The sequence below is a fragment of the Arachis hypogaea genome, chromosome 15 (assembly GCF_003086295.3).
Source record: "Arachis hypogaea cultivar Tifrunner chromosome 15, arahy.Tifrunner.gnm2.J5K5, whole genome shotgun sequence".
Classification (NCBI taxonomy): Eukaryota; Viridiplantae; Streptophyta; class Magnoliopsida; order Fabales; family Fabaceae; genus Arachis; species Arachis hypogaea.
Window position 1 is genome coordinate 153,795,869 of NC_092050.1, and position 143,310 is coordinate 153,939,178.

Here is a 143,310-nt window from a genome sequence, read left to right on the forward strand (position 1 = left end):
CTACTAATGACCAAAGAAGCAAAAAATAAACTGATTTTTAATAGAAAGTACACTTATAATTAAACTCACAATTTGAATATGGTGAGTCTCTTTGAATTTATTTATGAGGTCCATGTTATCAGCCATCTTTTTAACTTTATAAGAAGGTGAAAAATGTGATTATCAGATATTTGAACTTCAACGATGAAGAAAAATGTCTTATCAATTAGGTTGAGTAAAAGTGTAGGTGTATCTGATAGATCTCCTTTCTGCAGGATATTACATAATATATTAATAATAAATAATATAAAAATTACCATTAAAAATATCTTCACTAATGTTTTTAGAAATAAATATTGGTTAGAACTTACCAATAAGAGTGGATCAAGTATCTCTACACAGCTCTTTCCCAAAACTTGTTTTGCCTCTTTGTCAAAGACTACGAAACATGCACAGTCAGAATCATCAATGACACCAAGCTTTATTCGGTACCTGCTTAAAAAAAAATAACATAAAAAAAGTTAAATATATGCTTATTCAATATTTAATCCAATATGCATAGACTTTAATTTAAAAAAATAAATAAATAACCTTGGAGTTATGGATAAATGGAGACGGCCACAACTTGAACATTTGAAAGTTTTTGTAAAAACATATGTGGACCTGTTGCATTCACATTGGCCGTACCACCAGTCTGGAGTATCCATAATATGACTTATAGTAGCCAAGACAACACAAACAACATTCTGAAAAAAAAAACTTAATGATTTAAATTCTCTGAATTTGGTGAGTTTTTAAATCTAAAAGATATACCTAAATAAATAAGATGAATAAACAAAAATAATTTATGTACAATGAATTTTCATTATTTTTTCTCAACTTTTTCTCAAAAAAGGAAACTACCGTATCTAATTTTTTTAACTGTTCAATGGTTTTGCCTTGATAAATTTTTAAGAATGCAACCTCATTTGGAATTCCGCTGATGTTATCCCTAGGTTCTTCAAATCTTACAAAACTAGATAAATAAAATAAAAAAAATTATGTTAGATAACACACACATAATATGAAACTAAAGAATTAAAAAAAATATATACCCACCTATTTTTAAATTAGATGACATTTGCATCTTCAAGATTGAAGAACATCTTTGTACCATACATGAAATTTTGTAAAACAATATTTCCTGAAAAAAATTAATTTAATACAAAGTGAGTAAAAATTCATATAAAAAATGAGTAAAAGCTCACATAAAAATATATTGTTAAAAAATTATGGATAAATATTACTCTTATATAACTTTACTCTAACAAATTGTAAGTGGACAACAGCTCCATCCTTATTATCGGATCCCAAAAAAGCATTTAATTCATGTGTATAGTTGCCAAAAAATGTACACTCTGTTATTTTTCTATATCAAATAGAATGCTTAATGTTAAATATATTTTTTATAACAAAATAAACAAAAAATAATTATAACTAAAAAAGTAATTACTAATAAAATAATATTAAATTATATATATTTTATATTTTTAAAATTTAAAAATTAATAATAAAATTAAAATGCCAAACACAATTTTAAAAAAATTAATAATTAATTAATTAATTTTTTTAAATTCGTAAGAAACAAACCACGAAAAGAATGCTTTTTATTATTATTTTTTTAAATTTAAATAATTTTTTTTCAAAATCAATCCGAAGTAATTTTTTCAAAAAATTTAAATACTTAACATTTGAAAACGGTGCCTTTGAATCTAAAAAATTATAACTAAGCTTAATGTTAGTTAAGATAAGTTTGTTACTTATTAATAATATTAATAAAAATATTTATAATAAAATAAGTTAAAATAACAATTTAAAAAATGAGATTATCAAAATTTTTATATTTATAAAAATAAATGTATAATTATTTATCATCAATCTCTAATTTAATAATAGTGTACTTGGTAGATTTGCTATTTTTTTCAAGAGTTCTTTCACTTCCAATTCTAGCAAGATATCCAATAACATCTAAAATTATTTAAAAAAAATTATTATCAAAGTTTGTTAAAAAAAACACAGCGAAAATTATCAATAAAATAAATAAATTTATAAATAAATTATACTTTTTTCTAAAATAATGAATTTACCAACTAAATAGGTGCAATCGTACCCAAGAGCATTGAGAGTGTCAAAACTCACAAACTTAAATTTATATCGTAGGATACTTGACGATTTTGGAAGTCTGTGCACATCGGTACTTGGTTTAAATTAACCACATAATTGATAAACAAAAATCAAAGAACGATTAGATGGGAATAGACAAATAAATTTAAAATATAAATAATATAAATTTAAAATAAAATAGAAAAATATTAGTAGAAAACTTACGTCTTCATCGAGTCAAACCATCTCAATTGAGTATGGCAATGGAGAATTTCTGTAACTTGGTAGTGTCCATAACTGTATCACTCGTATACGTACACACAAATTATCGATTGTAGGATTGATGTCTGTAATTTTGTGAATACCAGCCATTGGAAATTTGGAATAAGTAGAGAGATTTTTTATATATGTAAAGAAAGGAATTGATGTACTTTAAATTATGGTGCTATACATATCTCATAACTTATACTTTTATAGTTGACTCATAACTAAAATTTTTTAAATTTAATTGACTTTAATTTAAATTTAAATTAAATTTACAGACAAAATAAATAAATATATTAACATTTTTAAAACTCTAAATTAACGTAAATATTTATAGTAATATTAGTATGTAACAACCGAAGTACAATTAACGTAAATCTTTTTAAAACTCTAAATTTCTTTAAAAAAAATGTATGTAGCCGCAATATAAAAAAAAATCAACAAAATTTATATTTAAAAATTAATGCTAAAAAGAATTAACAAATTTTTAAAAAATAGTGTTACAATTTTAAAAATAACAATCTAAGTAAAATAATTTAAAAATTAAAAAATAACAACCTAAGTACAACAATCTAAAATTTAAAAAATAACAACCTAAGTAAAATAATCCAAACAAATAAAATAATTTAAAATTTGAAAATAACAAATTAAGCAAATAATAATTTATAATTTATAAATATAATTATAAAAATTTCTAGTGACGACATGTAAGCAAATAAACTCCCAAACTCAACGTATGAGCGCCACGTCAGCATATGAGTTCCCCATTTATATTACTATAAAGATTCATAACTAAAATTTTTTTCGGTTGATATCATTATCAGCAACAAAACTAGAGCTAAATTGAAAAGAAATGGATATCTATGTATTTAGATCTTACTTTTCATTTCAACTGTTATTTGTTACTAATTAATATTATTATATTTCAAAATTTAAATTACTAATAAATCTTATTATTCAATAACTATTAACTATGTAATAAAAAATATATACAATAACATAACAATAAAATAAAATGCAAAATAAGTGAATGGATTACAAAAATATAAAAAGATAAAAATAAATATTTAATTAAATAAAAAAAAATTAAAGAATGAAATTAAGAAGTCTTATTAAAAAATAGAGAATCAGAAACGAACAAGAGAAGAAAATTAAAATTTTAGAGAGCATAAAAAAATGACGCTTTTGGTATCTAGATTTAAAATTATGAAAACATAAATAAATTAAAAAAAATTGAAGTGGGGTTAAATTTATTTATTGAGCGGGGACAAATAAATTTTTATCCTATATATGTCACAATCCAAAATGAGCCATGGCTGGCGCTCAGGAAAAAGAGTTCTCTAGCAAACCTAACAGATTCGAATATAAGATAAATAAAAAGGTTTACAAATAATTTTTGATAAATTTACAATTTCTAAAATGAATAATTACATAATTTAACAAAAATAAAATAATAAATATAAATAGATTCTGTCTGTGACATATGGAGCAAATGACGTCTAAGAACTCAGAACTCAACAAGGAATAGAACCCATTGCAGATCATTACTCTTGAATAGAAAGGCTCACATAATCAAATACTTATTCCTGAAAAATATTTTTTTAAAAAAGGGGTGAATTTTGTAACTCAGTGACTAGACAGTACATCTATAATTCACATGAGACCATCTAAACATTATTATGAAAATAATTTTAGTTAGAAAATAATAATTTATATGAATAAGTGAATCAATAAGGGAATTCTCATAAAGAAATCAAATCAAATAGTCCACACTTGGACGGTTCCAACTCTAAGGGTAGTCCTTTCCTCTAATGTGCCCGTACGGAATAACAGATCCAACATGTGGCCTACACGTTAGGCTAGCAACACCCCTCCTAGTTGGAGTCTGACTTAGATGCATCTAAGTTAACGTCATAACCGTCGTTAACTACGGTTTTCTAATACGAGCCTCCCAAACCAATTCAAAACATATGCTTTTAAATACAACAAATATTTGCTCTTTCAAATATATAAGGTATCGAATCAAATCAAATCAGATGATACTTTCTCATCAGAAATCTTTTTCAATCATAAGAGATTTCAAATATATTTCACAATCTTTAAAGTAAGTGAATACCAACGAGGCAACGATTACTTCAATGCTTCAAAAGCAGATTTTCAAGTAAAATCAAACATTTTAAAATAATACAAAATTTCATAAAAAATATATATAGTCTCAAAAACAGATATTCAAATAAAATCAAACATTTTAGAATAATACAAAACTTCCTTAAAAATATATATAGTCTCATGTATAATTCCAAAAGTATAAACTTCATAAAAACGAATTATTTAATTCTAAAAAATCAATTATTCTAATCCATTTAAAATTATTCAAGGCAAATATAGTGAGTATAATTCAAAAATCATAATTGATATATATCAAAATAATTATAGATGCACAATCAACTAATTATAAATGTAAAGTCTACTCACAGCTTAGTCTCAAGGGACTGAAGATACCAAATTCGGAATACCAAACTAAAGGGTAGGAAAGAGCGCAAAATTTGGACGGAGGCAGCCGCGGCTCCAATAGACAAGCAATACAGCGAACAGAGGCGCAACAGAACAGAAGTGACGAACGGCTAAAAGCAGAGCAACGATGACAACATCAACAACTGTGGTAAAACAATAGTGAAAACGAAAACAAAACAGAACAACCACTAACCAGGCTAGAACTGTGGAAACAGAACTGACAGAGGTGTGAAACGCTTCCTACGACGTTTTCAAAGGGTAAGGATAATGGCGGAAGCAGTGGAGGAAGAATGGAAGATAGAGCACGGCGGGATAGGACAGCAGCTTTCTGACGAGTTCTTCTCCGGCGGCAACACAGCAGCTCAGCGACGAGCTCCTTCAGTGACGACGGCAACCACCGCGATGAAAGAGCCTAGCAGCGGAAACGACACAAATGTCCAACACAAGAACAATATGGAAGCACTCACAACACAATATGGCAGCAACTATAACAAGCAAATATAGCAAGTAAAGCAATAATAAGAACACACCGAGATTTTAACGTGGAAAACCCCCTCAAGGTGAGAGGTAAAAACCACGAGTCGTCCAGACCAATGAAATAGCTCCACTATAATCAAATGAGGTACAAGAGAGTCTCAAACAAAGCACAAAAATGTGCATATATAACCAGCCAAAACATCAAAGCACCAAAGCTCACAAATGAAAAAGCAAGAAGATGAAATATACCCAAAAAACAGAGCTATTGTCGAAGCCAATTTCTCCCTCTGTAGACCTCCAATTAAAATCTCCACCGTCCAGAATGAAGAACAAGATGTGAAGAATCTACAGTTCAAATTTCACGTCGATCCAACGGTGAAAGAATGAGAAACTGCCGTTCCAAAATTGCTGCTCTGTGTAAAAACGGGAAACCTAATTTCTCTCTTGCGAAGCCAATTTCTCTCACTGCAAATCTCCAATCAACATCTCCACCGACCAGAATGAAGAACAAGATGATAAGAACATGCAGTCTAAATTTCAAGCCGATCCAACGGTGAACAACTGAGAAACTGACATTTGAAATTTACTGCTTTGGGCAAAAACGGGAATTTTGTTTTTCCCCTTCTCTCTCACTTGGTGGCTACTCTCTCTCACTCTCAATGACCCCAAAAATCTGAACTAGGGTTTTGGCACAATGGGTGCAAGAGACACCCTCAAAATGTTGAGCTTGGGCCTCACAAAAGAGAGAAAAACCCAACACGCGACAGCCCCAACAGCGACGGCAGCGTCACTGCTCTCTCTCTCTGCTCGATCTCTCTTTCCTCTGGTGTGCAACGGCGGCTTGGCGAGTTCGGCGGTGACGCGGCAGAGCGTGGTGGCGGCGAAGCAGCAGCAAGGCGGCGACGGCTACCCGACGGCGACTTGGCAAGCGCGGCGACGGCGGCGACGAGGCCCACCAGCGCCGCTGCATCTTCTCCCTTCTCTCTGTCTCGGATATCACTCTCAGATCTCCCTCTCTTCTCATGTCAACAGCGGCGACGACGGTGGCGGTAACACCCACCGCGCCGCCTCCCACTTCTCTTTTCCCTCCACCGGTCTTCCTTCCCCTCTGCTCTCCCCCTTTCCTTCTTCCCCTCTTCCTTTCTTTTTTTTTGTCTTTCATTCCCAGCTGCTGTTGTGTGGTGTGTGTGTTGCTGAAAAAGAAAGGGGACTAGGGTTTCTTTGGGGTAAAAGGATAATTAGGTGTTAATTAGGGTTAGAATTTGGTAAAAGAAATAAGGGTAGTATAGAAATTTTGATATAATTGGAGGGTTGGATAGTAATAAAAGAAATCAAATGTAAAAGGTTTTAAAAAAAATCAGGACATTACAATATAATACATAGAACTTTATAAAATTTCAATGGGGGCACTTGTCCCCACACCCTCCCATGTAAATCCGTCCGTGGACATGTTAATCATTTCTCCTACTTCACATTTCTCATACTTCAATATATTTTATGCAATACCAGTTCATTATTTTTCTCTGTACTCTTCATAAATTTGTCTAATGTATACATATGTATTTTAATTAGTTCATGATTTTAATATTGCATTGAAAGGGGACTAGCACCGTTGAGATTATATATCTGGAATTTCCTTCCTCAAAAATGGATGAAAATGGTGATCCATCGAAAAAGAAGAAAAATAAAGTTGTACAAGTGGAATGGGATGGACTAGCTTTTAAGGATATGGTAAATCTGAAGACACTTATCATAAAAAATGGTTCTTTTTCCAAAGGTCCCAAATATCTTCCAAACAATTTAAGAGTATTGGATTGGAGGAGGTATCCATTGAAGGGTTTTCCAGATGATTTTCAACCAAAGCACCTCTGCATGCTCAAGTTACCCGAATATCTTTTTGAGTCATACAAGTTGGATAGCTTATCCAAGGCAAGTATACTAAATTCATTTTTTCGATTTTGTATGTTTAGTAAATTCACATGGTTATTTGTTTGACTTTTTTTTTTTTTTCTGTCTTGATGTTTTTCTTCTTTCAGAACTTGGCCTCCTTGAATGTTTTGAATTTTGACAACAGTGAATATTTGAAAGAGATACCTGATGTGTCCGGTCTTCTAACTTTACAAAAATTATCATTCAGTGGTTGTAAGAATTTGACTACAGTTCACAATTCAGTTGGTATCCTCAATAATCTTAAAGTCTTGAAAGCTGAAGATTGCGAGAGTCTTAGGACTTTTCCATCTATCAATTTGCCCTCACTTGAAATACTTATGTTGTCTGGTTGCAATAGACTTGCGAAATTCCCAGAAATACTAGGAAAGATGGAAAAGGTAGAAATGCTTCGTTTGTGTGGCACTAACATAAAAGATTTGCCATCGTCATTTCAAAACCTTTGTGAATTGTCCTATTTGATTCTGAGTGGCAATACCTTTCATAGGATACCAAGAGTGATTGTGGATATGCCAAAACTGTCTACATTATATATTAATGTAGAAGCCCATAAATATAAGACTTGGGAATCACGCAACAAGTTGGAAGAGGGGGTTGAAGGAACACTCAGCTCTTCAAATGTGATTAATCTTACTCTCAATAACTATATGCTGTCAGATAACTTTTTTCCACTGGCACTTGCATGGTTTCGCAATGTGAAAACATTAGACCTGACTCGCAACAGGTTCACAATCCTTCCCGAATGCATCCAAGATTTTTGCTTTCTAAGCTCCCTCAAAGTTGATGCATGCAAGAAGCTAGTTAAGATTGCAGGAATTCCACCAAATTTGAAACAATTCTCGGCATTAGACTGCATCAACTTGACTAAGGAGGAGGCCACAAGCGTGTTACTCAATCAGGTTTCTTTTTATTTTTATTTTTTTAAATTATTAGATTAATAATACTGTTATAGTGTATGCTAACTACTACCTACGAAATATTAATGACTCACAGGAACTGCACGAGAATGGAAGAACCGAGTTCGCATTGCCAGGAACAACGATTCCAGCATGGTTTGAAGAGCAGGGAAAGGGAGATTCTATTTCATTCTGGTTTCGTGGTGAGTTCCCTTCGAATGCACTTTACTTTGCAATTCTACTGCGGAATAGGCAACACCGTGCAACTCGTATAACAACCATGGTGAGCATCAATGGCAAGAAAGTTTCCCGTGGAGGTGGGAGAACCCAAATGCAGGACCTATTTATTTTTGATCTGTCCGTGACAAATAAAACGTATCATTTGGATGGAATATGCTTTGAAAATAAATGGAATCATGCGAATGTTTCATTTGAACTTGAAATTGGGGGCGGCACAATGGCGTTTGGAATGCATATATTGAAGCAAGAGAGTAGTAGCATCATCAAAGATATTCAATTCACTAATCCTTGCATAAAGAATGAAGACGATGAAGCTCTCCATGGTATTGACAGCATTGACGTTCGTCTAAGGTAAAATTACTCTCGGTCTTGTCTTAGGGAAGAACAGAGGAGAGAAAAGCCGTTGTTCAATAGAAAACTTGAGAAATATGAATTTTATTTTCTTTCAACTAAAGTGATTGATCTAAACTGTTACGACCAGCTTAATCAGCTTATATAGTTATTTACAAGCATGTGTTGAATGAATGCATGTGATGAGTGTAAATGATCCTGTTAAAATCAGTTTTACTGCCAAAACAGAATCGGTTGCTTCATTGCTAAGTTACAGCGTCATTAGCAATGCTTGACAGTAATCTTTTCTTAACGAAGTGCCAGTGTATATGACATGAGTTTTTGACTCCAATTAGTCCCAGCTTAATTCAATAAATAGAACCTTAACCCCTAAATTTATCTCGTGACATCCTTCTTCTCTTCTCTCCAGGCTACAACCAGGTTCAGCAACTAGCCAACCAGCTTCGCAGAATCCTCTTGGGCATAGTGGAGACGCATCACATTCAAAAGGGAACTGGGCAGTGCCACAATTCAGGGGAGGCACTGTTTTTGCTAGGAGGAACATAAAAATGATGTTGTGTGTGATGTTTTGTACAATGTTAAGCATTGTAGTGTGTGGTTTGGGTATGTGGTTAGGAAAGAATTAGGGTGGTGTGAGTTTAGGAGCAAAGAATGAAACAATTAAGCCCTACTTCATGTGGATAGTATTCAAGCTTTCTTCCAATGTAAAAGCCTTAGGGCTCTAAAAGAAGCATCACCTTAATTGAATGGAACCTTATTGCAGTTTTCTTGCATATTTTCACTTAATACATGCCCTTCACAATTGATGCATAACAATTAAAGCAATATAGACAAACTTGATAGTCAAATAATAATTCTGAAAGGTATAACTTGCATAAATATTGATTCATAAGTTGTATTAATTAAATTAAGTTAATAATGACAGCGTCATAACAAGCAGTACTTGCTGCTAATTTTCAATAAGCATATACAAGTATTATGCAGATTCAAAGAAGTTAAAACAAAAAGGGGAGACATGCGACCGAGGGGCTATGAATCTATTCCAACCAAAAGAAAGAACTTCATAGAACATATTCCAGAACACCAAAGTTTCAACCTATTTGCTATGTATAAACATTTATAGCTCTATACAAAAAAACTCAATGGTTTCAGTTTTTAAGGAGGGATTGCTGTTTTTGGTGGGAAATAATAAGTGGGAAGTGTGATCACGTATAGTTGCCCTATATTATTTGATCAATAATAATCTTCTGAATAAATGGAACAAACTAACTAAAAAGAGCACTGGGATTAGAGTGCTTGATTGATCTTGTTCTTGAAGAGAACATAAAAAGGACACAAACTTCTTGTTTATTTCAGTAGTGACAGCAAAAGAAAAAAGAATGCTACCTGATCATTCAATACGCTCCATGGTATTCTGAGCAACAGTTTTATATGATACGAGATATTATAACAAATATATGTAAGTGTAATTCTTGGAGAAGAATTTGGTGGTGTGGAAAGAGTTGCAAAAAAATTTTCAATTTAAATCAGAAGTACATTGATCAAGGAATTTGCAAACAGTTTAAGAGTATTCGAATGGTGGAGATATCCTTCAAACTATTTTCCCTGTCATTTTCAACCAAACGAACTCTCCATATTCTAGTTGCCCTCACTGGAAGATATCCGTCTATCTGGTTGCTCAAGCCTTGAGTATTTTCCAGAAATTCCAGACGAGATGGAAAATCTTGAAATGCTTAATTTGAGTAACACAGGCATAAAAGATTTGCCATGTTCATTTCGTAATCTTTCTGGGTTGTGGTTTCTGAAAATGAGTAGGAATGAAATGTGTAAGATACCAAGTGTCATTGGCATGATGCCACGACTGCATCAGTGTCATATTTCGGGAGGAGGCAATTTGGGGAGGATATCAAGAAAGCAGGAGGACGGGCTTCATCGAATACTCACTCACTCCCTTCCATCTCACAATATGATATGCCTTTCTCTTTGTCAGATGAGTTTTTTCCACTAGCTCTTGCATGCTTTCCCAATTTGGAACATTTAGACTTAATAGGCAATAATTTCACAGTCCTTCCCGAATGCATGCAAGAATTTCGTTTTTTATACTGGATCAACGTGGATGATTGCAAGCATCTTCGGGAGATTAGAGGGATTCCACCGTGCTTGAGTGTCTTTTCAGCAGTAAACTGCAAATCATTGAATCCTGAGGGCACAGGCATGTTACTCAATCAGGTTTTGTTACTTTTCAATTAATTAACAATGTAGATTACATCATTATTCACATTAAATTAATCAATCATGCTAGATGTACACTAAAATCAACCACCAGAATAGAATACGCATTGAAATACAAAATACACAAATAATATATGCTTCTGAATTATAAATGATTGACAGGAACTCCACGAGGGTGGAAGTACCGAGTTTATGATGCCAGGAGGAATGGATATGAAACACTACCTTTGGAAAAGGAATGGAATCATGCGGAGGTTTCGTATCAAGCAAGTTACAATTACTTTCATGCGGCGAATTGCAAGAGAGATTGGAATGCATGTATTGAAGAAAGAGAGTTTAGTCATGCAAGATATTCGATTCACTGATCCTTACAAAATGACACAACTACTTGTAATGATGCTCATGCTCTCTAAAGTATTCCCCAACCATAAGAACCAGCCCTTGCTCCCGGAAAGATGCATTGGTTTGTGCACATTGCAGTTTCTGGCATACACACTTTTTGGAGGGAGGGCATAGAGGATTCAATATCAGCATCTGCAGTTGTTTTCAGAAACTGTTTTAACTCATTGATTTATAGGCAACAAGATGCATGTTTCTGTACATTAGCTTGCATCAATCAATATACACCAAGCTTGCTGCATTCTGCATTCTCAATGTCAATAGGTACGAGTTCTAAGTCATGAACTAGCCTTTCAATTTGGTATACGGTAGCTTAAACAATAATTGATTGATTCTGAAAGTAACAATGACAATTAAAAATCCATTTTCCTTCAGTTTAAATAAAAGATTATTTCGTCAATAAAAGATAGAATGGAAACTTTTTGGTTAATTTAGTTGATGAGTGCAAAAGATAGAAGAAGAAGTGACTTGCTAATAAAACTTTTCAGTGAAATGGATTTCTTAAAATATGAATGGAAACTTTATCATATGCTTCAAAAAAAAAAAAAATAAAGCTCTAGAAAACATTTGTAAGCAGCTTCATTTGGTGAATCTATATGGTTTACTGACAGCAATGACATTAAATAGCCTTAATTAATCTAATTACTAATTCAAACAAAATTTCCATGGAACATTTTAAGTTTTATATATTGTGAAATATTCACTAATTAATAATTTCGCAAAAGGACAACACTAATGCTTATTATGTTCTCAATAGTATTGCACAAGCATAAGAAGCAACCCTTGCACATGAAAACATGCATAGGTTTGTAGTTCAATGTGATTTTTCAACTAACTGATTTCCAGAGTTAATAATAAAAGAACTATGTTTCATTTCAAAGCACGAAAGTTTTATGGGCCCGAAAGTTTTTTATTTTCATTTCTTGGGATACAAGAAAAACAGGACTAAACAAAATTTATTTTTTAAAACTTTTACCTAGTGAAACTCGAACCCACGACCTCTTAAGTGAGTATGGGGAGACTATGTCATTTGAACTATAACTCATTGGCAATCTGACTTTTACTTTGCACAAATAAAATAATGAAATGTGAATACATAGATGCAGATTTTTGTGATTAAGAAAATTCAAAATCACAAAAGACAAGCACAATATCTCCCATCAGTAAATATATTATGTTACATGATGACGCATGCTGCGTTCTTATTTTTGAACAAAAACAGAAAAACCTCAGCACATGTTAACAATACCATACATCACATCTATTGATCTATTGATTGTAGCCCCAGCAGTGTTATTTTTCTCCATTGCAGAATAATACTAGTGGTTGTAGCTTCTCTCTTAAACTTGTGCATTTTAGTTTTTCTTATTATTCCAACAAATTTTATGGAAATGGATTGAATGAATGAGAGAACTGTGATACAGATATCTCTAATTATGGCAATACACAAGGCTCAATGCATATATTAATTAAGAGTGTATTTGGTAATTGGGGTTCTGTCACCATCAAGCCCGGCTATGACTGATGCTTAAAAAAGTCATTTCCAGCAAGCCTATTTTACAGAAAAAGAATCTAACAGAATTTTTATAATACTATCAGCACATATTTAGATATCAAATTTAACTCAAATTCAGCATAGGTACAGAAATTTCTAGTTTAAGATTTACTATAAAACATAGTTGAATAATTCTATATATTTTTCAAGTTAGTAAGACTATATATATATATAGAAATGTTTACAAAACAAACTATCTCAAGTCACTATGGTCAGATCCTACTTATGACGTATGGAGCATTTTAACAAATTCAAAAATTTATCAAGATATTTACACAAGATATCATGTTCTTAGACAATAAGATCCTACCAATTTAAGTGATACTAGAGTGAAACTGATGGAAAAAGATTAGAATCAAGGTTCTTATCTAGGAAAAAAAAACAACAATACAGTGAGTTTTGTAACTCGGTGGTAAACAAAGCATCCAAAGCCCACACGAAATAATTTTACAAATATTATGCACTTGGCTAAAATAAATCTATTATAGTAAATTAGTAATAGTGAATAAAATATATTCGAACACATAAGTAAATCCACTATAATAATAGTAATAGAGGGAAGAAATTTTAGTACCCTTCAAATCAATCTCAACAGTGACATGTTTTTCTTCTCTAATCCATCTGCAGCAAGGTTCAAATTCCTCATATGATCCATTGATTGTAGCCCCAGCAGTGTTATTTTTTCCCATTGCAGAATAATACTAGTGGCTATAGCTTCTTCTCTCTTAAACTTGTGATTTTTAGTTTCCTTATTATTCCAGCAAATTTTATGGAAATGGATTGAATGGAATGAATGAATGAGAGAACCATGATACAATATCTCTATTTGTATCAATATATATACAAGGCTCAATGCATATAATTAAGAGTGTATTTGGTAATTGGGGTTCTCTTGGTTAAGAATGATTCCTTGTTGGTTTGAATAAGTTTTCTATTGTTACTTTCTTGAATCCTAGTTTTGAAGGAAACCATGTACCTTATTTTACTTCCATCTCTCAATCTCTATTACTTTTTCTTGATTCTTTTTTCTACAAATCAAGAATTGTAGCAATGTGTTCACAACAAGCTTGTGACTTAGCTATCTATATTCTGATATTCTACAAGGGAAAAAAGCATTGACACCTTATCACATCAACTCAATTAGTCTGTATAAGTGTGATTAATTAAAGAATTTTGGCATTATCAGACATTATCATAAGAATAATACAGGAAAATTCACATCTCATATTGGATAGTGTTAATTAATGAAAGCTTACAAACTATAACATTTAAGTTCTAAATTCCAAAATTTGTCTACTCATTCATACATCAAAGTGCTGTTTTTATAAAAGATGTAACCTTTTTTCCACCTTTTTTGATTGCTAAAGTTTTAATCTACGGACAAGTTACTGCATGGGGGATGAATAATGATACCGCGTGGAATTTGTATGCAATATGCAACAAGAAATCATGATGGCCGATGGGAAACAAGGTTTCACTTCTTGAAATTTAGAGGCAAAAACTAATGAGTCAGTGTTTATCAAAATCACAGTATGCTAATTACAACAACGTTTGTGCCAAAGAAAGAGTTAACAAGAATTACACCACACCGTAGCATAGCCTAGGATTCTTTTGACGCGTGGGTCAGAGGTGGACCAAAGGAATCAATAATGAATGAATGCAGTTTCTGCGTGGTTGCAAAGTTGACTGACTTAGACTTACACCCACTATTATTGTCTCACTCTCTCTCTCTCTCTCTTTATATATATTTACTTCTTTGTTTCTCAGGTTTTCATCATCATCCAACACTCCAACATATATCCTTCTTGCTTCCATCTCATGGCTCTGCAATCCTCCTCCTCTTCCCATCCCTTTTCCTCTTCCTCCTTCAGCTATGCTTGGAAATACGACGTGTTTATTAGTTTTAGAGGCCCAGATACTCGCTACGGTTTCACTGGCAACCTCTACAAAGCTCTCCGTGACAAAGGAATCCTCACATTCTTTGATGATGGCGAGCTTCAAAGCGGAGAGGAAATAACACCTGCACTTCTCAAGGCAATTGAACAGTCCAGGATTGCCATTGTTGTACTCTCTCCTAACTATGCTGCTTCTTCTTTTTGCTTAGAGGAACTGGTCCATGTCCTTCACTGCATCAAGGGAAATAATCGCTTGGTTTTGCCTGTTTTCTATGAGGTGGATCCTTCTGATGTGCGCCATCTGAAAAAGAGTTTTGGAGAGGCAATGGATAAGCATGAGAAGAGATACAAGGATGACATGAATAACAAGGTGGACAAATGGAAAAAGGCTCTGCATCAAGTGGCTAATTTATCAGGCTATCATTTTAAATATGGGTACTTTATATATACCTTCTTATATTTGTTTTATTTGTCTGATATTTATATTTTGAATTGAAATGACTATCTATGTAACCTCGTGTCTTGATTGGGCAGGGATGGATATGAACACATGTTTATTGGAAACATTGTGGTAAACATCTCAAAAAGGATTAGAAGACGTGCAGCTTTGCCTGTTGCTGATCACCCTGTTGGATTGGAGTCCCCGGTGTCAAAGGTAGCTTCCCTTCTAGATGTTGAATCTAATGCTGGGGTTCACATGGTGGGGATATATGGAATTGGAGGAATAGGAAAAACAACAATTGCTCTTGCCGTCTATAACTTGATTGCTGACCATTTTGAAGGTGTGTGCTTTCTTGAAAATGTGAGAGAAAATTCAAACAAATACGGGTTGGTACATCTTCAAAATATCCTTCTTTGCAAGATATTAGGAAATGAAGGAGTCGAGATATTAGGTGTTAAAGAAGGAACCACACAGATACAACGAAGGCTTTGTCGAAAGAGTATTCTTTTGATTGTAGATGACGTTGATGAGCATGAGCAGTTGAAAGCTATTGCTGGAAACCCTGATTGGTTTGGTTCTGGCAGCAGAATCATTATTACAGCACGGGACAAACATTTGTTAGCACTTCATGGTGTTGAAAGGACATACGAGGTACAAGGTTTAAATGAGGAAGAGTCCTTAGAATTGCTTAAATGGAAAGCTTTCAAAACAGATATTGTTAACCCAAGGTACGCAGATGTTTTAACCCGTGCAGTAACTTATGCTTCTGGACTCCCATTGGCTTTGGAAGTAATAGGTTCTAACTTGTTTGGAAAAGATTTACAACAATGGGAATCTGCAATGGATCAATATGAAAAAGTTCTTGATAGCAAAATACGTAAGATACTTCAGGTAAGTTTTGATGCATTGGGAAAAGATGTACAAAGTGTTTTTCTGGATATTGCTTGTTGTTTTAAAGGATATAATCTAATGGAAGTAATAAGTCTACTTCAAGCTCATTATGGGAATTGCATGAGATATCATATTGGAGTGTTGGTTGAAAAATCTCTCATAAAGATCGATAAGAATGATAGAGTGATAATGCATGATCTAACAGAAGATATGGGTAAAGAAATTGTTCTAGAAAAGTCACCAAAACAACCCGGAAAGTGTAGTAGGTTATGGTTTCATGAAGATATAGTAAAAATTTTAGAAGGCAATCAAGTAAGTAATAAATTTTTCTATACAAGTTTATTAGAAACTATTTTTATTGTTTTAATTAATTCATATTGTCATTTTCTCTTGAAGGGGACTAGTGCCATTGAAATCATACATTTGGAATTTCCGTTATTCAAAGGTGAAGTGAAATGGGATGGAACAGCTTTTGAACAGATGAAAAATCTCAAAATACTTATCATAAAAAATGGTCGTTTTTCCAAAGGGCCCAAATATCTTCCAAATAGTTTAAGAGTATTGGAATGGAGGAGGTATCCTTCAAAGTATTTTCCCTCTAATTTTGATCCAGAAAAGCTTTCCATACTCAAGTTGCCTGATTCTCTCTGCATGTCACCCAAGTTGGATAGCTTATCCAAGGTAAGCGTACTAAATTCATTTTTATGATTTTTTATGTTTGTAAATTCACATGATCAGGTTTATTTGGTGTTTATTTTAGTTTGATTATTAATTTTATTTGTGTGTTTGTTTCTTCTCCAGATATGGCTCACCTTGAAAGTTTTGAGTTTTATTTGTAGTGATTCTTTGAAAGAGATACCTGATGTGTCTAATCTTCAAACTTTAGAAGAATTTTCTTTTGAAGGATGTAAAAAATTAGTCTCGGTTCACGATTCAGTTGGTTTTTTACCTGAACTTAAAATATTGAATGCTAATAGGTGCCCCAAGCTCAGAAGTTTTCCACCTGTTATTAATTTGCCCTCACTGGAAACACTCGGTCTATATGGATGCTCAAGCCTTGAGAAATTTCCAGAAATTCCAGAAAAGATGGAAAATCTAGAAGTGCTTGATTTGAGTGACAATGGCATAAAAGATTTGCCATGTTCATTTTGTAACCTTTCTAGATTGTGGTATTTGTCTTTGAGGGAGAATGAAATGTATAGAATACCAAGTGTCATTGGCATGATGCCACGCCTGTCTTGGTGTGATATTATATTAAGAAGAAATAAGAGGAGGGCATCAGTAGAGCAGGAAGAGGGGCTTCATGGAATACTCACTCACTCCCTCCCCTCTTCACATTTGAGAAATCTTTATCTCACAAACAGCAATTTGTCAGATGACTTTTTTCCCTTAGCTGTTGCATGGTTTCCCAATCTGTTTCAGTTAGACCTAAGAGGCAATAATTTCACAGTCCTTCCTGAATGCATCCAACAATTTCGGTTTCTTCAATATCTCCATGTGAATGATTGCGAGCATCTTCAGGAGATTAGAGGGATTCCACCAAACTTGGAATTCTTCTTTGTAGTAAACTGCAAATCATTGAGTCCGAGGGGCACAAGCGTGTTACTGAATCAGGTTTGGTTACTTTTTAATAATTAAGAATGCAGATGACATCATAATTCATACTAAATTAATAATGTATGCTAAACTACTGCTTCTCCATTATGAATGAATGACAGCAATTGCCCATTCACCAGGGTAGAAACACCCACTTTGTGATGCCAGGTGGAAGCATTCCAAGGGGGTTTGAGTGGCGCAGCAGTGGAGCTTCTATTTCTTTCTGGTTTCGGGGCACCAAATTCCCTTACAATGCTCTTTGCTTTGCAATTCTACTCAAAAATGACTTCCCTTCCTCATTTGAAGTAGTTCCCACTCTGACCATCAATGGCAACCAAGTTCGACATCGACGGCGTACCTCAATGGATCAATTATTTATTTTTAATCTGGGGAGTTCTGATTTTTATCGTTATGGTCTTGAAGCACTACATCTTGAAAGAGGATGGAATCATGCGAAGCTTTCATATGAAGCATATAAGTATTATGAGGAGAAGGTCCCAAGTGAGTCAATTGGAAAAGAGATTGGAATGCACGTATGGAAGGAAGAGAGTAGTAGTATAATGGAAGATATTCGATTCACTTATCCATACAAAATGACACAACTAATTATAATGATGATCATGCTCTCTATAGCATTCCCCAACCATAAGAACCACCCCTTGCTCCTCCAAACATCCATTGGTTATTGGACGTTGCTGTTTCTAACACACACACTCTTTCCGGCACCGACTATGTATGATTTGGATAATGACAATGAATTAGGGTCGGAGGAATCGGATATCAGCGATGGTTCAATGGCATCCACAGAGCTAGTGGGTGCAGAAGTTGGGTATGCCCAAGGGTAATTGCATTTATCAATGTTTTTGTGTTACTCATTTTAGATTTTAGTTATCTCTCTCTCCCCATTTTACTTTTATCAATAACTAGAATGAGACCCACGCGATGCGCGGGACGGTAAATTAATGATAATATATAATAAATATTAAAAATTGTTATGCTCTGTAGAAATAAATTAAATATGTGTAATTGAAGTTAAACTTAAAAGGTGTTTTATTTTAAATAATTTGTAGTACAAAAGATTTGGATGTTGAAGTTGCTGACATTTTTATTTGGTGGTTTGATTTTTACATTTGTTTTAGTTGATGGACTTAGTCATCTTATGTGGCGCTCGTCTTCCTTTTTTTTTGTTGGTTGTTAGAGTTGGTGCTTTCTTCTTTTTGTCGTTGGTTATTGCGAAGACATGTTTTTTATGAATTGTTGAGTTTGATGCACTTTCTATTATGTTATTTGGTTCCATCTTTGTATGTATGTTCTTTTTCCGAAGATGTGTCTTGAATTTGTATAGTTTTCTTTCTCCTTAATCTCTTGATGGGGTGGTGCTTCAATGTCATTATTTTTCTGAAATATCATTAGATTTGAAGCAGTTGTGCCCAATAAGTTTTTTGCGTCGCCATCAAATAGTACAAAAGTTGTTGTAATACTTTGATCTAAAACCTTTAATTGAATTCTGAACCTAAAATAAGTATTGGGCTAGCAACTAATAATTTGATAGATGAGATTAGAAAAGTATATAGAGTTACCTTATTGTTGGATATTGTGGTGTTTGATTACATGTGCCACAAATGTAGTTGTTTCTTTTTTTTATATGTTTTCTTCTTACACTTTACATTTAACATAGTTCCATCCTAATTTGTCATCAATTTCTTTTATAGTTACTAAAATTGTGAAGATCTTTTTCTATTTCAATATTCAATTTATGTTATCATTAGGTATATGGTATTTGAGTAAGTATGAATGTATGATGTATGTTGTGATTTTTTTTGTCATACCTGATCATCAGATTCTCATTGCATGGTCATTAGATCTTGGATAGTTATTCGATTTCTTATCGTTCTGCTCTGAAAGAATGATGCTCTATTGAGTAAGTTTGAGATGTGTAGTTCAGAAATAAATTTTTTGTGCTAAATTTGATGTTATGTGAAGGAATAGTGATAAGAGACTTATATATGTAGTTTAAATGGTATGGAATTTAAATACTTATAACGTAAAATTTATTATTGTCACAGCCCAAAATGAGCCATAACCGGCGCTCAAGAAAATAATCCTATAGCAAGCCTTATATACTCAAATATAAATTGAATAAGAAAGTTACAAATATTTTACAAGTTCTAAAATAAATAGTTATACATTTTTAACAAAAATTAAAATAATTAAAAATCGTTGGACCCTGCCTGTGTTATATGGAGCATATATACATCTAAGAACTCATCAACGAATAAGTACTCATTGCAGATCGTTACATCTTGAATAGAGAGTCTCACATAGACAAGTAATTGTTCCTGAAAAATGTTTTTAGAAAAAAAAACGGGGTGAGTTTTGCAACTCAGTGACTAGACAATACATCTATAATCGACATGAGACCATATAAACATCATATTAAAATAATTTTAATTAGAAAATAATAATTGATAATAATAAGTGAATCAATAAGGGAGTTCTCATACAGAAATCAAATCAAAAGTCCACACTTGGGCGGCTTCACCTCAATGGGTAGCCCTTTCCTCTCGTGTGTCCTAACAAAATAACAGATCTAACGTGTGGCCTACACGTTAGGCTAGCAACACCCCTGCTAGCTGGGGTCTGAGTTAGATGCATCTAAGTTAACGTCATAACCGCCGTTAACTACGATTTTCTAATACGAGCCTCCCAAACCAATTCAAAACATATAATTTCAAATACAACAAATCTTTGATCTTTCCAATATATAAGGTATCGAATCAAATCAAATCATATTATACTTTCTCATCAGAATCCTTTCCAATCAAAACACATTTCAAATATATTTCACAATCTTTAAACTAAGTGAATACCAACAAATACTTCAATGCTTCAAAAACAAATATTCAAGTAAACTCAAACATTTTAGAATAATGCAAAACTTTATCAAAAATATATATGGTCTCAAAAACAGATATTCAAATAAGATCAAACAATTTAAAATAATGCAAGACTTCATCAAAAATATATATGGTCTCATGTATAGTTCCAAAAGTATAAACTTCATAAAAAATGAATTATTTAATTTTAATAAATCAATTATTCTAATCAATTTAAAACAATTCTAGACAAATATAGTGAGTATAATTCAAAGATCATAATAGATATATGTCAAAATAATTATAGATACACAGTCAAACAATTATAAATGTAAAGCCTACTCACAACTTGGTCCCAAGGGACCGAAGATACCGAATCGGGAGTGTCAAAATTGGAGGATTGACGTAGAATGGAATGAATGAGCACAGAATTTGGATTAGGGCAACGACAAGGTGGAGCTGCGATAGTTTGGGTTATTGTCAGGAACGGTTCAGCTCCAGCGGCACCAACAGCTCCATTAGCAACCAAGGTTCACCCGAACGGCGACCGGTGACGAAACAACCCTCTATTCACGATGGCTCCTCTCGCACGTTCTGTTTCTCTCTCTTCGAGCTCTCTCTTCTCTCTCAACAATGGCGACGGCAACTTGGCAAGGCGGCAGTTGAAGCTCAGCAGTGACGGAGACAAGGCGCGGCGGCTGTCCTTTCTCGTCTCGTCTCTCGCGCTCGTCCCCTCTCTTGGACGCATCTCTCGGTTCTGGCCTCTGATGGCGACGCGACGGCAGCGAGCTGGACGCAGCTGGCGGCGACGTGACGGGACACGAATGGCGAGCTCCAGGCCGGCAGTGACAAGGCGTGGCTCTGTCTCTCTCCCCTCGCGTGGTGGCTTGGTGTGGACATCTCCCTCCTTCCTCCCTTCGCTTCTTGCGGTCTCCCCTATTCTCTCTTTCCCTTTTCTTTCTTTCTTTTTCCGTGGAGTCTAGGTGTGTGTGCTGTGGGGAAGAGAGTGTGAGGCGAGTGAGAGTGTGTGCGGCGGTGGGAGGTGAGTGAGAGAGTGTGGCTAGGGTTAGAGAAAGAAGAAAATAAAAATCTAGGAGTGGGTCCCACCGGCTTATCTATTTATTTATTTTTTTCTGGCTATTACAATTATGATTAATAATATTATTATGACATTTGTAATATGGATGTTTATTACTTTTAGTGAGCTATTTATAAAAATTAATAAATTAATTATTGCGGTTATAAATTTATTGTATTATTTATAACGGTAAGATATAATAAATATAGGAATATGAATTCAATGTATTTAGAGGTTACAAATGTATTGGATTCTATTTTTTAGTTTTCTATTTGTATATATATATTTTTTTTTGCTGATTTGGAAATAATAGTTGATCTGCCAAGAATTGACTGGTTGATTTTAAAGTTGTGCCAAATAATAATTATTCTAAAGTTGGCAATGCAATTGATGTAATTAATGACCTAAACTTATGGAGTTGCCGTCAACATAATTATTGTAATAATTATATATTTAGATTTGTATCCATGCATGATGCATCTTATATGTACAAATATACGCAACAAAAGCTAAAAGTTAAACATTTTTAGTAAAAAAAAAAAAAAGAAAATAGTTAATTAGTGTTTTGAGGTAAACATGCATGCATAATACATCTTATATACTACGAATGTATCTAATATATAAAAATGTATGTCTAATATCATATATTTTTTGGTTTCGTTTTGATACTCTTTTAATAAATTTGTTTTTTTTTTTAGTTTTCAAATATTCTTTTCAAATTTTATATTGGTAAAATAAAATAGAATTTGTTTTTAATAATAAGTAAAAACTACAATAATAGTTCTTTATACCTAGTGTTACTTCTAAAAATTAAAATGATTATTTTTTTTACAAAAAATACAGAGACTCGAATTCGCGACCAATATGAGAGACTATGCCATTTGAGGTATAACTCATTGGCAAAAATTAAAATGATTATAATAATCATAATTATAATAATAAAATATAATTTTCATTTTTTAAACTTTTAATTTATAAATTAATTGTTGCGGTTATAAATTTATTGTATTGTTTATAACGGTAAGATATATCATATAATAAATACAGGAATATGAATTTAATATATTTGGAGATTACAAATTTATTGGATTTTATTTTTTAGATTTTTATTTCTATATTTTATTTTTTTGCTGATTTGGAAATAATAGTTGATTTAGCAAGAATTGAGTGGTTGATTCTAAAGTTGTGCCAAGTAAGCAATATTGCTGACATGGCATTAGTAGAAAGAAAGAAATGTCTCAAAAGTAATGTGGTGCATACTTATGTATCTACTTTTATATATTAAGAATAGATATTTTTGTACATAAAAGGAGCCCTGGGAGTCTGGGACTAGAGTGATTCATTGAACTTGTTCTTGTTCTTGAAGATAACATAAAGTGCACAATCTTGTTTATTTCATTAGTGACAGACAAGAAAAAAGAATATTGTACAGTATGATAGAAATCACCATGCATGTGTACTTGAGATATCCATTCAATGTGGCACTTGCTACTTTTTTATCAACAGATTAAATTGTATGCTACACTACACTGAATGATTCTGAATTTCTAACATGAGTACTACGAGAATAGCTAGGAATGCAAATAAGTAGTTTATTAGTCATATCTCAACAAGAATGTGGAGCACAGACCATAATGGTTCTAAAATAACCTTATGCAAAATATTGGAATGTATGAAAATGAGTTACTTATTATGGATGTCACGACCCAAAATGAGTCATGACCGGCGCTCAGGAAAATAATCCTATAGCAAGCCTAACATAGTCAAATATAAGTTCAATAAGCAAGTACAAATATTTTACAAGTTCTAAAATAAATAATTATATATTTTTAACAAAAAAAATTAAAATAACTAAGAATAGTTGGTCCTGCCTGTGACATATGGAGCATATACTTCTAGGAACTCGACAAAGAATAGGTACTCATTGCAGACCGTTACTCTTGAATAGAAAGTCTCACACAGTCAAATATTTGTTCCTGAAAAATATTTTTAGGAAAACGGGGTGAGTTTTGCAACTCAGTGACCAGACAATACATCTATAATCAACATGAGACTATACAAACATTATCATCAAAGTAATTTTAATTAGAAAGTAATAGTTAATAATAATAAGTGAATCAATAAGGGAGTTCTCATACAGAAATCAAATCAAAAGTCCACACCTAGGCGGCTCCACCTCTATGGGTAGCCCTTTCCTCTTGTGTGTCCTAACAGAATAACAGATCTAACGTGTGGCCTACACGTTAGGCTAGCAACACCCCTGCTAGCTGGAGTCTGAGTTAGATGCATCTAAGTTAACGTCATAACCGCCATTAACTACGGTTTTCTAATACGAGTCTCCCAAACCAATTCAAATCATATAATTTCAAATACAACAAGTCTTTGATCTTTCAAATATATAAGATATCGAATCAAATCAAATCATATTATACTTTCTCATAAAAAATATTTCCAATCATACTTTTTCAATCATAAGAAATTTCAGACATATTTCACAATCTTTAAAGTAAGTGAGTACCAACAAATACTTCAATGCTTCAAAAACAGATTTTCAAGTAAAATCAAACATTTTAGAATAATGCAAAACTTCCTCAAAAATATATATAGTCTCATGTATAGTTCCGAAAATATAAACTTCATAAAAACAAATTATTTAATTCTAAAAAATCAATTATTCTAATCCATTTAAAATCATTCAAGGCAAATATAGTGAGTATAATTCAAAAATCATAATTGATATATATCAAAATAATTATAGATGCAAAATCAAATAATTATAAATGTAAAGCCTACTCACAACGTAGTCCCAAGGGACCGAAGATACCAAACCCAGAGTGCCAAATTCAAGGTAAGAAGGATTGAAGTGGAATGGAAAGAATGAGCGTAGAATTTGAACCGGAGTAGCGACAAAATAGAGCTGCTATAGTTCTCGATTGTTGAAACTATAATCCAAACGCGTTGACAGAACCTTTCCTCTCAACCCGAAACTGCAGCAGCCACAACCTTAGCTCCAAATCACTTTTTCAGCAACCACGACGACTCAGACTTTAGGGAAACAAGTAGCGGCAGCATCGGTGGTAGTTCCGGCAACAACAGCGCCATACCCATTGACCAGAAACCCCGGCAGCGGCGGCGGCAGAAGAACGGCGACCTCAATGTGACTTTCCGGCGGCCAGAGGTGCGGTGGCGCTTCCGGCAGCGAGCCACTCCAGCAACCCCTTGTGCAAGCTCTCTTCCTCCGGCAGCGACCCAGACGGCAGCGGTGAGCTCGTCGCAGCAGCTCCCCCGACAGCCAGCCCTCCAACACGACAACAACAACACAAAGGCTTCCCTCTCTCTCCTCGCGTTCGCCTCTTTCTCTCTCCTCCATCGTTGTTGATGACGGCGGCAACTGGCAGCAAGGTGTGGCAGTTCGGCGGCTCAGTGGGGAGGGCAGTGGCAGGACACGCAGCGGCGGTCCTCTCTTCTCCCTCGCAGCGCAGCTCTCCGTCCATTCTTCTCTTCTTTATTCATGTGATTTGTGTGTGTGTTGTGAGTGAGGAAGGGGGTTTGGGGAGGGTGACGACTAGTGAGGACTGAGGGTTGAGAGAGAGTGTTTTTGTGTGATTAGGGTTAGGGAAAAAGGAAGAGTGGCCCACATTTTTTTTTTGATTTATTACATTCTTCCCTCCTTTAAAAATTCGGTCCCCGAATTTCAAACCAACTTACTATTTATATTGTCTTTTCGGCAGTACAAGTCACATCTATTTCATACAACTAGACCCTGATGCAAGAAATGATGCATTTAGGAATAAGGAAAGAAAACAACATTGAGACAACCTTATCCGAAAGAAGTGTAACCACATCATGACACCATAAGTTTAATAATTTGCACAAATATATAGCAAGAACAAGGCTAAAAATCAAGCTATCTGAGCAAAGTTGCAGGAAAGAACTTAAGCACTTTAATTATACAATATTACATCCAGATACAAATTGAACCCAATGCATAAAGAAAAACATTTTGCAGATATTATGCAACGATCAAATGCTGTGCATTTCTTAATATTCACATATACAATGTAGCAAAAGGAGCCGATATGAAGCACCATCAATCACAAAGAACAGATTGCATAATTAGATTGATATGAAAATTTTCAAAAGCACACTACAAACTCTAATTGGAGTTCAAATAACATAGCCAAAAGTATAAAATATATAGAGTAACACAAATTCTAACAATACACCCAAAACATAAAACAAAAATAAAAAGCACAGTCATATGAGATTCCAAGAGTTCAAGTACAATTATGTGGTGGATAAGGATGAGAAAGGAGAGAGGCAATGTGAAGAATTAAGCAGAATATACATGACCAGATTCCAGACTTAGAGACAAACATAACCAACACATCAAACCAAGCATGCAAGATATAGCCAGCAAAACATTTTCAAATCATATTATGCATATTAACCTTAAATGTCAAGTGATAAGAGATAGGAAGGTTGAACAGAAGGAAGGAATTTAATCGATCTACAAGGCTCTTTAAGGGCATTGTGAAAACAGCATATTAGTAGGAATAGTTCCGCTTACTCAAACATAGCATTGGCACTAGCCATCCTTCAGGTTAGCAATCGACAATTCCAAATAATAAACTAAAAAATGTGCTACATATACACCAATTGATAAACAAACAGAATGCTATTAGTTGGGAAACAATACCACCAATCTAGCAAAGTTTCGAATTTCATTACTCAACCACCATTACAATGCAGCGCACTCAAGGAGTAATAGAACCACAGATTTATGAAGCTCAAGAATATCGACCGGCGACAACATATTCCAATTAGTTGCAATCCTGAGCAACTTAAAACCAACAAAGTGATGTCTCAAAAAGGTCATATAACATAGGATCAGTTAAGCAGCAGACTAATGAATCAATGTGACTACCTCAAAAATTCGATCATGTTAAGAACTTTACAAAGCCTATATATCTTTGGAAGAAAAATGGTTGATACAACAATTTAAAATAAATTGTACTTAGATCATGATGTGCAAATTTAAAGAATAATAGTACAACTGATATCAAACCCTTAATGTATGAAGAAATGTCAACCTAAGATGTGGGCTATGAACCAAGGCAAAGTACTAGTAGTAAAACAGTCGATTTTCAGAATTTCTAACAGACAATATTCAAAATATACTGTGATTGTTACCAAGGACAAATTTGGCCAAAAAAGAACAACTTAACACAAAACCCTCAATGCAGAGACTCTTTAATCAATTAAAATCCTTATTGGGCAAACAAAGTAGAATCCGCGACATAGTTAGATAATCAACAAAATCAATGGGGTAATAGAAAATATTGATTCTGCAAATGAAACAAAATCAGAAAAAGAAAAACCCCCTTTATTTTTTTGAAACCATCAGTAAGAATGAGTAACTTAATACAAAGCCAGCTACTAAATATCACTAGAATTCAAAACTACATAACAAAAACAACAATCCTATTAGCCAAGATAATCCAGCCAAAAGTACAAAACTAATTTATCTCACTGCCTTTCACTATTAAAATAAATGAAAAAAGCTCAACAGGCTGTAAAAGGACAAGCTAATAAATTTATTACACTAGAGCATATAGTCTGCAATCACACAATCACCAGAAGCATATAAAGCATCTGCACCCAATAAGCGATGATAGACTTGAATCAAACATCCATTCGCAACTCAATTCGTTTCACAACCATCATTTGAGAAAATTATATAGTAACAAAAATAGTTTATTGACAAAAATATTTATGATGTTTGGCATTACTTAAAAGTTAAAAACCAAAGAAATCGTCGGTGTGTCACTACAAAGTAACACAACACAGCTTTCGAAATACGTACAAAAACATAATTGTAACTTTGTAAGGGCAAAGGCCATAAAGATAAATAAAAAGATGTACTACCACAACTAAAACCACAGGCTAGGAGCATTTTAAGGGGAAAAATGAAGAAACAAGCCAAATCCACAACAATTTGGGCAGAGCAAAATAAAAATTCATGAGTATGAATAATAGGCATAAAAAGATTTTGCATGTACAACAACAATTTAAACTAGAGAAAAGAGGAGAAAAAAAAAACATAATTAGACACAGCATGTGAACAGATAAGCTAAACCCATAATAAAGTAAAGCAAAATGAACATTCATCAGAAAATTGAAAAAAAATGTGCCACTCTAAAAATAGAAACACGATAATCCTATATATAAAAGAAACAGTCACATAACACAGATGATATGATAAGCACAATACTTGATAGTTTTGACATGTTAAAAATTAATTAGGTTTAAAAAAAACAGTGTAGAAAAAAAGAAAAATAAACAAGGCAAGGTCATTAAAATGTGAATGCAATACTAAACTTTTTACATAAATCTTATAGTGCTGACTAGAGTAACTAACTTTTACGTAAAGCATCATATAATGGACTACCAATGAGGTAATATTGAGTAAAAGTTAGAACAACATGCTAAAAGAGTTGGAACAACTTTTCTACTCAATAAAATAATTAATTTGAAGGAAAAAATTCAGATGCTCAAGTGTGTCACAAAAGTATTGTACAGATCACAAGTTCATCATGACAAACTTCAATTTGAAATTATCAAGCCCTCATCGTATCAAAGAAATCAAAACATTTATTAATCCATCATATATAACTACAAATCAGGCATATAATCTCCAACAACAACACAAGCAATTAAGAGTGTTTATTACCCCCATTCAATAGAAATTTTTACAAGATAACAACCAAGATTCACCTAGTTACAGTCACATCAGTCACCAATTCAGTAACAAATAATAAGATTAACTCCTATATAGCAGCAACAACCAATAACCTTATGGATCTCAAAAATAATTAACCAAAATCATTTACTTGTTAATTACTGTAATAATCACTAATCAAATGACATGAATCAGCAAACAAGTATCTAATCAGTGGCTAACACTCATAGGCAAGCTACAATTTATCACATTTAAAATAATCATCAAATGGTTCATAATTACCATGATCAATCCACAAGCTCAGCAAATAAGTCTATAAAATTAGAAATCACCTATAATCTAAGAGACGTATTCACTTAATAACATATAAACAAGAAGATTCTACCTGAGTGAAGCTCAAATGTGTTTTTCATACGACCAGTTATACTAAGTATAGAACTTTAGCACTCAATTTGGTTAACATCCAAATGTTAATATCAACTATGGAAATTTCAATGATCTTGGACAAAGACAAAACTTTCTCAAAGAAACTCATGCTGTGGATTTAGTGTCTTTAAAATCAATTATCTATCATCCGTATTATAGTTAGCAAACTTATTTAATATTTGTTTAACTAGAAACTAAATAAACACACATTTCAAACGGATCATAACAATTAAAGATCAAACGGAACCTAAAACAATACAATAATTTAATGTGTTAAAGTAGATAAAAGTGGGGCTAAATATCAATTCATATTATGTACCATTACTCAAAACATTCTATTTCCATGAAAAAAATTCACAAACTTTAAATCTATTAGAGACTAAGTCGAGATTGGGTACAAAGGGAAGGAAAAGAGTCGCAAGAAGCGGCTGGAAAGGAAAAGAGTGGCAAGAAGTGGCTGGAAAGGAAAAGAGTGGCAAGAAGCGGCAGAGGTCATATGATAACAACCAGATGACAACAACGACATAAAGAACAAGAATGACAATCCTATAGGCCTCTGATAGTGCCACAATTCGTACAAATAGGCGCGCTTCTATTTATACAATTGTGATCCTACCATAGGAAACTTGCTCCATATTACACAGATTAAACCAGGCTCTGATACCACTCTGTCACGACCCAAAATGAGTCATGACCGGCGCTCAGGAAAATAATCCTATAGCAAGCCTAACATAGTCAAATATAAGTTCAATAAGCAAGTACAAATATTTTACAAGTTCTAAAATAAATAATTATATATTTTTAACAAAAAAAATTAAAATAACTAAGAATAGTTGGTCCTGCCTGTGACATATGGAGCATATACTTCTAGGAACTCGACAAAGAATAGGTACTCATTGCAGACCGTTACTCTTGAATAGAAAGTCTCACACAGTCAAATATTTGTTCCTGAAAAATATTTTTAGGAAAACGGGGTGAGTTTTGCAACTCAGTGACCAGACAATACATCTATAATCAACATGAGACTATACAAACATTATCATCAAAGTAATTTTAATTAGAAAGTAATAGTTAATAATAATAAGTGAATCAATAAGGGAGTTCTCATACAGAAATCAAATCAAAAGTCCACACCTAGGCGGCTCCACCTCTATGGGTAGCCCTTTCCTCTTGTGTGTCCTAATAGAATAACAGATCTAACGTGTGGCCTACACGTTAGGCTAGCAACACCCCTGCTAGCTGGAGTCTGAGTTAGATGCATCTAAGTTAACGTCATAACCGCCGTTAACTATGGTTTTCTAATACGAGTCTCCCAAACCAATTCAAATCATATAATTTCAAATACAACAAGTCTTTGATCTTTCAAATATATAAGATATCGAATCAAATCAAATCATATTATACTTTCTCATCAAAAATATTTCCAATCATACTTTTTCAATCATAAGAAATTTCAGACATATTTCACAATCTTTAAAGTAAGTGAGTACCAACAAATACTTCAATGCTTCAAAAACAGATTTTCAAGTAAAATCAAACATTTTAGAATAATGCAAAACTTCCTCAAAAATATATATAGTCTCATGTATAGTTCCGAAAATATAAACTTCATAAAAACAAATTATTTAATTCTAAAAAATCAATTATTCTAATCCATTTAAAATCATTCAAGGCAAATATAGTGAGTATAATTCAAAAATCATAATTGATATATATCAAAATAATTATAGATGCAAAATCAAATAATTATAAATGTAAAGCCTACTCACAACGTAGTCCCAAGGGACCGAAGATACCAAACCCAGAGTGCCAAATTCAAGGTAAGAAGGATTGAAGTGGAATGGAAAGAATGAGCGTAGAATTTGAACCGGAGTAGCGACAAAATAGAGCTGCTATAGTTCTCGATTGTTGAAACTATAATCCAAACGGGTTGACAGAACCTTTCCTCTCAACCCGAAACTGCAGCAGCCACAACCTTAGCTCCAAATCACTTTTTCAGCAACCACGACGACTCAGACTTTAGGGAAACAAGTAGCGGCAGCATCGGTGGTAGTTCCGGCAACAACAGCGCCATACCCATTGACCAGAAACCCCGGCAGCGGCGGCGGCAGAAGAACGGCGACCTCAATGTGACTTTCCGGCGGCCAGAGGTGCGGTGGCGCTTCCGGCAGCGAGCCACTCCAGCAACCCTTTGTGCAAGCTCTCTTCCTCCGGCAGCGACCCAGACGGCAGCGGTGAGCTCGTCGCAGCAGCTCCCCCGACAGCCAGCCCTCCAACACGACAACAACAACACAAAGGCTTCCCTCTCTCTCCTCGCGTTCGCCTCTTTCTCTCTCCTCCATCGTTGTTGATGACGGCGGCAACTGGCAGCAAGGTGTGGCGGTTCGGCGGCTCAGTGGGGAGGGCAGTGGCAGGACACACAGCGGCGGTCCTCTCTTCTCCCTCGCAGCGCAGCTCTCCCTCCATTCTTCTCTTCTTTATTCATGTGATTTGTGTGTGTGTTGTGAGTGAGGAAGGGGGTTTGGGGAGGGTGACGACTAGTGAGGACTGAGGGTTGAGAGAGAGTGTTTTTGTGTGATTAGGGTTAGGGAAAAAGGAAGAGTGGCCCACATTTTTTTTTGATTTATTACAATGGAATAGTAAGAACATGGAATTATTTGATTCAAGCTACACTAGACCTCCTTATCAGCACTCACTAATTCTCAATCACGTCCACAACATTAGAGACACTTCATAAAAAGAACATGACCATAGTTTCGAAGGGCAAAACAGAGTAAACCTCCTCTTATTGGCAGAGTTACCAGGAACTGGAATGAAAACTGGATCACTGGATTCAAACAAGAAAAAAAAAGGTTGAGATATGTGACGGTATGCTAACCATAGCCACCAATCAGCAGAACAAAATCTCAATCCAATCATTAACAGGATAATGGAATTCAAAAACAAAATGAAGACATACCTTGCTTATTCTATGTTATTGTTTGAAAAATCTTTCTCTTATTCTTTCTCTATAATAAATTAATAATGCTGTGGATTCTAAATAGCTAAAAATCTAAATCATTTCTATAATTTTATCTCTTTAATTAAATGAATATCATCTTTATATATCAAAAAGCATGAAATTGAAGTAATTCTAAACAGATAAATGTGATTAAGGAGCATCCTCCAATCCAATTATTTAGTGGGCTTGGCACTAACAAGTAACAACATTAAGAAGCTCAATTTCAGTAACTTTTTGTATCATACATTTATATATTGAATGATTCGGAATTCATAACACAATGCAAATGCAAAGCAAATAGATAACCCTGTTGCCCACGGTCTGGACTTGGTCTGGACTCGAGTCCCCAGGATAAAAATAATAATAGATGAATAATGACACAACAATATAATAATTATGCAAATTGCAAGGTAGGGGACACACACCCCTGAAATTTCGGGGAAAGAACAAAACATGCTGAGACCTGATTTCTTAAGTTCATAGATAAAGACTTTTGGGATAAAAAAAAATTCAGAATCACAAATTACAGGCAAAATATGAGGCATCAGTAAGAAAATTAATTCCACTGCCTAAATTTAATTCATTCATATGACACTGACTCATGCTGATCATATAAGAAATAAAGTCTTATCAATACTTGTCTTCTTATTTACCTTTTTGTGAATTCTATATGTGCTTCTTAGAAGTAATTTAAGACATGAATGCCAACTCTACTTTGTACAAGGCATGCCAAATGGAAAGTCAAGAATTGTGTTAGTGTGTTACTTTTTCTGAGATTTATGTTTCTCACAGCACTAGACATTTTGATCTCATTTATTGTTGATTTTTGTGAGCAACAACTCCAACCTAATCTTAAACTCTTATTTTTTTAATTTTCTTTTGATTTGGTTGATGCATGCAACACATATACTAAACAGCTAGTTTGTCAAAGGCTTCAATACAGCAACTAATTTCTTAGTGAACTCAATCACTTGTTAAATTCAGCAGGGTCAAATTAAAACCACTAATCAAAACTTCTTTTCCAGATCTTAATTTCACTTCGTTATGATTTTTTGAATAAATAATTTTGAAGGAAACTAAAGCTAATCCAAACATAGATATTACTAAATTAAACTAATAAAAAAGATGGCCGTGGTTAGATTTCCGGAAACGTGTAAAAATGGATTTCGTACACTGCTAGTGCCCATTGATATTTCATCAAAGAAACGTTCGCGAGCATTTGGAATAGAGAGTTGAATCCATTTATTTGATCATAAGGGTAGCATGGAGGATATTCGATTCACATATCCTTATGAAAGAAGAAAATTAGGCTGCATTTCAGAAATGAAGTCCTTCAGGGTCTTTAGATTGTTGCTGTATACTTCTTTTTTTTTAACTTTGTTCATTGGATTCATGGTCTGAAAGTAAAAGTGGTTACTTGGATATAAAGAAACAAACAGGATTGAATTAAAAATTAAGTTATTTTGGGTGTAGAGTGAGAGAGAGATTCTTTGGTAAACAGAAATGGAAGAAAGTGTTAGTGTTATTGCAGTTATTAGTTTATTATCAATCAGTGACAGAAGAAGACAATAATAATGTCCGTTGAGGGTAGAAAACGCGGTTGTGTTGTTCATAGTAAATGCGAATAATTAGTCTATGTTTTTTCCCTTCTTCCTTAGAAAATTGTATGCAATGCAAGAAGAAAATATAGTGGGCTTATGTACATTAATGATCATTCTTTTAAGATTTTATACGAACGAGTTCTCAGAACATTATTTCACATCAAATCAATATTCAATATAGGATCATATTCTCTTTCTTCTCATGTAATCTTATCCTTTTGAGAGTAATAATTAAGAAAATAATAGTTATGCAAGGTGTCCCTTCCTTGAAATTTCTAGGCAAAAACTAAGTTACTGCTTTACAATGTTTGTGACTTTCATTTTTTGTTGTTTTATTTTAAAGGAGGATCAGCAAAGTATATTCTCTCTTAATATTAATAAGTTGTTGTCCATATATATAGAATCTTGAACAGTGAGTTATTGATGATAATGAAAGGCTCTGCAGCTTTTGTAATGTGTCAACGTGTATAGATTGTAAAGTTTTATTAGATTGGAACAAGTTGTCTTTTAAAAAAATTGCTAAACATAAAAAGTACTAATCAAAGTTTATTCTTGGTTAAGAATGATTCCTTGTTGGTTGAATAAGTTTTCTATTGTTACTTTCTTCAATCCTAGTTTTGAAGGAAACCATGTACCTTATTTTACTTCCATCTCCCAATTTCTGTTACTTTTTCTTGATTCCTTTTTTCTACAAACCAAGAATTGGAGCAATGTGTTCACAACAAGCTTGTGACTTAGTTTTCTATATTCTAATATTCTACGAGGGCAAAAAACATTGACACCTTATCAGATGAACTCAATTAATCTGTATAATTAAGTGTGATTAATTAATGAATTTTGGCATTATCACACATTGTCAAAAGAATAATACCTGAAAGTTCACATCATATAAGTATGACTACTGTTTATTCACAGAACAAGTTGTTAAGAGTCCCACAAACGACACTAAAATGGTCGTTTTTCCAAAGGTCCCAAATATCTTCCAAATAGTTTAAGAGTATTGGAATGGAGGAGGTATCCATAGAGATATTTTCCCTCTAATTTTGATCCAGAAAAGCTTTTCATACTCAAGTTGCCTTACATGTCACCCAAGTTGGATAGCTTATCCAAGGTAAGCGTACTAAATTCATTTTTATGGTTTTGTATGTTTGCAAATTCACATGATCAGGTTTATTTGGTTTTATTTTAATTTGTTCATTAATTTGGTTTGTTTGTCTGTTTTTTCTCCAGATGTCGATCACCTTAAAAGTTTTGAATTTTGATTACAGTGATTCTTTGAAAGAGATACTTGATGTGTCTAATCTTCAAAATGTAGAAGAATTTTCTTTTGAAGGATGTAGTAATTTAGTCTCAGTTCACAGTTCAGTTGGTTTTTTACCTAAACTTAAAATATTGAATGCTAAAAGGTGCCCCAAGCTCAGAAGTTTTCCTCCGGATATTAATTTGACCTCACTGGAAACACTCGGTCTATCTGGATGCTCAAGCCTTGAGAAATTTCCAGAAATTCCAGAAAAGATGGAAAATCTAGAAGTGCTTGATTTGAGTGACAATGGCATAAAAGATTTGCCATGTTCATTTTGTAACCTTTCTAGATTGCAGCGTTTGTATTTGAGGGTTAATGAAATGTATAGAATACCAAGTGTCATTGGCATGATGCCACGCCTGTATGCGTGTGATATTGAGTTAAGAGGAAATAAGGGGAGGGTATCAGGAGAGCAGGAAGAGGGGCTTCATGGAATACTCACTCACTCCCTTCCCTCTTCACATTTGGAAAATCTTTATGTCAGAAACAGCAATTTGTCATATGACTTTTTTCCCGTAGCTGTTGCATGGTTTCCCAATCTGAAAGTGTTATATCTAAGAGGCAGTAATTTCACAGTCCTTCCTGAATGCATCCAACAGTTTCGCTTTCTTTATGCTCTCGATGTGGATGATTGCGAGCATCTTCGGGAGATTAGAGGGATTCCACCGAACTTGAAAAGCTTCTCAGCAGTAAACTGCAAATCATTGAGTCCGAGGTGCACAAGCGTGTTACTCAATCAGGTTTCGTTACTTTTTAATAATTAGCAATGTAGGATCACATCATAATTCATATTAAGTTACTAATGTATGCTAAACCACTGCTTCTGCATTACGAATGAATGACAGGAACTGCACCAGGGTAGAAGCACCGAGTTTGCGATGCCAGGTGGAAGCATTCCAAGGTGGTTTGAGAGGCGCAGCAGTGGAGCTTCTATTTCTTTCTGGTTTCGTGGCACCGAATTCTCTGACAGTGCTTTTTGCTTAGCAATTCTACTCAAAGATGACATCCCTTCCCCACTTCTAGTATACCCCACTGTGACCATCAATGGCAACCAAGTTGAATATGGATGGCGGAGCAATGTGGATCAATTATTTATTTTTAGGATGAACACCAGATGTTATGATTATAAAGCACTACATTTTGAAAGAGGATGGAATCATGTGAAGCTTTCATATGAAGCATGTAACTATCATGGGGAAGAGGTCCCAAGTGAGTCAATTGCAAAAGAGATTGGAATGCACGTATGGAAGCAAGAGAGTAGTAATATAATGGAAGATATTCGATTCACTGATCCTTACAGAAAGAGAAAACGAGATGATGAAGCTCTCAATAGTATTGCACAAGTTATGGAGGGAGAGGGGCAGCGCTGGTGTCTGTCCAAGGTAAAATTATTCTTAGTCTCAGTGCTGCACTTTTCAGTTGCTCAGTATTATTCTTATCAATGATAATCTTGTGCATAAATAGAACAAAATAACTAAAAGGAGCACTAGGACTATTCTTGTTTTTGTTCTTGAAGAAAAGATAAGAACACAGACTTCTTGCATGACAGAAATCAGTGATATATGACCATTCACTATGCTTGTGTACCAGAGATAGATGACCATTCATTCCATTCAATATGGTACTTGGTACTTTGAGAAACAGCTTTATATGATACTATTTACTATATTATATTGAATGATTCTGAAATTGTAACAAAATGGCTACTGATGAGGTGTGCGCTTTTACCAATTCCATGCTTTTCATAAGAGTAGATTAACAAATATCCAAGCCAACCCTCAATTGCAAGCAAGGCAAATATCTAACTCTGTGGGCTGTGGCCCACAGTCAATTTGAATTTATATTATTTTCTTTATGTTAGTAAGGTGTTTGCTTCTTTCATTTACTCATTGCTTTGTAGACAAGAAATGAAGATGACATCTTGAGTCTGCCAATGCCAAAGAAGGCTTGTTTTCAGTTCAGTTCGGATGCAAGCTAAACTATCACTGATGCAGATGCAGAAGCAGAGAAGGATATGGCCCAACTCACAAGAGGGTTAGGAAACCTCCTTTTGGGTGAAGCACTACCTTATGGGAATAAGTGGGGTAAAGCACTGTAGGAATAGGATGTAGAAGAGTTTAGGAAGAGAATCGTTTGTAATTGGGGAGTTTTCCCGAGACTTGAAGACAGGGAATTACCATTGTTCCATTGTCAATTTCCTTGATCTATAATATTCATAGATCCCTTTCTGTAATTCTGATTGCTGTTCCATGCATTATTCTTAAATTTACCCTTAAATATACACACACAAAATACATATTTTAAAAATTTTTAATTTTACTGTTGTAGATCTTATTGAAAAACTGTATACACTAAGGGAAGAAGAATAAGTAGATATCAAAGAAAAATTCACAAAAAAATACAAAAAAATAAAATTTCCGTACTACAACATAAAATATTATTAACATGTATTTTTATTTTATGCTATTTAAATTATTCTTATTAAAAAAAGCTTATTTAATATATTATATATACACACAAAATAAATATTCTAAATATTTTTATTCTTATTATTATAGATGTTATTAAAAAACTGTATACACTAAGAGAAGAAGAATAAGTAGGTGTAAAAAAAAATCTACAAAAAATACAAAAAATAACATTTTTATACTACAACATAAAAAAATATTACAGATTCAAATTATAAAAAATTTCGTCAAATTCTATCACATTATACCTATCATAAAAAAATTCATGAAATTATAAATTACTAACTCAACAATCATTATAAATTCAAAATTAAATCAAAGATTTTAGATCAAAGTGCTACAAAAATTTTTGTGTTATTTGATAGAGAAGCAAAAAAATTATTAGGCATAATTACTTTAAATTCAATTACCTTTTAAGATAGTAATGACACTCAAGTATCATTCCAATTGAAAAATTTATAGACCTTTACACGGATATTTGAAGCCAAAGTAAATAATTTTAAAATATTTGTCCCAACAAAAAAATACCGAAACTCAACTTCTATTACAACAAATAATACAGGCAATACAACAAAATTTTCATTTATTCAAACAATCCCGTTAGGAAATCAAGAGGGGTCTAGTTAACAATAAGTTAACAAATATTTTTGAATTATATTCTATACTAATTAATAACATTAATTGTCATTAATTAGTGGTTATTTAATTTTTTTAAAAGATACAAAATTAATAATTATTAATTGCATCTTCTTACTCTAATTCACCTTTTACCATTTATTACGCAAACACTAATTTCTCTTTCCAAATAAAAACTTCGAAACTTCAAAAAACAAAAAGCACCAAAACATAAGATAAAGAATCATCCAAATCTTAAGAAAAAAAACATACAAAACATAGGAAAAAGAATCATCCAAATCCAAAAAAAAAATACAAAACATAGGAAAAAGAATCCTCCAAAACTAATAAAAAGTATCATCCAAAATGTAGAAAAAAGAAACAAAAAAACTAGTTAAAAAAATCATTCAAAACCAAAAAGGAGGAAGAGAAGAAGAGCCGCAGGGTGGCCGGCGACGACGTCTTGGACGGCGTTGCATGGATAGTGGGGGACTCGCAGTAGCGTGTTGCGATGAGTGGAGGAGTCGCCATGGATCAGAGTAGTTAATCGCGTGTCGCGAATGGGGACCTGGTGGTGGATGCGTCGTGACGGATGGAGAGTCGTGGGATGCGAGTGGTGAGCGATGGGGAGTCGCAATGGGATGTGAGGAGGGTGAAGTAGAAGTGCGATGGTGGTTGTCTTTCCTGCGTGAACGACAGATGAGGTGGCGAAGAAGGATGCAAGGACGACCGGTGATGGCGCGCGAGGACGGTGCTATGGCGACGCTAGCGGCGCGAGGACGAAACCGCGGCGACGTGGGGCATTGGGAAGAGGAATTAGGATTTGTGGTTTTGTGCGGTGAATGGTGAGTGGAAGTGAAAATAAATTAGGGTAAGTTTTGATTCAAAAATGCCATTAATGTCAATTAATCAAATTTTGAATTTAAAAAAATAATTTAAAATTAATCATTATTAATTGAATTGTTCAATTCTTGACTAGTGGACACTTGGCTCCCTATACTTTTTCTTATTCAAAATATCATTTATATTGCTCATTTATATTCTTCATTGATTATAAGAACCAACTTCACCAACTCTAATATCATCAGACCTAAATGACATACAAATCAAGAGATCAAAGAGACAGAAAAGTAAACGAATCTAAAACACGTCTTCAAATGAAGAACATATATACAAAGATGGAATAAAAAAAAACATAATAAATTAAAAAATATATACAAATCAGCAATTCAAAAAAAATATATTAAATTTAATATTAATTTGTATATATTTTAATTAATTTCTAAACAATATAATACATTTTAAAATATACAATATACTATTATTAATTTACTATCTCGCCCATTGCGCGGGTCTCACTCTAGTTTAATATAATAAGTGTTTAATTATAGATGTTGTATACATCAAATTCTTGATATTAAGTTAAGGGAGCCACTCGGATAAAGACGTTTAAAACGTCTTTTTTTAAAGATGTTTTTTAATAATTAAAATTCAATACATATAACTGATTAAAACCGTGTTATTTTTGTCAAAATTAGATCAGACAAATTAATTTAGCGAAAAAATCGATGAACTAAATCTTGAACCAATCTAAATTAATAATTTTTTTTATAGAAAATGGCTACAATACCCTTATTATAGAAAATGACAAAATACTCTTATTATATATATATATATTGAAAATCCTAAATCTTAACCCTTCTCATAGAGTTAAGATTCAAAATTTATATATATATATATATATATATATGAGTATTTTAATTATTTTCTATAATAGAGGTATTGTAGTCATTTTTTATAAAAAAAATATATATTAATTTAGACCGATTTAAAATTTGGTTCATCGATTTTTTGGTCAAATCAGTTTGTTTGATCTAATTATGACAAAAATAATACGGTTTAATCGATTACATATGTTAAATTTTAGGTGAGTTCTACCCAACCCCCTCTAAAATAACATATAAATTACCCTTTATGACATGGCTCATTTTAATTAGATGTTTAGTTTTAGTTTGAGTTAATTTAATCTAATAAGAGTTAACATCTTAACTAAAATAGGACTATTTTGTAATTACATATTTTTCAAGATGGGTAATTATATCATTTTTGTAAATACTTGTTCATTCACATTCATCTCATTTATTTTCAACTTCAAAATTTGCACTATTTTCTTGTCTAAATTATCTCTCTAGCTACCCATAAATCAAATCTTAAGTCTTGACAAAGCTAAAATCCAAACTCTTAATGGCAGTTGAAAATATAAGAAATTGGATACTCTCTTAAACTAAGAGAAATATGTAAAGATAGTATAATCAACAAAAGTCCAAATTAGCCATAAAAAATTGTTGTGCCAGATTGACAAGACTAAGCTAACCTTCTTTAGTCGAAATTGCACAATAACTATTATGATAGGAGTAACAAATAGTGTTATGCAACCATGGCTAGAGTAAATCTGCACCAAAAATAAATGCAAGAGAATTCTGAGGGAATCGCCAAAACTTTTCCGAACTTCCATCTAACAAATTTAAGAATGTACATCAATACGTGAAATTGCAGCCTCGTCGTTAAGGGATGAGAGAAGGCAGAAACAGAGACCGAGTGAGAGGGAAGGATAGCTAAGGACGGCGGCGCTGGTTGTGACGACAGCAATGACAATGCTTTGGAGGTCGGCGATGGCACGACAGACAGAGAGAACAGGACACCTAATGAGGCGGTTATGCTTAGGTGGCACGACGACGGTGACAGAATGGAGGAAGAGCAACAGGCCGTAAGCCATTATCAAAAATTAGGGTTCATTCTCTGGAAGCATGATTTGTGGAAGAAGCAAAATTCAATTTTTAATATTTTAATAAATTATATAATTACCCATTTTAAAAAATAATTTAATTACAAAATAATTTAACCGTAGTTAACATAACAACCAATTAAAGACTGACTTGTCATAGAAGGTAATTTACATGTTATTATAAAAAAGGTAGAGTAGAATTTACCTAAAATTTAGTGTTTAGAAAACATCTTTAAAAAAAGACATTTTAGGCGTCTTTATCCGACTCTCATAAATTAAATAAGGTTTGTATTATTATAGTTTAGCGTACGTGAAACTATATACGTTAAGTTATTAATGTTGGATCAGTGTGTTGATAATAATGTATGCTGAACTACTGGTGCAGAACTTATAACCCACAAACTAACTGGCAAGTGCACCGGATCGTACCAAGTAATATCTCGGGTGAGTGAGGGTCGATCCCACGAGAATTGATGGACTAAGCAACAATGGTTGATTAATTTACTTTGTTAGGCAAGCAGAAAATGGTGTTTGAAGGTTCAAAAGCATTAGCAGTAAGTTTAGAATAATAGAAAGCAAGCAGTAAATTGGTCAGTTAAGGCTTCAGAGTTATCTATTTTCCGAATTGACTTTTCTTACTAACTATTTTAATCATGCAAGATTTAATTCATGGCAAACTATATGTGACTAAACCCTAATTCCTTAGACCTTTGTAGTCTCCTCTAACATTCATCAACCGCCAATTCCTTGGTCACTTAATTCCAATTAGAGGGTGAAGTACAATTCTAGTTTATATGCCACAAAAATCCTATTTACCAAAATATAAGAGGATTATATGTCACATGTCCCGTTAAATCCATATAATTAGAAATTTAGGAGAATTTGTTTTCAAACTGTTGTTCAAGTAAAGAGCTTTTCCAAGTTATACAAGAATTCAATTAGAACCAAGGTCATACTTCCGTTCCACCCAGATTCATAAAATAAAGAACGAAAACAATTCTTGAATTATAAATCAGTATATGAATTAAAATAGAAAAATAATAGTATCAATCCATACAATAGACAGAGCTCCTAACCTTAACAGTAGAGGTTTAGTTGCTCATAGTTCAAAGAGAAAACTAGAATTCGTAAAAACTGTAAAGTGCCTAATGAGGTCCAAGAGAGGACAAGAGAAGAGTCTGCAGGGCTACTTCTTTTTCCCTTTTATATCTAATACTAATTAATGTAAAATATATTTCCTAAAACTAAAATAATATCTTTTTCTATTTTAAAATAAAATATAAATTAAATCAAAATTAATTTAGCTTCCTGGGTAGCTTTATACTTTAGCCTGGGGACCACTTGAGATGTTGAGGTCCACGCTGAACTTGGAATTTTCCAAGTTCAGCGTGGAGTGAGTGCAGTACGTCTTGTTTGTTTCCTTTTGAGTCCACGCTGAACTTGGATTATCCCAAGTTCAGCGTGGAAGCATGCGTACCTCTCCCTTTGTAATTTAGACTCCACGTTGAGCTTGGAAATTCCCAAGTTCAGCATGGAGGAGGCCGAATTGAACTTTTTGTGTGCGTTGGACTCCACGCTGAACTTAAGAAAGCTCAAGTTCAGCATAGAAGAGATAGAGTGAAATGGAAGAAAAGAGTATACTATTATATATCGTTGGAAGTTAGCTTTCCAATACCGCTGGAATCACGTCAATTGGACCTCTGTAACTCAAGTTATTTTTGTTTGAGTGCAAGGAGATCAGGGTTGATAGCATCATTTGCTTTCTTTCTTTTCTGCTACAAAACTCCGTCAAATCCATCCGAATACTATCTGAAATAAACAGAAATTGCAAATAACTCAAAGTAGCATTCATGGTGGCTAAAAGATATTTAAATCTTGATTAAACTCCACAATTTGAATGCAAATTTATTAGGAAAAGATAGAGAAGATGCTCACGCATCAACTACTGCTTCTGCATTATCAATGATTGACAGGAAGTGCATGAGGGTGGATGCACCGAGTTTGTGATGCCAGTTGAAAGGATTCCAAGGTGGTTTGAGAATCTATTTCTTTTTGGTTTCTTGGGATTGAATTCCTTTATTATGCTCTTTGCTTTGCAATTCTACTCAAGGATGACCTCCCTTCCCCAATTAGAGTAGCGCCCATCCTGACCGTCAATGGCAACCATGTTTCCTGTGGAATGAGGTATACCACAATGGATGGTTCAATAGCATCCACACAGCTATGTCAAAGGGTAATTAGTTACTATCTCTGTGTTGTGCTATATCATTGCTACTGATTTTAGTTATTGCTCCATTTTATTTTCATCAATAATATTCTGTAATTGTGAATTCTGTACTATTAGTTTGAGACATATTTCTAATTTTTACCTTGTACAAAGCATGTAAAATGAAGTAAAGAATTCATAGATGAAATTTTTCTGAATAAAGTGACACAAAACACACATATTATCTCACATAAATCAATTACATGACCAATTTAGCTAGATTCTCATTTTTAAACAGAAAAGCACGTATTTAGGCAAAAGAGTAGTATCATGCAAGATATTCAATTCACTGATCCTTACAAAATGACACAACTAATTATGATGATAATGATGGTGTCAATAGTATTGTCATGTAATATAAGAATAATAATAATAATAGATGAATTAATGACAAAGCAACACAAATAGTTATGCAAATTGCAAGGTAGAGGCAGAGACACCCTTCCTTGAAATTTCAAGGAAAGAACAGAACATATTTAGACCTGATTTTCATGAGTTCATATTTTACTATGTCACTGCTTTACAAAATTCTTTATTTTTTTTTTCCATTTTTTTCTTTTATATAGAGTAGAGGGCCCTTGGCCATGTCACTTTCATATGGCAGAGGATGGTCACCGTGGCCCAGTCACTTTGAATCTTTATTCTTTGCTTCATGTTATTAAAGTGTTTGCTTCTTTCATTTACGCATTGCTTTGTAGACAACAAAATAATATGACATGAGGCTGTAAGTGCCAGAGGAGCCTGATTTTCAGTTCAATTCAGATGCTAGCAAAACTATCACATGATGATATGTTGATTATTATAGACGATTTCCCTTCTTTTTTTTGTTGTGTACCTTTTGTGAATTCTATATGCTAATTTAAGACAAGAATTCATAGGTATTACTTTTTCTGAGATTTATGCTCCTCACGGCACTAGACATTTTGATATCATTATTGTTGATTTTTATGAAGCAAGAACAACTCCAAGCCAATCATAAACTCTGGTTGATGCAGGCGATACATATAATAAACAGCTACTTTGTCAAAGGCTTCAATACAGCAACTAATTTCTTAATGAACTCAATCACTTGTTAAATTCAGCAGGGAAAATTAAAATCGCTAATCAAAAGTCCTTTTTCATATCTTAGATATACTTTGTTATGCTTTTTTAATAAACAATTTTGAAGGAAACTAAAGCTAATCCCAAAATAGATATTACAAAATTAAATTAATAAAAAAGATAGCTGTAGATAGATTTCTGGAAACATGTACAAATGGATTTCATATACAGCAAGTGACCATTACCATTTTTATCAAAGAAAAGTTCACGAGCCATTTTGCAATAGAAAGCTGAATCCATTTATTTTATCAAAAGTGTAGCCTGGAGGATATTCAATTCACCTATCCTTATAAAAGAAGAAAATTGGACTGCATTTCAGAAATGAAGTTTTTCTGAGTCTTTAGAATGTTGCTGTATACTTTGCTCATTGGATTCAAGGTGTGAAAGTAAAATTGATTACTTAAAAATTTGTATGCTATGCAAAAAGAAAATATGGTGGGACCGTATATATAATCACTCTTCTAAGATTTGATGTGAACGAATTCTCAGAACAAAAGCATATATATCATTTTACATCAAATCAATATAATTAGTCTGTGTTTTCCCCCTCCTTTCTTAGAAATTTATATGCAATGCTAAGAAGAATGCACATACATCATTTTACGTCAAATCAATATCAATATAAGATCATCATGCTCCTAATTTTGTTCTCCTTCTTCGCATGTATAGTTAAGAAAATAATAGTTACGGAAAGTGGCCTTCCTTGAAATTTCGAGGCTAACACTAAGTTGGTGCTAAATATAATGTTTGTGACTTTCATTTTTTTTATGGATAAAGTAAAGGACCCTAAGCCTTCCTTTTTTATGGAGGCCACTCAGATAAACACGCCTAAAACGTCTTTTTTTAAAGATGTCTTTATGTTGTGTTTTAATTGGTTTTGGTATAATTTATTCGGTGTTCCTCATCACATATTATTAAATTCCTCAAAAGATTTTCTTTCCAAAAACAATAAAAAACATTTAATTTGGACTAAAACAAAAAAGGTAATAGATTAACTATTAGATTTTTTTTTAAAAGATTATTTACATAAAAAAATATATCACATTCATCAATAAATAAATAAATAAATATATATATATATATATATATATATATATATATAAAACAAGCTCAAGCGTTTAAAAATTTTTATAAATAAAAAAAATAATTAATTTATATTCGTACAATATATAAAATAATTACTATATTATTATTATATTATAGATTAAGATTCACTAATTTAATTTTTTTTATTTTTAATATAAGTATTAGAAATAAATAAAATTTTTATAATTAAATGTAGTGTAACAAAATATATATAATATTAATTAGTTCTTAAAAATTTTAAAAAAATAGTTTCTCATTTTAGTAAAATAACTATTTATTAAAGTAGACAAATTAATTATTTTTTTCTCATATACGGTTTTTTTAAGACATAAAAGCAATTAATTAGGACATTGGTTAAGATAATTAAAGTCACTATTTCATTAAATTTTTAATTTAAAGAAAAATCCTAGTTAATTTTGGTATAGAAATTTCGAATTTAAAAACATTGATAAAAATTATGTTGAATTTTGATTTATTTGATTTTCATTTAAATTAATCACTACATAAGTTAAAGTTCTGTTTTGAAGTTATATTCGAGCTTTAATCTGATTTTTAAAGTTTCAATTTACTTAGTTTGATTTTTTAACTTAGGTATCCGTGACTCATATTAGGGTTTTAAGTGTTTAGTGGAAAATAAAAAATAAGGTAAAAAAATTTCAATTGTCACATCAAATAGTCGCTAGAATGTATAATGTAGCAGTCGTTAGTCCATTTCAGCATGTCGTTAACGATTTTGTGAGACAGTGACAAAAATAAGAATAGGAACCAATGTGAGTCATAACTATTAAGTTGGGAGACATAATTGTTAGAACTGATTAGGAACCAATTGGGAGACATAATTTGTTGTTACTTGATTAGGAACCAATTGTGAGTCATAACTATTAAATTGAGTAAATCGAAATTTTTGAAATTAGATTGAAATATAATTGTTAGAATTGAACCAGTGATCGAACCGATCAAGCTACTGATTCACTGGTTTATTGGTTCAACTGATAAATCACTGGCTGAACCGATAAAACTGGTCTCACGTAAATATAAAATATAAAATAGTTAAAAACTTAAAATTAAAATTTGAAATGCATATCTTCACTAACATTTTATGAAAATCAAGTCTCAACTTCTAAAAATAACCAATATAAAAAAAAAACCATAAAATTTTAATACTACAATAGTATCTTATTTTGACACAATAAAAAAATAATTAATTCACAAAGCCTATCATCTAACTATAATATCATTAGATTTTAACACTAACATCAAAACAAATAACTTTAATCACAATACTAGCAATAAAATAGATCAAGTAAATTAATAAATTTTTAGTGAAATTTATATTTATATTAATAATGGTATATAATTAAAATATAATTAATTTTAAAAATAGAAAAAACAAAAATTAAATTAAATTAGATATTTATGTATACTATATAATTAGTATTTGTCAAGTATAGTACTTAGAAGTGCAATGGCTAAGTGGCAAGTAGAGGTTATTTTTGCTCCAAGGTTCTTAGTTCGAGACCTACCAACCGTTCGGTTTTTACAACTATGGATATAATAATGGTAATTAAGTTGACCATTTAGTTGTTTTAATGGTAATTAAAATCTAATAATAGTTTATAATAAAAGAAACATTCTTTTGCAACAATGAACCTATAGTAATAGTTAGGGGTGTTCATAGATTAGATCATATCCATATAAATCCACAGTATTTATCCGTATCTGATCTGTAATTTGAGAATATGATCTGATCTGTAAGATGATCGGATTGGATCGAATCGGATCCACACTCTAATCAGATAGAAGTAAATATGTTTAAAAAAGTAAACAAAAAAAATTATTGACTTTTTTTTATAAAAATAAAATTTTTTTATATTTTTTATTTTATGGATATATTTGATATCTGATCCAAACATAAAAAGTGCGAATATCGAATTTGATCTAATGAGTTTAGTGCGGATTGGATCGAAATTTCAGCCATATCCCATCTGTAAACACCCCTAGCAATAATAACTAAAAAATTATAATGATTATATTTTTAACTAAGAGGAAGTGCAAAAAAAAGTACTAAATACAAGAACATTTAATCAAATATTAAAAAAAATTTTACTTTAAAACATACAGTTGGACTTTTTTTGCTCATATATATATATATATATATATATATATATATATATATATATATATATATTATAATAATAATAATAATAATAATATGATAATTGCTTTGTATATCACACAAATATAAACGTTTTTTTTTTTCTATGATCTTAAGAAAGGTTTTGTAAGTCTCTAACTTTGTTGTCGATTTTTGTAGTGTTAGCTCTCATATTATCAATTTGATTCATATATAATTCGGATGATAAATTATTTGGTGACGTGCTTTCTTTTTTACTGTGATATACTTGTTTTATTATTATTATTATTATTATTATTATTATTATTATTATTATTATTATTATTATTATTATTATTATTATGTACATTAAAAAATAACAGGCCAAATTATTGCCATAACATAATAGAAGTATGGAAGTTTATCATTCTTCTCTAATGGAGGAAACAAAATTCTTTTCAATAATTTATTTAACGTTTAGTAGAATAAAAATAAATTTTATTAGAATAAATTTTAGTATGAGTTTAATATTTTTATTCATCATAAAATATTTATAGAATTACTCGTAGATAAATTTTGGAAAATAGAAAAAAAACCATGATTTTTAATTTTATTTTTAAATAAACTTTATTTTTAATTTTAAAATAAATTTTATTTTTATTTTTTAATAATATTAATTTTTTACTGTATATAATTATTCAATTATTTTTTAATCATATATAAATAAATTACTCTTAATAAGACTTTTTTGTGTTATTCAATTATCTTTTTTTTTAAAAATAATTAATTATTAAAATAATTAAAATTTTCACAACAAAAATAATAAAAAATTATGAATGAAAAAAATTAACCATCCTGATACTTTTTTGTATTTTTATTCATATTTTAATTATAAACATAAATATAATTTAATTATATTATTTATGAAATGTGACTATAGATGTAGATAAAATTTAGTTATATTACTTATATATAGTTTCATTGTATTGTATTGCTTATAAAGTTAGATTATAATTATGACAATAGAATTGTTCTTGTATTTTTATATGTGTGACTAATTGGTGATGTTAAAACATTACTCTTAATTATAAATAAGGTTTATAATTTAAAAAATCAAAGACTCAATTAAAAAGATACGAAAAAATGATGTTAAAATATTCTAACTCTTTAAAATAAAAATATTCAAAATTTAATTAAAAATTATTTAAAATTTAAACTCAATAAAAATTTATATTCAATGTATTTTGTATTAAATATATTTAATAACCTATTATATCATATTATATCATATTGGTTGAAATTAGTTTTTATAATGTTAATTTTTTAATAACACTTTATTAGAAAAAACCAGCTTTTCAGAATTTTTTAAAAACTAATTAATATTATATATATTTTATTACAATATATCTTGTTATAAAAAAATTATTTATTTTTAATGCTTATATTAAAAATAAAAACAAAATTTAAATTAGTAAATTTTAATCTATAATATAATAATAATATAGTAATTATTTTATATATTATACGAATAAAAATTAATTATTTTTTTATTTATAAAATTTTTTAAGAGCTTATATATATATATATATATATATATTGATGAATGTGATATATTTTTTTATGTAAATAATCTTTTAAAAAAAAATCTAATAGTTAATCTATTACCTTTTTTGTTTTAGTCCAAATTAAATATTTTTTATTGTTTTTGGAAAGAAAATCTTTTGAGGAATTTAATAATATGTGATGAGGAACACCGAATAAATTATACCAAAACCAATTAAAACACAACATAAAGACATCTTTAAAAAAAGATGTTTTAGGCGTATTTATCTGACTGGCCTCCTATTTTTATTTGTTTCCTTCAAAAGATGTGAAATAGTCAAATAGAAGTCATGAAGTAGAGAAGGCCTCAACAGTTTGTAGGATATTAATTATTTATATTATATTGAATGATTCTGAAACAAATAAAATAAGTAGTGATAGCTAGAAATACAAAGAAGTTTTAAGTCACAATAAGCTACCAAAATGAAAGTGATGCCAACCACACTCGACTCTACTGCATATACATTCCAATTTTCATACTCTTGATGAAACGAAAAATCTTACAGAACAGTAGACCCCACACGGACCATTTGAAATGATAAGGCAGTTTCTATTTTATTTCTACGTTGACTGACTTTGAGAAACTTAATTATTGAGCATTGCATCCATTCTCACTCTTCCTTTAATCACTCACTCTTCCTTTATATTTTTATTACTTTCTTTTGGTTTTCTGAGACTCAACACTCCCAACATTCATACAACTTTATATCCTTCTTTCTTATCATGCCTCTTCAATCTTCCTTCTCCTCTTTTTCCACCCATTCTTCTTCTTCTTCTTCCTACGGCTATGCATGGGAATATGATGTGTTTATTAGTTTTAGAGGCGAAGATACTCGCTATGGTTTCACTGGCAACCTCTACAAAGCTCTTTTTGATAAAGGAGTCCACACCTTCATTGATGATGAGGAGCTTCAAAGAGGAGACGAAATCACACCCTCACTTCTCAAGGCAATTGAAGAGTCCAGGATTGCCATCATTGTCCTCTCTCCTAACTATGCTTCTTCTTCTTTTTGCTTAGACGAGCTTGTCCACATCCTTCACTGCATCAAGGGAAATAATCGCCTGGTTTTACCGGTTTTCTATGAGGCTGATCCTTCTGATGTGCGGCATCAAAGAAATAGTTTCGGAGAAGCAATGGCCAAGCATGAAGAGAAATTCAAGAGTGACTTGAACAAGGTGCACAAATGGAAGCAGGCTCTGCATCAAGTTGCTAATTTGTCAGGATATCATTTCAAACACGGGTAACTTCACTTCATATACTTCTTTCTGATCTGTAATTGTTTTTCGTTTATAAAAAATATTACTATTTTGCTTCGTAATAAGAATCTGTGTGTATTTGGCAGAGATGGATATGAACATAAGTTTATCAGAAATATTGTGGAAGAAATTTCAAGAAAGATTAGACGTTTACCGTTGTTTGTTGCTCGTTTTCCTGTTGGACTAGATTCACTAGATTCTCGAGTGTCAAAAGTAATTTCACTTTTGAGAATGAATTCTAGTGATCAAGTTCACATGGTAGGGATTCATGGAGTTGGTGGAATAGGAAAAACAGCACTTGCTTGTGCTGTTCATAATTTGATTGTTGACCATTTTGACGGTACGTGCTTTCTTGCAAATGTGAGAGAAAACTCAAAGAGACATGGCTTGGCTTATCTTCAAAATATCCTTCTCTCTGAGATATTAGGAAAGGAGGAAATTAAGATAGTCAGTGTTCAACAAGGAACTACTCAAATTCAACGAAGACTATGTCAAAAAAAAGTTCTTTTGATTTTAGATGACGTTGATGATCACAAGCAACTACAAGCTATGGCTGGAAAACCTAACTGGTTTGGTCTTGGAAGCAGAGTTATCATTACAACACGGGACACACATTTGCTAAAATATCATGGTGTTGAAAACACACATGAGGTAGAGGGATTAAATGAGGCAGAGTCTTCTCAATTGCTTGTTAAACATGCATTTAAAAATGGTTATGTTAGCAGCCCAAGTTATGCAGATGTTTTGACCCGTACAATAACTTATGCTTCTGGTCTTCCATTGGCTTTGGAAGTAATAGGTAGTCACTTGTGTGGAAAAAAAGTAGAAGAATGGGAATCTGCATTGAATAAATTTGAAAGACATCTTGATGATAAAATACATGAGATATTTCAAGTAAGTTTTGATGCTTTGGGAAAAGAAGAGCAGAGTGTTTTTCTTGATATTGCCTGTTGTTTTAAAGGATATAAAACAAAGGAACTTACAGATATACTTCAAGCTCATTATGGAAGTTGCATGAAATATCATATTGGAGTGTTGGTTGAAAAATCTCTCATGAAGATCAATCAATATGATAACAATGTGACAATGCATGATTTGATAGAGAGCATGGGCAAAGAAATTGCACTAAAAGAATCACCAGAAATGCCTGGAAAGCGTAGTAGGTTGTGGTTCTACGAAGATATAGTTAAAGTTTTACAAGATAATCTAGTAAGTAATAAATTTCTCCAATAACTTTATTGAAAGTCCTTTTTTACGCACTTGTACCTTAATTAATTCATGTTTTTAATTTTGTGTTGAAAGGGTACTAGCACCATTGAAATCATATATTTGGAATTTCCCGTATTGGAAAGGGAAGGAGATGAAGATTCATTTGAAAAAGAGGAAAATAAAGATGTTGAAGTAAAATGGGACGGAACAGCTTTTAAAGAGATGAAAAATCTCAAAACGCTTATCATAAAAAATGGTTGTTTTTCTAAATGTCCCAAAAATCTTCCAAACAGTTTAAGGGTATTGGAATGGTGGAGATATCCTTCAGAATGGCTACCAAATGATTTTCAACCAAAGAAACTCTCCATACTCAAGTTATTGAATAATCTCTATTTAGCACACAAGTTGGATAGCTTATCCAAGGTAGTGTGTGCTAAATTCTTTTTTATGATTTTGTGTTTTAGTAACTTGATATGAAGTTTATTTGTTTGACTTTTTTTCTTTTTTTAAATTTTTTTCAGAAGTTGGTGAGTTTAAAAGTTTTGAATTTTTTCTTGTTTTTTCTCCAGATGTTGATCTCCTTGAAAGTTTTGAAGTTTGATTACAGTGATTCTTTGAAAAAGATACCAGATGTCTCCAATCTTCAACTTTTAGAAGAATTTTCTTGTGTAAGATGTAGTAATTTAGTCTCAGTTGACAGTTCAGTTGGTTTTTTACCTAAACTTAAAATATTGAATGCTGCATTCTGCTTCAAGCTCAGAAGTTTTCCACCTGTTATTAATTTGGCCTCACTGGAAGAACTCGTTCTATTTGGATGCTCAAGCCTTGAGAAATTTCCAGAAATTCTGGAAGAGATGGAAAATCTAAAAGCGCTTTATTTGTGGGGCACTGGCATAAAAGATTTGCCATGTTCATTTTGTAACCTTTCTAGATTGCGGCGTTTGACTTTGAATGCGAATGAAATGTATAGAATACCAAGTGTCATTGGCATGATGCCACGCCTGTTTTTGTGTGATATTGAGTTAGGAGGAAATAAGGGGAGGGTATCAGGAGAGCAGGAAGAGGGGCTTCATGGAATACTCACTCACTCCCTCCCCTCTGCAGATATGAGACGTCTTTCAATCACAAACAGCAATTTGTCAGATGACTTTTTTCCACTAGCTGTTGCATGGTTTCCCAATGTGATATCTTTAGTTCTAGGAGGCAATAATTTCACAGTCCTTCCTGAATGCATCCAACAATTTCGCTTTCTGAAGGAGCTCCTTGTGAATGATTGCAAGCATCTTCGGGAGATTAGAGGGATTCCACCAAACTTGGAATTCTTCTCAGCAGTAAACTGCAAATCATTGAGTGAGAGGGGCACAAGCGTGTTACTCAATCAGGTTTCGTTACTTTTTAATAATTAAGAATGCAGATGACATCATAATTCATATTAAATTAATAATGTATGCTAAACTACCGCTTCTGCATTATGAATGAATGACAGCAAGTGCACCAGGGTAGAAGCACCCACTTTGTGATGCCAGGTGGAAGCATTCCAAGGTGGTTTGAGAGGCGCAGTAGTGGAGCTTGCATTTCTTTCTGGTTTCGTGGCACCAAATTCCCTTACAATGCTCTTTGCTTTGCAATTCTACTCAAAGATGACTTCCCTTCCCCACTTGAATTAAGACCCATTGTGACCATCAATGGCAACCTAGGTTCATATCGATTCGAGAGAGCAATGGATCAATTATTTATTTTTAATCTGAACAGTGATCCTTATTATGAAGCACTACATCTTGAAAGAGGATGGAATCATGCGAAGCTTTCATATGAAGCATATAAGAATTATGAGGATCATAAGGAAAAGGTCCCAAGTGAGTCAATTGGAAAAGAGATTGGAATGCACGTATGGAAGGAAGAGAGTAGTAGTATAATGGAAGATATTCGATTCACTGATCCATACAAAATGACACAACTAATTATAATGATGATCATGCTCTCAATAGCATTCCCCAACCATAAGAACCACCCCTTGCTCCTGGATACATGCATTGGTTTGTGGATGTTGCTGTTTCTAACACACACACTTTCTGGATATTAACTGTCAGTTAGGAAGGAGGGTAGGGAGGATTCAATATCAGGCTATCAGCATCCGCACACAGCTATATGGCTGTCCTCACCTGTGTATGTCAAAGTGTAATTATTATTATTAATTGTGGCACTTCCCTTGCTAGTTTTGCATCTGCTTGTTTGATTAAATATGAAATAGAGATGACCATTCAATATGTTACTTGCTACTTTGAGCAACTTTTTTGTATCATACATTTATAATATATATTGAATGATTCTGAAATTGTAACACAATGCAATTGCAAAGCAAATAGATGGGGTACCACTGGGCACTGGCGTGTGTCCAAGGTAAATTACTCATTTTAGTTGTCCCATTCATTTTGATCAATAATATTTTTTCAACATACTTTGGGAATCAGTTTTACATTTATATAATATATTACGTTGAAGGGCTCTTAATATGTAAAGAAATGGGTACTAACCTAGGAATACGAACAAGGTGTATGGTTTTCTCAATGCCATGCTTTCCTGAATCCTCAGTGCAATCTCAAGGCCAATGTATAACCCTATTGCGCATAGTTAATTTGAATCTTTGTTATTTGCTTTACATTAAGTTTTTCCTTCTTTCATTTACTCATTACTTTTTAGGCAACAAGAGAAGAAGACATGTTAACATCTGGCTTTCGGTTTTATTTGCTCATTGGGTTCAAAAGAGGAATTTTTATTGATGTAGATACTGTCTTTAAATTTGGCAGTTAGTACAATGTTTAGCAACAACTTACTTGATAATTGATGTATAGATGGAGAGAGAGAGAGTAACATAGTTTGTTCTTGTTCATGTAGCAGAATTCCTGCTTCAGCAATGGAAGTTAATATTGAAGACTTGAAGTAAAATGGCATAAAAGTGGATAAGGGACATGACTAGCAACCAAGGTAAACTCCATCCCCTTACTAATTTTAGTTGCTATGATAATAACCATAAGAGATCATTTTGGTGGCATTGCAGAAATTGAGCTCATGTGCTACTGTTAGGGTGATGCTGTATAAGTGTATATACATATTATGTAATAATTTTGATTATTATATTGTAAGCAGGTCCCCTTATATTTTTTATTTTGCCTTTGCTCCTTGGAGTCAAGATGTGAAAGTTGTGCAGTATAAAGTTGAGATTGCCTTTCAATTTAGCACTTATTGCAAATGGTGCAACTTCTTCAGTGATATAATGTTGAGAGAGAGATTCTTTGTTCAACTGAAATGGAAGAAGTGTAACGCAGTTATTGTAGAAAAAAAAATCTCCATCACAACATATTTTAACTCTGAGAATAAACAAGACGCATCAATGAGGATTCAGTGTACAATAGAACAAGAAAAATAAGGATTGTTGTCTGATGTGATGTAGTCTTGGCCTCCTGAGTCCCCAAGAAAGAATAATAATAGATGAATCCAATGACAGAACAATATAACAGTTATGCAAATTTCAAGGTAGAGGCATGCACCATTCCTTGAATTTTGATGAAAGAACAAAACATGTGGCTGATTTTACAGTTATTTTTTCCCATTTTTATGCACAGTAAAGGCAAGCCCAACAGTGTAATAGAGTGAAGGATGGCATGCATGACAGTGTTCTTCTTATTTGTGAACAAGAGAGGCAAGAGAATTAGAGAAAATGATTTCTATGTTGAGTGAATCTTAAGAATGTTAATACAGAGTTCTGCTATTTATACACGAGTGAGAGCTAACTTCACTAGTCACCAACTTACTCTTAACTTATGCCGACTACTCCTAACAGAATCATAACAAATTAATTCCTAGCAAATAAGTTTAAAATGAAAACTCTCAGTTATGTTATAACCTAGTTTTTTCTTAGGCACATTCACCCAGTGTACTTTCACGCGGCCAGGCTTGATTTTTGTATGTTTGGCCTATATAATTAAGAAAAATGTGAAGTTCTAATTGGAATTAAATATATATTTGTTAAGTTTTTTTTATTTTATATAGTACTGACTATGTACTTTCTCAATTAACATATACTTATTGAATTTCTTTATTTTTGACCTTCATTCTTTCATAGGCAAGACCATCTCGTTTAAAGAAATATTTTTGTTATGAAAATAATTTTTTAATCGACAATCAATTATGAAAGTATCAATATAAAAATTAAAAAGAATACATAAAATCTTAAAAATATTGACAAAAAGTCAGCTTTTATTTTAAATTTAATATTTATTTATTTATTATTTTATTAATAAATTCTTATTGTATTGATGCTGTGCCACCATCCTCAATTCTCGCGCGTATCTCGGATGCACTGAGCCAAAGCAGAATACAACCGTATCTCGGATGCAATGTATCCGAAATATCCCTTGTTCATGTCCCGGGTGCATCCGAGATATGACTCGCACACCCCGTTTTTAGGAGCACCCCACTGTATCTGAGATGTGACTAACGACATATTTTGATAAATTCTTCCACGATTATTTAAATCGATAAATATTATATTATTTAATGTAAATAAAAAAATTCCAATATATAATGATAAATCTTTTGTATTTATGGATATTTTTGCACTGAAGAGAGCCCTTGGTCTCAATAGTATTGCACAAGCAAAGTATAATTATGTGTGTAATCTCCTGAAAGTATATACTTAATCTGAATTATTTCTTTCTTAATTAAATGTGCAGCTAACTTTCTTAACTAATTATGTATATTATATTATATTGAATGATTCTGAACCAAATGAAAACAGGTAGTATAGCTAGCTAGAAATACAAACAGAAGATGAATGCCTTTCCATAACTAATTTCGTATGCGTGATTGAGAAATAGTGAGTAGCTTGAATCAAATAATTCCCTGTTCTTACTATTCCATAAGTGCCAACAAGTACTGATAAATAAACTTTCTCTGATCATCATTTTCATTCATTCTAATATTTTTTCAGTAACGTTATTCTAGAACCATTGTTTGTGCTCCGCATTCTTTTTGAGATAAGACTATACGCTACTTATTTGCATTCCTAGCTTGGTAGTACCCATTTTGTTAGAAATTCAGAATCAATATAAACTGTTGCTCAACAAGTAGCAAGTACAAAAGCATGGTTATTTCTATCTTACTTTATTCTCCTTTCTACTTTTCTGTCACTATTGAAATAAACAAGAAGATTGTGTGCGTTTTATGTTATCTGCAAGAACAAGAAGAAGGTCAATGAAACAGTGATAAGAGTAGGACATAAGTGGTGCACGCACATAGCTGTGTGGATGTCATTTAACTAACACTGGTATCCAATTCTTCCAATCCTAATTGCACAGTTATCATCCAAATCATACAGAGTGGGTGCCGGAAAGAGTGTGTGTGTTAGAAACAGCAACGTCCACAAACCAACGCATGTTTCCAGGAGCAAAGGCTGCTTCTTATGGTTGGGCAATGCTATTGAGAGTATCATCATCATTATAATTAGTTGTGTCATTTTGTATGGATCAGTGAATCGAATATCTTCAATTATACTGCCACTGATCTTTTGCTTCAAGAGGTGCATTCCAATCTCTTTTGCAATGGACTCACTGGAGACCTCGCCGTGGGTATAGTAGTCAAGTGTTTCATATGAAACCTCCGCATGATTCCATTTCTTTTCAAAACGTTGTGTTACATTGCACCTATAAACATTTGTTTCTGACAAATCAAGAATAAATAATTGATCCATTGCGGTGTCCCACTTTCCACGGAGGAATTGGTAGCCATTAATGCTCACCATGGGTCTCACTCCAATTGGGGAAGGGAGGTCATCGGTGAGTAGAATTGCGATGCAAAGAGCATGGTGAGGGAATATGGTGCCACGAAACCAGAAGGAAATAGAAGCTCCCCTGCTGCGCTTCTCAAACCACCTTGGAATCCTTCCACCTGGCATCACAAACTTGGTCCCCCCACCCTCATGCAATTTCTGTCAATCATTTATAATGCAGAAGCAGTAGTTTAGCATATACTATTAATTTTACAGAAATACTAGCGACCATCAGAATTTATTGTTTTTTACCATTACTTACCATCAACTCAATTCTTTTAGTTTAGTTCTTTTAGTCTAATAATCCAATAACATACTTTATCCCATACTTTCAAACATTGATAAGTCCTATAATAAAAATAGAAGTAACAAAACCTGATTGAGTAACACACTTGTGCCCGTCGGACTCAATGATTTGCAGTTTACTGCTGAGAACTCTTTCAAGTTTGGTGGAATCCCAATAATCTCCCGAAGATACTTGCTATGATCCACATTGAGGGAAATTATAAATTGAAATTTTCTGATGCATTCAGGAAGGACTGTGAAATTATTGCCACTTAGTTTTAATGATGCCACATTGGGAAACCATGCAAGAGCTAGCGGGAAAAAGTCATCTGACAAATTGCTGTTCATGAGAGAAAGATCTTTCAGATTTAAAGAGGGGAGGGAGTTAGTGTGTATTCCATGAATCCCCTCCTCCTGCTTTCCTAATACCCTCCCCTTATTTCCTCCTCCATCGATCTCACACCGAGACAGCCGTGGCATCATGCCAATGACACATGGTATCTTACACATTTTATAATTCCCACGCATTCCCAACCAAAACAATCCGGAAAAATTACGAAATGAACATGGCAAATCTTTTATGCCAGTACCATCCAAATAAAGTACTTCAAGATTTTTTGTCTCTTCTAGAATTTCTGGAAAATTCTCAAGACTTGAGCAATGAGATAGAAGGAGTTTTTCCAGTGAAGGCAAATTAATAGTAGGTGGAAAACTTCTGAGCTTGCAGCAATATTCAGCATTCAATATTTTAAGTTTAGGCAGAAAACCAACTGAACTATGAACTGTAACTAAATTTTTACATCTTCTGAACGAAAATTCTTGTAAAGTTTGGAGATTAGACACATCAACTATCTCATTCAAAGAATTACAATAATCAAAATTCAAAACTTTCAAGCTCACCAGCTTCTGTAAAAAAAAAACAGAAAAAGAAATAGAAGCATCAAACAAATAAACTCCATATGAATTGACTAACACACAAAATGATAAAAAGGAATTTAGAACACTTACCTTGGATAGAATATCCAACTTGGGTGACATATAGATATTATGGGGTAACTTGAGTATTGAGAGCTCCTTTGGTTGAAAATCATGTGGAAAATACTTTGAAGGATATTTCCACCATTCCAATACTCTTAAACTGTTTGGAAGATGTTTGGGACTTTCAGAGAAACAACCATTTTTTATGACGAGTGTTTTAAGATTTTTCATATCTTTAAAAGTTGTTCCATCCCATTTCACTTCTACATCCCTTTCCAGATAAATGATTTCAATGGCGCTAGTCCCCTTTCACCACAAAATTTAAAACATGAATCAATTAGAATACAAGTGTACGAACAAAGACTTTCAACAAAGTTATTTACTGTAATTTATTACTTACTTGATTATCTTCAAAAACTTTAACTATATCTTTATAGAACCATAATCTACTACGCTTTCCTGGTATTTTTGGCGACTCTTCTAGAACAATTTCTTTGCCCATATCCACTATCAAATCATGCATTGTCACCCTGTTGTTACACCAATCGATCCTTATGAGAGATTTTTCACCCAACACTCCAATATGATATTGCATGCAACAGCCATAATGAGCTTGAAGTAGATTCTCTATTGATTCATATCCTATAAAACAACAGGCAATATCAAGAAAAACACTCTGTTCTTCTTTTTCCAAAGCATCAAAACTAACCTGAAGTATTTTACGAATTTTGTTATCAAGAACTTTTTCATATTGATCCAATGCAGATTCCCATTGCTGTAAATCTTTTCTAAACAAGTTAGAACCTATTACTTCCAAAGCCAATGGAAGTCCAGAAGCATAAGTTACTGCACGGTTTAAAACATTCTGGTATTCTGGGCTAACAGAAGCAGTTTTAAAAGCTTTCCAAGTAAGCAAATCAAAGGACTCTTTCTCTTTTAAACCTTGCACTTCGTATGTCCTTTCAACCTCATGAAGTATTAGCAAATGTTTGTCCCGTGTTGTAATAATGACTCTGCTGCCAAGACCAAACCAATCAGGCATTCCAGCAATAGCTTTTAACTGCTCATGCTCATCAACATCATCAAGAACCAAAAGAACTTTCTTTTGACATAACCTCTTTTGTATCTCAAAAACTCCTTGTTTACTACTTGTTAGCTTGATATCCTTCTCTCCTAATATCTCAGAAAGAAGAATAGTTTGAAGATGTACTAAACCATGTCTATTTGAATTTTCTCTCACGTTTTCAAGAAAGCACACACCTTCAAAATGGTCAGCTATCAAGTTATAGACGGCAGTTGCAACGGTTGTTTTTCCTATTCCCCCAATTCCATGTATCCCTACCATTCGAACTTCGGCACAGGAGTTAACATCTAGAAGTGAAGCTACCTCTGACACTGGGGACTCCAATCCAACAGGGTGATCAGCAACAAGCAAAATGGAATGTCGTCTAATCCTTTTTGAGATGTTATTCACAATGTTTCCAATAAACACGTGTTCATATCCATTCCTGAATGATCAAGACTAGTCAATATACATATACATGTGAATACGTCTAGGTTCTGATAGTCACTTCAAACCGTAATACTTTGATAAATCAAATAGTTTACAAAAAAAGGAGGTATACGAAGTGAAGTTACCTGTGTTTGAAATGATAGCCAGACAAATTGGCTACTTCTTTAAGAGCCTTCTTCCATTTGTCCACCTTGTTATTCATGTGATCCTTGTATCTGTTCTCATGCTTAGCCATTGCCTCTCCAAAACTGTTTTTTAGATGGCGCACATCAGAAGGATCCACCTCATAGAAAACAGGCAAAACCAAGCGATGGTTTCCCTTGATGCAGTGAAGGACATGGACCAGTTCGTCTAAGCAAAAAGAAGAAGAAGCATAGTTAGGAGAGAGTACAACGATGGCAATCCTGGACTCTTCAATTGCCTTGATAAGTGCAGGTGTGATTTCCTCTCCACTTAGAAGTTTGTCATCATCAAAGAAGGTGTGGATTCCTTTGTCACAGAGAGCTTTGTAGAGATTGCCAGTGAAACCATATCGGGTATCTTGGCCTCTGAAACTAATGAACACATCGTATTTCCATGTAAAGCTGAGGGAAGAAGATGAGAAGGGAGATTGCAGAGCCATGAGTCTCACAAAATGTGCTGCTCTTGTAATAAGACTTTTTGTCCAGGGAAATATCTACTTCCCAATAAGTAGAAAGCTAAAGCCTAAAAGACAAGTCGATCAACCAAAATAAGAAGACAAGTATTGATAAGATTTTATTTCTTATATAATCAGAATGAGTCAGTGTCATATTTTTTGGTGACTGAAATAAATTAAACAAAGAAAAATAAAAACAAAATAAGGAACTGCCTAAACAGAGGGACAGTCCCGTTCAAGATTACTCTTAAACTCCTCCAAAGGTGAAAGAAGCTCCACATGCGAAAGTTGTAACTTCATCGCCATCTTTGCCATAGTATCTGCCACCGTGTTTGCATCTCTCATAATCAAACGAAAGTCAACCCGCCAATTCCAATGCATGATATCTCTTATTTTGAGCACCAGTGGATCAATAAACCCAAAACCATCTTGAGTAACAAGATTAAATGCTTCCACACAATCCGTCTCACAAATAACATCTCGTTGACCCACAGCCCAAGCTAAGAGATATCCTCTCCAAATAGCAAACAATTCTCCTTGAAGAATACTATTACTCTCAATCATTCCCAAACACCCCCTTTGCCAGCTCCCATTACAATCTCTAATAACACAAGCAAAACCAACACTATCACCCGAACCAAAATAACTAGCATCACAATTAATCTTAAAAGTACCAATAGATGGGGGATTCCAAAAACCATTTAGAGTAGAGGTAAGGGACGTACGTTGTAATTCAAAAATATTCCTAAGCTCCTTTTCTGAAGTTAATGCCAGACAAATCACTTTTTCCGGAGGCCAAGTTTCATGGGGATTAAAGATGTCATTATTCCTTGCTCGCCATATCCACCAAAGTCCCGAAAAGAACTTGAACGGATGCTCTCTGCTATGATACAAGAACCAGTTCTTCAAATCCAAAGGATAACAAGAAATATCCAACCTATGCCAGACAAGCTGAGCTTTTGGACAATCTCGAATACAATGTAAAACCGATTCCTGGCTAGAAAGACATCTTGGACACCTATCCGATGACGACATCCCTCTTCTAAAGCGAAAACTTGCAGTAGGAAGAGCCTCCTTAAGACACAACCAAGCCAAAAACTTATGCTTTTCCGGAACAAGCTGACGCCAAAGCCAAAGCCAATTCTCCCGCTCCTCCCAACCAAACAGCTGCTTACACAACCACAAGTAACCATTGCGTGAGTCATAGACTTTGGCAGCAGACCCACTCCAATACCAACCCACTTCTGGACCTGCTTGTTCATCTGGATTGTAAGAGAGAATATTATCTTTCAAATTTTGAGATAAAGGAGAATAAAGAGTATCCAAATGCCACCTACCAACCGACCAAATATCCTGTATCTGGAGATTCGAATCAGAAATGTGAACATAATCCATCTCCTTAGATAACCGTCCTTCTCTCCTCCAGCTAGAAAACCAAAAATTCTGGTTCAAATCTCCAATACACCAAGCAAACCCATCCTTCAACACTTCCCAAGCCTTGCAAAGACACCTCCAAATGGGAGAGTCGTTGTTCTTAGGATAACTAAAACAGTCATATAGAGATGATCGGTATTTGGCATCCAACAATTGGACCCATAGCTTGTTTGGCTGCTGGAAAAAAGTCCAAACTAGCTTCCCAAGAAGAGCAATATTTACACAATAAGGATCTCTAATCCCCAAACCTCCATATTTTTTTGGAGTAACCAGTACCTTCCAACTAACAAGATTCAATCCTCTTCCATAAACTTGTCCTTTCCAAAGAAAATTCCTCATCATAGACTCTAATTTACTAATGATTCCTTTGGGAAAAATAGAGACCTGCATCTGGTACGTGGGAATAGCAGCAGCAACAGAATTAACCAAGCAGAGCCTACCAGCCCGATTGAGTAAACTTCCTTTCCAGCTTGCTAGCCTACTCCGAATCTTATCCAGGACACCATTGAAAGCTGAACGAGTCACCCTAGAATGGCTAAGGGTAACTCCAAGATACTTGCCCAAGTCCTGGACAAATCTGATAGAGGATACCCCAGTAAAACCCTCTTTTCTTGTTGCAGAGACATTCTTGGAACAAAGTGCTTTAGACTTCTCGACATTAATCTTCATCCCAGATGCTTTGCAAAAAGTCTCTAAAACCAACATCACATTTTGCACTTGTCTCTTTGTAGCTTTACAGAACAGAAGCAAGTCATCCGCAAACATTAAGTGGGATATTCTTGGTCCCCCTCTAGAAATAGCAACCGGCTCCCACAAGCCCAAATCAACCTGATGACTAATAAAGCATGCCAATCGCTCCATACACAACACAAAAAGATAGGGTGACATAGGGTCTCCTTGTCTAAGACCTCGGCTAGGAGTAAAGCCATTCAGACGACTCCCATTCCAAAGAATAGATAAGGAAGAAGCAGTGACACAATTCATAATCAAATTAAGTATAGGAATAGGAAAACCAAAGCTTTTAAGGGTATGAGCTAAAAACCTCCAGTCAACTCTGTCATAAGCTTTCTCCAGATCAATCTTAAAGGCCAGTGTGCCTTTCTTTGATTTAGTCTTCTTCATAAAGTGGAGGACTTCTTGAGCAATAATGATGTTGTCAGTAGTTCCTCGTCCCGGAATAAATCCTCCTTGAAGCGGGCCAACAATCTCCGCAAGATGAGGACGAAGCCTATTAACAAGGACCTTCGTGATGATCTTGTAAACTACATTGCAGAGACTAATCGACCTGAAATCTTTCATAGATACCAGTGATTCAACCTTTGGAATGAGAACCAGTAAAGTCTCCAACATTCTCGGATCAAGAGGAACACCAGAGAATGCCTGCTTAACCATCTTCCAAACATCAAGACTAATGATCTCCCAATATTCTTTGAAGAAGAAAGCTTGAAACCCATCAGGACCCGGAGCTTTAAAAGAGTTCATGTGAAAAACAGCTGCTTTGACTTCCTCCATAGTAACTGGTGCCGTAAGGTTATTGCAAGCTTCCTCATTCAGAGAAGGAAGAGGCACATCACCAAGGCAACCCAAATCAACATCATCCAAATGACAGAATAAGCTTTTATAGAAAGACTCTGCTTCTTGACTCAGAACTTCTAGATCAGTTTCCCACACTCCATCCTTGAGAAAAAGGCCATGAATCTTATTATGCTTCCTTCGCGCAAGAGTTTGAATATGAAAGAATCTTGTATTCCTATCCCCGAACCTTACCCACTGCTCTCTGGACTTTTGGAACCATAGGAGCTCTTCTTGCACTAGAGTATTATTATAATCATCAAGCAACTGTTGCTCTTTCTGACGCAAATAAATACTATCCACCACTTCCAAACGCTTTTGTAAATAATTAATCTGCTGCTCTAATTCACATTTCTTAACAAAAATGTTACCAAATACCTTCGAGTTAAACTCTAGTGAATTCTTCTGTACTTCCGAAAGCTTGCCATGAATTCCTCTATTACCAGACCACCATGACTGGTTCACAATATCCCTATACCCAGGATGAGTAGCCCAAGCAGCAACAAATCGGAAAGGTCGATTCCCTTTAGGCTGAGGACGACCTTTACAACGCACCAGAATAGGGCAATGATCAGACTGAAGCCTATTTAAAACTTCTGCATAAGCCTCTGGAAAGATAGATAACCAACTACTATTTATACAGACTCGATCAAGCTTTTTTGCCACGTCAACATAATTTTTCACCCTCCTGTACCAAGAAAACCGCCTCCCAATAGTCTTCAGATCAAACAAACCACTATCCCCTAATGAAGTAGCAAACATGTCGGCTCTTTGATGAGAAAATTGACAGCCCTTAGATTCATGAGAAAATTTGACTTCATTAAAATCACCAAGAACAATCCAAGGTCCTTGAAAAACCATGGATTGTGCAACAAGATAATCCCAAAGGAGAACCCTTTTATTAAATTGAGGACTGCCATAAATACCACTACACCTCCAAATTAAATTATCAAAGTGAACCTCAACAGTAACACCCTGATCAAAAGCATCAATGAACTTACAACAAACACCCTTCATAGAGGATAGAAACCAAATACCTCCCTTATGCCCCTCTGCTTCTACTATACCAATAGAGTGATACCCCAACCTTTCCCAAAATAATTTTAAATGCTGAAAAGGGGAGTGAGTTTCAACCACAATAAATAAAATAGGTCTAAATTTCCTAACAAGTTCCTTACAATGCACCTGGGCTAACTTATTAGAAGCACCCCTAATATTCCAAACAATCATATTTAAACTATCCATAAATAATAGGGAAAGAATAAATAAGAACATAAACTCTAAACAGAATCACCAACCTCAATAGGTGGTTTGTCCTGTGGTACTGGCACACTCTGATCCTCAATAATTGTCACCTTTGGACCTCCTGACACTGCACCTGCCATGCTTCCATCTACTAAAGTTTCCTCCGTTGTGCCACCATTTTTATCAAGTGGCGAGTTCTGCAAGGAGGAAGGCCGAGGACGCTTTCGTAGAGAGATTCCACGACGTGCAGGAGTTCTGCGCAATGGAGATGGCGCAATTTCTTGTTTTTCTCGCTTCCCCATCCTAATGCCAATTGATTTGCCTCCATCACCATGCAAATTGGGCCTTTGAACCCTTCTCGAACCAAACTTGTGCTGCTTTCCATCTTGGTCCTTCAAATCTGATGACTGGCCCATTGTAAATTAGATTTAGGCAGTGGAAATAATTTTCTTACTGATGCCACATATTTTGCCTATATTTTGCGATGAAGAGCATAGATATACAGATGGAATAAAAAAAACAATGAAAAATGTATACAAGTCAAGAGTTTTTTATTTTTATAAATTAAATAAATGTAATAATTACCAAGATAAATAATTTTAAAAATATTTATCGAAATAAATGTAAAAATAAAAATAATAAACAAAGATAAAGTTATTTTTGTATTACAAAATATTTTAAATAAAAAACTCATCAAATTTAATATTAGTTTGTGTATAGTTTAATTAATTTTTAAATAATATAATACTTATTAAAAGAGTAACATAAATATTTTTAACTTATATTGGTGGAGTTTTTAAACTCTTTCTTTGATGGTTTTTCTTTTTTCTAAAATATTTTACCAGTGTTTCCGGGGTATTTTTCCTAATAACAAAGATAACAAATTAAAATTAAAAACCAACATTAAAAGCAGAGGTCTAGAAACACATGAAATTTATTTTTGGAAACCACTGAACCGAAAGTAAAGCCTGTAATGAATCAATTTACCTGGTATTGTCCAGGGGCATTTACAGACAGTGTGGAGCTCGTCTAAGTCTGTAAGAGAGGTTCACTACCCAGATTTACAGTTAGTAGTCTAAACAAGATAAATAAATACCAGTAAGTAAATCCAGAGGAATTAGAAGAGGTTCTAGCAAAAGTTACCAAAGAAAGAAAAAGAACACGGTATAAGAAACTGAATCTTACGTCTCAGAGAAATCATTTTGCGCCTCCGTCAAGTCAAACTGATCTGGAGCAACGTTTGCTATCTGAGCTCCATCATTTCTTTTCTGTGATCTCTTTTCGCTTAACATCTCCAATGCTTGTCTTTTTTTTTTCGCAGCGCTGTCTTTTACTTGTTCAGTTCTGAAAATTCATAAAATAAGTATCAATGAACCTAAAATGAAAGCATCAATAAAAGAAAATATGATTCAAGAAACTTACTCCTTGTTAGATTTGGTTTGTTTTTTTGCCACCCTCTGCGGTTGTCTTCTTTTTACTATGGGTGTTTTACCGTGATCTTCTTCTCTGCAACACAGATAAACACATCGAATTTATACTGGAGACAAATATAAGCAAGAAAAAGATTTCTAATGCTAAAGGATCCAACTGAAGACACTAACAATCAAGTGAACGAAAATGACAAACTCCACTGAACTGAACGCAATTAATGTGCTGAATAAAATGTGATACACATTCAATCATCAAGAAAAATATTTCTGCATGCAAAGGAAGAAGTGAAGACGCTAACAATCAAGTGAACGAAAATTACAAAGACTACTGAACCGAAAGCAATTCATGTGCTGAACAAAATGTGATACACATTCAATCATCAAGAAAAATATTTTTGCATGAAAAAGGACTCAACTAAACACTTGACAATCAAATGAATCAAGTTGACCAACTCCACTGAACAATATCACATTTGTAATTTACTTAACAAGTATACATAAACAATTTTCAGCAAAGAAAAGCAAAACTAAACCAGATGAATAACATACAATCATATAAATGAATATTGTCACGACCCAAAATGAGTCATGACCGGCGCTCAGGAAAATAATCCTATAGCAAGCCTAACATAGTCAGATATAAGTTGAATAAGCAAGTTACAAATATTTTACAAGTTCTAAAATAAATAGTTATATATTTTTAACAAAAAAAATAAAATAACTAAGAATTATTGGATCCTGCCTGTGACATATGGAGCATACACTTCTAGGAATTCGACAAAGAATAAGTACTCATTGCAGACCGTTGCTCTTGAATAGAAAGTCTCACATAGTCAAATATTTGTTCCTGAAAAATATTTTTAGAAAAACGGGGTGAGTTTTGTAACTCAGTGACTAGACAATACATCTATAATTGACATGAGACTACACAAAAATTATTATCAAAGTAATTTTAATTAGGAAATAATAGTTGATTATAATAAGTGAATCAATAAGGGAGTTCTCATACAGAAATCAAATCAAAAGTCAACACTTGGGTGACTCCACCTCTATGGGTAGCCCTTTCCTCTTGTGTGTCCTAACAGAATAACAGATATAACGTGTGGCCTACACGTTAGGCTAGCAACACCCATGCTAACTGGAGTCTGAGTTAGATGCATCTAAGTTAATGTCATAACCGCCGTTAACTACGGTTTTCTAATACGAGCCTCCCAAACCAATTCAAAACATATAATTTCAAATACAACAAATATTTTATCTTTCAAATATATAAGATATCAAATCAAATCAAATCAGATAATACTTTCTCATCAGAAATCTTTTTCAATCATACTTTTCAATCATAAGAGATTTCAAATATATTTCACAATTTTTAAAGTAAGTGAGTACCAACAAATACTTCAAAAACAGATATTCAAGTAAAATCAAACATTTTAGAATAATACAAAACTTCATAAAAATTATATATAGTCTCATGTATAGTTCCGAAAGTATAAACTTCATAAAAATGAATTATTTAATTCTAATAAATCAATTATTCTAATCAATTTAAAATCGTTCAAAGCAAATATAATGAGTATAATTCAAAGATCATAATAGATATATGTCAAAATAATTATAGATGCACAATCAAACAATTATAAATGTAAAGCCTACTCACAACGTGGTCCCAAGGGACTGAAGATACCAAACCTAGAGTGCCAAATTCAAGGTAAGAAGGATTGAAGTAGAATGGAACGAATGAGTGTAGAATTTGGACCGGAGTAGCGACAAGATGGAGCTGGCGATAGTTCTCGATTGTTGAAACTATAATCCAAAAGCGTCAACGGAACCTTTCCTCTCAACCCGAAACTACGGCAGCCGCAACCTCAGCTCCAACCCACTTTCTCAGCAACCACCACGACTCGGACTTAAGGGAAACAAGTAGCGGCAGCACCGGTGGTGGTTCCGGCAACAACACCGCCATACCCATTAACCAGAAACCCCGGCAGCGGTGACGGCAGAAGAACGACGACCTCAATGTGACTTCTCGGCGGCCAGAGGTGCGGTGGCACTTGTGGCAGCGGCGAGCCACTTCAGCAACCCCTTGTGCAAGCTCTCTTCCTCCGGCAGCGACCCAGACGGTGACGACTCTCCACGGACGGCAATGGGCCTTAGCCGGCGGTGAGCTCGTCGCAGCAGCTCCCCCAACAGCCAGCCCTCCAGCATGACGACAACAACACAAAGGCTTCCCTCTCTCTCCTCGTGTTCGCCTCTTTCTCTCTCCTCCATCATTGTTAATGACGGCGGCAACTGGCAGCGAGGTGTGGCGGGTTTGGCGGCTCGGTGGGGAGGTCAGCGGCAGGACACGTAGCGGCGGTCCTCTCTTCTCCCTCGCAGCGCAACTCTCCCTCCATTCTTCTCTTATGTCATGTCTTAGAATTGCAACTTTTTGAACTTCAGCATCGATAAGCTGTGTCCTAATGAACTAACGTATCGTTTGCTATCTGGGAGTTGCACGTGACACCGAAACAAGCACGAGTTTACTCGAAAGGATTCAAAACTTGGGAAGAGAAGAACAAGCCTCACAGATAGTGTTCGCACGAACATGGAAGGATGCTTAAGATTTCAATCAAGCAATGATGTACAGAAACAATGAAGTGTCCCAGAAAGAGAGTCAACTGAATCTTAACAAGAAAATCTGAATCAAGAAATTTCGATAGAAACAATAAAAGAAAAGATAGTGCAATAGGTCAAAACAAGTTTAAGTAGAATCAAAGAAATACAAAGTTCACCAAAAGAAGGTAACCAAAGTTAATGGCAAATTTTTTTTTTTTAAGTGGATGATTGGGGACACGAAAAGAATCAAATCAAAAACTTTTTTTTTTTTTGAGAAGACCTGGAACAAGAATTCGAGAATACTAGAAGATATGATATATCATAGTAAAGCAAATTCAAATTACATCAAGGAGTTACATAATTCACGTAAAGGAATGTAACGTCAACACCTATGTTGTTGAGAATCTATGGGATAGCCAAAAGCATGATAAGATCGAGATATGCATAAGATGTAGGACATGAAACAAAATAATCAAATTTCATTTCAACAAGAATTAAAACAAGGAACTCCTGAACGATACATCAAATCACGTAGTACGATTATAGCACATACTTCAACACAAACCATCCCAAGAAGAACACCTAACATTCCCAAACTTAACGATTACCATTACTTAAATAAAAGAAACGAAAGAGTTTAGAAGAATTATTTCTTGCAGGTTACAATTTTTGGTCCTCCGTAGATTTGACATCGCTAGATAGAATATAGATTTTTTTTTTCAACAAAACTAGAAAGTGAACAAAACAAAACAGAGTCCAACCGAACAATATCATCATAGCATAAGAGGCTTTAGGGCATAAGTAAATGTTGAAATCATCGAAAAAGTTTCACCATATTCCTTATTCCATAACCATTTCTCATCAACATCATCATCAAGACTCTAAAAGGCCAAAAATGGTAAGAATATTGCAAATAACTGAGAGACCAAATTAGAAAAAGGACATAGATGTTGCATCCAAAATTAGAAGCTAGCATATATAAAAAAAAATAGTATCACTTAGAGATTTCTACTTCTAAACATCAACAACAATAATAAAACGGAATATTTAAACACAATCAATTAAAGTATAATAATAAAGGAAATATTTAGAATGATCAAATGCAACATATGAAAAAAAATCCAAAATAAATGATCGAACTAAAAATAAAAAACTCATGAAAAGAAAATATTGATAAATTTGACATTTCCAAGATCAAACTATGATCAATTCATACCCTTCATTTCTCACGTTAACAAGTTATGATCAAACAACTTAAGATTAAATCCAGTGATTCAAAATGAACCCATCGGTTTAAAAGAATTTAAACATTTCCAATCTTCATACATTGCAAACAAGTACCAAAGTTGTCATAAAATTAGAAAAGTAATCAATTTTATATATATATATATATATATATATATATATATATATATATATATATATTTTTACAATGCCTACTTTATGATAATCCATGAATATAATAAGGGAAAAACTCATATAAAGAATTTGTTCAACTTTAAGGAATTAGATAGCCAATCTTTTTCATCCAAAATCGCCAGAAGTTCTTTCCAATATCTAAAATCTATAATCTCAATCTCACAAACCCAAAAAATCAATCTCTCCAAATCTCTGAGAATAAAACAATAGTTGAGAATAGAGAAATTTTCAAAAAAAAAAATAAGTGTTAAAAAGATTTCCAAATTTCAGATCTTAACCAAAAAGCAAACTTTATCTTTTACTCATCAACAAAAAACAAGCGTTTATAATTTATATTTTACCTTCACATGCATTATTCGTTTGAGAGTAGACCAAGTTCCTTCACAATTAATAAACTGAGATACCACTCAAGTAAATATCCAGTTTAAAATCAAATTCAAACAACAAAGTAGCATTATTGCTATCACAGTTACAGCTATATATCTGAAATCAGCTAATAAAAATAAAAGACAAACATTACCGAAACAAATAAAATTATCAGAGTTGATTCTAACACACCCTCATCTATACATAAAGGAAATTTTTTTTTTGTCATGATAATACACATAAAATAAGTTGTTTGAACAGCCATTTAGTAAGGCATTCGCGTCTAAATGTAATCCACTGTCGCAACAATGAAATCAAAGCATAGCACATAATTATTAAAAGACACAGACACATCGACTGTGGTGTGCACTTCTAAAATCAAGCCAATCAAATTATTTCAACTTCCACTTTCAAAATAATGAACATGATCATAAAAATTCACTTGAAAATACGAAGTCATTTTGACATAATCACGAAAAATATTTCTTAATCTAACTAATGATAAACCTGAAAAAAGTATAAAGGTAGTATAATAGAAAGTCTTCTGAGCTTTATTTCCGTCTAAACAGAATGGAAGGGATCCCAATTGAATAGATGGAAAGTTGTGTCAGCCAATAAAACATTATATTGTAAGCATTCAAAAGTTAACAATTTTTCTCCCTGTTCCTCAATTTAAGTCTGCAAAGTTAGCTCTCATCTCTTTCTTTAAGTATCATATATCTCTTAAAAATCTCTTGAAATAACTAATTTCTCTCACAAGCATCACATTTAACTGAAATCATCAGAATTCAACAACAATAGAAAAATCATAGAACAACATAATCACAACAATTCTGTGACAGGAAAGCCATGTCAAGCATCACAATACCATAATAGAACCAAATTATCAAATTAGACAAATTCAAACAAACTTCTAGATTAGAAAGATCTTCGATCCATCTAACTAATCACCCAATTAATTCACTACGCTTAAGCACACAAAATCACAAATCGAATAAACAACAATAATACTCTATTCATATGTTTCATCACATAGTCCTTGAGCAACTAAATAACAATTTTCAAAATTATTGATTTGAAAGAAGAATCAAAAGCAATTCAAAATTATGTTATAACTTCAAAGATAATCAACATGAGAAGAAAAACTCGTAGAACAAAGCATTTCGATCAGTAACTCAAAAAATTCATGCAATCCATAAATCCAAATACAATTCTATAAGGGAATCAGATAATAACCCATGGCAAACACCGATCGAATCTTCTAAGTAATGCATGAGATATTGACATCAAGAATCATAGAGAACAACACGAAGATGAAGACGATTAAAGCATATATTCACAAAAGTGAGAAAGATTAGCATTAGCTACAAGGGAGATATCGCGAACCAAACCGAAACTGAAGTCATTGCAAAAGCAAGTTCGAGAAAAGCTACAAAATGATAAGTCAAGATTGGGTACAAAGGGACAAGAGTAGTAAGAAGTGGCGGAAGACGCATGATCACAATCAAAAGACAACAATGACACATAGGACAAGGACGACATTCCTATAGGCCTCTGATATTGCCACAATTTGTATAAATAGGCGCGCTTCAATTTATACAATTGTGATTCTACCATAGGACACTTGCTCCATATTACACAGATTAAACCTGACTCTGATACCACTTTGTCACGGCCCAAAATGAACCATGACCGGCGCTCAGGAAAATAGTCCCTTAGCAAGCCTAAACCGACTCAAATATAAGTTGAATAAGAAAGTTATAAATATCTTACAAGTTCTAAGATAAATAGTTATATATTTTTAACAAAAATAAAATAATTACACATTGTTGGATCCTGCCTGTGACATATGGAGTATATACATCTAGGAACTCAACAAAGAATACGTACTCGTTGCAGATTGTTACTCTTGAATAAAAAGTTTCACATAGTCAAGTATTTGTTCCTGAAAAATGTTTTTAAAAAAACGGGGTGAGTTTTATAACTCAGTGACTAGACAATACATCTATAATCGACATGAGACCATATAAACGTTATTATCAAAATAACTTTAATTAGGAAATAATAGTTGATAATAATAAGTGAATCAATAAGGGAGTTCTCATACAGAAATCAAATCAAAAGTCCACACATGGGTGGCTCCACCTCTATGGTAGCCATTTCCTCTTGTGTGTCCTAACAGAATAACAGATCTAACGTGTGGCCTACACGTTAGGCTAGCAACACCCCTGCTAGCTAGAGTCTGAGTCAGATGCATCTAAGTTAACGTCATAACCGTCGTTAACTATGGTTTTCTAATACGAGCCTCCCAAACCAATTCGAAACATATAATTTCAAATACAATAAATCTTTAATCTCTCAAATATATAAGGTATCGAATCAAATCAATCAGATAATACTTTCTTATCAGAAATATTTTCAAATCATACTTTTTCAATCATAGAAACATATTTCATAATTTCTAAGTGAGTGCCAACAAATACTTTAATATTTCAAAAGTATATATTCGAATAAAATCAATATTCTAAAATAATATAAAACCTTATCAAACATATATATAGTCTCATGTAAAAATTTCTAATATATGAATTTCATAAGAATAATTATTCAGCTATAATAAATCAATTATTATAATCAAATCAAAATTCTTCAATAATAGTTTTATAAATATAATTAAAAACTCATAATAGCATAAACCAAAAGCTTAACGGCTATAAATGTAAAGCCTACTCACAACGTGGTTCCAAGGGATCGAAGATACCAAATCCGGAGTGCCAAATTCAAAATAAGGAGGATTGAAGTGAAATGGAACGAATGACCACATAATTTGGACCGGAGTAGCGACAAGATGGAGCTGGCGATAGTTCTTGATGACGTCTTGGGATGCAATTCCACCAACCAAAGCAGCCACAGCAAGAAGCTCTGCCACACCAAATTGATACATCTCATTGGTAAGATCCTCAGCCAAAGCAACACCTTTGCATCTCAGGTCACTTAGGAGGCCAATAGCTCTACTCTTCAATCATGGTATATCCTCGTTAAATCACAGAGCCGCCGCGAGACAGAGGAGGAGAGAGGAGCGAAAGGCAGAGCAGAGGCAAGACGAGACACAGCGCCGCCGGGACTCCGATTTTGTGATGACTGACGAGATGAGACAAGGACAGGCGATGTGGGAGACCGACAACGAGAGGCAGCTCGCAGAGAAGAGAACTGGAGCGCGTTGCCCGGCCGCTGCGAACCGCGATTTGTGATGCCACGAAACTGAGGCAAGGCCGCAGGCGCAGGCAGCACAGGGAAAACCGAATCAGCGAAGATCGAGGAGTGAGGAGGGAGCTGAGCTGCTGAAGCTCATGGAGTCAGAGTCCGGGAAGGGACGAAGGGTTAGGACTTAGGTGGCTGTGGGGTGTAGGGTGTATGCGTGAGAGAGTGAGTGTTAGTGAGTTTAATTTGGGAAAATGGGGTTAGGGTTTAGTTTGGGAAAAAGAGGAAAAAGGGTATTTGAGGGATTTTACAATCAGCCTTTGAAAAGCTGGTACAAACTTTAATACAGAGTTATCAGGGATTAGATTGGAATGGAAAATGGATCACTAGATTTGCAAAAAAATTGGGATATGGGACCTTATAAATGCTGAGTTTTTGCCTTTTTGGGATTACCAACTTGTGCTATGTTTGTTATTCTTTTGTTCATTTGGTTGATGAATGCAATCCATAATAGAAGGAGTTTTTTGAAAATGAGAACTGCAAAATTGTATGAATATCATAGCAGAGTTATTATTTCAACACGAGACACACATGAGGTAGAGGGATTAAATGAGGCAGAGTCTTCTCAATTGCTTGTTAAACATGCATTTAAAAATAGTTATGTTCGCAATCCAAGTTATGCAGATGTTTTGACCTGCACAATAACTTATGCTTTTGGTCTTCCATTGGCTTTGGAAGTAATAGGTAGTCACTTGTGTGAAAAAAAAAATAGAAGAATGGGAATCTGCATTGAATAAATTTGAAAGACATCTTGATAATAAAATACATGAGATACTTTGAGAAAGTTTTGATGCTTTGGAAAAAGAAGAGTAGAGTGTTTTTCTTGATATTGCGTATTGTTTCAAAGGATATGCATTAAAAGAAGTTACAGATCTACCTCAAGCTCATTATGGGAGTTGCATGAAATATCATATTGGAGTGCTTTTTGAAAAATCTCTCATAAAGATCAATTTGTATGATCTCAGTGTGACAATGCATGATTTGATAGAGAACATGGGCAAAGAAATTGTCACAGCCCAAAATGAGCCACGACTGGCGCTCAGGAAAAAAAGAGTTCCCTAGCAAGCCAAACAGATTCAAATATAAGATAAATAAAAAATGTTACAAATAATTTTTGATAAATTTACACTTTCTACAATGAATAATTACATAATTGAACAAAAATAAAATAAATAAATATAGATGGAACCTGCCTGTGACATATGAAGCAGATGACGTCTAAGAACTCAACAAGGAACAGAACCCATTGCAGATCATTACTCTTGAATAAAAAGACTCACATAATCAAATACTTATTCTTGAAAAATATTTTTTTTAAAAAAAAGGAGTGAGTTTTGCGACTCAGTGACTAGACAGTACATCTATAATTCACATGAGACCATCTAAACATTATTATGAAAATAATTTTTAGTTAGAAAATAATAATTTATATGAATAAGTGAATCAATAAGGGAGTTCTCATACAGAAATCAAATCAAATAGTCCACACTTGGGCGGCTCCACCTCTAAGGGTAGCCCTTTCCTCTAGTGTGTCCGTACGGAATAACAGATCCAACGTGTGGCCTACACGTTAGGCTAGCAACGCCCCTGCTAGCTGAGGTCTGAGCCAGATGCATCTAGGTTAACGTCATAACCGCCGTTAACTACAGTTTTCTAATACGCGCCTCCCAAACCAATTCAAAACATATAATTTCAAATACAACAAATATTTGATCTTTCAAATATATAAAGTATCGAATCAAATCAAATCAGATAATACTTTCTTACCAGAAATCTTTTTCAATCATAAAAGAATTCAAATATATTTCTAAGGTAAATGAGTACCAACAAATACTTTAATGCTTCAAAAACAGATATTCAAGTAAAATCAAATATTGTGGAATAATGCAAAACTTCATAAAAATATATAGTCTCATGTATAGTTCCAAAAGTATAAACTTCATAAAAATAAATTATTTAATTCTAATAAATCAATTATTTTAATCAATTTAAAATCGTTCAAGGTAAATATAGTGAGTATAATTCAAAGATCATAATAGATATATATCAAAATAATTATAGATGCACAATCAAACAATTATAAATGTAAAGCCTACTCACAGCATGGTCCTAACGGACCGAAGAGACCAAACCCAGAGTGCGTCTCACGACAGCCACAATGACCACACCACCAGGCAGTCATTTCAAATCGAATACAGAGACAAAGGCAGATAAAATTCTGGAAGATCCAAAACAGAACAAAGACAAAAATAAATCAAAACAAGGACAAGGTAGAAAAATGAAATGGTGGCAGAGATAAGGTGAAAACAGAACAGACTAAGGGAAGAAGCTAGACCAGAACAGTGACAAGGTAGTGTTGCCGGTGAGTTTGGAAGCTCCGGCGTGTTTTCCGGCGACGGTACTGCCGTTCCTGGCGACTAGAGGCACGGCGACGAGTCTCCTTCTCCTCCGGTGAGTTCCTCCTCCCCCCTCTGTTCGTGTATGGTGATGTGATGTTTCTCTTTCTACGAACTCTCTCTCGTTCTCTCTCTCCCGCTCGAGCTCCTTTTCCCGGAAACCCAACGGTGCAGCGGCGGCACAGCAGCTCGGCGACGGGGTCTCCGTCGGCAAAGACGGACCTGATGACGATGAGACTGACCGCGTCCCTCCCTTCCTCGCGAGTCCTACTTCTTCTCGGCGACCATGATGGCGCCACCGCAAAACGCTAATGGCAGCGACACTCCTCCAACTTCCTTCAACTCGCAAACTCCCTCTTTCTCTAGGGTTGACGTCGATGGCAACTTGGCAGCAGCAGAACTTCGGCGGCAAGGCGTGGAGGCATCAGCCCCTTCTACCGTTCTCTCTTTTTTTGTCTGCGTGGGTGTATTTGTGTATGGTGTAAGTTTTGAAAAGAAGGGGGCTGTGGTTGATAAGGAAGAGTGGAAGTTGTTTAGTAATTTAGGGTTAGGGTTGGGTAGGAGGAATAAGGGTAATGTAGGAATTTTGATAAAATTAAAGGGTAGGATAGTAACAATAGAAAAAAAAGAAGCTTGGAACATTACATTCTACCCTCCTTACAAAAATTTTCGCCATTGAAAATTGATACAGTGTACAAAAGAAGGTAACCAAAGTCAACGACAATTTTTTTTTTTTTCAAAAATTTAAGAGAATGTTTCAAAACACAATCAGGTAAGATATCCATCGACAATGGATGCAACTAAGAGAGAATCATTTCACAATCTCAAAGAAAAGACACGAGACAAACATTTCAAGCATAAATACCATCACGTCAAACAAATTTAAATTGAAACAAAAGATGCAAAATTTATGAATTAGAGTAATACGGATCAGGGGCAAATATTTTTCCATCAAGAATCTTAGAGGATACCTAAGTACACAACTAAGCAATGATATGTATAAGCAGAAAGACAAAATCAACAATAGAGAAAGCAAGCAAAACATAAATTAAAATAAGACAACACATTCTGGAATAGGCGACTTAACAGTAACTATCACAAAATCAGTATGCTTCTTTTCCCTTTTTATAGAAACCTTCGACTAAGTACCTTTAGATTATTATCATGACCTTGGATATTAAGTAACTATGTCATTAATAGATTATGTAAAACATGACGAAAGAATATAAGCAATCATCTCATTATCCTCTAAGCCAACATTTACATGTACATCTAACTTATTATCATTGTAAAATACACTCAAATATTTTCATATGATCACACAGTTGACTTAATTTACAAATAAAGCCCATATAAGATAAATGAAATAAAACTAAAATTTGACGTGATTGCAATTAACTTAAACTAACATTAGTTATAATAACTGCTACTTTTTATTTTATCTAAATCTTTAAACGTAATTTTGGGTTCCCTTTATTTCCACATCTCACCAACCTCTTATCAGCAATTGCAATAACAATAAATATTCTCAAAAACATTTGATAATAGCATAGAAAATCTATTTCTTAAATTCCATATCCAACATAATCACCAAAGCAACATTGGCAGCCCAATCTCAAATTTGTTTTTAAAATATCAAATGATTTCGGAAATGCACAAGCTTTATTCCCAAATGACCGTCTTGGATTAAGCTTTCTAAATAACCAGAAATCGTAATTTTTTGCTTATTCTAACTTTGGGAATAGAAGCAAAACTATGACTGGTCTGCAGTGCCTTAAAAACCAAAAAACAGCAGCAGCCTGTGATATTCAAAATTCATTATAAAATCCAAGTTAAATCCAGTGACCTTAAAAATTAACATGGTTCAACTTCACTCATCTAGGTTTCTTTTCCAATTGGTTCCAAGTTAATATCATTTTTAATAAAGGAGTTATGTAACTCGGAAGTTGAGTAGTTTCCTGCAGAATTCTGTCTAAAAGCCAATGAATATATCCTCTTCCAAGTCCTATAACTCACTCATTAAAACATGGAAAATCCTGAAATTTAAATCATATATACTGAACATACTCAACTTTCACCTCCAATTGATTGCATCTCAATATCACTTCAGAATTAAAAATTATAAAGTCTCAAGGTTACTGACTTAGAAAACAGAACCTAAATTTTTTTTTTACTGCATAATACATCTTATTTCAAAAATCCATATCTTTAAAACCACAACTCCACAAATTCTGAATTTTTATGAAATTGAAGTGATAAGACTAAAGTTTCATTTAAAATTAGTTTCATTTCAAAATTCAAACCGGAGAATTTCCAGTAGAGGAAACAAGCTGCTGTTGTGTTAAGCATTCTGCAAAAAATCAGGTTTGACATCCATAATTCAAAAATTCACCATAAATCATAAACTTAATGAAAAAGTTTTAAATTCACCAGTTCAGCTCCCTATATTCCCAGTCTTAATCCAGACTTGGTCCCATACAATTCCGATCATCATAGAATTAGTTATAGATTTTCAAAGTTTCTAGCTTCATTTAAAATAATGCAGAAAATCAAGTTTCACGATTTAACTTTGAAAAATCATAATTAATGTTCCAGTTATACGAAATCTTCAAAATTGAATCTCAACAATTTTACTTATTATACTTTACTTGGCTTTTAACCTCTTATCATTTCAATCACTATTGAGTAACTGGTTCACTTTCCAAATTTGCTGTTGGATTCAAAATTCAGATTTCCAACAAATTAGTTCAACTTTTCAAAATTCAACTCTCCAACTATCCTCTAAACCCAACTCCAATTAATTTACCAACTAAGTTCGTTACAATAACCAGCTCAACAGTAATCAACCAATATAATCCATCAGAATTCAACAATCACAGCAATTATTGGTCAAACAATTCATAATTCACATAATCAATCAATATCACTAATCAATAATTCCAATCACACTTCACAAGCACAATTCAGCATTCATATCATCAATTAATCACTCACAACAATTAAAGCTATTTGCAATTTACTCAATAAACCTTGTAGGCGTTCTGAAATTCAAACTGTTTAATTAAACCCCTTACATATGCAACAATTCAATGTTTAAACCAGAACATGGTTAACTTGCACAAGATAAAGTAACTTCAAGCAAAAATGCTTTTTCGGTTCATAAATTTGGAACTAAGAAACAGCTGAAAATCAGTAAATGGATTAGGAACTTGTGAGTAAAGGGTCTTCAATGAAAATCCAAACAAGCAAAGCATTGCAGAAGTGCGAGAGTAAAACTTGCATTGATTAAAAGTTTAAAACAAAGGTCTATAAAGGGAGGAAGCTTGAACAATCAAAGCACTTTCCCATACAATAAATAATGTTACAATATTAAAAAAAAACCAAACAAATAAAATGCACAAAAAGAGAGAACTAACCAACAAGTATAAATTCAAAACTTTTGAAAAGTGTTGAAAACAATGCTTAACTCGGGTGTTGAAAAACAACAAAGAATCTTAGATTTCAGAATATGATTGAAAAACAAATGAAGGAAGAAAGAAAGACCCTTCTTCAAAATTCAATGCAATATTCAGTACACAATAAACTAAATTGGTTTGAGTTGTTTTTTACAACAAGGTAAGGGTATTAATCCAAAGCAGCATCAACCTGTAGGAAAACGAAAAGGAAAAGAAAAAAGAAAGCATGGGTTTTGAAAAAGTGATTACTACATAGAAATTTCTATTCACAAAAATTCATGCCCCCTAATTTGCGTGCTATTTTGAGTCATTTTACCATGAAAAATATGAAGTGTGTAACTGAGCAGAAACAAAATGAGTCAAAAATTGAAATCTAAATTTCAGAATCAAAGGAACCCTAAGATTGAAAAGGAAAGAACTTGAAGGTTCCCAAAAGAAATAGTGCCCTTGAAAGAAAAGCCACGTTCAACAAACAAAGCCATAGCAGAACAGATTATCAAACAAAAAAAAAAGTTCAACTAAATTTTCATATCGGAAAAGATCTTCAATTCAACTAACAGATCATAAAAAAAAAATTTTGCCACACCTAAACAGAGAATATTATAATTCCAATCTAGCAAACAAGAATAACACTCCATGCATATATTCGTCACGTAGTTCTTCTACCTAAGCAACCAAATAACAGTTTTTTTTTATTCGAAAGAAAGAATCACGAGTGGTTCAAAATTATGTTAATTTCAAAGATCATTAACATAAGAAGAACAAACTTGTTTTATCGAAATCCAAAACAAAGTATCTCAATTAGCAGCTAAGTGAATCCACAATCCACAAATCCAAATACTGTTCTATGAGAGGAATAAGATAATAATTCACAGCAAAAACATATCGAATCTTCTAGATAATGGATGAAATCTTGAAATCAGAAACCATGGAAAACAACATGAAGATGAAGAAGATTAAAGCAAATATTCACAAAAGCGAGGAAAATTAGAACTTGCTACAAGGCAGGAATCGCGAACCGGAACCGAAACTAAAGTCATTGCAAAAGCAAGTTCAAGAAAAGTTACCAAATAATAACTCAATGATGGATACAAAGAAGAGAAAAGAGGGGGCAAGAATCGATAGCTGACTCATGATGACAAGAACCAGAAGACAAGAATGACAAAAAGAGAAGGATGACATTCCTATAGGCCTCTAATAGTGCCACAATTTGTACAAATAGGCGCGCTTCTATTTATACAACTGTGATCCTATCATAGGACACTTGCTCCATATTACACAGATTAAACCTAAGCTCTGATACCACTCTGTCACAGCCCAAAATGAGCCACCACTGGTGCTCAGGAAAAAAGAGTTCCCTAGCAAGCCTAACAGATTCGAATATAAGATAAATAAAAAATGTTACAAATAATTTTTGATAAATTTACACTTTCTACAATGAATAATTACATAATTGAACAAAAATAAAATAAATAAATATAGATGGATCCTGCCTCTGACATATGGAGCAGATGACGTCTAAGAACTCAACAAGGAACAGAACCCATTGCAGATCATTACTCTTGAATAAAAAGGCTCACATAATCAAATACTTATTCCTGAAAAATATTTTTTTTAAAAAAAAGGAGTGAGTTTTGCGACTCAGTGACTAGAGAGTACATCTATAATTCACATGAGACCATCTAAACATTATTATGAAAATAATTTTTAGTTAGAAAATAATAATTTATATGAATAAGTGAATCAATAAGGGAGTTCTCATACAGAAATCAAATCAAATAGTCCACACTTGGGCGGCTCCACCTCTAAGGGTAGCCATTTCCTCTAGTGTGTCCGTACGGAATAACAGATCCAACGTGTGGCCTACACGTTAGGCTAGCAACGCCCCTGCTAACTGAGGTCTGAGCCAGATACATCTAGGTTAACGTCATAACCGCCGTTAACTACGGTTTTCTAATACGAGCCTCCCAAACCAATTCAAAACATATAATTTCAAATACAACAAATATTTGATCTTTCAAATATATAAAGTATCGAATCAAATCAAATCAGATAATACTTTCTTACCAGAAATCTTTTTCAATCATAAAAGAATTCAAATATATTTCTAAGGTAAATGAGTACCAACAAATACTTTAATGCTTCAAAAACAGATATTCAAGTAAAATCAAATATTGTGGAATAATGCAAAACTTCATAAAAATATATATAGTCTCATGTATAGTTCCAAAAGTATAAACTTCATAAAAATAAATTATTTAATTCTAATAAATCAATTATTCTAATCAATTTAAAATCGTTCAAGGTAAATATAGTGAGTATAATTCAAAGATCATAATAGATATATATCAAAATAATTATAGATGCACAATCAAACAATTATAAATGTAAAGTCTACTCACAGCATGGTCTTAACGGACCGAAGAGACCAAACCCAGAGTGCGTCTCACGACAGCCACAATGACCACACCACCAGGCAGTCATTTCAAATCGAATACAGAGACAAAGGCAGATAAAATTCTGGAAGATCCAAAACAGAACAAAGACAAAAATAAATCAAAACAAGGACAAGGTAGAAAAATGAAATGGTGGCAGAGATAAGGTGAAAACAGAACAGACTAAGGGAAGAAGCTAGACCAGAACAGTGACAAGGTAGTGTTGCCGGTGAGTTTGGAAGCTCCAGCGTGTTTTCCGGCGACGGTACCGCCGTTTCTGGCGACTAGAGGCACGGCGACGAGTCTCCTTCTCCTCCGGTGAGTTCCTCCTCCCCCCTCTGTTCGTGTATGGTGATGTGATGTTTCTCTTTCTACGAACTCTCTCTCGTTCTCTCTCTCCCGCTCGAGCTCCTCTTCCCGGAAACCCAACGGTGCAGCGGCGGCACAGCAGCTCAGCGACGGGGTCTCCGTCGGCAAAGACGGACCTGATGACGATGAGACTGACCGCGTCCCTCCCTTCCTCGCGAGTCCTCCTTCTTCTCGGCGACCATGATGGCGCCACCGCAAAACGCTAATGGCAGCGACACTCCTCCAGCTTCCTTCAACTCGCAGACTCCCTCTTTCTCTAGGGTTGACGTCGATGGCGACTTGGCAGCAGCAGAACTTCGGCGGCAAGGCGTGGAGGCAGCAGCCCCTTCTACCGTTCTCTCTTTTTTTGTCTGCGTGGGTGTATTTGTGTATGGTGTGAGTTTTGAAAAGAAGGGGCTGTGGTTGATGAGGAAGAGTGGAAGTTGTTTAGTAATTTAGGGTTAGGGTTGGGTAGGAGGAATAAGGGTAATGTAGGAATTTTGATAAAATTAAAGGGTAGGATAGTAACAATAGAAAAAAAAAGAAGCTTGGGACATTACAGAAATTGGTCTAAAAGAATCACCAGAAATGCCTGAAAAGCTTAGTAGGTTATGATTCTATGAAGATATAGTTAAAGTTTTACAAGATAATCCAGGAAGTAATAAATTTCTCTAATAACTTTGTTGAAAGTCCTTTTTTACACACTTGTACCTTAACTAATTCATGTTTTTAATTTTGTGTTGAAAGGGCACTAGCACCATTGAAATCATATATTTAGAATTTCCCTTATTAGAAAGGGAAGGAGATAAAGATTCATTGAAAAAGAGGGAAATAAAGATGTTGAAGTAAAATGGGACGAAACAGCTTTTTAAAAAAATGAAAAATCTCAAAACGCTTATCATAAAAAATAGTTATTTTTCTTGAAGTCCCAAATATCTTCGATATGGTACAAATAGAAATAAAGCTCTGGAAAGCTTTTGTAAGCAGCTTCATTTGGTGAAGTCATACGGTATACTCAGGAGCAGAACAGTGTAATAGCTCTGCAACTTATCGTCATGTTTCTTACCTTTGTAAGCTTTATTTGAGTCAATTGCCATGTTGTGTCAGTGACTCATTGTTACATTCATTTCTGTAATTGATATAATTTTAGTTTAAGGTATGAATCTGATTTTTCTTTTCATTTGGAGGATGCATGCAATACATATAATAAACAGCAAGTTTGCCAAAGACTTAAATACAGCAACTAATTTCTTAGTGAACTGAATCGCTCATTAAATTCAGCAAGGAAAAATTAAAACCACCAATCAAAAATTCTTTTTCATATCCTAATTACACTTTATTAAGCTTTTTTTAATAAGTTGTTTTGTAGGAACAAAAGCAAATCCAAACATAGATATTACATAAATTTAACTAATAAAAAAGATAGTTGTAGATAGATTTCTGGAAACATGTAAAAATGGATTTCATACACCTTAGGACATCAGCTCAATTAGTCTAAACATGTACAATTATTTATTAGTAATATATTAAAAGAGAGCTAAAGGTAGCTTCCAAATTCGGGTCGGAAGGATCGGATATAAGCGATGGTTCAATGGATAATAACTCTGAATTAGCAGACGTCACAGCAACTCAATACGCTCCATGATCGTTAAGACAAAAACTACTCTCTTACATAAATAGCAGACTCAACAGCAACTTAGAGTTAGGTCCAATTAGATTTTGAAGTGAACAAGTTTTAAAAGAGGTCATAGATTCAACCCTCCTTTCTCTAGGCTATTGATAACCTTCACTTTTGAACCCTGATTTTTCTGGCACGAGAGAAACACATTACATTGCATCAATCAATATAGGCCAAGCTTGCTGCATTCCCATTTCTAAGAGAAACACATCAGGACAATTGAACAACACTCCTTTTATGTGAATTTAATCCCTTATTTTTGCTTCTCCTTGTTTGATTCAATGTTAATAGATAAAAGTTATTGGTCACGAGCCCATTAGCATTCACTAATTCTCAAACAAACTGGGAATCAGCCTTTGAAAAGTTGGTACAAACTTTAATACAGAGTTATCAGGGATTAGATTGGAAGGAAAATGGATCACTAGATTTGCAAAATGTTTGGGATATGGGACCTTATAGATGCTGAGTTTTTGCCTTTTTGGGAATACCAACTTGTGCTATTTTTGTTATTTTTCTGTTCATTTGGTTGATGAGTGCAATCCATAACAGAAGGAGTTTTTTGAAAATAAGAACTGCAAAATTGTCAATATAGCATCCTCATTTGGTGAATTCATATGATTTGTGGACATTGATGTTTCTAACACTCAAAATTTGTCTTAATGATGATTAACGATGGGGCACCACTGGCGTGTGTCCAAGGTAAATTATTCATTTTAGTTGTCCCATTCATTTTGATCAATAATATTTTTTCAACATACTTTGAGAATCAGTTTTACATTTATATAATATATTACGTTGAAGGGCTCTTAATATGTAACGAAATGGGTACTAACTACTAACTGGGAATATGAACAAGGTGTATGGTTTTCTCAATTCCATGCTTTCCTGAATCCTCAGTGCAATCTCAAGGCTACTGTTAGGGTGATGCTGTATATACATATTATGTAATAATGTTGTGAGTAGAATGGAATGGAATCTCCTTAAAAGGGTAGACTTTAAGATATGAGGATTTTGATTATTATGTTGTAAGCAGGTCCCCTTATATTTTTTATTTTGCCTTTGATCCTTGGAGTCAAGATGTGAAAGTTGTGCACTATAAATCTGAGATTGCCTTTCAATTTAGCACTTAATGCAAATGGTGCAACTTCTTCAGTGATATAATGTTGACAGAGAGCTTCTTTGTTCAACTGAAATGGAAGAAGTGTAACACAGTTATTGTAGAAAAAAAATCTCCATCACAACATATTTTAACTCTGAGAATAAACACGACGCATCAATGAGGATTCAGTGTACAATAGAACAAGAAAAATAAGGATTGTTGTCTGCTGTGATGTAGTCTTGGCCTCCTGAGTCCCTATGAAAAGAACAATAATAGATGAATCCTATGACAGAACAATATAAAAGTTATGCAAATTTGAAGGTAGAGGCATGCACCATTCATTGAATTTTGATTAAAGAACAAAACATGTGGCTGATTTTACAAAGTTATTTTTTCCCATTTTTATGCAGAGTAAAGGCCAGCCCAACAGTATAATAGAGTGAAGGATGGCATGCATAACAGTGTTATTTGTGAACAAGAGAGGCAAGAGAATTAGAGAAAATGATTTCTATGTTGAGTGAATCTTAAGAATGTTAATACAGAGTTTTTCTATTTATATATGAGTGAGAGCTAACTACACTGGTCACCAACTTACTCTAACTTATGCTGACTACTCCTAACAGAATCATAACAAATTAATTCCTAGCAATAAGTTTAACACTACCAGCTTGGACAGCATTAAATTAAGAGCTATATACAACTATATTATCTAAAATGGAAACTCTCAGTTATGCAATAGCCTATTTTTTAAAGCAAATATTTATTTTAGTTAAAGTTGGATATTTGTTTGAGATTGGAGAATATAATTTTTGTTTATGGTGGATTCTCCTAAAAGAGTAGACATAAAGGATGTTATAATTGATTAGGCATCGTAACATTGTGTTTGTTCTATTCAAAACATGAAAGTTTTAATTGCATGAAGTTCTGTAGTAAGTTTAGTGACTTATAGATGTTTAAAGAAATTCTCTTTATTTATTTTATTAAGAGAAAAAAGAGGAAGGAAAATTAGTATAAGAAAGTGATAATAACACTCTTCATTCTTGTTCTTGATTTTTTTCTTGGTGGCTTGAGTCCACAAGACGAGAATAATAATAGAAGAAGCAATTAATTATGCAAGGTAGTAGTAGATATCTTTCAATGAAATTTCGAGGAAAAAATAAAACACGTTGACGCATAATTTTCAACGAGTTAACATCATAAAATATCACAGCATAAAAATCAGTCATTATATAAGAATATAATTTAATATCATAAAAAAAATTCTTCTACTATGATGAGCTTAATTATTTTATTGTAAAAGATTTGATTACTTTAATAGCTAATTATTTAGAAAAATATATGTAAAATAATATGTATAAATGTATACAAATACATCATAAAAAATTTTGTATATCTATGGATATTTTTGCAATGAAGAGGGCCCTTGGCCATGTGAGTTTTCATTTTCAGAAGGCAGAGGAGGCTAATTAATTGCCTTATCTTTGGTGTGTATTGCATAATAACATTATAGCCCTAAAAGTCCTTGATTGGACGTTGAGTTCTTAATAAATAATAATGGAGGGTCCCATTCTTGGAGAAACTTACTCTTCATAGTTGTCTTTACAAAAGAAAGGGTGAAATGATTCCTAAAAATTTAGTAGGGATCTGTTGAAATCACAGTTGTGAATCATAGAGAGATTGTAAAAGACTATGAGTGAAGTGTATTGATGGTTTATCAGTAGCTAAGAAAAGAGGGGAGGTTGAATCTTAGCCCCTTTTTCACTTAGTAACTCTTGCTGTCCTTCAGAACACTTGGGGAGATATTTCTTGTTTTTGTCTCGTGCCTAGCCAAGAGACTTTTTTGTTTTGTCTCGTGACCAGCCAGGAGATATTTTTCAGTTATGTCTCCTATTTAGCAGAATCAGAAATGGAGTAGAAGAGAGAGAAAATTACACCAAGATATGTCCTGGTTCAGCTGCTAAGTGCAATGTAGCCTACATCCAGTCTCCATCACAACAATGATGGAATTTCACTATAATCATCTTTGATTACAAACACCAATTCTCCCTAGGAATTACTCTTCCTATCTGGGACAAGTCCAGAATCTATTCCCAAAACTGAACTTGACTTGGTAACCCACAAAGCTTTCAACTGCAAAGTGCTAACCCAACTTGCAAGGGTACACAACACAGACGTACAAAGGACCTCTAATGACATCTATGACTTTTTCTTTTAATTTTGCATACTCTGCCTTTTTTCGCTCTATGGCTTTTTCATATAAACCTCACTGTTTGCCTTTTTCCATGAGACTCAAGACAGACAAAATTAAACAGAAAAATTAAAAAATGAAGAACATTGAAGGAAAAGAACTTCTGTTAGTTTGAGTAGCTATAGGAACACTGTGCTTTCACTATTTTTCTTGCTTCAAGCCCTGGCTGTTCTCCCTTATTTATAGAAAGGGAAGCCTCCACGGTTGAAACTGTTGAACCAAGCTAAACTTCTTCTTCTTCATGCAAAACCGGTTCGGCCAGAGAGAGAGGAGAGGAAACTGAATGTAAAACCCAACATGCAATTACCTCTGTATCTTTTCTTTACACCAAGCTTCACCAATCTGAGCCATCCAACTTGATTTACACTCCAAGAAAGATCCCTAGCCCTTGATGTGTTCTTGATGCATGACAGCTCCTCCTGCTCCACTTTTACTTCCTCCTTTACGTAGCCTCCCTAGCTATCTTCTGTGATGAGTGAACACAAAGCAGAGACGAGCTATGCCTCTGAGATCTTCTTCCTCTGACTGAAATCTTCTTCTTCCATTTTTGGTATGGAGAGCATGAGCTTACTTCACCAAATCTTACCTATTTTTGGTGAAGATCTGCCACAGCATACTTTTTGTTTTCTTTTTCTTGCCATCATTACAATGGTCTTGTTACTTGCTTCTTCTTCTCTACGGTAGCTTACCATAGCTTCCATGTTTTCCTGAGAAGTGACCGAGAGTGAGAAGAGAGAGTAGAAAGAGAAATTAAAATTGCTTTCAATGAAACTAAGAGAGAATGAGAGTGAATTAATTTTCCACTTCCTTTGTTTGTGAGTAACGTGTAGCATCATTAAAGCCATCAAATCACTTTTCTCTTTCTCTTTCATGTTTCCAATGCAAGTAAATTCAAGTTAATTGAATTTGAAATCCATTACAAATTGAAAGTGGGATCCGTTGTAACCATGGAATTTTGCTTTCTTTCAATATTGGTTTCGGACCAAACTTTGGTCTTAGTAGCAAAGATTCCAATTGGACTTATATCACAATTTCTGGCCCAAATAACATAACCATGATTTCAGCCACCATAATCACAACAATTTAATATCAAGGCTGAGAAAAATATTCCAATGGACTTGTTATATTTCAGCCCAATAGCAAAATCTGCATAGCAAAATTATTTTAATTAACATATATGAATTGAAATTAAATTAATAATTTTATAATTAATTGTTTTAATAATGTTTGATCATCATCAATTTAAATTAGAATTTTCCAAACTCATCATGTATTGTATTATTAGTGCCTTAGTTACATCAGAGACTACTCATATATATAGTCATGCATGACTATCAAGAAGAGACCAAGAAGAGGTAGTTAGAAACTAAACTACTCTGCAGTAACAAACTCAGAAATTATCACAACCCAATTGACTTCAGTAGCTAATTATTTAATCTTAGTAGTACTCTTAAAACACCCTCATTCAGTCTTGCATGTTGATGTTGTCTGCTAGCTGATATTTTGGACTTGAACAATATCTTACAAAGTTTTGTCTTAATTAAAAGTAATCAAAGTGAAACACCCTTTGAATACCAAATTCCAAAGTGAAAAATCTTACAGAACAGTAGACCCCACACGGAGCATATGAAATGATAAGGCAGTTTCTGTTTTATTTCTACGTTGACTGACTTTGAGAAACTTAATTATTCAGCATTGCATCCATTCTCACTCTTTCTTTAATCACTCACTCTTCTTTATATTTTTATCACTTTCTTTTAGTTTTCTGAGACTCAACACTCCCAACATTCATACAACTTTCTATCCTTCTTTCTTATCATGCCTCTGCAATCTTCCTTCTCCTCCTTTTCCACCCATTCTTCTTCTTCTTCTTCCTTCGACTATGCATGGGAATATGATGTGTTTATTAGTTTCAGAGGCGAAGATACTCGCTATGGTTTCACTGGCAACCTCTACAAAGCTCTTTCTGATAAAGGAGTCCATACCTTCATTGATGATGAGGAGCTTCAAAGAGGAGACGAAATCACACCCTCACTTCTCAAGGCAATTGAAGAGTCCAGGATTGCCATCATTGTCCTCTCTCCTAACTATGCTTCTTCTTCTTTTTGCTTAGACGAGCTTGTCCACATCCTTCACTGCATCAAGGGAAATGATCGCCTGGTTTTACCGGTTTTCTATGAGGCTGATCCTTCTGATGTGCGCCATCAAAGAAATAGTTTCGGAGAAGCAATGGCCAAGCATGAAGAGAAATTCAAGAGTGACTTGAACAAGGTGCACAAATGGAAGCAGGCTCTGCATCAAGTTGCTAATTTGTCAGGATATCATTTCAAACACGGGTAACTTCACTTCATATACTTCTTTCTGATCTGTAATTGTTTTTCGTTTATAAAAAATATTACTATTTTGCTTCGTAATAAGAATCTGTGTGTATTTGGCAGGGATGGATATGAACATAAGTTTATCAGAAATATTGTGGAAGAAATTTCAAGAAAGATTAGACGTTCACAGTTATTTGTTGCTCGTTTTCCTGTTGGACTAGATTCACTAGATTCTCGAGTGTCAAAAGTAATTTCACTTTTGAGAATGAATTCTAGTGATCAAGTTCACATGGTAGGGATTCATGGAGTTGGTGGAATAGGAAAAACAGCACTTGCTTGTGCTGTTCATAATTTGATTGTTGACCATTTTGACGGTACGTGCTTTCTTGCAAATGTGAGAGAAAACTCAAAGAGACATGGCTTGGCTTATCTTCAAAATATCCTTCTCTCTGAGATATTAGGAAAGGAGGAAATTAAGATAGTCAGTGTTCAACAAGGAACTACTCAAATTCAACGAAGACTATGTCAAAAAAAAGTTCTTTTGATTTTAGATGACGTTGATGATCACAAGCAACTACAAGCTATGGCTGGAAAACCTAACTGGTTTGGTCTTGGAAGCAGAGTTATCATTACAACACGGGACACACATTTGCTAAAATATCATGGTGTTGAAAACACACATGAGGTAGAGGGATTAAATGAGGCAGAGTCTTCTCAATTGCTTGTTAAACATGCATTTAAAAATGGTTATGTTAGCAGCCCAAGTTATGCAGATGTTTTGACCCGTACAATAACTTATGCTTCTGGTCTTCCATTGGCTTTGGAAGTAATAGGTAGTCACTTGTGTGGAAAAAAAGTAGAAGAATGGGAATCTGCATTGAATAAATTTGAAAGACATCTTGATGATAAAATACATGAGATATTTCAAGTAAGTTTTGATGCTTTGGGAAAAGAAGAGCAGAGTGTTTTTCTTGATATTGCCTGTTGTTTTAAAGGATATAAAATAGAGGAACTTACAAATATACTTCAAGCTCATTATGGAAGTTGCATGAAATATCATATTGGAGTATTGGTTGAAAAATCTCTCATGAAGATCAATCGGGATGATAACAATGTGACAATGCATGATTTGATAGAGAACATGGGCAAAGAAATTGCACTAAAAGAATCACCAGAAATGCCTGGAAAGCGTGGTAGGTTATGGTTCTACGAAGATATAGTTAAAGTTTTACAAGATAATCTAGTAAGTAATAAATTTCTCTAACAACTTTGTTGAAAGTCCTTATTTATGCATTTGTACCTTTATTAATTCATGCTTTTAATTTTGTGTTGAAAGGGCACTAGCACCATTGAAATCATATATTTGGAATTTCCCTTATTGGAAAGGGAAGGAGATGAAGATTCATTTGAAAAAGAGGAAAATAAAGATGTTGAAGTAAAATGGGACGGAACAGCTTTTAAAGAGATGAAAAATCTCAAAACGCTTATCATAAAAAATGGTTGTTTTTCTAAATGTCCCAAAAATCTTCCAAACAGTTTAAGGGTATTGGAATGGTGGAGATATCCTTCAGAGTGGCTACCAAATGATTTTCAACCAAAGAAACTCTCCATACTCAAGTTATTGAATAATCTCTATTTAGCACACAAGTTGGATAGCTTATCCAAGGTAGTGTGTGCTAAATTCTTTTTTATGATTTTGTGTTTTAGTAACTTGATATGAAGTTTATTTGTTTGACTATTTTTCTTTGTTTTAATTTTTTTCAGAAGTTGGTGAGTTTAAAAGTTTTGAATTTTTTCTTGTTTTCTCTCCAGATGTTGATCTCCTTGAAAGTTTTGAAGTTTGATTACAGTGATTCTTTGAAAAAGATACCAGATGTCTCCAATCTTCAACTTTTAGAAGAATTTTCTTGTGTAAGATGTAGTAATTTAGTCTCAGTTGACAGTTCAGTTGGTTTTTTACCTAAACTTAAAATATTGGATACTGCATTCTGCTTCGAGCTCAGAAGTTTTCCACCTGTTATTAATTTGCCCTCACTGGAAGAACTCGTTCTACTTGGATGCTTAAGCCTTGAGAAATTTCCAGAAATTCTGGAAGAGATGGAAAATCTAAAAGAGCTTTATTTGTGGTGCACTGGCATAAAAGATTTGCCATCTTCATTTTGTAACCTTTCTAGATTGCGGCGTTTGACTTTGAATGCGAATGAAATGCATAGAATACCAAGTGTCATTTGCATGATGCCAAGCCTGGATTTTTGTGATATTGAGCTAGGAGGAAATAAGGGGAGGGTATCAGGAGAGCAGGAAGAGGGGCTTCATGGAATACTCACTCACTCCCTGCCCTCTTCACATATGCGTCGTCTTTATGTCAGAGACAGCAATTTGTCAGATGACTTTTTTCCACTAGCTGTTGCATGGTTTCCCAATGTGATATCTTTAGTTCTAGGAGGCAATAATTTCACAGTCCTTCCTGAATGCATCCAACAATTTCGCTTTCTGAAGGAGCTCCTTGTGAATGATTGCAAGCATCTTCGGGAGATTAGAGGGATTCCACCGTGCTTGACAAACTTCTCAGCAGTAAACTGCAAATCATTGAGTGAGAGGGGCACAAGCGTGTTACTCAATCAGGTTTCGTTACTTTTTAATAATTAAGAATGCAGATGACATCATAATTCATATTAAATTAATAATGTATGCTAAACTACCGCTTCTGCATTATGAATGAATGACAGCAAGTGCACCAGGGTAGAAGCACCCACTTTGTGATGCCAGGTGGAAGCATTCCAAGGTGGTTTGAGAGGCGCAGTAGTGGAGCTTGCATTTCTTTCTGGTTTCGTGGCACCAAATTCCCTTACAATGCTCTTTGCTTTGCAATTCTACTCAAAGATGACTTCCCTTCCCCACTTGAATTAAGACCCATTGTGACCATCAATGGCAACCTAGGTTCATATCGATTCGAGAGAGCAATGGATCAATTATTTATTTTTAATCTGAACAGTGATCCTTATTATGAAGCACTACATCTTGAAAGAGGATGGAATCATGCGAAGCTTTCATATGAAGCATATAAGAATTATGAGGATCATAAGGAAAAGGTCCCAAGTGAGTCAATTGGAAAAGAGATTGGAATGCACGTATGGAAGGAAGAGAGTAGTAGTATAATGGAAGATATTCGATTCACTGATCCATACAAAATGACACAACTAATTATAATGATGATCATGCTCTCAATAGCATTCCCCAACCATAAGAACCACCCCTTGCTCCTGGATACATGCATTGGTTTGTGGATGTTGCTGTTTCTAACACACACACTTTCTGGATATTAACTGTCAGTTAGGAAGGAGGGTAGGGAGGATTCAATATCAGGCTATCAGCATCCGCACACAGCTATATGGCTGTCCTCACCTGTGTATGTCAAAGTGTAATTATTATTATTAATTGTGGCACTTCCCTTGCTAGTTTTGCATCTGCTTGTTTGATTAAATATGAAATAGAGATGACCATTCAATATGTTACTTGCTACTTTGAGCAACTTTTTTGTATCATACATTTATAATATATATTGAATGATTCTGAAATTGTAACACAATGCAATTGCAAAGCAAATAGATGGGGTACCACTGGGCACTGGCGTGTGTCCAAGGTAAATTACTCATTTTAGTTGTCCCATTCATTTTGATCAATAATATTTTTTCAACATACTTTGGGAATCAGTTTTACATTTATATAATATATTACGTTGAAGGGCTCTTAATATGTAAAGAAATGGGTACTAACCTAGGAATACGAACAAGGTGTATGGTTTTCTCAATGCCATGCTTTCCTGAATCCTCAGTGCAATCTCAAGGCCAATGTATAACCCTATTGCGCATAGTTAATTTGAATCTTTGTTATTTGCTTTACATTAAGTTTTTCCTTCTTTCATTTACTCATTACTTTTTAGGCAACAAGAGAAGAAGACATGTTAACATCTGGCTTTCGGTTTTATTTGCTCATTGGGTTCAAAAGAGGAATTTTTATTGATGTAGATACTGTCTTTAAATTTGGCAGTTAGTACAATGTTTAGCAACAACTTACTTGATAATTGATGTATAGATGGAGAGAGAGAGAGTAACATAGTTTGTTCTTGTTCATGTAGCAGAATTCCTGCTTCAGCAATGGAAGTTAATATTGAAGACTTGAAGTAAAATGGCATAAAAGTGGATAAGGGACATGACTAGCAACCAAGGTAAACTCCATCCCCTTACTAATTTTAGTTGCTATGATAATAACCATAAGAGATCATTTTGGTGGCATTGCAGAAATTGAGCTCATGTGCTACTGTTAGGGTGATGCTGTATAAGTGTATATACATATTATGTAATAATTTTGATTATTATATTGTAAGCAGGTCCCCTTATATTTTTTATTTTGCCTTTGCTCCTTGGAGTCAAGATGTGAAAGTTGTGCAGTATAAAGTTGAGATTGCCTTTCAATTTAGCACTTATTGCAAATGGTGCAACTTCTTCAGTGATATAATGTTGAGAGAGAGATTCTTTGTTCAACTGAAATGGAAGAAGTGTAACGCAGTTATTGTAGAAAAAAAAATCTCCATCACAACATATTTTAACTCTCACAATAAACAAGACGCATCAATGAGGATTCAGTGTACAAAAGAACAAGAAAAATAAGGATTGTTGTCTGATGTGATGTAGTCTTGGCCTCCTGAGTCCCCAAGAAAGAATAATAATAGATGAATCCAATGACAGAACAATATAACAGTTATGCACATTTCAAGGTAGAGGCATGCACCATTCCTTGAATTTTGATGAAAGAACAAAACATGTGGCTGATTTTACAGTTATTTTTTCCCATTTTTATGCAGAGTAAAGGCAAGCCCAACAGTGTAATAGAGTGAAGGATGGCATGCATGACAGTGTTCTTCTTATTTGTGAACAAGAGAGGCAAGAGAATTAGAGAAAATGATTTCTATGTTGAGTGAATCTTAAGAATGTTAATACAGAGTGAGAGCTAACTACACTAGTCACCAACTTACTCTTAACTTATGCCTACTACTCCTAACAGAATCATAACAAATTAATTCCTAGCAAATAAGTTTAAAATGAAAACTCTCAGTTATGTTATAACCTAGTTTTTTCTTAGGCACATTCACCCAGTGTACTTTCACGCGGCCAGGCTTGATTTTTGTATCTTTGGCCTATATAATTAAGAAAAATGTGAAGTTCTAATTGGAATTAAATATATATTTGTTAAGTTTTTTTATTTTATATAGTACTGACTATGTACTTTCTCAATTAACATATACTTATTGAATTTCTTTATTTTTGACCTTCATTCTTTCATAGGCAAGACCATCTCGTTTAAAGAAATATTTTTGTTATGAAAATAATTTTTTAATCGACAATCAATTATGAAAGTATCAATATAAAAATTAAAAGAATACATAAAATCTTAAAAATATTGACAAAAAGTCAGCTTTTATTTTAAATTTAATATTTATTTATTTATTATTTTATTAATAAATTCTTATTGTATTGATGCTGTGCCACCATCTTCAATTCTCGCGCGTATCTCGGATGCACTGAGCGATGTGGCCATTTTTAGGAGCACCCCACTGTATCTGAGATGTGACTAACGACATATTTTGATAAATTCTTCCACGATTATTTAAATCGATAAATATTATATTATTTAATGTAAATAAAAAAAATTCCAATATATAATGATAAATCTTTTGTATTTATGGATATTTTTGCACTGAAGAGAGCCCTTAGTCTCAATAGTATTGCACAAGCAAAGTATAATTATGTGTGTAATCTCCTGAAAGTATATACTTAATCTGAATTATTTCTTTCTTAATTAAATGTGCAGCTAACTTTCTTAACTAATTATGTATATTATATTATATTATATTATATTATATTATATTATATTATATTGAATGATTCTGAACCAAATGAAAACAGGTAGTATAGCTAGCTAGAAATACAAACAGAAGATGAATGCCTTTCCATAACTAATTTCGTATGCGTGATTGAGAAATAGTGAGTAGCTTGAATCAAATAATTCCCTGTTCTTACTATTTCGTAAGTGCCAACAAGTACTGATAAAAAAACTTTCTCTGATCATCATTTTCATTCATTCTAATCTTTTTTCAGTAACGTTATTCTAGAACCATTGTTTGTGCTCCGCATTCTTTTTGAGATAAGACTAATACGCTACTTATTTGCATTCCTAGCTTGGTAGTACCCATTTTGTTAGAAATTCAGAATCAATATAAACTGTTGCTCAACAAGTAGCAAGTACAGAAGCATGGTTATTTCTATCTTAAGATATTCTCCTTTCTACTTTTCTGTCACTATTGAAATAAACAAGAAGATTGTGTGCGTTTTATGTTATCTGCAAGAACAAGAAGAAGGTCAATGAAACTAAAATCAGAGTAACAGACAAACAGTGATGAGAGTAGTTACAATTACCCTTGGACATAAGTGGTGCACGCACATAGCTGTGTGGATGTCATTTAACTAACACTGATATCCAATTCTTCCAATCCTTATTGCATAGTTATCATCCAAATCATAGAGAGTGGGTGCCGGAAAGAGTGTGTGTGTTAGAAAGAGCAATGTCCACAAACCTATGCATGTCCCCAGGAGTAGAGGCTGCTTGTTATGGCTGGGGAATGCTGTTGAGAGCATAATCATCATTATAATTAGTTGTGTCATTTTGTAAGGATCAGTGAATCGAATATCTTCAATTATACTGCTACTGATCTTTTCCTTCAAGAGGTGCATTCCAATCTCTTTTGCAATGGACTCACTGGAGACCTCGCGGTAGGTATAGTAGTCAAGTGTTTCATATGAAACCTCCGCATGATTCCATTTGTTTTCAAAACGTTGTGTTACATTGCACTTGCACCTATAAACATTTGTTTCTGACAAATTAAGAATAAATAATTGATCCATTGCGGTGTCCCACTTTCCACGGAGGAATTGGTAGCCATTAATGCTCACGATGGGTCTTACTCCAATTGGGGAAGGGAGGTCATCGGTGAGTAGAACTGCGATGCAAAGAGCATGGCGAGGGAATATGGTGCCACTAAACCAGAAGGAAATAGAAGCTCCCCTGCTGCGCTTCTCAAACCACCTTGGAATCTTTCCACCTGGCATCACAAACTTGGTCCCCCCACCCTCGTGCAATTTCTGTCAATCATTCATAATGCAGAAGCAGTAGTTTAGCATATACTATTAATTTTAGAGAAATACTAGCGACCATTAGAACTTATTGTTTTAGTTTAGTTCCTTTAGTCTAGTAATCCAACAACATACTTTATCCTATACTTTCAAATATTGATGGGCCAAAAATAATAAATTTTGATAGTCCTCTAACATTTCTCTTAACTTTAATATGAATTATGATGTGATCATACATTGTTAATTAATTAAAAAGTAACAAAACCTGATTGAGCAACAAACTTGTGCCCCTGGGACTCAATGATTTGCAGTTTACTGCTGAGAACTCTTTCAAGTTTGGTGGAATCCCAATAATCTCCCGAAGATACTTGCTATGATCCACATTGAGGGAAATTAGAAATTGAAATTTTCTGATGCATTCAGGAAGGACTGTGAAATTATTGCCACTTAGTTTTAATGATGCCACATTGGGAAACCATGCAAGAGCTAGCGGAAAAAAGTCATCTGACAAATTGCTGTTCATGAGAGAAAGATCTTTCAGATTTAAAGATGGGAGGGAGTTAGTGTGTATTCCATGAAGCCCCTCCTCCTGCTTTCCTAATACCCTCCCCTTATTTCCTCCTACAACGATGTCACAATGATACAGCCGTGGCATCATGCCAATGACACTTGGTATCTTACACATTTTATAATTCTCATGCATTACCAACCAAAACAATCCGGAAAAATTACGAAATGAACATGGTAAATCTTTTATGCCAGTCCCATGCAAATAAAGTACTTCAAGATTTTTCATCTCTTCTAGAATTTCTGGAAAATTCTCGAGACTTGAGCAACCAGATAGAAGGAGTTTTTCCAGTGAAGGCAAATTAATAGTAGGTGGAAAATTTCTGAGCTTGCAGCAATATTCAGCATTCAATATTTTAAGTTTAGACAGAAAACCAACTGAACTATGAACTGTAACTAAATTTTTACATCTTTTGAACGAAAATTCTTGTAAAGTTTGGAGATTAGACACATCAACTATCTCATTCAAAGAATTACAATAATCAAAATTCAAAACTTTCAAGCTCATCAGCTTCTGTAAAAAAAAAAACAGAAAAAGAAATAGAAGCATCAAACAAATAAACTCCATATGAATTGACAAACACACAAAATGATAAAAAGGAATTTAGAACACTTACCTTGGATAGAATATCCAACTTGGTTGACATATAGATATTATGGGGTAACTTGAGTATTGAGAGCTCCTTTGGTTGAAAATCATGTGGAAAATACTTTGAAGGATATTTCCACCATTCCAATACTCTTAAACTGTTTGGAAGATGTTTGGGACTTTCAGAGAAACAACCATTTTTTATGACGAGTGTTTTAAGATTTTTCATATCTTTAAAAGTTGTTCCATCCCATTTCACTTCTACATCCCTTTCCAGATAAATGATTTCAATGGCGCTAGTCCCCTTTCACCACAAAATTTAAAACATGAATCAATTAGAATACAAGTGTACGAACAAAGACTTTCACCAAAGTTATTTACTGAAATTTATTACTTACTTGATTATCTTCAAAAACTTTAACTATATCTTTATAGAACCATAATCTACTACGCTTTCCTGGTATTTTTGGCGACTCTTCTAGAACAATTTCTTTGCCCATATCCGCTATCAAATCATGCATTGTCACTCTGTTATTACACCAATCAATCCTTATGAGAGATTTTTCACCCAACACTCCAATATGATATTGCATGCAACGGCCATAATGAGCTTGAAGTAGATTCTCTATTGATTCATATCCTATAAAACAACAGGCAATATCAAGAAAAACACTCTGTTCTTCTTTTTCCAAAGCATCAAAACTAACCTGAAGTATTTTACGAATTTTATTATCAAGAACTTTTTCATATTGATCCAATGCAGATTCCCATTGCTGTAAATCTTTTCTAAACAAGTTAGAACCTATTACTTCCAAAGCCAATGGAAGTCCAGAAGCATAAGTTACTGCACGGTTTAAAACATTCTGGTATTCTGGGCTAACATAAGAAGTTTTAAAAGCTTTCCAAGTAAGCAAATCAAAGGACTCTTTCTCTTTTAAACCTTGCATTTCGTATGTCCTTTCAACCTCATGAAGTATTAGCAAATGTTTGTTCCGTGTTGTAATAATGATTCTGCTGCCAAGACCAAACCAATCAGGCATTCCAGCAATAGCTTTTAACTGCTCATGCTCATCAGCATCATCAAGAACCAAAAGAACTTTCTTTTGACATAACCTCTTTTGTATCTCAAAAACTCCTTGTTTACTACTTGTTAGCTTGATATCCTTCTCTCCTAATATCTCAGAAAGAAGAATAGTTTGAAGATGTACTAAACCGTGTCTATTTGAATTTTCTCTCACGTTTTCAAGAAAGCACACACCTTCAAAATGGTCAGCTATCAAGTTATAGACGGCAGTTGCAATGGTTGTTTTCCCTATTCCCCCAATTCCATGTATCCCTACCATTCGAACTTCGGCACTGGAGTTAACATCTAGAAGTGAAGCTACCTCTGACACTGGGGACTCCAATCCAACAGGGTGATCAGCAACAAAGTGGAATGTCGTCTAATCCTTTTTGAGATGTTATCCACAATGTTTCCAATAAACATGTGTTCATATCCATTCCTGAATGATCAAGACTAGTCAATATACATATACATGTGAATACGTCTAGGTTCTGATAGTCACTTCAAACCGTAATACCTTGATAAATCAAATAGTTTACAAAAAAGGAGGTATACGAAGTGAAGTTACCTGTGTTTGAAATGATAGCCAGACAAATTGGCCACTTCTTTAAGAACCTTCTTCCATTTGTCGACCTTGTTATTCATGTGATCCTTGTATCTGTTCTCATGCTTAGCCATTGCCTCTCCAAAACTGTTTTTTAGATGGCGCACATCAGAAGGATCCACCTCATAGAAAACAGGCAAAACCAAGCGATGGTTTCCCTTGATGCAGTGAAGGACATGGACCAGTTCGTCTAAGCAAAAAGAAGAAGCAGCATAGTTAGGAGAGAGTACAACGATGGCAATCCTGGACTCTTCAATTGCCTTGATAAGTGCAGGTGTGATTTCCTCTCCACTTAGAAGTTTGTCATCATCAAAGAAGGTGTGGATTCCTTTGTCACAGAGAGCTTTGTAGAGATTGCCAGTGAAACCATATCGGGTATCTTGGCCTCTGAAACTAATGAACACATGGTATTTCCATGTAAAGCTGAGGGAAGAAGATGAGAAGGGAGATTGCAGAGCCATGAGTCTCACAAAATGTGCTGCTCTTGTAATAAGACTTTTTGTCCAGGGAAATATCTACTTCCCAATAAGTAGAAAGCTAAAGCCTAAAAGACAAGTCGATCAACCAAAATAACAAGACAAGTATTGATAATATTTTATTTCTTATATAATCAGAATGAGTCAGTGTCATATGAACAAATTAGATTTAGGCAGTGGAAATAATTTTCTTACTGATGCCACATATTTTGCCTATATTTTGCGATGAAGAACATAGATATAGAGATGGAATAAAAAAAACAATGAAAAATGTATACAAGTCAAGGGTTTTTATTTTTATAAATTAAATAAATATAATAATTACCAAAATAAATAATTTTAAAAATATTACCAAAATAAATGTGAAAAAAAATAATAAACAAAAATAAAGTTATTTTTGTATTACAAAATATTTTAAATAGAAAACTCATCAAATTTAATATTAGTTTGTGTATAGTTTAATTAATTTTTAAATAATATAATACTTATTAAAAGAGCAACATAAATATTTTTAACTTACATTGGTGGAGTTTTTAAACTCTTTTTTTAATGGATTATCTTTTTTCTAAAATATTTTACCGGGGTTTTCGGGGTATTTTTCCTAATAACAAAGATAACAAATTAAAATTAGAAATCAAGATTAAAAGCAGAGGTCTAGAAACACATGAAATTCATTTTTGGAAACCATTGAACTGAAAGTAAAGTCTGCAATGAATCAATTTACCTGGTATTGTCCGGGGCATTTATGTAAGGTCCCACATCAGTTGGGGAGGGGAACGAAGTATGCCTTATAAGGGTGTGGATACCTCTCCCTAGCATTACCCGTTTTGACGAGTGAGTGTGGGGGGCTTCGCCTATCATCCCTATCGTCAAAGGCAAAACCGTGAGGCCTTGTGTACCAAAGCGGACAATATCGTGCTAGCGGGTGGTCTGGGCTGTTACAATATTTTGCGCCTCCTTCGAGTCAAACTGATCATTTCTTTTCTGTGATCACTTTTCTCTTAACATCTCCAACGCTTGTCTTCTTTTTTCCGCAGCGTTGTCTTTTACTTGTTCAGTTCTGAAAATTCATAAAATAAGTATCAATGAACCTAAAACGAAAGCATCAATAAAAGAAAATATGATTCAAGAAACTTACTCCTTGTCAGATTTGGTTTGTTTTTTTGCCACCCTCTGCGGTTGTCGTCTTTTTACTATGGGTGTTTTTTCGATTTCTTGTTCTCTGCAACACAGACAAATACATCGAATTTATATTGGAGACAAATATAAGCAAGAAAAATATTTCTAATGCTAAAGGACCCAACTGAAGACACTAACAATCAAGTGAACGAAAATGACAAACTCCACTGAACTGAACGCAATTAATGTAATGAATAAAACGTGATATACATTCAATCATCAAGAAAAATATTTCTGCATGCAAAGGGAGAAGTGAAGACGCTAACAATCAAGTGGACGAAAATTACAAAGACTACTGAACCGAAAGCAATTCATGTGCTGAACAAAACGTGATACACATTCAATCATCAAGAAAAATATTTTCGCATGAAAAAGGACTCAACTAAATACTTGACAATCAAATGAATCAAGTTGACCAACTCCACTGAACAATATCACATTTGTAATTTACTTAACAAGCATACATAAACAATTTTCAGCAAAGAAAAGCAAAACTAAACCAGATGAATATCATACAATCATATAAATAAACATCACCCAATACTTACTGGCTTTCATATTTGCTTGTGCTCTCTGAATTTGTCGGCACAGGCTTCCTTTTTTTGCTTTGTTTTTTAACCACCTTCTGTGGTTGTTTTCTTTTCTTTGTGGCAGTTTTTTCAACTTCTTCTTCTCTGCAATACATAAGAACAAGTGCATAAGAACCATTTTAAGCAAATACAAGTAAAATAAAACCAATCTGAAGATCAAACTTACTGGTTTTTGGATTCACTTTTGCTTTCTGAATCCGTGGGACTACTTTCAGTTTCTCTTGTTGTTTCTGAATCCGTCTCAGCAAGCTTTTGTTTTTTAACCACCCTCTGTTGTCTTGTTCTCTTTGCTGGCAGTGTTCTGTCGGATTCGGATTCAGATTCAGATTCGAAAAATGTGTCTTCTTTCGAAGAAGAATCCAGATCAACAATTTTCTTTTCCTTTCTTATCTAACTTCTTTCCTTTTGTTTTTTCCTTCTTTATTTGCTTTTTATACAGAAGTCCCTAAAACAGAAACTTATTTAATGAGCAAATACACTAACAATCAGCTGAATCAAAATGAGCAACCCCCACTTAACCGAACAATACTAATGTGCTGAATAAAATGCCATAAACATTTAATGATAAAGAAAAATATTTCTGCATGCACAAGGACTTAACTGAAAACACTATCAATCAAGTGAATCAAAATGAGTAACTCCACTGAACTGGACAACATTAATGTGCTGAATAAAACGTGATAAACATTTAATCATCAAAAAATATTTCTGCATGCACAAGGACTCAATTGGACACACTAACAATCAGGTGAACCAAAATGAGCAAGTCCACTGAATCGAACAAGATTCATGTGGTGAATATAACGAGATAAATATTTAATCATCAAGAAAAATATTTCTGCATGCACAAGGATTTAAATGAGCACACTAACAATTGCAACTAGGAGAAATAAATTAATCATAACCTAAAACACAAGCTTATTTAGTTAGCAGAGTATTTTAGAAGAATCTGAAACGAAATTTTAGGGGAGAATTTTTGCTTAATTTACCAATGTGTTCGTTGCTTCCTCCGAAATTTGGTCTAGCATCATCTTCTTTGTTCAATGAGCCACCCACGGTGGCGGGAGAGCATCAGGTCCATACAAGCTTGGGAACTTGGTTTCATAGAAGTAAATCAGCATCAAAACAAAAACACAGACGTTAACGGACTGTTTCTTTCCCTTTCTCTTGTTTTCGATTCCCTTCCTTAAGAAGCTGAGCACATGTTTTTCCCAATCTCACTGTCGGATGTTGTCCACATGAAATATAGGCGGCTTATGGATCTGGGAGACCATGCTTACCATCGTCGACAGCAAGAAGCACTTCTGTACGAAGACGACAAAAGTCCTTTGGAATTTTTTCCGGTTCTCCTCCCCTTCAACACATATATCCAGGACAGACTTTGTCAAAGTCGCCAACGTAACACATTTGACAAAGGCCCAGTTTAATTTTCTGTACACCAATGAACCGAAATTAAAGGGAGCAATGAACCGAAAATAAGCACGAAGTGGAAAGTGTATTACCGCCGTTGCTTATGCCTAGCGCATCTGCTACCTTGCGAGGAGTTATGTATATTTTCCCATGGAGAGTTTTCAGGCATCTATGATACTCATCATAGCAATCAATCAATTATCTCAAGAGGGCATGAGAGACATTCATTTCCGGGACATGTGCCAGGGGACCGAATCCCATTTCTTCAACTATATCTTTCTTTTCCTAACTCAAATTCTTGAACAATGTTGCTATTGCCTTTGTTTGCATCTGCAATCATGAGTTTTCTGCAAGTTTTCAAACAGAATGTGACGATATATTTATAATACAAAATAGATATTATTCGAATGAAAGTGGATAAATATATTTAATGTGCTTACATTATAGCGCGGCTTCTCCTTCTTTGTCACCATTGTCTTCTTGAGTTTTGCTGTAATGAAAAAATTTGGTCAATACTTCACTCAATACACCGACAAGTACAAGCATGCATATCTTAATCAAGTCAATGAAAATGTCCCAGCCCACTGAATCGAACCCCTTGATACACTGAATAAAACATGATAAATAATGAAATAGCTAGAAAAGCATTGCTGCATGCAATCAGAATAACCCTAAACCCTGAACACACTAACTATCAAGCCCACTGAACAGAACACAATTCATGTGCTGAATAAATCGTTATACACTTTCAATCATCAAGAATAGTATTTGTCCATGCAAGTCAACTGAACAGAGTAACAATCAAGTTCAAATTTACATACACTATCTACTCACATACACTATCCACTGAACTGAATGAAAATAAGAACAAATTTCAGTCAAAGTCCTAGTTACACTGTAAAAATGCAATAAGAATAACCCTAAACCCTGAACACACTGACTATCAAGTGAATGAAAATCACCAAGCCCACTTAACCGAACAACATTCATATGGTGAATAAATTGTTATAAACTTTCAATCATCAAGAATAGTATTTCTCCATGCAAAAGAAGTCAACTGAATAAAGTAACAATCAAGTTCAAATTTACATACACTATCTACTCACTTACACTATCCACTGAATTGAATGAAAATAAGAACAAATTTTATTCAAAGCCCTAGTTACACTGTAAAAAATGCAATCAGAATATGTCGATCTACTAAACGAAGCAAATCAATCCAGTAAACTTAAAATGCAACTAGGAGAAACGCTACATTGCAAGATTTCAAATGAACAATAGTTATTTTCATACCTTTGTCAATATCTGTTGCTATTTTTGTTTGTTTTTGCTTGTTCCTTGCGAAATCTTCTTGCGATTCTTCTCTAGTAGTGGTTTCCGCAAAGAACTTGAGCGAAGTTTGAGTGATTTTGAGAGAGATTCGAAGAGAATGAACGGTTTCGTGTAGTGGTTTCGTGTTGAAGAAGAAATAACGTTTTTTCATAATGAACCGCGAATGAAGCAACGAGGGATTTTGTGTGTCTTTGGTGCGTGAAATCACGCTTCATTAATACGCATAAGTGAAATTGGACTTGGGCCAACTTGGATAACTTGGATACACATTTTACATGAATGTGTAGCATGACTGATTTTAAAATTAGATTAAATAATTTTATCAAAAAATATTTTATTAAATAATCTTAAATAATTTTAATTTTAACACTTTTTTATTTATATTTTTGTTTAAATCTAGTAAAATTATGAAGTAAAAGATAAATAAATATCTAAAAATTTATATTTTAAACAGATTAATCTCTAACTAATAAATTTTTTTATTTTTTTAGCATAATAAATATAGACAAATTAATTTAAATTAAAACCATACTTTAATTATAAGAACTAATTTAAAAATAAGGTGTGTACATATGTTATCCTAACAAAATTTATTGATACTTTTTTTTCTTTAACATTCTGTTCGTTCGAAATGTAAGTCGCTTATTTGTCACCTTACTCTCAATTCTCAAATTATTAACCAAAGGAATCAAGAACGCAGTTTCTGCGCGCTTGCTAAGTTGACTTGCTACTTTCTTTCTCGGGTTTTCATGGTCCAACGCTCCAAGATATATACATCCTAATAGTCAACCATTCTAATCCTCATGGCTCTACAATCCCCCTTTTCCTCTTCTTCCTTCAGCTATGCATGGGAATATGATGTGTTTATTAGTTTCAGAGGCGAAGATACTCGCTACGGTTTCACTGGCTATCTTTATGAAGCTCTTTCTAATCAAGGGATCCATGCCTTCATTGATGATGAGCAGCTTCCAAAAGGAGATGAAATCACTCCCTCACTTCTCAGCTCAATTCAAGAGTCCAGGATTGCCATCATTGTGCTCTTTGCCAACTATGCTGCTTCTTCTTTTTGCTTAGATGAGCTTGTCCACATCTTTCACTGCATCAAGGGAAATCATCGCTTGGTTTTGCCAGTTTTCTATAAGATTGATCCTTATGATGTTCGCCATATGAATAAGGGTTTTGGAGAGGCAATGGCTAAGCATGAGGAGAGATTCAAGAGTGACATGAACAAAGTGCAAAATTGGAAGAAGGCTCTGCATCAAGTAGCTAACTTGTCTTGCTATCATTTCAAAGATGGGTAATTTCACTCTAGATACTTCTTTTGTAATTGTTTCTCATTTATCAAAAATATTATTAAAAGTATCTATGTCTATGTTTGTTGGCAGTGATGGATATGAACATAAGTTTATTAGAAATATAGTGGAAGAGATTTCAAGAAAGATTAGGTGTTTACCTTTGCCTAACACTGATTACCCTGTTGGACTAGAATCTCGAGTATCAAAAGTAATTTCACTTTTGGAAATGAATTCAAGTGATCGAGTTCACATGATAGGAATACATGGGATTGGTGGAATAGGGAAAACAACACTTGCTCTTGCAGTTTATAACTTGATTGCTGACAATTTTGAAAGTGTGTGCTTTCTTGAGAACGTCAAAGAAAATTCAAATAAATATGGGTTGGTACATCTTCAAAATATCCTTCTTTGTAAGATATTAGAGAAGGAGGGATTCCAGATAGTAGGTGTTATAGAAGGAACTTCAAAAATACAACAAAGATTCTGTCAAAAGAAAGTTCTTTTGGTACTAGATGACGTTGATGATAGCAAGCAGCTACAGGCTATTGCTGGAAAACCTGATTGGTTTGGTCCTGGCAGCAGAGTTATTATTACAACACGGGACACACATTTGCTAAAAAAACATCGTGTTGAAAAGACACATGAGGTAGCGAGTTTAAATAAAGCAGAGTCTTTTCAATTGCTTATTAAGAAAGCTTTTGAAAATGATGATGTTAGCCCAGGTTATGCAGATGTCTTAAATCGTGCAATAACTTATGCCTCTGGACATCCACTGGCTTTGGAAATAATAGGCTCCAACTTGTTTGGAAAAGAAGTTGAAGTTTGGGAATCTGCATTGGGTCAATTTGAAAAACATCTTGATAATAAAATATATAAGATACTTAAAGTAAGTTTTGATGCTTTGGAAAAAGAAGAGCAGAGTGTTTTTCTTGATATTGCCTGTTGTTTTAAAGGATATAGATTAGTGGAAGTTACAGATCTATTTCAAGCTCATTATGGGAGTTGCATGAAATATCATATTGGAGTGTTGGTTGAAAAATCTCTCATAAAGATAGATCAGAATAGTAGAGTGACAATACATGATTTGACAGAAGACATGGGCAAAGAAATTGTTCTAGAAAGATCACCAGAAATGCCTGGAAAACGTAGTAGGTTATGGTTCTATGAAGATATAATTAAAGTTTTAGAAAATAATCAAGTAAGTAATAAATTTCTCTAATAACTTTGTTGAAAGTCCTTGTTTATACACTTGTATTTTAATTGATTTGTGTTTTTTGTGTTGAAAGGGAAGTAGCACCATTGAAATCATATATTTGGAATTTCCCTTATTTGAAAGGGAAGGAGATGAAGATCCATTGAAAAAAGAGGGAAATAGAGATGTAGAAGTAAAATGGGATGGAAAAGCTTTTAAAGACATGAAAAATCTTAAAACACTTATCATAAAAAATTGTTGTTTTTCCCAAAGTCCTAAACATCTTCCAAACAGTTTAAGAGTATTGGAATGGTGGAGGTATATACCTGATTTTCAAAGTATTTTCCGAATGATTTTCAACCAAAGGAACTCTCCATGCTCAAGTTACCTGATAATCTCTATATATCACCCAAATTGGCTAGCTTATCTATGGCAAGTGTTCTGAATTCATTTTATGATTTTGTTTGTTAGTGAATTCATATGAAGTTTATTTGTTTGACTCTTTTTTTTTTCTGTTATGTTTTTTCTTTTCCAGAAATTGGTAAGCTTGAAAGCTTTGAATTTTGATTACAGTGATTCTTTGAAAGAAATACCTGATGTGTCTAGTCTTCAAACATTACAAGAATTTTCGTTCAAAGCATGTAGAAATTTAGTCACAGTTCACAGTTCAGTTGGTTTTTTAAATAAACTTAAAATATTGAATGCTGAAGATTGCGGCAAGCTGAGGAGTTTTCCGCCTTCTATCAATTTGCCCTCACTGGAAAAACTCCTTCTATCTGGTTGCTTGAGCCTTGAGGATTTTCCAGAAATTCTAGAAGAGATGGAAAATGTAAAAATGCTTCATTTGATTGGCAGTGGCATAAAAGATTTGCCATGTTCCTTTCGTGATCTTTCGGGATTGTGGCGTTTGGAAATGAGTGGGGATGAAATGTATAAGATACCGAGTGTCATTGCCATGATGCCACGACTGTCTTTGTGTGAGATAGAGTTAGGAGGCAATAAAGGGAGGGTATCAAGAAAACAGGAGGAGGGGCTTCATGGAATATTCACTCACTTCATCCCCTCTTCAAATATGAAATATCTTTATCTCACAAACAGCAATTTGTCAGATGACTTTTCTCCACTAGCTGTTGCATGGTTTCCCAATGTGGAAATTTTAGACTTAACAGGCAATAATTTCACAGTTCTTCCTGAATGCATCCAACAATTTCGCTTTCTATGGTGGCTCATAGTTGATCATTGCAAAAATCTTAGGGAGATTAAAGGGGTTCCACCAAACTTGAAAATTTTCTCTGCAGTAAACTGCAAATCCTGGAGTCCTGGGTGCACAAGTGTGTTACTCAATCAGGTTCTATGACTTTTTATTGATTAAGAATGTAGATGGATCATAATTCATATCAAATTAATAATGTTAGGTCAGTGTGTTGATAATACTGTATGCTAAACTACTGCTTATGCACTATGAATGATTGACAGGAAGTGCACGAGGGTGGAAGGACCCGGTTTGTGATGCCAGGAGGAAGGATTCCAAGGTGGTTTGAGCAGCACTGTAGTGGAGCTTCTGTTTCTTTCTGGTTTCGTGGCACCAAATTCCCTCACGATGCTCTTTGCCTTGCAATTCTACTAACGAATGACCTCCCTTCCCCAATTGAAGTAACACCCATCGTGACCATCAATGGCAACCAAGTTTCCATTGGTTGGTGGAAGAGAATGGATCAATTATTTATCTTTAATCTGGAGCCACACTATTCTTGTACCACACTACATTTTGAAAAAGGATGGAATCATGCAGAAGTTTCGTATAAAGCAAGACAGCGCCACAAGTCCTACTACAAAAAGGTCCCAAGTGAGTCAATTGCAAAAGAGATTGGAATGCATGTATTGAAGCAAAAAAGTAGTAGTATAATTGAAGATATTCGATTCAGTGATCCTTACAAAATGACAGAACTAATTATAATGCTGATTGATGAGTTTGGAAAACTCTTAATTAATATTTATGATGACTAAACATTATTAAAAATAATTAACTGCAAAAATTAATAATCTGATTTGATTAAATAATTTTTGTTGCAAGTTTTTATATTGGGCCGAAAAATGAATTTCTGGCTTAAGCCCAATAACCAGCCTTGTTGCATGATTATATACTAAGTGGCTGAAATTTTATATTGTTGGGCCAAGTTCAATGTTGATTACAACCAAGCCCATGATTAATTTTCTATGAGTGCTTCCTATGCTTGATCCAAACCCATCAGGAAAACAAATGTTATTAATTGGGCCAGATTTGATATTTGATGCAACTAAGCCCAATTATATGCAATGTTAATTCCTCATGCATTACCCGAAAACAATGAAGAGGGAACCCAAATTGTTTTCAACAGATCCAAAAATTCAAACATGTGTTGGATTTCAAATTACACTCAACTATCATTTATTACATGAGAACTATGAGAGAGAAATTGACAAAGTGATATGATTGCAAGCACCAAGGCTACACGTTTGTCAGTAAAAAGAGAAAGGGAAATTAATTCACTTTTATCTTTTGTTTCATTAACTACTATTTCTCTTTCCTCTCTCTCATCTCTTTCTTGCTTCTTCTTTGGTCTTTGTCCAGTAAACCATGGATGCCGTGCTCATCAACAAAGAAAAAGAAGGAGTTGCATACATCAAGACCATCAAGCTAATGATGGCAAGAAAACATACTAAAATAAAAATGAGCTGTGGCTAAGATACTTACCAAATATGGTCAGATTTGGTGAGGTTATCTTGAGCTTTGCATGCTCAAAAAGGAAGAAGAAGATCTCGGCCAGCAGGGGAGATTCTTGAAGCATGGCTTGTCTTTGATTCTGCTCAACCACCACAGGGAGTAGCTAGAGTGGCGAAGTGATGGTTGAAGGCAGAGATTGAAGCAGATGAAGTCATCATCATCATGAAGCATCAAGGGCCAGAAATCCATCTTGGAGAGCAAGCCAAGGATGGAGAGCTCGGATTGATGAAGGGTGATGATCAAGAAAGGACTAGAGGTAATTGCATGTTGGTTAATGCATGGTTATCTCTTCTCTCTCTATGTGGCCGAACCGGTTTTGTTGAAGGAGGAAGAAGTTGGTTCGGTTTTGGCTTCAATAAGTGGAGGCTCCCCTCTTCTATAATAAGGGTGGACAGCCACTGTTTGAAGCAAGGAGAAAAATTGAGAGTGCAAGGCACAGAGTTCTCAGAGCTACCTGAGCTAACAGTTTTCTCTTCTCCTTCAATGTATTCTGTTTTGTATTTTTCTGTTTAATTTTGTCATGTCTTGAGTCTCATGGAAAAAAGGCAAACAGTGAGGTTTGTAATGAAAAAGCCATAGAGCGGAAAAAGGCAGAGAGTGCAAAATTAAAAGAAAAAGCCATAGATGTCTTAGAGTTCCTTTGTTCATCTATGTTGTGTTTCATGATTCTGTGGGAATCCCCTTGTAAGTTGGGTTAGCACTTTACAAGTTGTAATCAGATTGATTATAGTGAAATTCCATCATGTTTGTGATGGAGACTGGATGTAGGCTGCACTGCACTTAGCAGCTGAACCAGGATATATCTTGGTGAAATCTTTCTTCTCTCCAACTCCATTTCTGATTTCTACTGCACAGGAGCAAAAACTAAAATTGTCTCGTGCCAAGTGACGAGACAAAACAAAAAGTCTCGTGGCAAGTGACGAGCATAAACAAAAAGTCTCGTGTCCAGAGACGAGCTAAAACAGAAAAGCCTCCTCTGTATTCAGCAAGTGTCAGCAACATAAAAAGGGGGCTAAGATTCAACCCCCCCTTCTCTTAGCCACTGAAACCATCAATTGGTATCAGAGCTTGGTCTCAAAGAGATCAAGCTTTGCAGCTTGGAGTAAAGATCCTCATGGCAGAAAACAGTGGCGCAAATGTGGTGTCTTATAATCTAACTGAAGGTCAATCAAGCAACAGACCCCCTCTTTTCAATGGGAAAAATTATACCTATTGGAAGGAGAGGATGAAGATATTCGTACAAGCAGTGGATTACAGACTTTGGAAGATTATTCTCGAAGGGCCTCAATTTCCAACTATCACAAGTGCAGAAGGAGTTGTTTCTCTCAAACCAGAAGCAAGATGGACCGAGGAAGATAGGAAGAAGGTGGAGTTAAATGCCAAGTCAATAAATCTGCTCAATTGTGCTATCAGCTTCGAGGAGTACCGACGGGTATCAAGATGCACAACGGCAAAGGAAATCTGGGACAAATTGCAAATCACCCATGAAGGAACCACCATTGTCAAGAAGACTCGGACAGATATGCTAAATAGAGAATATGAAATGTTTGCAATGAAGGAAGGAGAGTCCATCGATGAACTGTTCGAACGGTTCAATGCTATCATTGTTGGCTTAGATGCTCTGGGAATTACACATTCTGATTCTGTGCTAGTAAGAAGAGTGTTGAGATGTCTCACAAAAGAGTGGGAAACTAAAGCTTTAATTATTTCTGAGAGCAGTAGCCTAGATTCCATGACACTTGATGATTTGAGAGGAAATCTTCTTGCTTTTGAAAATACCTATTTGAAAAAGGATACAAAAAAGAAAGGAATTGCATTTTCTTCTGTGACTAACCCTCTGGATGATGAATCCAGTGATAACTCTTCTGAAAATGAGTTTGTTTTATTTGCAAAAAAATTCAGGAAAATGGCTAAGCTCAGAGGCAAAGGCAGCAGCACAAGGAGAATAAAGAAAGACCTTAGCAAGGTAACTTGCTATAATTGCAAGGAAATGGGGCATTTCAAATCTGATTGTCCCAAGCTGAAAAAGGAGGAAAAGCCGAAAAGAGGAAAGAAGAAAGGATTGATGGCCACATGGGAAGACTTGGAGAATGACTCTGATGATGATGATGAAGAAATCGAGACCAAGTCACAAACATGTCTCATGGCAGACCACATAGATCAGGTAGTCTTTCATAACCCTAACACTGAAGATCTCCATCTTATGATAGACCACCTTTCTGAAAAAATAAGATGTTTTCTGCTGGAAAATCAAGAACTTGAACAGCAAATTACCATTCTTAAGGCCGAAAACAGTTTTCTAAAAGAAAAAGTGAGAGAGGCCGAAACTGCTTGTGATCTTGTTGAAGAAAATAAGCAGTTAAGAGCCCAAGTTAGGAGCTGTGAAAGTAACCATTGTGTTCTTGCATATGTGGACTGTTTTAAACAAAATGAAGAGTTGCTTAAAAAGGTTAAAAGACTTGAGGAAGACTTGGCCAAATTTACACAAAGTTCTGAAAGTTTAAATCACATCTTGGCTAGTCAAAAACCTCTTTATGATAAGGCTGGGTTAGGGTTTCATAAATCTGAAAATTCACATTTTGAAAATATTGCTTCATCTTCTAATGACACAAGATTTCAAGATCCCACCTACTTTAACAAAAAGGCAACTCCAAGGTTTTGTAGACTATGCAATCGGAATGGACACTTTCCCATTCAATGCTTTTTCGGTGAAAGAATGGTTGGTGACAAAGTTTATAAAATTGTTTTTTATTACAATGGCTTAGGACATAGAAGATGGTTTAACGTAAAAGGATCCAAAAAGATTTGGATACCTAAGGTTACTTAAGCATTGTTTTGTAGGTGTGCCTAGCATCCAAAAGGAAGGAAAATGTGTGGTATATGGACAGCGGATGCTCTAGGCATATGACCGGAAAGGCAACCTTCTTCATAAAGCTTGATGACTATGATGGAGGACTTGTCACTTTCGGTGATGATGCAAAAGGAAAAATTGTGGCTGTTGGGAAAGTTGGTAAAAATTTTTCTTCTTGTATAAATGATGTTCTCCTTGTACATGGCTTGAAACATAATTTGCTTAGTGTTAGTCAACTTTGTGATTTGGGTTTTAAAGTTATCTTTAAGAAATCTGTTTGTTTAGTTGTGTGTGAAAAAACTGGGAATGTTCTTCTTGAAGCTAAAAGATGCAACAATGTGTATGGATTAACTCTTGAGGATTTAAAGGAACAAAATGTAACATGCTTCACATCTTTTGAATCTGAAAAATGGCTTTGGCATAGAAAGTTGGGACATGCTAGCATGTATCAAATTTCTAAGCTAGTCAAAAGAAATTTGGTTAGAGGAATCCCAAACATCAAGTTTGATAAGGATCTCACTTGTGACGCTTGTCAATTAGGCAAACAAGTAAAATCCTCTTTTAAATCAAAAGATGGAATCTCAACCAAAAGGCCATTGGAAATGTTACATATTGATCTTTTTGGTCCTACTAGAACTCAAAGTTTAGGAGGTAAACATTATGGTCTTGTGGTGGTAGATGATTACTCTAGATTTGGTTGGGTACTTTTCCTTGCTCATAAGAATGATGCTTTTCATGCTTTTTCCACCCTTTGTAAGAAAATTCAAAGTGAAAAGGATTTGAAAATTGCCCATTTAAGAAGTGATCATGGAAGAGAATTTGAAAATCAAGATTTTGAAAAATTCTGTGATGACTTAGGGATTTCTCATAATTTTTCATGTCCTAGAACCCCCCAACAAAATGGGGTGGTTGAAAGAAGGAATAGAAGCCTTCAAGAAATGACTAGGGCTATGTTATGTGAGAGTGAAATTCCTAAATTCTTATGGGCTGAAGCTGTGAACACAGCATGTTATATTTTAAATAGAACAATCATTAGAAAAGGGTTAAAGAAAACACCATATGAGCTATGGAAAGGAACCCCTCCAAATCTTAAGTATTTTCATGTTTTTGGATGCAAATGTTTTGTACTTAACAATAAGGAAAACCTTGGAAAATTTGATCCAAAATCATATGAAAGAATGTTTGTTGGATATTCCACCACAAGCAAGGCCTATAGAGTTTATCTCAAGGAGCATAGGACAATAGAGGAATCCATACATGTTACTTTTTGTGATTCTAACTTAATTCCCAGTATTGTGAAGGATATTGATTCAGATTGTGAAGATGGAACAAGCAAAGAAATTTCCAAATCTGTCCAGAATGAAGAATCTGTCAGCCCTATTCTGTCTCGTCAGATCGGAGGAGACACTTCCATTTTGTCTCCTGAACAGGCACGAGCAACTGAAACAGTGAGACCACCAGAAGTTCATCAAAGTTCTACACCTGTCCGAAAGCCTAGAGAATGGAAGTCTATGAGAAGTTATCCTCATGATTTCATCATCGGTGATCCTTCTCATGGCGTAACAACAAGATCCTCCACCAAAAGGCAAACCGAACCTAGCAACTTTGCTTTCTTGTCACAAATGGAGCCCAACAATGTCAAACAAGCTCTTGAAGATCCATCATGGGTCAAGGCCATGCAAGAGGAGCTAGCTCAATTTGACAAGAATGAGGTTTGGACATTAGTACCCTATTCGGATGGTATGAAGGTAACGGATACTAAGTGGGTCTTTAAAAATAAACTTGGTGAGGATGGACAAGTTGTTCGTAACAAGGCTAGATTAGTGGCCCAAGGTTACGATCAAGAAGAGGGTATAGATTTTGATGAGTCTTTTGCTCCGGTAGCTAGAATGGAAGCAATTCGTTTGCTTCTTGCCTATGCCGCCCATAAAGGTTTCAAAATGTTTCAAATAGATGTTAAATGTGCTTTCCTTAATGGTTTTATTGATAGAGAAGTGTATGTGGCTCAACCCCCCGATTTTGAACATAAAGAGTTTCCAAATCATGTTTTCAAATTAACTAAGGCTCTTTATGGTCTTAGACAAGCTCCAAGAGCTTGGTATGAAAGGCTTAGTGCCTTCTTGTTAGAAAATAAATTTCAAAGGGGTACCACCGACACTACCTTATTCATTAAAGCATCTAATGATGATATACTCCTTGTTCAAGTTTATGTTAATGACATTGTATTTGGTTTGGCCAATATTTCCTTGTGTGAAGAGTTTGGAAAACTCATGACTAGTGAGTTTGAAATGAGTTTAATGGGAGAACTTACTTTCTTTCTTGGCCTCCAAATTAAACAAACTCCTAGTGGTACTTTTATTTACCAAGGAAAATATGCAAAGGAACTTATTAAAAAGTTTGGCCTTGAAAATTCCAAAGCAATGGGTACACCAATGCATCCCAATACAAAACTTGAAAAGGATGATGATGGTCAAGATGTGGATGAAACAAAGTATAGAGGAATGATAGATTCACTCATGTACCTTACCTCCTCTAGACCGGATATTGTTCAAAGTGTGGGTGTATGTTCAAGATTTCAATCTCACCCAAAAGAATCCCATCTTACGGCTGTTAAACGCATCATTAGATACATTAAGGGAACTTGTGACTATGGCTTGTGGTATCCTAAATCTGATGAATTTTGTGCAGTAGGGTTTTGTGATGCAGATTATGCGGGAGATAGAATGGATAGAAGAAGCACGTTCGGCATGTGTTGCTTCCTTGGAAGCTCACTCAACATGTGGTCAAGCAAGAAACAAGCCACAATGGCTTTATCCACCGCTGAAGCAGAATATATTTTCGCATCTGCATGTTGCACTCAATTAATTTGGTTAAAAACACAATTGGAAGATTACAAATTAAAAATCAATAGTATACCTCTATTTTGTGATAATATGAGTGCAATAAATATTTCAAAAAATCCTGTTTTGCACTCAAGAACAAAGCACATTGAAATTAAATATCATTTCATTAGAGAACATGTGCAAAAGGGCACTATTGATATTCAATTTGTAAAATCTGAAGACCAAATTGTTGATATTTTCACAAAACCTCTCTGTGAAGACAGATTCTGTACCTTGAAAAAAAGTTTGGGAATGTTTGATTTAAGTTTTATTGAAAATCTGTGAATTTGTGACTCTGTTCAGTTTTTGCTCGTAGGTTTGGACGAGATAAAAATCATGGCATGATGGAAGAGCTATGGTCAAGGGGAAGGCAGCGCAGAATTCAAAATTTTATGGGCCCCACCAAAATTCCTTGACCCCACCTTAACAGTTATGGTAGTTATCTTTCTACAAATAAGAATCTTCCTCTTGTGTCATCAAATCTCCTTGGAAGTGGTTATTGTCAAATCAAATCCCTATATCCATCTAATCCCTTGATTTAAGGCAACAACTTTTCAGTTTTGGATTTCAAAAGTTAAAAGGGAAATCATTTTTTTTGGATAATAACCACCCATTATGGTCATTAACCGTCCACTAATGGTCATTACTCTCCATATTCTCTTTCCAAACCCCATTAAATGCGTTCACCCACCTTGTCTCTCTCCCTCTCTCAATTCGGTTATCACCACCACCCTTTCATATTCCATTCCCCATTACCATGAAAAAGAAAACCGCTCCAAGAAAGAGTGAAAGAATTCTTCTTTCTCAAAAACCATCAACACCCCAAACGCACACTCATATCCACATACATTCTACTTCCTCATCCTCTCCCTCACCTCCAACCAAACAAACCGAAGCCATGAGAAGAAAGGTAGTGGCCCAAAAGAGTTCCGGAAGAGGATGAAACAGGAAGAACAAGGACCCCCAAGAGGAAGAAGAGCAAGAATCTTATACTTCTCCCATTCCATCACCTCGACCCTCATCACCGAAGCGGACTACTCCTGGAAAAAGCTCCCAGAAGAATCAGGGGTTTGCACTCAATGACACTACTGAACCTCCAAACTTGGAATCCATGGAATTTAGAGACAAATATGGCAAGACTCACTCCCACTTTGATCCAAGCAGATTTAACTCTTGCACCTCTTTTGAGTTTCATAAGGAGGTTATGGAGAAGCGTCATTTGTGCACAACTTATCTTGTTAGCCTTGAAAATCTCACCAACAAGGGCATCAACGTCTCTCCTCTGTTTGAACTACTCAACTGGAAACCTTTGCTTCTCATTCAGAAACCAGTCTACCCTGGTCTTGTTCGAGAGTTTTATGCCAATATGCGGCTCATTGACGGCACCCTTCATTCCTATGTCAAAAGGGTTCAAATAGCCCTTGATGCTGAGACTATTGGAGCGGCCCTGGGCTTCAAGGATGAAGGACCACGAGCATACATGGTGGAAAAATGGGACACACAAGTTGGCGTTCTATACAAGACTGTTCTCAAGCACATTTGCGAGAACCTTTCTGGATTGCATGGCACCATACCAACACATAAAGCTCTAGGACTGGTCAATTCTCTGCTTCACCGCATCATCACACATATTCTGACTCCCCAAAGCGGCTCACACAATCGAGTAACATTTTCTGACTGTCTCATCTTATTTGCTTTGGTTACCTCTACTCCTATATCCTTCGGTTATATTATGATTAGGCACATGTGGGATTCTGTTAGAAGCACCAGAAAGGCTAACCTGCCTTATGGTATGTTTTTAACTAGAATATTTGAGTACTTTAAAGTTGATTTGTTAAATGAGGCTGTAGAAAACAAGGTGTCTTCAATCAGAGGAGCAGGAGCAACTAAGGAAACCAAAGGGCGACAAACTGCTGCATCGGATAGTGACCATGAAGGCAGACCAGAATCTTCCAAGACAATCAAGTCCATCAAACAGATTTTGGGAGAATTTTCGAACATGGCAGATTTGATGTATCGGTCAGCCAAAGAAACCCGTAAGCAAGCCTTTGACAGTGAGAAAGCTTGGAAAAACTGCAAAGACAGGGTCAATCTGATGATGGAACATTTTAAAGAAGATTTGGGAGATGATAGTGTCAGAGATGCTGAAAAACAACTTAATTTTTCTGATGATTAGTGACTGTTTCTTTACTCTGTTTGATATTGGCTCCACTAGGCTCAATCTGTTTTTTGTATGAGCATGACTTGATACTCACTGCTCTAGGATACTCTCTAGGATATTGTGATATACTCTTGCTACTTTGCTTTGAATATTTTGCTATGTTTGATCATGTTTTGTGCAGGTGCCCCCATGATGACAAAAGGGGGAGGAAATTTAAGTTCCAAAATTGAAATTGGAACGAAACAGGGGCTGGAAAAACAGGGGAATAGGGGATGAAATTTTCAAAATTGAAAATTTATGATCACCCTTGTTCAAAGAATGCATGAGTTATTGTATTCACTATATTGCTTGAACTGCATTTGGTTTATGATGATGTTTGATTTATTTTGATGTCTGGCTGTTGATTCATCATTGATAACTTTGTTGGATTGAAAAATTATTTTTGGCAGTTCCTTTAAATTGTGTAATATATTAAAACTGTTTTGTTCATGTGTACTTCAAGTACTTTTCCATCATTTGGTTTTGCTCTGATATTCTAACAGGAAATGTTTGGAAAATATTTGATAAATTTTTTTAAAAAAAGGTTGAACAGTAAATCAGTTATGATATCAAATGAGTTTTGATTATCAATTAAAACTGCTCATAAATCAAGCATTTAGCATCATAAAATATGCTAAATAACATTGTTACTTGAGCTTGATTTAAAAATATTACAGGTTAAGTACTTCCCCTGGTAACATAAGCATACATCAAGGGGGAGCATTGTGACATTTTGAAAGGGGGAGAAATTCAAATCAAAGGGAGTATTCTTTACTCAATCTCTAAATTTTTTCCATTTCAATTTTAATAATGTTTGTCATCAAGGGGGAGATTGATGAGTTTGGAAAACTCTTAATTAATATTTATGATGACTAAACATTATTAAAAATAATTAACTGCAAAAATTAATAATCTGATTTGATTAAATAATTTTTGTTGCAAGTTTTTATATTGGGCCGAAAAATGAATTTCTGGCTTAAGCCCAATAACCAGCCTTGTTGCATGATTATATACTAAGTGGCTGAAATTTTATATTGTTGGGCCAAGTTCAATGTTGATTACAACCAAGCCCATGATTAATTTTCTATGAGTGCTTCCTATGCTTGATCCAAACCCATCAGGAAAACAAATGTTATTAATTGGGCCAGATTTGATATTTGATGCAACTAAGCCCAATTATATGCAATGTTAATTCCTCATGCATTACCCGAAAACAATGAAGAGGGAACCCAAATTGTTTTCAACAGATCCAAAAATTCAAACATGTGTTGGATTTCAAATTATACTCAACTATCATTTATTACATGGGAACTATGAGAGAGAAATTGAAAAAGTGATATGATTGCAAGCACCAAGGCTACACGTTTGTCAGTAAAAAGAGAAAGGGAAATTAATTCACTTTTATCTTTTGTTTCATTAACTACTATTTCTCTTTCCTCTCTCTCATCTCTTTCTTGCTTCTTCTTTGGTCTTTGTCCAGTAAACCATGGACGCCGTGCTCATCAACAAAGAAAAAGGAGTTGCATACATCAAGACCATCAAGCTAATGATGGCAAGAAAACATACTAAAATAAAAATGAGCTGTGGCTAAGATACTTACCAAATATGGTCAGATTTGGTGAGGTTATCTTGAGCTTTGCATGCTCAAAAAGGAAGAAGAAGATATCGGCCAGCAGGGGAGATTATTGAAGCATAGCTTGTCTTTGATTCTGCTCAACCACCACAGGGAGTAACTAGAGTGGCGAAGTGATGGTTGAAGGCAGAGATTGAAGCAGATGAAGTCATCATCATCATGAAGCATCAAGGGCCAGAAATCCATCTTGGAGAGCAAGCCAAGGATGGAGAGCTCGGATTGATGAAGGGTGATGATCAAGAAAGGACTAGAGGTAATTGCATGTTGGTTAATGCATGGTTATCTCTTCTCTCTCTATGTGGCCGAATCGGTTTTGTTGAAGGAGGAAGAAGTTGGTTCGGTTTTGGCTTCAATAAGTGGAGGCTCCCCTCTTCTATAATAAGGGTGGACAGCCACTGTTTGAAGCAAGGAGAAAAATTGAGAGTGCAAGGCACAGAGTTCTCAGAGCTACCTGAGCTAACAGTTTTCTCTTCTCCTTCAATGTATTCTGTTTTGTATTTTTCTGTTTAATTTTGTCATGTCTTGAGTCTCATGGAAAAAAGGCAAATAGTGAGGTTTGTAATGAAAAAGCCATAGAGCGGAAAAAGGCAAAGAGTGCAAAATTAAAAGAAAAAGCCATAGATGTCTTAGAGTTCCTTTGTTCATCTATGTTGTGTTTCATGATTCTGTGGGAATCCCCTTGTAAGTTGGGTTAGCACTTTACAAGTTGTAATCAGATTGATTATAGTGAAATTCCATCATGTTTGTGATGGAGACTGGATGTAGGCTGCACTGCACTTAGCAGCTGAACCAGGATATATCTTGGTGTAATCTTTCTTCTCTCCAACTCCATTTCTGATTTCTACTGCACAGGAGCAAAAACTAAAATTGTCTCGTGCCAAGTGACGAGACAAAACAAAAAGTCTCGTGGCAAGTGACGAGCAAAAACAAAAAGTCTCGTGTCCAGAGACGAGCTAAAATAGAAAAGCCTCCTCTGTATTCAGCAAGTGTCAGCAACATAAAAAGGGGGCTAAGATTCAACCCTCCTTCTCTTAGCCACTGAAACCATCACTGATGTTGGTCTCAATGGTATTGCCCAACCATAAGAAGCAGCCCTTGCTCCTTGAAACATCCATTGGTTTGTGGACATTGCTGTTGCTAACACAAACACTTATGGGCAGCAACACTCTCTGAGTTGGGGTTGGGACTTGGGAGGATTCAATATCAGTGTTGGTACCAAGTATAACAAATGCAAGTCAAGAATCCATAGGTGATTTTACTTTTGTAAGATTTATGCTCCTCACAGCACTATACTTTTTTGACCTCATCTGTTGTTGTACTTTATGAAGTAAGAACAACCTCAGCTAAGCTTGTGCTCTTAATTTTTCTTTTGATTTGCTTGATGTGTGCAATAGATATAAAAAACAGCAAGTTTGCCAAAGGCTTCAAAATGAAAGAAAGCTGTCAATGCAGCAACTTATATTTTTTTAGCGAATTCAATCACTTGTTAAATTCAGCAGGGGAATGTTAAAACCACTAATCAAAAATTCTATTGTAACATTTTCTTTTACTATTAAGTAAACAGTGGAGTGGAAGAAATTGAGGCCTAGCATAAGTGGTAATTGTACTTTGAGACACAGTTTTATATGATACTGTATCACATTGTAACAAAATGGCTACTAAGGTGTGTGATTTTACCTATTCCATACCTTTCATAAGATATAAGCCAACGCAAATATGTAACTCTGGGGCAGTCAATTTGAGTTTTTATTCTTTCTTTAGGTTGGTAAAGTGTTTGCTTCTTTCATTTACTCATTGCTTTGCAGATAAGAAATGAAGATGAAATGTTGAGTCTGCCAATGCCAAAGGAGGCTCATTTTCAGTTCAATTCGGATGCAAGCAAAACTATCACTGATACAACCACAGCAAGCCCAAGTCAACTAAATGGTCCAGAGGGAGGTTCAAGCAGGGAAGAATCTGAGCCAATTCACAAGATGGTTAGGAAACATCCTAATAAACAATCACACGATGTATATATTCAATATTATAGACAATTTCATTCTTTTTTTACCTTTGCTGTCATAAATTTGTGAACTCTGTATGTACTTGTTAGAAGTAATTTAAGACATGATTGTCATCTCTACTTTGTACAAAGCATGTCAAATGGAAAGTCCAGAATTCACAAGTGATTGCTTTTTCTAAGATTTATGCTCCTCACAGCACTAGACATTTTGATGTCATTTATTGTTGATTTTTATGAAAAGCAACTCCAAGTTAAGCTTAAACTCTTATTCTTAATTTTTCTTTCCATTTGGTCGATGCATGCAATACATATAATAAACAGAAAGTTTGCCAAAGACTTAAATACAGCAACTAATTTCTTAGTGAACTCAATCACTCGTTAAATTGAGCAGGGGAAAATTAAAACCACTAATCAAAACTCCTTTTTCATATCTTAATTACACTTTATTATGCATTTTTAATAAATAGTTTAGAAGGAACTAAAGCTAATCCAAACACAAGTATTACACAAATATATTACTCCTTTTTCATTCATGTTCATGTTCAAATAAGTTCTTATTTCAGATTCATAAGCAGCATTTATCTAAATTTGTTTGATCTCATTTTATATCATTCTTGTTTAGTCTTTGTTTACATATTTATATGGTCATTTCTCCAAGAATTTTTATTTATATTATTTGGCAAGTCGATATTAACACTACAGTCGATAAGTCTCGGATCGAGCTCATTTTTTTAGAGTTGTATCTATTCCTCGAATTGAGATCTTGGATACAAGTTTGAACTGACACCTGTGTCGAAAAAATAAGGCGAAACAACAGTAAATCAATATTCAATATAAGATCATAATGTTAGTATATGTGTATCACGTGAAAGTTAACGATAGAAGGTAGTTTAGGCAAGTTAGAATTCTGTTAGAAAAGAGTTAGTTAGAGTAGGAACTAATAGTTAGTAAACAGGCTACACACACACACATATATATATATATATATATATCAAAATCTCTGTCTGCCACAATGGTAAGAAAGAGTGTGCAATGATCAATGAATAAGTAACAACCTCTCCCTCCATCATTCTCTTCTCTCTTTCCCTCTCTGTCCCCTTTCACCATTCTTCTTTAGATTCAGTTTTTTACACCTAATTTTGTTCTCTTTCTTCTCATATAATCTTATCGTCTTGAGAGTAATAATTAAGAGAATAATAGTTATGAAAGGTGTCCCTTCCTTGAAATTTCGAGGCAAAAACTAAGTTCTACTTTACAAAATCAAAATATAATGTTTAATGACTTCCTCTTTTTTGTTGCTTTGTTAAGGATCCTAAGCCACTTTGATCTGCCAAACTAAAGGAGGATCAGCAAAGCATATCCTCTTTTAATACTAATAATTTATTGTTCATATAGAGTCTTGGACAGTAAATTATTGATGATAATGGAAGGTCGGCACCAATTTTTATGATGTCTATGTGTATTGATTGTGAAATTTTTTAGATTGGAACAAGTTGTTTTTTTTTAAATTACTATTAGATAAGCTTCAGCACTATCAAAGAAACAAGAATGATAAAAGATGGAACAATGACAGAGCAATATAATAATTATGCAAATTTTAAGGTAGGACACATACCCTTCGAGGAAAGAGCAAAACATGCTGAGGCCTGATTTCATGAGTTCATATTTACCTTGTCACTGCTTTACAAAATTATGAAATGAGGAGTTCATAGATAAAGACTTGGAATAAAAAATTCAGAATCTTGAAGGACAAGCAAAATATTATATATAAGACACTGACTCATTATTATTATATATAAAACGAAGTCTTATCAATACTTGTCTTCTTATTTTGGTCGATCGACTTGTCTTTTAGGCTTTAGCTTTGTACTATTTGGTATGTAGATTTCTCTGGACAAAGAAATCTATCAAAACGTTACTCAAAAGATTTTGCTCTAACAAAAACAACGTAAAAGATAAATTAATTCCTAAAAAATTATTAAATTTGACAAAAATAATCAAATCTTAACTAAAATTGTTTCCTTTAATAAAAAGCAGAGTTGGCTAATAGAAGAAATGAGATGGCATCATTACTTATTATGTGACATTATTAATTATTTACTGAAAAAGATATATGATTCACACATACCGACTTACGTTGTGTGATAATTTTTATTGAATTTAGATCAATTTGATTGGATTTAATTAAAAAAATACTTGTATGTATAGCAGTAGATTTTATGTACTTTATGATCAAAACAAATTTAAACAGGATAAAGTGTTCATAATTATAACTACCGTAAATAAAATTGATAATGAATTTGGATGAAGTTATATTAGGTATGAATTTTATAAGAAAAAACACACAACTCACTTTCCTCATGGCTCTGCATTCTCCCTTCTCACTAAATAAAATGAATAAATAATAGTCACAAGACTAACAACTCACACGTTAACTTCTCACTCACTTTCGTTGGTTTTTTTGTGACACTCAACACTCCAAGACACACTTTCCTCATGGCTCAGAATTCTCCCTTCTCATACGATGTGTTCATTAGTTTCAGAGGCCAAGATACTCGCTACAGTTTTACTGGCTATCTTTACAAACAGCTCTGTAACAACAGAATCCGCACTTTCTTCGATGATGAGGAGCTTCAAAGTGGAGAGCGAATCACACCCTCACTAGTCAAGGCAATTCAAGAGTCCAGGATTGCCATCATTGTGCTCTCTGCCAACTATGCTGCTTCTTCTTCTTGCTTAGAGGAACTGGTCCATATCCTTCACTGCATCAAGGGAAACAATCGGTATGTTTTGCCAGTTTTCTTTAAGGTGGATCCTTCTGATGTGCGCTATCAAAAAAAGAGTTTTGAAAAGGCAATGGCTAAGCATGAGAAGAGATACAAGAATGACATGAACAAGGTGGACAAATGGAAGAAGGCTCTGATAGAGGTAGCCAATTTGTCTGGCTATCATTTCAAAGATGGGTAACTACACTTCGCATGCTCCTTTCTGTAATTGTTTCTCATTATTACAATTTTAAATTGTAAAAGTATCTATGTATATGTTTGTCGGGCAGGCATGGATATGAACATCAATTTATTGAAAAGATCGTGGAAGACGTTTCAAGAAAGATTAGGCGTGTACTGTTGCCCGTCACTGATTATACAGTTGGACTAGAGTCTCGAGTGTCAAAAGTAATTTCACTTTTGGAAATGGATTCTGGTGATGGAGTTCTCATGGTAGGGATACATGGAATTGGTGGCATAGGAAAAACAACACTTGCTCTAGCACTTTATAACTCAATTGCTTACCATTTTGACGGTATGTGCTTTCTTGAAAATGTGAGAGAAAATTCACAAAAATATGGGTTGGTGCTTCTTCAAAATAGTCTTCTTTGTAAGATATTAGGAAAGGAGGAAGTCCAGATAGTAGGTGTTAAAGAAGGAAGCTCACAGATACAACAAAGGCTTCGTCAAAAGAGAGTTCTTCTGATTCTAGATGACATTGATGAGTATGAGCAGTTGAAAGCTATTGCTGGAAAACCTGATTGGTTTGGTCGTGGCAGCAGAATCATTATTACAACACGGAACAAACATTTGCTGACGTTACATGACATTGAAAAAACATATGAGGTACAAGGTTTAAATAAGGAAGAGTCCTTAGATTTACTTATTTGGAAAGCTTTTAAAACAGATATTGTTAGCCCCAGGTACGTGAATGTTTTAACCCGTGCAGTATCTTATGCTTCTGGACTCCCATTGGCTTTGGAAGTAATAGGTTCTAACTTGTTTGGAAAAGAAGTAGAACACTGGGAATCTGCATTACATCAGTATGAAAAAATTCCTAAGAGGAAGATCCAACAAATACTTAAAATTAGTTATGATGCTTTGGAGGAATATGAGAAGAATATTTTTCTTGATATCACTTGTTGCTTGAAAGGACAGAACCTGATAGAAATTAGAGATATACTTCATGCTCATTATGGAGATAACATGAGATATCATATTCAACGGTTGGTTGATAAATCACTCCTAAAGATTAAGGTTGGGGATCAAGTGACATTTCATGATTTAATAGAGGACATGGGTAAAGAAATTGTTCGACAAGAATCACCAAATATGCCAGGAAAACGTAGCAGGTTATGGTCTCATGATGATATAGTTCAAGTTTTAGAAGAAAATCAAGTAAGATTTATTTCAATGATTTAGCTTTCCCGACTTTAAATTTGCTTTATCACTTTATGGTATTATATGCTCACAAACCATCATAAGTTAATTATTTCTCATACTCTGATATTTTTTATGACAATATTAGTTCATTATTTCTCTTTTTATAATTTATACAACTTTTCTGATAAGTTCGTTGAAGTCTTTATGTATAGATATGTATTTTAATTAGTTCATGTTTTTAATGTTGTATCGAAAGGGGACTGAAACTATTGAAATGATCTTTCTGGAGTTTCCCTTGCAAAAAAGGGATGAAAATGAAGATTCAACCAAAAAGGAGAAAAATAAACTTGTACAAGTGGAATGGGATGGAAAGGCCTTTAAGAGAATGAAAAATCTGAAAACACTTATCATAAAAAATGGTTGTTTTTCCAAACGTCCCAAATATCTTCCAAATAGTTTAAGAATAATGGAATGGTGGGGATATCCTTCAAAGCGTTTTCCCTCTGATTCTCATCCAAAGAAGCTATCCATACTCAAGTTACCCAATTATCTCTTTAAGTCATGCAAGTTGGATAGCTTATCCAAGGCAAGTGTACTAAATCCACTTTTAAGATTTTGTTTGTTAGTAAACTCACATCAGGTTATTTATTTGATTGACTCTTTTTTCTGTTATGATGTTTTTTGTCCTTTCTTTCAGAGGTTGGTCGCCTTGAATGTTTTGAATTTTGACAACAGCGACTTTTTGGAAGAAATACCTGACGTGTCGAGTCTTGTGACTTTACAAAAATTATCGTTCAGTGGTTGTAAGAATTTGATTAGAGTTCACAGTTCAGTTGGTGTCCTCAATAATCTCAAAGTGTTGAAAGCTGAAGATTGCCACAGTCTTAGGACTTTTCCATCTATCAATTTGCCCTTACTAGAAATACTTATGTTATCTTATTGCTCAAATCTTGAGAAATTTCCAGAAGTAAAAGGAAAGATGAAAAATGTAGCAATGCTTCATCTGAGTGGCACTAAGATAAAAGATTTGCCATCATCATTTCAAAACCTTTGTGGGTTGTCCAGTTTAAGTCTGTGTGGTAAAGACTTCCCTAGGATACCAAGTGTGATTGTGAAGATGCCGAAACTGTCTACAGTTTTTATTTCTAAAATTCCCGTTTCTGTGACGTGGGCATCACCAAACAAGTTGGAGGAGGGCAGCTCTTCAAATGTTAGTAATCTTGTTCTCTTCCACTACAGTCTGTCTGATGACTTTTTTCCACTGGCTCTTGCATGGTTTCGTAATGTGAAAACATTAGACCTGAGTCTCAATAATTTCACAATCCTTCCCGAATGCATCCAATATTTTCGTTTTCTAAGCTCCCTTAGAGTTGATCATTGCCACTATCTGAAGAAGATTGAAGGGGTTCCACCAAACTTGAAACAATTCTCGGCTGTATGCTGCGAATCCTTGTTGACTCCCTCGGGCACAAGCGTGTTACTCAACCAGGTCTTTTTTTTCTTTTTCTGTAAAGCTAAGAATTAAGTGAGGGTGAAAATATGCAATTGTCAAATTTGTCAAATCATCTAACGGTTATCAGCTATCAACTTTACATGAAGACAGCTGCATAGGAGTCTTCACCTTATGTGAGGTTTAATAATGTTGTTATAAGGTATGTAAACTACTACTTGTGCATTATTTATGAATGGCAGGAAGTGCACGAGAATGGAAACACCGAATTTGCATTGCCTGGAGAATGTATTCCAAATTGGTTTGAGCAGCGCACGAAAGAAGGTTCTATTTCTTTCTGGTTTCGTGGCAGATTCCCTGCCAAAGATCTTTGTCTTGCAATTCTACTGAAGGATTGGTTCCGTTGGTCCCATCGTCCCCGCCTAAAGGATGTAACAACCATCGTGAGCATTAATGGCAAGCAAGTTTCCCGTGGCAGGGGGAGAACCAAAATGCAGAAATTATATATTTTTGATCTGTCCGTGACAAATAAAATGCATCATTTGGATGAAATATGTTTTGAAAACGAATGGAATCATGCGGAGGTTTCATTTGAACTTGAAGATGACGACATTATGGAGATTGGAATGCACATATTGAAGCAAAAGAGTAGTGGAATCATGGAAGATATTCAATTCACTGATCCTTATAGAAAGAGAAAACGAGACGATGAAGCTCTCAATAGTATTGCACAAGTTATGGAGGGAGAGGGACAGCACTAGTGTATGTCCAAGGTAAAATTATTCTGAGTCTCAGTGCTGCACTTTTGAGTTGCCCCATATTATTTTTATTAGCAATAACCTTCTGCATAAGTAGAACAATCTAACTGAAAGGGGCAACTAGGAGTAGAGTGCTTGATTGATCTTGTTTTTGATATTTAAGAAAACATAAAAAGGACACAACCTTCTTGTTTATTTCAGTAGTAACAGAAAAGAAAAAAAGAACATTATTGCATCATAGAAATCACCATGCTTGTGTACTAGAGATAACCGTTCAATCTGGTACATGGTTCTTCAAGAAACAGTTTTATATTACATTGAGTGATTCTGAAATTGTAACAAAAAGGCCAGCTAGGAATAGAAACAAGGTCTATTCTTTACCTATTCCTTGCTTTTCTTAAGATTAGATTAACAAATATCCAAGCCAATCCTCAGTTGCAAGGCAAATATGTAACCCTGTGGCCCAGTCAATTTGAATCTTTATTCTTTGCTTTATGTTGTTAAGTTGGATGCTTCTTTCATCCACTCATTTGCTTTGTAGACAAGAAAATAAGATGAAGTGTTGAGGCTGCCAATGCCAAAAGAGGCTGATTTTCAGTTCGATTCAGATGCAAGCAAGACTATCACTGATACAACCACAGCAAGCCCAAGTCAACTAAACGGTCCATAGGGAGGTTCAAGCAGCCCAAAAAGAGAAGCAGAGAAGAATCTGAGCCAATTCACACGATGGTTAGGAAACCTCCTAATAAACAATCATACTATGTATATATTCATTATTATAGACAATTCCATTCTTTTTTACCTTTGCTGTCATAAATTTGTGAATTCTGTATGTACTTGTTAGAAGTAATTTAAGACATGACTGTCATCTCTACTTTGTTCAAAGCATGACAAATGGAAAGTCAAGAATTCATAGGTCTTACTTTCTCTAAGATATATGCTCCTCACAGCACTAGGTCTTAATTTTTCTTTTCATTTGGAGGATGCATGCAATACATATAATAAACAGCAAGTTTGCCAAAGACTTAAATACAGCAACTAATTTCTTAGTGAACTGAATCGCTCATTAAATTCAGCAAGGAAAAATTAAAACCACCAATCAAAAATTCTTTTTCATATCCTAATTACACTTTATTAAGCTTTTTTTAATAAGTTGTTTTGTAGGAACAAAAGCTAATCCAAACATAGATATTACAAAAATTTAACTAATAAAAAAGACAGTTGTAGATAGATTTCTGGAAACATGTAAAAATGGATTTCATACACCTTAGGACATCAACTCAATTAGTCTGTATAAATGTGATTAATTAAAGAATTTTGGGATTATCACACATTTTCAAAATCAGAGTATAGTAATCACAACAACGTTTGTGCCAAAGAAGGAGTTAATAAGAATTACACCACACCGTAGCATACTAGCATAGCATAGTTGACTGACTGAGCCTTAGTTTTGGTCAGAGATGGACCAAAGGATTCAATAATGAATGAATGCAATTTCTGCGTGGTTGCTAATAAGTTGACTGACTGAGCCTTACACATATATCCTAATTTACTAATTTACTGATTTCTTTCTTTGGTTTTCATCATCATCCAACATTCCAACATATATCCTTCTTGCTTCCCTCTCATGGCTCTGCAATCCTCCACCTCCTCCTACTCTGAATGGAAATACGATGTGTTTATTAGTTTCAGAGGCCAAGATACTCGCTATAGTTTCACTGGCAACCTCTACAAGGCTCTTTGTGACAAAGGAATTCTCACCTTCTTTGATGATGGCGAGCTTCAAAGCGGAGAGGAAATAACACCTGCACTTCTCAAGGCAATTCAAGAGTCTAGGATTGCCATCGTTGTACTCTCTCCTAACTATGCTTCTTCTTCTTTTTGCTTAGACGAACTGGTCCATGTCCTTCACTGCATCAAGGGAAACCATCGCTTGGTTTTGCCTGTTTTCTATGAGGTGGATCCTTCTGATGTGCGCCATCTGAAAAACAGTTTTGGAGAAGCAATAGATAAGCATGAGAAGAGATACAAGGATCACATGAATAACAAGGTGGACAAATGGAAAAAGGCTCTGCATCAAGTGGCTAATTTATCAGGCTATCATTTCAAATATGGGTACTTTATATATACCTTCTTATATTTGTTTTATTTGTCTGATATTTATATTTTGAATTGAAATGACTATCTATGTAACCACGTGTCTTGATTGGGCCAGGGATGGATATGAACACATGTTTATTGGAAACATTGTGGATAACATCTCAAAAAAGATTAGAAGACGTTCAGCTTTGCCTGTTGCTGATCATCCAGTTGGATTGGACTCCCCAGTGTCAAAGGTAGCTTCGCTTCTAGATGTTGAATCTAGTGCTGGGGTTCACATGGTTGGGATATATGGTATTGGTGGAATAGGAAAAACCACTCTTGCTCTTGCAGTCTATAACTTGATTGCTGATAATTTTGATGGTTTGTGCTTTCTTGAAAATGTGAGAGAAAATTCAAATAGACATGGAATTGTACATCTTCAAAATATCCTTCTGTCAGAGATATTAGAAAAGAAGAAAATAAAGCTATCAAGCAGTAAACAAGGAACTTCAGAGATACAAAAGAGGTTATGTCAAATAAAGGTTCTTTTGGTTCTAGATGATGTTGATGAGCAAGAGCAATTGAAAGCTATTGCTGGAAAACCTGATTGGTTTGGTCATGGTAGCAGAATTATCATTACAACACGGGACAAACATTTGCTGACACTTCATGACATTGGAAGAACATATGCGGTACAAGGTTTGAATGCGGAAGGGTCCTTAGATTTGCTTCAATGGAAAGCTTTTAAAACAGATATTGTCAACCCAAGGTATGAGAATGTTTTAGCCCGTGCAGTAACTTATGCTTCTGGGCTTCCATTGGCTTTGGAAGTTATAGGTTTTAACTTGTTTGGAAAAGATTTAGAACAGTGGAAATCTGCAATGGATCAATATGAAAAGGTTCTTGATAATAAAATACGCAAGATACTTCAGGTTAGTTTTGATGTTTTGGGAGAAGATGTACAGAGTGTTTTTCTTGATATTGCTTGTTGTTTTAAAGGATATAAATCAGTGGAAGTTACAGCTATACTTCAAGCCCATTATGGGAGGGGTATGAAATATCATATTGGAATGTTGGTTGAAAAATCTCTCATAAAGATTGATCGTCAATTCAGAATAACATTACATGATCTAATAGAGGACATGGGCAAAGATATATGTCGAGAAAAATCATCCGAAGTGCCTGGAAAGCGTAGTAGATTATGGTTCTACAAGGATATAGTTAAAGTTTTAGAAGATAATCAAGTAAGTAATAGTTTTTTTTTTACTTAAGTTTATGAAAGACTTTTTTTAGCACATGTAATTTTAATTAATTCCTGTACTTACTTTTGTGTGATGAAAGGGAACTAGTGCCACTGAAATCATACATTTGGAATTTCCTTTATTTGGAAAGGAAGGAGGTGAAGATCCATCGGAAAAAGAGAAAAACGATGATGTAGAAGTAAAATGGGATGGAACAGCTTTTAAAGAGATGAAAAATCTCAAAACACTTATCATAAAAAATGGTCGTTTCTTCAGAGGTCCCAAATATCTTCCAAATAGTTTAAGAGTATTAGAATGGAGGAGGTATCCATCGAGATATTTTCCCTCTAATTTTGATCCAGAAAAGCTTTCCATACTCAAGTTGCCTGAATATCTCTACATGCTCCCCAAGTTGGATAGCTTATCCAAGGTAAGCGTACTAAGTTCATTTTTATGATTTTGTTTGTTTGTAAATTCACATGATCAGGTTTATTTAGTTTTATTTTAGTTTGTTCATTAATTTGGTTTGTTTGTTTTTTTCTCCAGATGCCGATCACCTTAAAAGTTTTGAATTTTGATTCCAGTGATTATTTGAAAGAGATACCTGATATATCTAATCTTCAAACTTTAGAAGAATTTTCTTTTGAAAGATGTAATAATTTAGTCTCAGTTCACAGTTCAGTTGGTTTTTTACCTAAACTTAAAATATTGAATGCTGGAAAGTGCCCCAAGCTTAGAAGTTTTCCACCTGTTATTAATTTGCCCTTACTGAAAACACTCGGTCTATCTGGATGCTTAAGCCCGGAGAAATTTCCAGAAATTCCAGAAGAGATGGAAAATGTACAAACGCTTACTTTGATTGATACTGGCATAAAAGATTTGCCATGTTCATTTTGTAACCTTTCTGGATTGTGGCGTTTGAATTTGATTGAGAATGAAATATATAGAATACCAAGTGTCATTGGCATGATGCCACTCCTGTCTGTGTGTAAAATTAACTTACTAGGAAATAAGGGGAGGATATCAAGAGAGCAGGAAGAGGGGCTTCATGGAATATTCACTCACTCCCTCTCCTCTTCACGTATGTTTGATCTTTGTCTCAAAACAGTAATTTGTCAGATGACTTTTTTCCACTAGCTGTTGCATGGTTTCCCAATCTGTATGTGTTAGACCTAGGAGGCAATAATTTCACAGTCCTTCTTGAATGCATCCAACAATTTCGCCTTCTATACCATCTCAAAGTGGATGATTGCGAGCATCTTCGGGAGATTAGAGGGATCCCACGAAACCTGGAAATCTTCTCAGCAGTAAACTGCAAATCATTGAGTGAGAGGGGCACAAGCGTGTTACTCAATTAGGTATCGTTACTTTTTAATAAGATGAGTGCTAGGGGGACAGCAATTTTTGTGATTTGTAGCCATCAAATAACCATCAATGATGATTTTAATGGTGTGAGATTTCATCCAATGGCTCACTTTTCTTTGCTGGTTACATGCTAGCCTGTAATATCCCAAGGTTTTTTTTTTGAAACATTTTAGATTTACCCTTATCAAAATACCCATTCTACCCTCATCCTTTTTATCAAACCCTAACCCTAATCTCAAAATAAAACTCACCCTCCCTCCTACACACATAAACACACACATTTCAGAGAAAGAGGGAGAAGGAACGGAAGCAAAGAAAAGAGAAAGGGGAGAGTGAGGGAACGGAGAAGAGAAGAGAGGAAGGGGAGGCTATCCGCTGTCACTGCCATCGCCTTGGAGCACGCCGGCGTTGCGCCTCACCGCCGTGGAGTCGCTGTCCCATGCGTCACCGCTGGCGCTGACGAAGAGGGGAGAGAGTGAGACGTTGAGGCAGAGAGCTGCTGCTGCGGGAAACGCGATGGAGGAGAGGACGCCCCCAAGCTCTATCGCGCCTAGTTGCTGCCTAGCACGCCGTCGGAGACCGCCGTTCCCTCACCACTGCTGCGTCGCCGTTGATGAAGCTGTTGCCGCCGCCGTGAGCCACGAACAGAGGAGGGAGAAGGAGGCGAGTTCGTGAGGGAGAAGAAGCAGCGCTGCCACCTTGCTGCCATACCTCCTTGCTGCCGTCGAGCTGTCTGCTGCCATTGTTGCCGTTCTGGTTCGCTCTTTTTCCTTGAATCTATTTCACTTCCATATCCTGCCATTCTGATTTTATTGAACCTCTGGTTTACCTTGGATTTTTTAGCACTATTTCTTGTTGTCTTCCATTCAATTTGAATCCAATATTTTCTTTGGGTGCTATGATCATTGACATTGCAATAAGAAATGGATGCTGCTGTTGTTGCAGCCGCAACTTTTCGCTGCCCGGTCCAAATCCTCATTTCATTCTACATCAGCCCTCCTCACCCGTTAATTTCGCGCTTCGGGTTTGGTCTCTTTGGTCCCTTAGGACCACGTTGTGAGTAGATTTTACATTTATAATTATTTGGCTTTATATCTATAATTATTTTGATACATGCTGTTTGAATTTATGACTATAATTACAAGTTACCAAGAAAGGATTTGAATTTTATTTTAATAATCGATTTATTAGAACTAAATATTTATCCTTGTTAAACTCATTTTAATATGCACATGAGACTATATATTTTTATGAGACTACATGTATGTTTGAAGAAGTTTTATAGTATTTTAAATTATTTGATTTTATTTGAATATGTATTTTTGAAGTATTGAAATTTGGTTGGTACTCACTTATTTTGGAATTGTGAAACATGTTTGAAATACCTTAAGATTGAGAAAATATGATTGAATATGATTCGGATGAGAAAGTATTATCTGATTTGATTTGATTCGATACCTTATATATTTGAAAGATCAAAGATTTGTTGTATTTAAAATTTTCTGTTTTGAATTGGTTTGGGAGGCTCGTATTAGAAAACCGTAGTTAACGGCGGTTATGACGTTAACCTAGATGCATCTGGCTCAGACCTCAGCTAGCAGGGGCGTTGCTAGCCTAACGTGTAGGCCACACGTTAGATCTGTTATTCCGTACGGACACACTAGAGGAAAGGGCTACCCTTAGAGGTGGAGCCACCCAAGTGTGGACTATTTGATTTGATTTCTGTATGATGACTCCCTTATTGATTCACTTATTATTATTATTATTATCAACTACTGTTTTCTAACTAAAATTACTTTGATAATAATGTTTATATGGTCTCATGTGGATTATAGATGTATTGTCTAGTCACTGAGTTGCAAAACTCATCCCTTTTTTTTAAAAATATTTTTCAGGAACAAATGCTTGACTATGTGAGACATTCTAATCAAGAGTCACGATCTGCAATGAGTATCTATTTTGTCGAATTTCTAGATGTATATGCTCCATATGTCACAGGCAGGATCCAATCATTCTTAATTATTTTAAGATTTGTTAAATATATAACTATTTATTTTAGAACTTGTAAAATATTTGTAATTTTCTTATTCAACTTATATTTGAGTTTGTTAGGCTTGCTAGGGGATTATTTTCCTAAGCGCCGGTTATGACTCATTTTGGGCCGTGACAAAGTGGTATCAGAGCTTAGGTTTCATCTGTGTAATATGGAGCAAGTGTCCTATGGTAGGATCACAATTGTATAAATAGAAGCGCGCCTATTTCTACAAATTGTGAAACTATCAAAGGCCTATAGGAATGTTCTTTTTGTCCTCTATGTCATTGTTGTCTTCTGATTATTGAGATCATGCGTCCCCTGCCACTTCTTATTACTCCTGTCCTTTTGTACCCAATCTTGACATATCCTTTCGTAGATTTTCTCGAATGTGTTTTTGCAATGGTTTCAGCTTTGGTTCCAATTCGCAATTTCTCTCGTAGCTAGTTCTAATTTTCTCCGATTTTGTGAATGTGTGCTTTATTTTTCTTCGTCTTTGGGTTGTTCTCTATGATTTCTAATGTCAGTTCACGAGTTACTTAGAAGATTCGTTCTATATTTGCTGTGAATTACCATCCGATTCCCTTGTAGAATTGTATTTTGATTTGTGGATTGCATGAATTTGCTGAGTTTCTGATCGAAATGCTTTGTTCTGGATTTGATAAGCAATATTGGGATTTTTCTTCTTATGTTGATAATCTTTGAGTTATAACATAATTTTGATTTGCTTTTGATTCTTTCTTTCAAATCAATAATTTTGAAAACTGATATTTAGTTGCTCAAGAAGAATGACTATGTGATGAAAGATATGAATATAGTGTTTTTGTTGTTTGTTCGATTGATAATTTTCCTTACTTAACTGTAGTGAGTTATTTGGGTAATCAGTTAGCTGGATCGAGAGTCTTTTCCGATTTAAAAGTTTGTTTGTGCTTGTCTAATTTGATGATCCGGTTCCGTTATGGTTCAATCTTCAAGTTGCCAAGCACTCATTGATCGAATTAACGGAACTATTTCTGGCTTGATAAGTTGAGAGAAAGATTATGAACACTTTCTTTTTGGTTGGTGATTATAAGATAAATCTTGCTTTTGGCTAAGATATGAAACTTGAGAATTTTCTTAACGCTTTGCTTTTCTGAATATTCTCTTGATCTCAACCATTGTTCTTATTTTTAGAGATTTAGAAGATTTGTTTTTTTGGTCTGTATTGCCTTGTGAGATTGGGATTGTAGATCTTAGATATTAAAAAAAGAATTGTTGGCAATTTCTGACAAAGGAACTAGATATTCAATTATTTCTTAAAGTTGAATAAATTCTTTATACGAGTTTTTCTCCTTATTACATTCAACTACTTATTATAAACCATACTTTTTATGAACTCTTTAATAACTCTAGTTTTAAACTATCTGATTTCTCAACGAGATCTAATGTTTCATGATTCACATTTGATTAGGTTGGTGGAATAAAATAATGTAAGTGAAATTATGTACTAAAGTACTAATTTGATCTATACAATGGTGCTTGAAAGCAAAATTTTACTAGGATTGAAAAGAAATTAACTATCTTAATACAATAATATAGAATTCTTGTAAACTTTGTTGCTTCTAAATTAAAAGTGGAAATCAATATTAAAATAACTTGAGATTTTATTAGAATAATCATAACATATAAAGACTACTTTGATAGATTTTCAACAAGTTAGGATTTTTTTTAGAAGATTGGTAGTTTGAAATGCCTGTGCTCTGGTAACAAAGTTGCTTCTATTTTTATTATTCGTATTACTGAGTATTTATATGTTATAATTTTTTTTATAAATACAATTTTCGTTTTCTATTATGGTACATGATATTGTTGAATATTTTATCTCTAGCCATTGGAAGAGGTTGTTTCCTATGAATTGTTATTGTGGTTATTGCTATTCAAGTCATCATTGCGTGTTGATTGATATTATTATTGCTCGTAAACAGTAAATTCTTGCATATTGATATAGTTAGGATTCGAATTTCTATTTAATAGAGTGACTCAGTAATGTTTTATCAGGTTTTCTAGTATCTTTCTCTTTTTATCTCATTGTTATTATTATTGGTCTCTCACATAACTTTTTTTTTTCAATTCAGTACGCCTTGCATGATATTTTAGGTAATTTGATATTAGAAAATCACGTCTTTATTGTTTTTACATGATGACTTTGTAGATGGTGTTCTAAATTTGTTTAATTGATTTGGTTGTTATTAGTAGTAGTTAGTAGTAAATAGTGGTGTTGTTTTGTGATTGGACTTCTGAGTTTCTTGTAGTTGTTGTTTTTGTGCTTGTTAGGTTCATTTTCGGGTTGGAAATGAGTAAAGAATTTGAAAAAAAAAATTTCTCATGATATTATATTTTCCAAAATAAGGCAAGGATTTGAGAGATATATTTTTGATAGTTAGATTTAAAAAAAAAAAATTTTTTACTATCATGATTATTATTTCATGTTAATAAAAGATATTTTAAAAAAAAATATAGCTTTTAAATTACTAAGGTTTCTCATGGTATTCAATTTTATTGGTAAATCTTTTTATCAAAAAAAAAAAGAGAATACCACAAGACGATAGCATTGTGAATGTGATTAAAAATATCAGTTACGCAGCGTGAATAGAGATGCACATTAAAATGAACATGGAGATTCACGACTACAAGCTTGACGTCCAAGTTTATTAATTTCTACATGTTTTAGTTTTTGCTACCAAGAGTATATATATATTTGAGTTTGTCTTTAGTTTATAAGTTTTAAGTTCAGTTAACTATTTATAAAGATGAGTTTTCTTTTTGGTGTTTTATCCTTACAAAAAATTAGGATCCATACTAATTTCATAAAATTCTTTTGCTATGTACTTGGATTATGTTAAAACCTAAATTATGTTTGAAGATTTTAGACAAAAAAAAAAAGTAGCAGTTGTTATAACTAATGTTAGTTTATGTTAATTGAAATTACGTCAAATTTTAGTTTTATTTTCATTATCTTACATGTGCGTTATTCGTAAATTAGGTTATAATTGTATGATCAAATGAAAACATTTGAGTATATTTTACAATAATAATAAGTTAAATTTACAGGTGAATTTTGGCCTTGAGGATAATGAGATGATTGCTTATGTTTTTTCGTTATGTTTTATGTTATTTATCTATTATTTATAGTCAAAAGCTATTAAATTTTATTCTGGTATATTTAATATTTAAGGTCATGGTAATAATTATTCCAAATGGTCTTTGTTAAAGAATCCTAGATAAGAGAAAATGAGCATGTTAATTTTTTTGTGATAATTACTGTTCTTAATTTTCATAACTGTTCAATTGTCTTTTTAAAAGGTGCGGTCAAATCTTCAATTTGTTGTTTTGCTTTGCTCCTCAGTTATTGTCTTTGTCTTGTTGCTTGGGATTTTGATTTACAACTGTTGTGTGTATTTTATTTACGTTATATGTTTGTTGCTATTCAGTTTTCTTTGCCTATAATGTTGTTGCTTCCTATTGTTTTCTTTAACTTCATATGTCCTAGTGTTATTATTTTGGTCTATAAATATTATAAACTTTTTCTTTCTCTTCTTTGATTCTGAAAGATTGTGTCTTATTTGATTGTGTTCCTAGTCATTCTCTTAAATCTTTGTGAACATTGTCATGGACTATAGTGGCCATCTCTTGTGAACTTTGCACTTATTTGATTCAACTGGAACTTGTTTCGACCTAATACTTCGTCTTTTCTTTTATTGTTTCTATCAAAGTTCTTTGATTCAGTTTTCCTTGTTAGGATGTAATTGACTCTTTTTATGGCACACTTTATTGTTTTTGTACATCATTGCTTAATTGTGATCCTACGCATCCTTCCGAACCTATTTTGTGATGTTACTCTTCTCTTCCTAAGTTTTGTATCATTTTGGGTAAAACCCGAGTTTGTTTCGATGTCACGTGCGATTTCTAGACATAGCAAGCGATACACTAGTTCTTTAGGACATAGCTTATCAATGCTGAAGTTTGGAAAATTGTAATTCTAAGGCTTGACATAAGAAGGATTGCTACCATGGATACAGACAACAGAACCAAGGAGATTATGAAGTAAGATTGAATTTTGAGGAGATAGAAGAACGAAGGTTTTGTATATCTGAATTGTCTAGGGAACGGGAGTCAGTGAATATCGGTTGCATCATTTTAACACACCTATGTTGTAACTTTTGTACCTGATTATACTTCTTTCTCATGCTTGGTAAAAGGCTAAAACCATGGAACATTTTTTATACTGTATCAATTTTCGAGGGCGAAAATTTTTCCAAGGGGGGTAGAATGTAATATCCCAAGGTTTTTTTTTTGAAACATTTTAGATTTACCCTTATCAAAATACCCATTCTACCCTCATCCTTTTTATCAAACCCTAACCCTAATCTCAAAATAAAACTCACCCTCCCTCCTACACACATAAACACACACATTTCAGAGAAAGAGGGAGAAGGAACGGAAGCAAAGAAAAGAGAAAGGGGAGAGTGAGGGAACGGAGAAGAGAAGAGAGGAAGGGGAGGCTATCCGCTGTCACTGCCATCGCCTTGGAGCACGCCGGCGTTGCGCCTCACCGCCGTGGAGTCGCTGTCCCATGCGTCACCGCTGGCGCTGACGAAGAGGGGAGAGAGTGAGACGTTGAGGCAGAGAGCTGCTGCTGCGGGAAACGCGATGGAGGAGAGGACGCCCCCAAGCTCTATCGCGCCTAGTTGCTGCCTAGCACGCCGTCGGAGACCGCCGTTCCCTCACCACTGCTGCGTCGCCGTTGATGAAGCTGTTGCCGCCGCCGTGAGCCACGAACAGAGGAGGGAGAAGGAGGCGAGTTCGTGAGGGAGAAGAAGCAGCGCTGCCACCTTGCTGCCATACCTCCTTGCTGCCGTCGAGCTGTCTGCTGCCATTGTTGCCGTTCTGGTTCGCTCTTTTTCCTTGAATCTATTTCACTTCCATATCCTGCCATTCTGATTTTATTGAACCTCTGGTTTACCTTGGATTTTTTAGCACTATTTCTTGTTGTCTTCCATTCAATTTGAATCCAATATTTTCTTTGGGTGCTATGATCATTGACATTGCAATAAGAAATGGATGCTGCTGTTGTTGCAGCCGCAACTTTTCGCTGCCCGGTCCAAATCCTCATTTCATTCTACATCAGCCCTCCTCACCCGTTAATTTCGCGCTTCGGGTTTGGTCTCTTTGGTCCCTTAGGACCACGTTGTGAGTAGATTTTACATTTATAATTATTTGGCTTTATATCTATAATTATTTTGATACATGCTGTTTGAATTTATGACTATAATTACAAGTTACCAAGAAAGGATTTGAATTTTATTTTAATAATCGATTTATTAGAACTAAATATTTATCCTTGTTAAACTCATTTTAATATGCACATGAGACTATATATTTTTATGAGACTACATGTATGTTTGAAGAAGTTTTATAGTATTTTAAATTATTTGATTTTATTTGAATATGTATTTTTGAAGTATTGAAATTTGGTTGGTACTCACTTATTTTGGAATTGTGAAACATGTTTGAAATACCTTAAGATTGAGAAAATATGATTGAATATGATTCGGATGAGAAAGTATTATCTGATTTGATTTGATTCGATACCTTATATATTTGAAAGATCAAAGATTTGTTGTATTTAAAATTTTCTGTTTTGAATTGGTTTGGGAGGCTCGTATTAGAAAACCGTAGTTAACGGCGGTTATGACGTTAACCTAGATGCATCTGGCTCAGACCTCAGCTAGCAGGGGCGTTGCTAGCCTAACGTGTAGGCCACACGTTAGATCTGTTATTCCGTACGGACACACTAGAGGAAAGGGCTACCCTTAGAGGTGGAGCCACCCAAGTGTGGACTATTTGATTTGATTTCTGTATGATGACTCCCTTATTGATTCACTTATTATTATTATTATTATCAACTACTGTTTTCTAACTAAAATTACTTTGATAATAATGTTTATATGGTCTCATGTGGATTATAGATGTATTGTCTAGTCACTGAGTTGCAAAACTCATCTCTTTTTTTTAAAAATATTTTTCAGGAACAAATGCTTGACTATGTGAGACATTCTAATCAAGAGTCACGATCTGCAATGAGTATCTATTTTGTCGAATTTCTAGATGTATATGCTCCATATGTCACAGGCAGGATCCAATCATTCTTAATTATTTTAAGATTTGTTAAATATATAACTATTTATTTTAGAACTTGTAAAATATTTGTAATTTTCTTATTCAACTTATATTTGAGTTTGTTAGGCTTGCTAGGGGATTATTTTCCTAAGCGCCGGTTATGACTCATTTTGGGCCGTGACATAGCCAAAATTTAATAAGGTTGCTGGCTCCCTAAATTTTTCCTTTTAGTAATTAAGAATGCAGATGACATCATAATTCATATTAATGTATGCTAAACTACTGCTTCTGCATTATGAATGAATGTCAGAAAGTGCACGAGGGTAGAAGGACCAAGTTTGTGATGCCAGGTGGAAGCATTCCAAGGTGGTTTGAGTGGCGCAGCAGTGGATCTTCTATTTCTTTCTGGTTTCGTGGCACCAAATTCCGTGACAATGCCCTTTGGATTGCAATTCTACTCAAAGATTGCATCCCTACCCCACTTGAAGTTATCCCCATTGTGACCATCAATGGCAACCAAGTTCAAGATGTCCAGAAGAGATCAATGGATATTTATTTTTAATCTGAACAAATATTATTATTATGAAGCACGACATTTTGAAAGAGGATGGAATCATGTGAAGCTTTCATATGAAGCATATAAGTATATGGAAAAGGTCCCAAGTGAGTCAATTGGAAAAGAGATTGGAATGCACGAATGGAAGGAAGAGAGTAGTAGTATAATGGAAGATATTCGATTCACTGATCCATACAAAATGACACAACTAATTATAATGATGATCATGCTCTCAATAGCATTCCCCAACCATAAGAAGTTAAGAACCACCCCTTGCTCCTCCAAACATGCATTGGTTTGTGGACGTTGCTGTTTCTAACACACACTCAGTTAGGAAGGAGGGTAGGGAGGATTCAATATCAGCATGCACACAGCTATATGGCTGTCCCCACCTGTGTATGTCAAGGTGTAATTGTTATTAATTTATTATATTATTATTATTAAGTGTGGCACTTCCCTTGCTAGTTTTGCATCTCTTCATTTGGTTGATGAGTGCAATCTATAACAGAAGGAGTTTTTTGAAAATAAGAACTGCAAAATTGTCAATATAGTAGCCTCATTTGGTAAATTCATATGATTAGTGGACATTGATGTTTCTAACACGCAAAATTTGTCTTAATGATGATTAACGATGGGGCATCACTGGCATGTGTCCAAGGTAAATTACTCATTTTAGTTGTCCCATTCATTTTGATCAATAATACTTTGAGAATCAGTTTTACATTTATATAATATATTACTTTGAAGGGCTCTTAATATGTAACGAAATGGGTACTGACTACTAACTAGGAATACGAACAAGGTGTATGGTTTTCTCAATCCCACGCTTTCCTGAATCCTCAGTGCAATCTCACGGCTACTGTCAGGGTGATGCTGTATATACATATTATGTAATAATTTTGTGAGTAGAATGGAATGGAATCTCCTTAAAAGCGTGGACTTTAAGATATGAGGATTTCGATTATTATATTGTAAGCAGGTCCCCTTACATTTTTTATTTTGCCTTTGCTCATTGGAGTCAAGATGTGAAAGTTGTGCACTATAAAGTTGAGATTGCCTTTCAATTTAGCACTTAATGCAAATGGTGCAATTTCTTCAGTGATATAATGTTGAGAGAGAGATTCTTTTTCAACTGAAATGGAAGAAGTGTAACAGAGAATAAACAAGACGCATCAATGAGGATTCAGTGTACAAAAGAACAAGAAAAATAAGGATTGTTGTCTACTGTGATGTAGTCTTGGCCTCCTGAGTCCCCAAGAAAAGAACAATAATAGATGAATCCAATGACAGAACAATATAACAGTTATGCAAATTTCAAGGTAGAGGCATGCACCATTCCTTGAATTTTGACCAAAGAACAAAACATGTGGCTGATCTTACAAAGTTATTTATTCCCATTTTTATGCAGAGTAAAGGGAAGCCCAACAGTATAATAGAGTGAAGATATTACTTTATATTTTTATTACTTTCTTTTGGTTTTCTGAGACTCAAAACTCCCAACATTCATACAACTTTCTATCCTTCTTTCTTATCATGCCTCTGCAATCTTCCTTCTCCTCCTTTTCCACCCATTCTTCTTCTTCTTCTTCCATCAGATATCCATGGAAATACCATGTGTTCATCAGTTTCAGAGGCGAAGATACTCGCTATGGTTTCACTGGCAACCTCTACAAAGCTCTTTTTGATAAAGGAGTCCACACCTTCATTGATGATGAGGAGCTTCAAAGAGGACACGAAATCACACCCTCACTTCTCAAGGCAATTCAAGAGTCCAGGATTGCCATCATTATCCTCTCTCCTAACTATGCT

General features: G+C 34.2%; 9 protein-coding genes, 5 long non-coding RNA genes and 3 pseudogenes across 52 annotated transcripts in view; 11 read left to right on the forward strand and 6 right to left on the reverse strand.

The window, feature by feature from the left end:
* Positions 1-63: 63 nt before the first annotated feature.
* Positions 64-6,152, reverse strand: LOC112751482 (uncharacterized). 10 transcript variants are annotated; one of them, XM_072217968.1, is made up of 9 exons: positions 5,626-6,152; positions 5,093-5,311; positions 4,861-5,009; positions 2,347-2,468; positions 1,078-1,162; positions 943-994; positions 571-725; positions 351-471; positions 64-248 (listed from the first exon to the last, which is right to left on the reverse strand). In XM_072217968.1, exons 7-9 carry the CDS (start codon positions 684-686, stop codon positions 102-104), a joined length of 384 nt encoding a protein of 127 aa, XP_072074069.1. In that variant the 5' UTR covers positions 687-725; positions 943-994; positions 1,078-1,162; positions 2,347-2,468; positions 4,861-5,009; positions 5,093-5,311; positions 5,626-6,152; the 3' UTR covers positions 64-101. The 10 variants fall into 10 exon arrangements, 9 of the variants coding, with proteins under 9 accessions (XP_072074069.1, XP_072074070.1, XP_072074074.1 ...); XM_072217969.1 differs by lacking the exon at positions 943-994 and having other exon boundaries at positions 2,129-2,468; XM_072217973.1 differs by lacking the exons at positions 943-994; positions 2,347-2,468.
* A 433-nt stretch (positions 6,153-6,585) lies between these two features.
* LOC112751481 (TMV resistance protein N) lies at positions 6,586-9,583 on the forward strand. The gene is made up of 4 exons (XM_025800633.2): positions 6,586-7,305; positions 7,413-8,222; positions 8,317-8,810; positions 9,220-9,583. Exons 1-4 carry the CDS (start codon positions 7,024-7,026, stop codon positions 9,434-9,436), a joined length of 1,803 nt encoding a protein of 600 aa, XP_025656418.1. The 5' UTR covers positions 6,586-7,023; the 3' UTR covers positions 9,437-9,583.
* A 1,444-nt stretch (positions 9,584-11,027) lies between these two features.
* Positions 11,028-13,817, reverse strand: LOC140179275 (uncharacterized). The gene is made up of 2 exons (XR_011872869.1): positions 13,571-13,817; positions 11,028-11,576 (listed from the first exon to the last, which is right to left on the reverse strand). It is a non-coding gene; the product is annotated as an uncharacterized lncRNA (long non-coding RNA).
* Positions 13,818-14,741: 924 nt separating this feature from the next.
* Positions 14,742-18,864, forward strand: LOC112751484 (disease resistance protein Roq1). Of its 4 annotated transcripts, none has more exons than XM_025800638.3 (5): positions 14,742-15,326; positions 15,426-16,536; positions 16,621-16,905; positions 17,026-17,838; positions 17,943-18,864. In XM_025800638.3, the coding sequence occupies exons 1-5, from the start codon at positions 14,815-14,817 to the stop codon at positions 18,663-18,665; spliced, it is 3,444 nt and encodes a 1,147-aa protein (XP_025656423.1). In that variant the 5' UTR covers positions 14,742-14,814; the 3' UTR covers positions 18,666-18,864. The 4 variants fall into 4 exon arrangements, with proteins under 4 accessions (XP_025656423.1, XP_072074060.1, XP_072074062.1 ...); XM_072217959.1 differs by having other exon boundaries at positions 17,961-18,864; XM_072217961.1 differs by having other exon boundaries at positions 17,989-18,864.
* A 4,581-nt stretch (positions 18,865-23,445) lies between these two features.
* On the reverse strand, positions 23,446-25,594 carry LOC140179274 (uncharacterized). The gene is made up of 2 exons (XR_011872868.1): positions 24,572-25,594; positions 23,446-23,750 (listed from the first exon to the last, which is right to left on the reverse strand). It is a non-coding gene; the product is annotated as an uncharacterized lncRNA (long non-coding RNA).
* A 4,080-nt stretch (positions 25,595-29,674) lies between these two features.
* On the reverse strand, positions 29,675-32,186 carry LOC140179273 (uncharacterized). The gene is made up of 3 exons (XR_011872867.1): positions 31,902-32,186; positions 30,712-31,769; positions 29,675-29,890 (listed from the first exon to the last, which is right to left on the reverse strand). It is a non-coding gene; the product is annotated as an uncharacterized lncRNA (long non-coding RNA).
* A 1,856-nt stretch (positions 32,187-34,042) lies between these two features.
* On the forward strand, positions 34,043-37,080 carry LOC112749300 (disease resistance protein ADR2-like). Its single transcript, XM_025797560.2, has 4 exons — positions 34,043-34,655; positions 34,775-35,587; positions 35,693-36,229; positions 36,748-37,080. The coding sequence occupies exons 1-4, from the start codon at positions 34,626-34,628 to the stop codon at positions 36,823-36,825; spliced, it is 1,458 nt and encodes a 485-aa protein (XP_025653345.1). The 5' UTR covers positions 34,043-34,625; the 3' UTR covers positions 36,826-37,080.
* A 12,366-nt stretch (positions 37,081-49,446) lies between these two features.
* LOC112751487 (disease resistance protein Roq1) lies at positions 49,447-54,783 on the forward strand. 12 transcript variants are annotated; one of them, XR_011872857.1, is made up of 7 exons: positions 49,461-50,124; positions 50,227-51,349; positions 51,443-51,772; positions 51,919-52,731; positions 52,836-53,515; positions 54,248-54,334; positions 54,497-54,783. XR_011872857.1 is itself a non-coding variant. In XM_029292646.2 (5 exons), the coding sequence occupies exons 1-5, from the start codon at positions 49,607-49,609 to the stop codon at positions 53,430-53,432; spliced, it is 3,381 nt and encodes a 1,126-aa protein (XP_029148479.1). In that variant the 5' UTR covers positions 49,447-49,606; the 3' UTR covers positions 53,433-53,761. The 12 variants fall into 12 exon arrangements, 2 of the variants coding, with proteins under 2 accessions (XP_029148479.1, XP_072074065.1); XR_011872858.1 differs by having other exon boundaries at positions 54,245-54,334; positions 54,497-54,588; XR_011872859.1 differs by having other exon boundaries at positions 54,245-54,334; positions 54,408-54,512.
* Positions 54,784-56,285: 1,502 nt separating this feature from the next.
* Positions 56,286-83,592, reverse strand: LOC112751488 (disease resistance protein Roq1-like). 5 transcript variants are annotated; one of them, XM_072217965.1, is made up of 12 exons: positions 82,403-83,592; positions 82,168-82,285; positions 67,013-67,117; positions 66,263-66,346; positions 66,026-66,184; positions 65,828-65,891; positions 64,894-65,247; positions 60,078-60,657; positions 58,840-59,947; positions 58,470-58,745; positions 57,552-58,367; positions 56,286-57,335 (listed from the first exon to the last, which is right to left on the reverse strand). In XM_072217965.1, exons 8-12 carry the CDS (start codon positions 60,572-60,574, stop codon positions 56,667-56,669), a joined length of 3,366 nt encoding a protein of 1,121 aa, XP_072074066.1. In that variant the 5' UTR covers positions 60,575-60,657; positions 64,894-65,247; positions 65,828-65,891; positions 66,026-66,184; positions 66,263-66,346; positions 67,013-67,117; positions 82,168-82,285; positions 82,403-83,592; the 3' UTR covers positions 56,286-56,666. The 5 variants fall into 5 exon arrangements, with proteins under 5 accessions (XP_072074066.1, XP_072074067.1, XP_025656427.1 ...); XM_072217967.1 differs by having other exon boundaries at positions 56,433-57,335; positions 57,569-58,367; XM_072217966.1 differs by lacking the exon at positions 67,013-67,117 and having other exon boundaries at positions 64,894-65,240.
* A 5,645-nt stretch (positions 83,593-89,237) lies between these two features.
* Positions 89,238-95,219, forward strand: LOC112751491 (disease resistance protein Roq1). 11 transcript variants are annotated; one of them, XR_011872852.1, is made up of 8 exons: positions 89,238-89,909; positions 90,012-91,134; positions 91,228-91,557; positions 91,704-92,516; positions 92,621-93,300; positions 94,030-94,119; positions 94,193-94,668; positions 94,756-95,219. XR_011872852.1 is itself a non-coding variant. In XM_025800644.3 (5 exons), exons 1-5 carry the CDS (start codon positions 89,392-89,394, stop codon positions 93,215-93,217), a joined length of 3,381 nt encoding a protein of 1,126 aa, XP_025656429.1. In that variant the 5' UTR covers positions 89,238-89,391; the 3' UTR covers positions 93,218-93,480. The 11 variants fall into 11 exon arrangements, 2 of the variants coding, with proteins under 2 accessions (XP_025656429.1, XP_072074063.1); XR_011872850.1 differs by having other exon boundaries at positions 94,282-94,668; XR_011872851.1 differs by having other exon boundaries at positions 94,033-94,119; positions 94,282-94,668.
* A 776-nt stretch (positions 95,220-95,995) lies between these two features.
* On the reverse strand, positions 95,996-100,477 carry LOC112751492 (disease resistance protein Roq1-like; annotated as a pseudogene).
* A 5,217-nt stretch (positions 100,478-105,694) lies between these two features.
* LOC112749302 (disease resistance protein Roq1-like) lies at positions 105,695-109,385 on the forward strand (annotated as a pseudogene).
* A 14,757-nt stretch (positions 109,386-124,142) lies between these two features.
* Positions 124,143-128,995, forward strand: LOC112751495 (TMV resistance protein N). The gene is made up of 6 exons (XM_025800648.3): positions 124,143-124,673; positions 124,766-125,873; positions 126,115-126,444; positions 126,556-127,347; positions 127,551-128,081; positions 128,608-128,995. The coding sequence occupies exons 1-5, from the start codon at positions 124,207-124,209 to the stop codon at positions 128,067-128,069; spliced, it is 3,216 nt and encodes a 1,071-aa protein (XP_025656433.1). The 5' UTR covers positions 124,143-124,206; the 3' UTR covers positions 128,070-128,081; positions 128,608-128,995.
* Positions 128,996-129,693: 698 nt separating this feature from the next.
* Positions 129,694-132,878, forward strand: LOC112749303 (TMV resistance protein N-like; annotated as a pseudogene).
* A 483-nt stretch (positions 132,879-133,361) lies between these two features.
* Positions 133,362-134,923, forward strand: LOC112751498 (uncharacterized). 2 transcript variants are annotated; one of them, XR_011872874.1, is made up of 4 exons: positions 133,362-133,510; positions 133,700-133,810; positions 134,650-134,752; positions 134,867-134,923. It is a non-coding gene; the product is annotated as an uncharacterized lncRNA (long non-coding RNA). The 2 variants fall into 2 exon arrangements; XR_003176412.3 differs by lacking the exon at positions 134,867-134,923 and having other exon boundaries at positions 134,650-134,850.
* A 4,642-nt stretch (positions 134,924-139,565) lies between these two features.
* On the forward strand, positions 139,566-141,400 carry LOC140179276 (uncharacterized). The gene is made up of 5 exons (XR_011872873.1): positions 139,566-139,715; positions 139,905-140,015; positions 140,855-140,957; positions 141,072-141,146; positions 141,256-141,400. It is a non-coding gene; the product is annotated as an uncharacterized lncRNA (long non-coding RNA).
* A 1,059-nt stretch (positions 141,401-142,459) lies between these two features.
* The window catches only part of LOC112751497 (TMV resistance protein N-like), a 6,220-nt gene continuing 5,369 nt past the window's right edge, over positions 142,460-143,310 (forward strand). The window contains exon 1 of the mRNA XM_072217978.1: positions 142,460-143,310. This exon is cut by the window's right edge and continues 242 nt beyond it. Coding sequence (XP_072074079.1) covers positions 143,035-143,310 — 276 coding nt within the window. The 5' untranslated portion in view covers positions 142,460-143,034.

Excerpts from the sequence above, each read along its gene's own strand:
- LOC112751482 (XM_072217973.1), bottom strand. The coding sequence starts at position 686 with ATGGATACTCCAGACTGGTGGTACGGCCAATGTGAATGCAACAGGTCC. Across the intron at positions 472-570 it reads CATTTATCCATAACTCCAAG|GTACCGAATAAAGCTTGGTG; the intron begins GTTATTTATTTA and ends TTTTTTAAGCAG. Across the intron at positions 249-350 it reads TACTTGATCCACTCTTATTG|AAAGGAGATCTATCAGATAC; the intron begins GTAAGTTCTAAC and ends AATATCCTGCAG.
- LOC112751481 (XM_025800633.2), top strand. The coding sequence starts at position 7,024 with ATGGATGAAAATGGTGATCCATCGAAAAAGAAGAAAAATAAAGTTGTA. Across the intron at positions 7,306-7,412 it reads AGTTGGATAGCTTATCCAAG|AACTTGGCCTCCTTGAATGT; the intron begins GCAAGTATACTA and ends TTCTTCTTTCAG. Across the intron at positions 8,223-8,316 it reads CAAGCGTGTTACTCAATCAG|GAACTGCACGAGAATGGAAG; the intron begins GTTTCTTTTTAT and ends AATGACTCACAG.
- LOC112751484 (XM_025800638.3), top strand. The coding sequence starts at position 14,815 with ATGGCTCTGCAATCCTCCTCCTCTTCCCATCCCTTTTCCTCTTCCTCC. Across the intron at positions 15,327-15,425 it reads GGCTATCATTTTAAATATGG|GGATGGATATGAACACATGT; the intron begins GTACTTTATATA and ends TTGATTGGGCAG. Across the intron at positions 16,537-16,620 it reads AAATTTTAGAAGGCAATCAA|GGGACTAGTGCCATTGAAAT; the intron begins GTAAGTAATAAA and ends TTTCTCTTGAAG.
- LOC112749300 (XM_025797560.2), top strand. The coding sequence starts at position 34,626 with ATGTCACCCAAGTTGGATAGCTTATCCAAG. Across the intron at positions 34,656-34,774 it reads AGTTGGATAGCTTATCCAAG|ATGTCGATCACCTTAAAAGT; the intron begins GTAAGCGTACTA and ends TTTTTTCTCCAG. Across the intron at positions 36,230-36,747 it reads AGCGCTGGTGTCTGTCCAAG|ACAAGAAATGAAGATGACAT; the intron begins GTAAAATTATTC and ends ATTGCTTTGTAG.
- LOC112751487 (XM_029292646.2), top strand. The coding sequence starts at position 49,607 with ATGCCTCTTCAATCTTCCTTCTCCTCTTTTTCCACCCATTCTTCTTCT. Across the intron at positions 50,125-50,226 it reads GGATATCATTTCAAACACGG|AGATGGATATGAACATAAGT; the intron begins GTAACTTCACTT and ends TGTATTTGGCAG. Across the intron at positions 52,732-52,835 it reads CAAGCGTGTTACTCAATCAG|CAAGTGCACCAGGGTAGAAG; the intron begins GTTTCGTTACTT and ends AATGAATGACAG.
- LOC112751488 (XM_072217966.1), bottom strand. The coding sequence starts at position 60,574 with ATGGCTCTGCAATCTCCCTTCTCATCTTCTTCCCTCAGCTTTACATGG. Across the intron at positions 59,948-60,077 it reads GGCTATCATTTCAAACACAG|GAATGGATATGAACACGTGT; the intron begins GTAACTTCACTT and ends TTGATCATTCAG. Across the intron at positions 58,746-58,839 it reads AAGTTTTTGAAGATAATCAA|GGGACTAGCGCCATTGAAAT; the intron begins GTAAGTAATAAA and ends TTGTGGTGAAAG.
- LOC112751491 (XM_025800644.3), top strand. The coding sequence starts at position 89,392 with ATGCCTCTGCAATCTTCCTTCTCCTCCTTTTCCACCCATTCTTCTTCT. Across the intron at positions 89,910-90,011 it reads GGATATCATTTCAAACACGG|GGATGGATATGAACATAAGT; the intron begins GTAACTTCACTT and ends TGTATTTGGCAG. Across the intron at positions 92,517-92,620 it reads CAAGCGTGTTACTCAATCAG|CAAGTGCACCAGGGTAGAAG; the intron begins GTTTCGTTACTT and ends AATGAATGACAG.
- LOC112751495 (XM_025800648.3), top strand. The coding sequence starts at position 124,207 with ATGGCTCAGAATTCTCCCTTCTCATACGATGTGTTCATTAGTTTCAGA. Across the intron at positions 125,874-126,114 it reads AAGTTTTAGAAGAAAATCAA|GGGACTGAAACTATTGAAAT; the intron begins GTAAGATTTATT and ends TTGTATCGAAAG. Across the intron at positions 127,348-127,550 it reads CAAGCGTGTTACTCAACCAG|GAAGTGCACGAGAATGGAAA; the intron begins GTCTTTTTTTTC and ends TATGAATGGCAG.